This window comes from Manacus vitellinus, unplaced genomic scaffold (assembly GCF_001715985.3).
Source record: "Manacus vitellinus isolate BGI_N305 unplaced genomic scaffold, ASM171598v3 scaffold_6_pilon, whole genome shotgun sequence".
NCBI classification, from domain to species: domain Eukaryota; kingdom Metazoa; phylum Chordata; class Aves; order Passeriformes; family Pipridae; genus Manacus; species Manacus vitellinus.
In genome coordinates, this window is record NW_021940750.1 from 31,535,103 (window position 1) to 31,679,281 (window position 144,179).

General features: G+C 39.1%; 4 protein-coding genes across 9 annotated transcripts in view; 2 read left to right on the top strand and 2 right to left on the bottom strand.

Annotated features, from left to right (window-relative positions):
• The first annotated feature begins 7,242 nt into the window (after nt 1-7,242).
• SLC25A47 (solute carrier family 25 member 47) lies at nt 7,243-19,036 on the top strand. Its single transcript, XM_008919470.2, has 6 exons — nt 7,243-7,439; nt 13,188-13,231; nt 13,514-13,585; nt 13,892-14,074; nt 15,146-15,416; nt 16,200-19,036. The coding sequence occupies exons 1-6, from the start codon at nt 7,412-7,414 to the stop codon at nt 16,484-16,486; spliced, it is 885 nt and encodes a 294-aa protein (XP_008917718.1). The 5' UTR covers nt 7,243-7,411; the 3' UTR covers nt 16,487-19,036.
• An 835-nt stretch (nt 19,037-19,871) lies between these two features.
• On the bottom strand, nt 19,872-41,844 carry WARS1 (tryptophanyl-tRNA synthetase 1). Its single transcript, XM_018082405.2, has 11 exons — nt 41,821-41,844; nt 38,171-38,377; nt 37,069-37,276; nt 32,632-32,740; nt 32,044-32,163; nt 31,251-31,433; nt 29,835-29,935; nt 28,480-28,592; nt 27,274-27,447; nt 23,946-24,086; nt 19,872-22,436 (listed from the first exon to the last, which is right to left on the bottom strand). The coding sequence occupies exons 2-11, from the start codon at nt 38,282-38,284 to the stop codon at nt 22,278-22,280; spliced, it is 1,422 nt and encodes a 473-aa protein (XP_017937894.1). The 5' UTR covers nt 38,285-38,377; nt 41,821-41,844; the 3' UTR covers nt 19,872-22,277.
• A 3,897-nt stretch (nt 41,845-45,741) lies between these two features.
• Nucleotides 45,742-107,013, top strand: WDR25 (WD repeat domain 25). 3 transcript variants are annotated; one of them, XM_018082905.2, is made up of 7 exons: nt 45,742-46,750; nt 78,495-78,642; nt 87,802-87,932; nt 102,775-102,945; nt 105,128-105,268; nt 105,652-105,792; nt 106,649-107,013. In XM_018082905.2, exons 1-7 carry the CDS (start codon nt 46,034-46,036, stop codon nt 106,658-106,660), a joined length of 1,461 nt encoding a protein of 486 aa, XP_017938394.2. In that variant the 5' UTR covers nt 45,742-46,033; the 3' UTR covers nt 106,661-107,013. The 3 variants fall into 3 exon arrangements, with proteins under 3 accessions (XP_017938394.2, XP_017938393.2, XP_025751893.2); XM_025896108.2 differs by lacking the exon at nt 106,649-107,013 and having other exon boundaries at nt 46,083-46,169; nt 46,309-46,750; nt 105,652-106,209; XM_018082904.2 differs by lacking the exon at nt 106,649-107,013 and having other exon boundaries at nt 105,652-106,209.
• A 23,269-nt stretch (nt 107,014-130,282) lies between these two features.
• The window catches only part of BEGAIN (brain enriched guanylate kinase associated), a 161,151-nt gene continuing 147,254 nt past the window's right edge, over nt 130,283-144,179 (bottom strand). For all 4 annotated transcript variants that reach the window (XM_018082900.2, XM_018082902.2, XM_018082899.2 and 1 more), the window contains 3 exons: nt 139,260-139,367; nt 135,582-135,665; nt 130,283-132,391 (listed from right to left, as the gene is read on the bottom strand). In XM_018082900.2, the coding sequence (XP_017938389.1) occupies nt 131,018-132,391; nt 135,582-135,665; nt 139,260-139,367 (1,566 nt within the window). In that variant the 3' untranslated portion in view covers nt 130,283-131,017. The remainder of the gene's footprint in view (nt 132,392-135,581; nt 135,666-139,259; nt 139,368-144,179) is intronic.

Consider the following 144,179-nt stretch of genomic DNA (forward strand, 5'->3'; position numbering starts at 1 on the left):
GTGAGCAAAAACTGTTGGGAAATTCAGGAAAGGAAGATAAAAGCTCAGTAGCTGGCATCTTTATAGCATTTTTCCAGTTTAAATTTGCAGACAATATAACTTAAGCCTCAGGCTGTTTTCATGAAGTAAAAGGGTGCAATTATGCCTGTTTTATAGATAAGGAAACTGGTAACACTGATTTGTCCTCGGGGAATGGGAGGCAGAACTAGGAGGACAACCTCCTCTACCTGCCTTGTGGCTTTATCTTTAAGCTACCATGTTCTTACAGCAATATTTCTGTGAGGTTAATGGTTCTTCACTGCCAACAGGTATACAAATACAAATATCAACATCATGTACTTGAAATCCTCTGGCACAATTTGTATTCACAGGCCAAGTTAATGCCTGGGAGACCAGGTCTCCAGGCAAATCTAAATGCTAAGCTGTTTTAACAGCATAGACACACAGCATTATCCACCAGTCAGTAATGAATGAGAGACAGCAAAAAAAATGATAATATGTTGTGAGGCAATGCCACTAAGGTTTGTGTACAGACTTTGAGGCAGCTTCCTGGTAGGTTATATGTGGGCTTCCAGCTGTCATGTGGAATTTCTGTTGCAATAGTCTTATGGTAAAGACACCCATTCTTTAGAAACTGAAACAGGCTAAGCAGGATGACTAATGTGCCTCTGCAGAAACTTCCCAAGAAACTTGTGAGATGGATGGTCGTATGACTCCTGAACTAATGCCAGGGAAAAGACAGGAGTGACAAGTGAGCCTGTGGACCTCATATGATATTCAGAGACTGGCACTCTTAGTACTGGTGTCTGAATATTCTTTGCTAAGGCTGGTGATGTTCCTGAAAAAGCTATGGAAACTTCTGGATTTCACCTCAATTTTTCTTGAGTTTGAGCCAATGGAAGAAGTCAGGTTAATGTTGAAGGCACAGGACAGAACACTTGGTGCTGAATTGGGTGTGTATTTGCACTAGGACAGCGCACACTGCCTGCAGAGGTTTTTGACAGAGATCCTTGAATTAGTATTGACCAAGACAGGATTGGTGTCAGAGGCTCTCTGCCTCCAAACAACATGGGGTTCTTCTCTGGCATTAAACTCATTTTGTAGATGAATTTTTAAGGGAGATTCTTTGGTTTTGTTTGAAGCCTTTAATTAATTCACTGTAGTTTCACTTGTTTTCCACTTCTGCAAGATAAAAAGTTTTAAATTCCTTTGTATATATCCCCTCTTAACATAAGCTCATAATAATGCTGGTATTTAGAAAAAGTTCTCTTTTCTGAACTCCTTAATGCCAGGTTTGTCAGTTAAGTAACTTTCCCATGTGATTTTAGCAGCCGATATCAAAGTCCCAAATAATAACTCCTGAACTACCCCTGCAGAAAAGGTTGAGGCTTGCACATTAACATCATCATGACAAATAAAGAGTACATTATTGCTTGGTGGTTGAGAAAAAGAGGCCAGGAAGGTGAGTGCCTCCCTCTGCTCCAAGCCTGCTGCCAAGTCACTGACTATATCTTCTGTTCATTAAAGTGCCAGAAATGTGCAAGAGGTTGGAAAGCAGCTCAAAGTGCAATCAGAAAGTCAATAACAGTCCTGACATCCTCTCCCTTCATTACAGCCAGGAGTCCATCTGAAGTGCTAGTGATGCAGGCTGGCATAAAAAACTTGCTCAGAGCTCGCTGCGGTGGTACACTGTCAAATCTTCTCTTTCTTATTGTAAAGATCAGGATCTAATTGTGGCCTTCTAGTGTCTGCAGGGAGCTTACAAGAAAGGAGAGGGACTTTTTACAAGAATATGTAGTGACAGGAGAAGGGGGAATGGCTTCAAACTAAAAGAGAGTAAGTTTAGATTAGATATTAGGAGAAAGTTCTCTGCTGTGAGGGTGATGAGGCACTGGAACAGGTTGCCCAGAGAGGTTGTGGATGCCCCATCTCTGGAGGTGTTCAAAGCCAGGCTGGATGGAGCTCTGAGCAACCTGGTCTAGTGGAAGGTGTCCTTGCCCATGGCAGGGGGGTTGGAACTAGATCTTAGGGTCCCTTTCAACCCAAACCATTCTATGATTTTATGATTTTGCAGGAAGATTTATGTAACAGTCTAAGTTTTTAATATATACATATTTTCAGAGGGGTGTTTGTGCAGGGTGGGTGCTAGTGTTGCTACTTCCATATTTTCCTGTGATTTATTCCTGAACAGAGGCTTGTGGTTCTCTGAGAAGTGTTTGGATCCTTGCAACGGCTTCATGGCAGTGGACATGCAAGTTGTGCTGATGAGAAGATTAGGTATAGGGAGATTCAGTGACTTGCCCCAAGCCAGAAAATCTGTCACTTCTTAAATTACTGCAATAATTTTCAGTTGTCTTGGAAATGTATTATTTTCCTTTCCCTTGGGAATGCGTGTAGAAACATTACAACCTTATATCAGCTTTCCAGAGGTGAAATCACCGAGCACTTACACCTGGCTAAAGCTGATGCTATTCTCAATGCTCAGGGTGGTTTCCTTACTGCTTCTGTTTGTTTCTCTGTGAAATTCCTGCTGTGAATGCTTAAGTCCTTGTAATTATTGGGGTTTTTTTGTTAGTACCTGAGAGAAAGGACAATGAGCTGCTTTGATTTGAAAATCCATAACACAGCTGGAGCCAGGAGGCTCCACCCCCACTTCCACCCCCTACCACACAAGCCAAGTGCTGGACTGTGCCAGCTCAGCAATGTGCAAACAGCCTGGTGGCATAGTGGGGTAATGCTGTTTGAACAGTCTCTTCAGTCAAGGATTTTTCCAAAATAAATTGGATAGAAATTAATGGTTATGCATGTGAGTGTGACATAGCCTAGTGCAGCATGTTATGGCAGAAAATGAGGAAGGATTGTTTTCTCAGCAAATCTGGAATGGCGAGCCAGCAGGTGGTTGCAGAGTCAAAAGAGGACAAGATTCTCTTTTGCTTTTCAGTATGGATGGAGTTGGTAATGTTCTGGGAATGAGCTGTGGAAGAAGGGTAAAGGGATGCCCCTGCTGTTTTGTTTCATCTAAATGATGCTATTTAACACTGATTACCTACCTGAAGTCTCCCTCTCCACCTTTCCTTTTGCTCCATCACTTGTACCAGTCCTCTGGACCCACTGCCACTTTACTATGGAGCAGTCCTCTCTGCCTGGGTGGGCAGACAGCTGCCTCCTCCTGTGAAGCAAATGGAGTGTTTCATCCATCACACACTGTGCAAAATTTCGGCCTTCCTCAATTTTTATCACTCAGTGTCATGATTTCCTGCAGATTGTTTCATATAGCCAGATCTGTCTTTTTCTCTGACAGCACCTTCCATGCTCTGCTTTCTCAAAATCACCCATGAAGTTCACTCATTTTGAACAAAGCACTCTTAAAGGACTTGTGAGTTATTTTTTGGTGGAATGCTATCCCTGTGGAGGCTCAAAGCATGCATTTTCTGTGTCATTTCCTAGGGCATGCTTTGAGAAGACCACCTAGGTTGGGACCAGGAGAAAGCTCCTTCAGCAAAGTGTGAAGAAAAATGAGACCTCAATGACTCCATGTCTCCGGGAGGACTCCTGGTAAGGGAGGCTGAATTGCTGCCTTGAGTGTCACTCTCTTCAGCATGGAGTTGGTCTGTGCTGTCTGGAGTGAACCAGCAAGTAATAGCAAACACAGTACCACAGGCTTCATTTCTCACATAGGGTTTCCTTCATGCAGAATTACACTTTCCTCACTACATGCTCTTGTGTTAACACTTAAACTTGTGTGGGGCTCTCTTCCAGAAGGCTCTTGCCTTGCTGCCATCACATGATGGCTGGGATGAGTGTGGCAGTGGATCCTATTTTCCCCTAAGTCCTGACCAGACATCAGAAGCAAAGAACTAGAGACCACCACAGTGACGACTGTGTTGCCTGGGGCCCATGTTACTCTGCTAAGCCCCCTTTGGGGCAGAAGTCCCTAAAGCAGTGGTGTGCATTTCTCCAGAGGTGGCTGTCCCACCGATACCTTCATGGGACAAGGTGAGATGTTTCAAGCCCCCAAAATATTCTTCTTTCAGATAGGTGCCTTCTGAATGACCTCTGTTTGCAGAGGAACTCCAGCAAAATAGAAAGCCCAGTAAACCTCATTGAAGGGACCAAAACCATTATCAGAAGGTTATCAAAATGTTTTAATCTGGAGTCAACCGTCTGCTGTATAAAACAAACTAACATTTTGATAGAAGTGTTATTGTGAATGGAGGTTAAAATAATAAATACAGGATTACTTTTCTGTTGCAAAGGGGGGGTTTGGGTTGGTTTTTTTTTTTTACAATCTCAGAAGATTTTATGAGGAAGATTCCCTTCGAGCTGTTCAGCTCAGCTAAAAATGTAGGAATTTTGTTTATCTTGTGATATTTCATGGGAAATACTAGTCCTGATGCTTTACTCAGCCAGTGTGACATGACAGCCAGCCTCTATTTTCTTGCTGGTATGGCAGCAGTCACTTCAACGTGTAGAAAAATCTCCCCCCACATGACACCCTCATCCATGGTGTGACTTTCATTTCGAGAATGTAGTGAATCTTGTCACTTTGCCTGGAAGCAGTTCCCGGAAGAACAATATTGAACAGTGGTGTCCCAACAGTGACTCCAAAGGTAGCTATGGCTGCAGCAGCTTGGGCTGAAGCAGGTCAGCAGGTTGCCTGATCCCTGCAGGAACCAGGAGTCTGTAAGCTCAGGGCTGCCCTTCCACAGAGGACTGTGTCCTTGTCCCTCTCTGTCACTGACACACCAGAGCCCACTCCTAGCTCCACTACTGGAGGGGTCCTGCAAGGACAGAAGCAGAAATGGATGATGGAGAAAGAGGAAACAGCACCTTTCTCCACCTTTGGCATGTGCAGACTGTTGATGAACCATTAATAACTCTGCTACGGACACCAGGTGTAACAAGGAAGAGCTACTGAATAACCCAGTGTGTTTTAGCCGTTACATTGCTAACTCTCTAGATAATATTTTACTTCTGGTTTCAAGTACTTGCTGTCCTTGCAGGATGTTACACTGGAATAATCTGTTCTCTCCAGTGCAGAAAACATTCAGGGAACAAAGCATAGGAAATTAAGGGGAAGCAATTTAATAAAAATCCTTTCATTTTCAGTTCCCAGAAACTCTGAGCCCTCACACCAACCTGTGCTATATGTCACTGGCACATCAGACCCAAACCAGGAACTCCAGTGAGAAATAGGTTCTTGTGAAATGTGCAGGAAACAGCACTGGGTACTGAAGTCCTCAGCTCCCCTGTAAAGCTGATCCCAGAGGGGCAACAGCCATGAAATTTTCTTCTCCCTTTGCTGCCAACGTGCCTTGGCTCTGACCCGGGGAAACCTCTTCAACAGGAGTACAATTCAGGTCACGACTTGGCAAGCCCTTCACTGCATCAGGACTTTGGTTTCCAGGTTCACCCTGGGCAAAGATTAACCTCTCACGCATAGATGTGACACTCTCTGGTAATGAGACTGTTGTGCAAAAATAGGCAATATGGCATTTCCTCGAGCTCTTGGTTCCCATCAACCAGCAGGTCTTTCTCTGTGCTTTCCTCTTTCCCCTGATGAGTTCACCACCCTACGTTGGGGGTAAACTGTGAAGGAAACAATAGGTTCTGGACCAGTCTCCTGACAAAATCCATCTCATATCTCCCCAGCAATGCTGTCCCTATTGCAGGCAGTGGCACCCACCTTACTATATGAATAGACCCTACTGGCATCATCCACTATATTCCAACCCTCTCATACAGGGAGAGAGAGCGGAGGGTGCTGACAACCAGGGTGCACGAGATGGCCGACTAGTCAGGCAGAACACGTACAGGGGTTACAGACCATGATTTTTCAGGGGTCCTCCTCATCAAAGACAACCTAGAGAGAATGAAGAAGGTGAAGAGAACCAAGGGGATGAAACCTGAAGTCAGCAACCACCTCAACGTCGGTACCACCGTAACTTCAGCTGCCGATGCAGAAGCCCAGAGAACCCTATCCCACAGGATGGCAAAGAGACGAAGACAGCTGAACCACCAGCTGAGAACACGTCTGCTCCTGAGGCTGAGCAGGATGCTGGCCACGGAAGTTGGAATCTGCTAAGGAGTGTGTAACAACTCCCCTGCCGAATCAACCAGCCCTGGAAATGGATGGTGCTGGAGCGTCAGGCCTGCACCCGGCTGTCCCCGGCAGTGTGAAGCCCGGGAGGTCTGGGCCGCCATGCGTAGGAGGGCCCCTGCAGTGCGCCTCCAAGTCTGGGGTGTGGGCCCAGGTGGAGCCGCCGCAGGTGCAGATCTTGGTGGTACTAGCAAATATTGAAAGGAGAGCTTTGAAGGCCAAAGTGGAGCAGAGTTCCGTGTGAACAGCAGTTGAGTGTGGGTCAGGCAGTCCGCCATGGGACGAGTCAGTCCCAGCCCCTGCCTCTTGGAGGCCCCTTGATGCTCTTAGCTGAGTGTCCCAAGGGGCCTGAAGCGTCTGCTTAGAGAAAATTAGAGTGTTCAAAGCAGGCCAGCCGCCGGCACAGTGCAGGTAGGAATAATGGAGTAGGACTCCGGTTCTATTTTGTTGGTTTTCAGAAATGGGCCCATGATTAAGGGGCATGGCTGGGGGCATTTGTATTGTGCTGCTAGAGGCATCACCCCATCAGGGCAAAACACTGGAGTGTGGTCAGCAGCAATTGTGATTCCTGCTCTGCCACTGAAGTCAGAAAGGAGATGACATTGGAAAGGGGATTGAAAAACTGAGCAGAAAGTGAAGAAGCAGAGCTGCTGCAGGGGCTGGGTAAACTATGCTGTTGTCTGAAATAGAAGCAAATACTCTGGATGTGGTTGGATTAATTTCTGGGCTTCACCACAGGTATACATAATGAGCAGGTAATAATCTGTGAGGATCTGGGTAGAGGTTTGGGGTCAGCTTCATGGGTTAGGAAAGTCAAGAAAAACAGCTTAGGAAAGGCACAGGGAATTTTCATTGATGGAAAGGGTGTCATGAAATTCTCTGTGGTGCAGGGCAAGAGTGTCCTGTGGCAAACAAGTGTGCAAAGCTGTCTTCTGGAGCTAATAAGTACAGTGGGGAATGGCCCCTTCACAGCCAGTATTACCCTGCCAGTCACCACCCCTCGTGACTTTCCAAGCAGAAGGGCACTGGGAACAGCAGCTTTGGCACAGCATTTCAGGGCTTCATGGGATTACTTATTCACTGTGTTCCTGGATCAGTTCCAGACTAGCCGGCTCTGCCTCCAGTGTACAGATTCATCAAGTATCCACAAGGCTCACAATCCCCAGAGGCAAGAGAAGACTGTAGGAAGGTCATTCATATTGCAAATCACACTGTCTCCACAGGACCTGCAGGGCTCTAGGAAGACAGAACTCCTTCCTTCTACCTCCCTGACACTACTTCAGGGTGATTAAGGCAGCAGACGCACTCTGGATGGATTTCATTGCTGGGGCCATTGGAGGTAAATACATAAATTAGTGGTTGTTGATGAGAGCAGATTGCTGTGTTTGCCTCTTGTTCAGCTAAAGGACAAAGTCTCAATAGCAGAGCTGAGAGTCTTTCAATGGGGGCTGCTTGCTAACAGTGTATTCTTCCTTATTAAAGGGAAAATGTCATCGGAGCAGGTTCACAGAACTGCTGGAGAGGCAGTGCCGCAGCTTGGTCATCTGAGGTCACTGCTTGCGATCTCCTCTGATCTGATTGCAGCGGGACACGGTAGAACTCTGATAGGAAGAGACAGACTGTATTACCTTGTGTGCTGATACAAACCAGCTCATACTGCCCGGACAGCAAACCCTCATGTGCCTGGTGTCTGGGGGTCCCAGCAACCTGCTGGAATCGTGGCTCTGGGAGGCTGAGGATGTGATTTGTGAGACAGGAGGGGAGGAAGCATGGCGTTGTGGCAGTGAAGAATGTCTGAATGAACGGCCTTTGCATTGTCTGAGGTTAAGATGTATTTGCAGTTGTGAGGGTGATAGCGCAGGCGTGCTACAGCAGGCTCTGATCTGGGAGAAAGTAGGTTAGCTGTATACAAAAAAAGTAACAGGAGAGAAGTGTGATTAAATTTGAGACATTTTTAGATCATGTACTGCTCAAACCCAGCTTTGTTTTAAACAACAAAGTATACCCATCAGTCTCATTTCTTTGCTGAAATCTTATAAGATTTAGTGGAGTATCCAAGATAATATATACCAATAAATAGCAAGAGAAAAGCCTTGGGGTCACCACTGACAGAAAGGCCAGGTAAATCTGCCAGGTGGCTGAGATATCCAGCCCAAGCCTGCACATCAGATCTCACTTTGAGATTTGCTGAAATTTGGCATTTTCCCTTACCAGGAGCCACTGGTACCTGTGGCACCCTGTGGCACCACTGCAGATGTGCTTGTCCTGGGGAGGGCCATGATGAGTTTTACCCTGCACCTTTTAATTGCTCATCATGCAAACTGTGCAAGTGGGGTGAGGTTTGGCATCTCAGCAGCATCTGTCTGGACCAGGAGGTGCCTGTTTCTCACAGTGTTGGTCTTCCTGGGGTGTTGAGAGACCCTGCTTGGAAAAGACCCTTTATGGGAGAGGAGGGTAAAACCAACCCTCCATGACAGCTCGTTTTTCTCCTCCTCTTTCTCTCCTGTAGAGAAGGGAGCCCTGTGCTGAGGCTGGCAATGGGATGTCCATCCCATTGGATTCACCAAACCTCCTCTAAGACTTCATGTTCGTGATAGGGCAGAGATGATTGCATTTGTTGCTTGGACTACTTTGCTGTTTTGGCACAGTTTGAGATAGGCCACTTAAGGACAAACTTCTTCTGCGAGAGAAATGAAGAGCTGAAATCACAGTTTCAACATGACTGTTCACCTCAGCATTCTGCCCCAGCTCCCATGAAAAGCCATGGTTTGTGTTGTAACCCCCTGTCCAGGCACCAGCATTGTGAGCTGTCCGACCATGAAGCAGGGATCTCCCATGGGTGCCCTGGATACAGGCTCAGCCTGGATCCAGCTCAGACCATGAAATTCTTTGCTTGTTTTAAGGCACTTTACTGACCTCACAGTGACAGAGAGCAAGATTTTCCATCCTGTAATCTGTGTCCATCTCAGGGCTTTATCTGGAAGGGATAATGCAACTTCTCACTGGCTGAGAGAGGTGTGTTCTGGCAGGCTGTTCCCTGCTGGAGGCTTGCACATAGACACGTGCAAGGTACCTGGGTAGGGCTTCAGGGCCAACATCCCTACCCTCACATGGGACAGCTTCCAGGATGGGACAGCTTTTCTGCAAGAACTGGATGGATTTTGATGCTGAGCTTGTTTCTTGATTTATGTTTGTTGGAGCTGAAGCAGTTTTCGTGTTCCTAAGGAGGCTGCAAAACCAGCTGAGGAGCATCAAGTAACTCAAGAGGCAATATAAAAAATAAGAGAATTTCTGTTTAGTAAATTACATTCTTGATCTGTTTTCAGAGTGTTTTGGAGAAAGCACGGCTTAAGCACCTCTGAAAAACAGCAGAGGTGCTGCCCATTCGAATTCCGTGTAATGATCCATCCTCAGGCTGCCTCAGGCGGCTGCAGATATCATGCATCTCCTCTGGGCTATGGCTTCTGTGGTCGTGGGGTAAGCTCATCACCTTCAGCCCAGGAAACAGTGATCTGCTGTGACTCCAGATGGAAAAAACATGAGAGAAACATGCTTAATGACTGTGGAGACTTTCAATAACCAGAAAATGTGGCCGAATGATTTGGGAAGTAGCTCATCTGTAAGGATGTCTTTCCTGGCCAGTAAAGCTGAGCAGGAGGTTGGACTAGAGACCTCCTGAGGTCTCTTCCAACTTGAATTTTCCTATGATCCCATGTATGCTTTCTAGCCTTGCTACAGCAGCAGCCTGGGCTGTGGCAGCAGCAGCCTGGGCTGTGGCAGGAGATGGGGATTGATGAATAGGGCTATTGATGACTGAGGGATGACTTGACTCTTATATCAGCCATAAAGATTTTGGAAGGGGAGGCTGAGATTCACCCAGCAGGGGTAGAGCAGCAGGGTCTGCAGCATGCCTGGGCTTTTCCACAACTGTGAGGTCACAGACAGTCCAAGTGTAGATAAAATAGTCCTTCTACAGAAGGAACATGCTGTCAACTTGTTCTCACAGATAAAGCAGCTCCTGCTGACCACTACCAGGGTCATGTTACTGAATAAAGCTCAGCTTGTTTAGGGGATGGGGCACTACACAAAACAAAGGTCTTCAGAAGTTGTTTTCTACTCATACACTGTATAGACAATGACCCCTGCTTCTCCCTGGGTCACTCAGCCAAGGGTTTGCCAACAGTTTGGAGCTGTTGCAGCCTGGTGGGCTCTGTACAGCTTGCTCTCTGGTGATTGTCATCCCACCAGCATTCCTCCTTAGTTAAATTGCCTGGTCAGAGCGCCCTGACTTGTGAAGACTGTGAGTAATCCCTTCTGTACCCACACTCTGTGTGTGTGTGTAGGAGGCAATGCCACAACCTCTGCACAATACCTGGGAACATCTCAGACAAAGCAGGCATAAAGAACAGCTCACTAAAATCAAAAAAGGTCATTCAGCTGGTTTTGCTATTTATTTTTGTCACAACTGATGCAGTGTTACTCAGCAGGAGTTCCATAGGAATCCTCTCCTGTATGCATGCTATACATTGCTGGCCTTCTTAGATTCTGCTGTGCAAACAGGGCATGTGTGGGTCATGCTATCTTAGTCCCAGGCTATTTATACTGTGTGACAGTGTACCCTTCTTCTTTGGCCTTTGTCGGACTTGGCTGAGCTCTTCAGCTCTGGCAACTGCTTGGAGTGTATTTGCTCCTAAGCAGCGCAGTTCATGGTAGGCTGTGTTTATTTGGAGGTTTCAGGGATTCACATCTCTGGTGGGAGCAGTAAAAAATTTACTTTTATGTCCCCCTCCCAAGTGGAGATGCTTGGTCCTTGATGGAATCAAGTTGATTGGGAGCCCTTAGGACTGAGAAACCGTGGGAAACAATCTGTTTTGGGGCAATCTGCTACGCTGTTGTCTTTGAATTTAAATGTGTGAACGGGGCAATTTCTCCAAAGGGAGGTCAGTTCTTGTCAAACACTGACCCAAATAAGCCTTGGTACATGATCTGCATGAGCTCCTACATTCCTGAGCCAGTGCAGCAAGCCATGCTGCCTCCCCGTGTTGCTAGCGTCCAGTCAGCCTATGGCCACTGCCTCTAAGGTTCAGGAACTCTGAAACCAATGTGATGCCAAATCCTCCCAGGCGGGATGGGGTTCTTCGGACAGGGGACTGGAGCTCTGAGGTCAGCATTGTCATGTTGGCATTGACCTACATGTTGCTCTTCTCTGTCTGGCAGTGTCCATGTTTACTCTGGCCAGTGGCCAGGACAGTGCAGGTGTCCCCAGGTGACTTTGTGCATTGTCACGCTCTGCTTGGACCAAAGGTGTTGCTTCTTCAAGCCATAATACTGCCTGTATATTCCCCCTTGCCCTCTCTCTTCATCCTTCCATCTCTTCCATCTTGGCCCATTTTTCACCTTCATTTCTGGTTAGCTAATATCAGAGTTGATAGATATTTTTGAAGAACAAACCTCATTTTTCTGCGACTGAGATGCTGTTGGCTGTTTTCTTCCGAGTAATGCACTTTGGGATTGTCTCCTGGTGAATCACAGTAGCAGCAGCTGCTTTTCTGCAGAACATAGGAGAGCTTTCCAGAGCTCCCAGGCAGCCATGTAATCACAAGTGAACACACCCACAGCAACTAATACATATTTAAACAGCTTGGTTTTAAAGTCTTTTTAAAGAAGCACTCAATGAGAGGCAGTTTCCAACCTGTGAGCCACCAGATGTGCCCTGTACCTCTGACTGCCTGGCTCCCTGAAGGGCTCATCAAGCACTTGTATGAACTCAGTCTCTGTCTAAATAAGTCACATGGATACATCTCCATGATCCTCCAGCCTGATTTCCTCTCAAGTGACTTGGCATTAGATGTACTGGGAGGAAGTTAGCTGGTCAGCACCTTTATCACTTGCTGTGTCTGCCACCATTTATATCAGAGCTGGGAAATGCAGTGAGGTGAGGACAGGCATGGGGATGATCTATTTGTTACTGCAACCAACAGAAATTCTTGTTGGAGCTCTTTAGCTGTCCTTACGTGACATTAAGGCAGTAACTGTCTCATAGGATTATTACATTTCCAACTCCAGTGGCTATTTTAAGGTCTTTGAGTGAGCCTGGGTGTTGAGAGAGGATTGGCAGCTTCCCCCACACTCTGGACATGCCGTCACAGCAGCAGACGGGGAGTCACAGTCAGCTGGTGTATGGGGAGGGCTGTGGAGCCCTGGCTTTGAGCACACCCTCTCTTTCCCCAAATCCTGCTGTGCCCCAAGGGACAGCTGGAGGGTGGTCTCACTGCAGAGCAGCGCTGCTGGTTGTGCTGTACCCCAGCACCACACCAGCCTGCCAGGACTCCAAGATTCCTGTGCTTTCACTCCTTACCCTGCTTTTGCAGCAGTGCTTGGCGCAGGTAGGAAATGCACTTCAGAGGCTTAGTCCAGCATGGTGCTGTGGACCTAAATGCCTCAATAATTCCTCACCCACGTAGATGTGCTTTGCAAGCTTCAGCCAGGACATGTTAGTCCCTGGAGGCAGCAGTAGCACCTCTCCTGTCTTCAAGACAGATTGCTGAGAACCTCTAATGTATGAGGACCACTTTTATATATATCCTTGTGAGCGCTGTTTTTATTCCTTAATATTTCCAAGTCAAGCATGGAGAACCAAAATTGCTCCAGAGACTCACTTATGTGAGTGGGGATGCTTACACTGCACATGAGGATGCTTGGTCATAGTCCAAAGATGCCTTACTGCCCAAGCTGAAAGGGGAAAAAAAAGCAGTCCAATATCATCCCCTCAGTCTTCCTGGAGCAGTGCTATCAGTGTTTCTTGCTGTCCCATCTTGCACTGTGGTGTTATTCCTCCCTGGTAAGTTTCTCATGATGTTATGATTCCTTCTCTGAGTGTGTCTTGGTAACACAGAGGAATGTGCGTGTTTTTTTCTGTCATTCTTGGCTCAAACGACATTACTGGAGCTCAAGAGAGGTTTGGTGCCAAGCATGGCAGGACTCTGAAGCTGTGTTTTCTGCTGTTGACCAATGCCCTTCTGTGATGTGTGAAAAATTTCTGTCATGACATGTGTTGTAACCATCTCCAACGTGTTCTCTGTTTCAGGTGGCCTAAGCACAGCCGTGGGTTATCCACTGGACACAGTGAAGGTACCTGTTGGAGCTTTATTTCTTGACCGTAGAACAAAAACAAGTAGGCCCTTTTGCTTTCCCCCTCCTTTCCAGAATACTAGTCCCATGAGAATGCTTTATCTTCATTACATCTACATATTTCATCATATTTGGTTGTGTTGTTTGTCTCCTTCAAAGAAAAATTAAATTGTTTGGTGATGCTCTTTTATGATTAATTTCTGGTTTGCTGCTATGGCATTTGTTGATTTTTTTTTTTTTAAATCTGATATCTGCATTTTAAAGTTGCTCCTGTATTCCTAGGTGAGAATTCAGACTGAGAAGCATTACAAAGGGTTTTGGCACTGTGTTCAAGAAACGTACAGGACAGAAAAAGTAGGTACCTCTCATCAGAATTGCTGATACCCATTGTGGATGACTTGTTTCAGGGAAGCAGAGCTGTTTCTGTCAGTTTGGGGAGGGTGGGCACCATTTGCACACAACCATTTGTTGGAAGAGGATGAAGTTTAGCTTTGCTGATGAGCTGTAAGATGAAAACGATGCTGCCTGGCAAACGTGCATGATCCTGGGACAGGGAGGTGAGGCTGGACCCAGGAGCAGTTTCCCACAAGCCAGCGCTTTCAAGAAAATGCTTTTCCATGCCATTCACTCTTAAAAGTTTTTTCTCCCATTTCCCACTAGATTTGGGGATTTTACAAAGGTGTGTCTGCATCAGTCCTTGCCGTATCAGCAGTTTCTTCTGTTTCCTTTGGCACATACAAGAACTTCCTCTGTACAATCTGCAAGCTGCGATACGGGGCTGCAGATGCAAAGCCATCCAAGCTGGATGTTTCCCTTGCTGGAGCTGTTGCTGGTGCTGTCCGGGTAGGTAAACAGCCGTCAGGGAAAGCACAACAAGAGATCTTGTTCACAAACACAGGAGGCTGGAAAGGCTGGGAATGTTTTTGGTCTGAGAGGCCACAGGGGAACATGCAACAAGTCTGGTGAGTTTGTTTTTGCAGGGGAGGTCATGCTTTGCCCGTGCTGCCCCCTCACTGGTTGGTCCGTGGGATGGCCAAGTCCTGCTGGGCAGCTGATGCTGGATTTGGTTTAGACCATCAAAATACTTGAGAACATGCTCTTAGAATGACATGGACCTTGGCAGCAAACACAGAACAAGGAAGAAAAAATGACTTAGGCAGTAAACTTCCCAAGTGGCTCTGATGGTGTGTTTATGTAAGAAAAGAGAGAACTCTGAGTCGAAGCACAGGTTGGTCCTTTCCCAGTGGCCCCACAAGCCCAGCATGGTATTGCTGCTGAAATGGGCAGTGCACAATGTTGCCTTGCCAGCAGTTAAAACTCAACAGGGCACTACTGAGAACTGATGCTGCCTGGGAACGTGTATGATCCTGGGATGGGGAGGTGAGGCTAAATCCAGGAGCAGTTTCCCACAAGCAGATGGATCTCTGCGAGCATCCAAAGGTGCTGTGAATGTGGTGGAGCTCACCCTATCACCCTGGTGGCATGCTGGGTCACAATCCTCTTGCAGAGCAGATGGTCAGGTTTCCAGGTGTTTCCTAGCAGTCAGTGACTCAACACAGGCTAATTTTTTTGAAGTCTTTAAGGTCTTGGTTCAAATGCATATACGAACAAGAGCCCTGATGTATGCTTCCCTATAGCTGAGGACATACCCTTTTTGTGCCCATCTGGTTTAGCAAGTAGTCACAGGTATTTAATATCTGGTGTTGATTTCTGCCTTGCCTTCCACTTTGCCCAGTGCAGCTCACACATGTGTCCTGCTGCTGCTGGGTGGAATGGCACAGGCAGAGGCTGGAACCTGATAGAGTTTGCAGACAATATTACTGCCTGAAAATTTGGGAGACAAGAAGTTTTCAGGAAGGGGATAATACACTGTTTAAATGAGAAGGGTTAAAACACCACCCTCTGATGTTACAGGTTGTGTTGACAAACCCCAGTGAAGTGGCTAAAGTTCGGATGCAGACTCAGAGAAATCCACACCCTTCTGTCACATCTCAGCCTGTTTCCAAACCAAAGTACCAAGGGTCTCTGCACTGTCTGAAGGTGATCACCAAGGAGGAAGGTTTTGGGGGTCTCTACAAGGGTTGCTCTGCATTACTCTGCAGGGATTGCTCTGCTTCTGCAGTATATTTCCTTTCCTATTCTGCTCTGTGTGACTGGCTCACACCAGCTGGGAAAGATAAACCAGGTAGGTATCGGAAAGCATCTGGCATTACCTGCAAAAATGGCTTATTTAACACCACTCTAAGAGGGAAATGGCTCTTGGCAAACATCACCCAGTACCTATAAAACCTCACCCAGATCTGATCCTCAAGTAGGGTTGCTGTGTTTGTGTTTTCTGGTGCTGCAGGGCTAGTTTTAGGCCCCAAGCGTGGGTGCCAGCAGCCTCCCTGTGAGGGCTTCACTGGCACAATCTTGTCCCTGAGCAGCTACTCCTCCTCCTGCAGGAGGGATTTTTACAGCATGCTCTGGTGCCTCATATGTGGATATGAAATCCTGTTAATGCAGAAACAGGATATGTAACTGGAAACGAAACATGGACAAGCCTCCCAGGAGCCATCACAGAGCACAGATAAGGGTCAGTCCAGGACTTGAAAATAAAGTCCAGTTGCAGAACGTAAAGACATTTCAGGTTCTTAGTTGTGATTTTGCTCCAAAAAGCAACTATCCTCTTTGAGAAAAGATTGAATAGGTAACATTCAGCAAAGAGCATCTCTCCGGGAATTATAAAAATAAGTAGATCTATCTGAGTGCTCTCAGGCTGCACCACATCTAGTTTGCGTGGTGTTCAAAGTGCCATGTGTGCAAAAACGAGTATTTTGTGAGATCACTGGAAACACACAAATGCAAGAGCTGGACAAAATAACTTCTGAAAAAACATGAAAGTTACCCAAGTTCATTGACAAATCTGAGATGCTTGTAGCTAAGTGAGACTCAAGTGAACTGCTCCTCTGTTCACTCTCTCCTGCAGGTTTCCTCGTTGTGCTGCTTTCTGGGGGTTTTGCTGGAGTCCTGGCCTGGGGATTAGCTACTCCCATGGATGTCATCAAATCACGGATGCAAATAGATGAATCGGACCAGCATAAGTACAAAGGCCTGATCCACTGTGTTAGGGAAAGTGTGAGAAAGGAGGGTGCAAAAGTGCTTTTCAAAGGACTGGGTTTAAACTGCATTCGTGCCTTTCCTGTGAACATGGTAGTTTTTGTAACGTATGAAGCTGTACTGAGATTTACAGATCGTTATATAAGCAAAAAATAGCTCGTTCTATTCTTTTCAGAGGTGTATCTTGTTTGTTATTCCTTTTTGTAATACAACATCCACAATCAACTGCTGAATTGATGGACAGCATAAGACATTTCAGCACAAAGCTGATGACTGATGGCTTTGTTTCATTCCAATAGGATTACAAACTCATCAGGGAGCCTTGGATTCATATACAACCTCCCATTTATCTCGTTAAAGTATTTAGACTGTAGCTGCTGCTTTGGCCCTTGAAACATTTGGGAATATTTATGTTCTAACAAGCTGCTTGTCTGATCAGAGGTTTTGGTAAAGTACTTAATTTTGTTTTCTACCAGCCCAGAAAATGATCCTCACGACCAAAGCAAGAGCTGGGGGGAGTTTGTGTAAGATTTAACACTATTCAGCCTGCGCTCTTTACATGTAATGCCTGCACTGCATTCACTGAGTGACTTACATATTTGTGCTTCAGGCTGTAACTTCACTTTCCCAGCTGTAATTTTCCCAGAGTACTCTACAGTTATATCCCCTTGGCAGCAGCTGAAATATGAATGTCCTTGCTTTTCCCTGTTGCTATTTAATGAGTGGCAGGCATGGTCTGTTTACATAACCAGCTAATGGCCTCACTGCAGTGACGCCAGGCACGGTTTCCCGGCAGCCACGTGATTTTCTCCCAGAGCCCTACACAGCATCAGGCCTCTCACAGAGGCCTATGGAACAGCATCTCTCTGAGCTTGGCACAGATTTGGAGGCAATCTGTTCTCATCCTGTAGGGAGGGTGGGAATAGATGCAAAGCCTCTTTGCTTTCTCAAAGGAAAGGCTGCTGTAAAATCTGCGCACTAGCGGGGTTAGGCAAGTTAAAGGAGAGTTGCAAAGCTGTAGAGCATAATTAAGATTTACAGCTTTCAAAAGTGCATACTCTTCTCCCTTTAAATGATGCTGTTAGGAGCAGCCAAATGTTATTTTATCAAAGGTATATTTTGAAAGAATTTATTACTTCTTTCTCATCTTCCTATTACTTCTTTTTCATTACTTTTTCCTACTTTTCATTAACATGCCAATTGAAAAAAACAACACCCATGCTATTGCTTCAGAAGGAAACCCCTAATCCCAGAAATACTTTAGTTTGCTCATCCTGCCTCAGGGGCCACATATATGCTTTCTCTCTCTGTTTTAATCCCTGCACGATGACACTTGGAGTGGACTGGATCCAACCCCTCTCACATTCAGCTAAAAATGCGTTTCTTGGAGGGGACGGGGAGTACTATATTTTAAAAGGAGTACTCATATTCAGGACCCTTCTGGTCCACAGACACTTTCATCAGTTGATGGCATAGCTTTGACTACACTGACAGTAATTTTGCAGCAGACTTGACAGCTGCCCTGGACACACAGAAAACGATCTTGTATTAGAACGACAAATTTAAAGATTTCAGGTGCTACTAGACAAGAATAAAGGGGACCTCTTCCACTCCAGACAGAGACCACTAAAAAGGTCCACAACTGTACTCCTGAAACCTAAGCCTTCAACTGGCCTTTTAAACATGTTTACAGCCTTGCTATCAAACAAGCATCATAATTCTCTCAAGTCTACCCAGCTCTTGCAGTTGGTCCAAGAGCAGAGTTAAAAGACCAGGCAGGTGCACAGTATGTCACCTTAAGGGGGAATGAAATTAAAGACCCAGCACTGAACTGGATTTTCTCCACAGTACTTATGGCCCCAGCAACCTACCACCCCTGGTTACAGCTTTGAGTGTCAGCACCAAACTTCCTTTAGTCAGGAAGTCCTTACAACTGAAGATTTAATTAAGTCCTCAAGCTCTGGAAATCCTCTTAAGATAGCTCTTAAGAGTCTACTACCCTCACGTTTTTATACAAGGGATGGATTTAACTGAGTGCTATCCCAGCTGGACAGTGATTTAACCCAGCTCTGCCTGGATGTTTGTAATCAAACTCCTTTATGCTGCTTTATTCTCAGCTGACCTTGTTCCCAGGCATTACATCCCCTGAGCAGAGCCAGTAAAAGAATGCCTGCAAAACAGACTAAACAACCACTTATTGTTAGGCAGCACTGATACCACCCATGGCCAGCCCAAGGTTTGAATATTAACTAGCTCATCTTTCTCGATAGGCTCACGCATTCAAATGACTAAAAATGCTTCCTCCTGTGAGTGGAACTGAACAGCTGATTTTGAGACAGGAATTACAGATGAGTTGTAAATATGAGTGGGAATAATTGCAGAAGCCAGTAAGAGGGGCTGAGAACTGTAAGCCTTGGGGCATTCAGCACCATATGTAAGCCATGTGGCCTGAACAAATGCTACATGAGAAGCAAATTGCATCTCCAGGCAGCCTATTTCAGGAAGGTAAGGCCTTTGCAATCCATCCTGTTCACAACCCTTTACTGGGAAAAATACGTGTACAATGTATGGGTGAAAACCTGCCCTAGAGTAAGAACTCACTCGCAGCTAATTCACGCTGATACACACACCACTAGCTACAGGAACTGACTGCAAGTGCTGTAAACACAGGCACATAAATATCAACCAATTTGTGTTTTCTGACATGACACATATTAGGTACTTCACCACACACACACACACACACACCAAGCTGGGTTTCTGGCTTCTGGTTTTCAGCACTTGACTGCTTTATTTTCTGATTTCTCTGTATTATCGTCACCTTTAGCTACTCTAACAATCACAGAACTATTTACTCTGATAAATTAGCCAGCTGAAGGCCAGCTAACAGAAAGAAGACACCACATTTGCTGTGCCGATATTGAGTTTACTTTGCAATAGGGACTGCAGCTTTTTGTATAGATGATTTCTTTCAGTAACCAAGTTGGTGGCCTTGAAAAAAAGAGAATTTTCTTAGAAGGCACATTCTGCTTCAAGTTTCACGTTGCTGACGGTTCCTGTTTCCTCTGACAATGTTTATGACCATCCAAGTAGGTTTCAGCATGCTTTTTGGGTGACTTTAGAAGAGCTGCAGGAACCTATTTAGAATCTGTGCTCTTGCATAGCAATTATGGAGCACCATGTTTCCACTGAAGTACCAGTTTTATACCAAACCTACCTGTAAAGAGATCATATTGACCTTCCCCCATTTCAGAGCTGGCTGCTATACACAGGGACATTCAACATCCAGTCTGACTGGCAAACAGGTAATTTTGGACAACTGACCCTTACTGGCTCACTCTGGGAGCAATCTGAAGTCTACCTGGAAGGGGGTTATAAGGCACCTTGTTTCAGTACTTGAAAGGCACTGGACATCAAAACAAGGACCAGCTACATCAGATGATTAAAGTCAACACCTAAAAGGGTAGGAAGTGAGGTCAAAACCAGTTTCAATTAAGGTTTTAAAAGATAATAATAAAAAAGTAAAACCAAAGAAGTTTGATACAGACTTTTATCTACATTTTTATTACAGTGAGATGAACAAAATAAGCAAATTGAGTAAAATGTAATGAACATTGCCTGATAACATTCTTAGACATTTCACATGTGCTTTTGACAACTGCCTTCTTCTAAATGCCTCTGGGACATGAATTGTAATTACAACAGATGTAGGAATTCACCAAGGCTCTTCTGAGAAACAGTGTCATTTCAGAAGCATGAATTCATCAGAGTACTTGAAAACAGTGCTTGTTCTGTAAACAAATACTAAATAGTTTTGCTATCACTTTCCTTTCTAGAACTTTTGAAACAGATTTTAATTGTTGTTATAAAATTAATCCATCTGCTTAGACTAGAGTACTGTTTCTCCTACAGCATATTTTCCTTTCCTGAATAACTAAACTAATTCTTAGTTAATGAAATAAATCTTGCAGGACAAATCTGCATATAATATTTTAAACAAGAAATTTGCATTATGAGTTCATAAAAGCCCTTTTAAATTCAATTTAAGTCTTATCGTTTATGTATGGCTTAAAGACAACAAAGAATAGACTGCAAGAATAGGAAGGTCATCATCAAAGTCTAAAGTAAAGAGTTAGTTTATTTAATACTGGATTTAAGAAGCTATTTTTTTCCCTAAGAATTGCTCCACTACTTTTAAAAAATATTTTTTTTTCTACTGGTTGTTAAGCCCTTGCTGGCATTGAGATGATTTGCGTGTGAGTTATAAAGACAGTCTCTGTGAACCATTTTCATTAATACATTAAAGTCAATGGCATTAGTGATGCCAGCTCACACAAACTGTAAAGAAAAAGACAAAAGCTAAGCCTTGCTATTTTCAGCACAAGTTTGAAACTCATGCAATAGGACTACATTTGCCTTCCACTTCTGTCTTTCCTTGGTTCCTTGTACAAACATAAGTGAACAGGTTTAGTTCATGTACACCTTGGCACTTCCATCTCAGCAAGGCAGGGTCACGCTGCAGAGGGTGTGTGCTGTGTGACAGAACCAGCTCCGGGCAGCACAAACACCCAGCACGTTCTCAGGTACTAACAGCCTGATCCAAGGGCTACTGAGGTCAGTGAAGTCAATGACAAGTCTCATCCTTGAAGTCTCCCTCAATTCAAGTGTAATCAGCTGCCTTCAAAGATCTGCAGTGAAATTAGAAGCTGCTTGTTTTTAGTTTTATTTTTTTTTTAGGAATACTACAGTCAACTTATGTTCACTATACTCCACCACAGAGAACCTTTTAAGTTGAAATCTTTGACACCTCATTCAAGTGCCTTCCTTGTATTTTTAAATGATTTACAAATACCGCACACCAATACCCACGTGTTATCTGCATTAAATAAAAATACCCTTGATTAGACTATTTCTGGGCTAGGAACTTTCTGTTCTATATAAATATAAGACAGATCTAACATTGCATTCAGCACCAAATATATCAAAACAAGCTAATAATTGGACATTTTCTTCCATAAGTAGTACCAAAGAGATTTAAGTTCTTTTGAAGAAAGGATATAATTAAATATTACTTGAGGTATTTTAACAAAGTATATTTTCTCACTGCAATACATCCTAAAATAATTATCCCTCGTTTAAACAAGCAGGTGCAGAAAAAGAGAACAGACAGTACAAGAAGTATCCCTGTGTCCAGTGTCACTTAATTTTCAAAGCATGATTTAACACTTGGTATTTATAACTAGACACTAAAATTTGCATTTCTATACTATCTTCCACCTGAGAATATGAAGGAACTTTGCAAACTCATGATAACCTCCTCTCTCCAGAAGCACTCAGATCAGTAAACAGCAGCAGAAACAAAAGTAAAGTGAGATTTCTGCAACTTGCCCAAGATCAAACAGGAAGATAACAGCAGAACAAGACTGATATTCTTTTTCCTGTGTTCAACTCACAGATGTCCATTCTTTCTGTATTGATCCCACTTCGTAACACTAACTAGCCTTTTGTGTGCAGCATGTTCCCAGTAGCCCAAAAGAACATGCAGTCTAGTAAACCAAGATACACAGTACAAAAGAAAATGGAGCTACTACTTATTGGTTTGAGATATGACCTCTTACTAACATATTTAAAACAATTTCCAAGTTAGCCTTTATCATCAAATGAAAATTTTATTTATATTTTCAACATGAAATACATTTAAATACAACGCTGTGCTGACATACATGCTTTTCTGCAAGACTGATCAATTGTCTTGTATATTCTGATTTTAAATAGGTACAATTTTAAACCTTTTCTGTACTTTGCTGTTCATGATAATTAACTCATTGAAAGCACTATTTATAACACTGATTACAAGCTGTACATAACTAGAGGGTCATGACATACAACAGAAGACAACAATTACTTGGTTTTGCATTATCAAGTGCTAAATTACATACACACTTCTTCAAAATTCAAAGGCTAGCTTCCGTGGAGTCATGAATTGCTTCACAACTTCATCTGTGACCTGCTTCCTTCTTTCTTGATGAGCTGCTATCAAGGGCTGCATTGTTTCAATAAGTACCTTCTTCAGCTCCCCTGTGAGCAATTCCCCACTGGTGTAGGCCTGTCAAGAAAGTGTTGGTGGCTAAATGTGGTGCTATTCACAAAAAGACTCAGTGACCAGTATTTCTTTAAAAGCCTCATACCAGCAAATACAGATTTGGGTGTCTTAAAAATAAACACATGCCTTAGAAGATTATGTGGTATCACTCTGAAGATGCAACTTGTAAAATTGCTTGTTGCCTTTGAAAAGATTAAGGCAGCTGGGCATTTTCGTAAGTTATTATACGGACTGAATAAGCTTCTTTCACAAGTTTAACTCGGAAATCCTGTAATTACTTGCAGGAAACTGCTTATTTTCCTCCCCAGAATCCCAGTTCAAATAAACATTCACTCTGAGCTGTTTTTTGCAATGAGAGGTACAAATTCTTATATTTTTTGTCTCATTACATTTGGGTAAGAGATTAGATGTGATTGAAATGTCCTTTTTACAGCAAAGACACTCAGAATCTATGTTCACACCAACAGTCATATTCACAGCTGGGAATTCATTCCATTGCTGATACTGAAATGCTTTAGCTAGAAGCACAGACTAAGAGCTAGAAACCACGGCTGAGGCAGTTCAACTACAATTTGAAATGACAATAAACATGATAATCTTACATCCCTATGTCATCAAATAATTTGTAACACCTATTCAAGGTGCTACTCAGCAACAGTAAAATATGTTAACCAGAATTAACTGACTTGCAATTTCACTGGTGTGTTTTTGGGCCTGAAAGCTTCCTCTGGTGCCTTAACTGAAACTGCTCCACTAATGCCACTAAAATCAGCGAGTTCATGTTTTCTAATCAGGTTTGAGGCACCACTGCAGTGAGCTGCAAGCTGTGGGCCAGGCTTTGTGCTCTGCAGCTCTCAACTTTGTTGCAGCTGTTCCTAGCAGGAGAAAGCTGATAAACCACTGTGACATGGGTGTTATCTACTGCCTTCCAGAGAACACACATCACCTAGTATTGGTGAAGTGAAATGTCTTGCTATCAACCATGGGGACAGAAGTCTGCCAGACAGGTTTAAGGAAAATGCAACTCATATGAAGCAGTTTTTTCTTGGGATCAATGAATCAATTCCTCAGAGCTATTACATTTCCTATGATGATAAGAAAAAATAATAAACCAGCAAGCCTTAGACATGAGCTTTTCTAGTTTTGCCGAGTGCCTTGCAATACGGAACAGGCAGAGTGTATTATACAATTAAGTGAAGACTTATCCTAAGGTGGCCTAACTTGAAAGGTAGGGAAGATATTGTCCTATACAGTGTTGGAGATGCTTATGAAAATACTAGTGGTTTTTTTTTTTTTAAGAAGAGATAGATTGACCTGTGAGAAAGAACACTGCAAACAACAAATACTAATATTGACGCTTGCGAGGGATAGAGAGAACAAGAATAACACCAGAATTACCTTCCTGGAGAAGGTTCACAGGAGGACTCAGTCACAGTTTTGTTGAGGGCTGAGGTTACAGCTTTGTTCTCATAGTAGGGAATGAACAGCACTATCTTCAATTTGGCTACTTACCTGCTTCAGTTGTTCGAGCCTGTCATCATCTTCCAGGAAGAATGTCAGGTACATAAAAGACACATCAACGTCACAGTTCCCTCCGTACTTCCTGTGCTCCTCAATAGTATCTCTGCCTCCAGAGAAGGCATGCTTGTTAATCTGAAACAATATGATGATGCTATGGTATAATTTCTATTAAATTCTGGATTACTTCACTGTAAACAGAGGTGTATCATGATCCTCCAGATTCTGTATTAAGGACTAACTGAAGGGTGAGTGGGACAAGATAATGCAGAGCCTCAGGACTGAAAAAAGGAAATCATCAGAACCCATCAGGGAAAAATGGCTACACACATATACCTCAGACTGAATAATCAGTACAAAAATGAAGTGAAAATTAAAAATAATCCACTCAAGATTCAGTCTAAAAAGTTTTAAGTCCCTTTCACTGAAGCTGTTGTCTGTTGGACAGAATTTGTGCTCGCAGGAAATGTACTTCATGTAAGAAAAGATATTTACTTCATCAAGAAATTAATTTTGAAAGGATGAAGGAGGCATGGAAAATTCTGAAGAAATCCTAGAGAGAACCTAATCTCCTCTTTTGCTATAAAAGGAAAGCAAGAGAAAGCAAAGATTACAAAACTCTGTCTAGAATGCCTAAAATCAGACCAATGCCCTATTGCTCAGCCTAAAAATGGAATACTTGCTGACATCCTGCCTCTCTTTTTAAGCAGTTTCCTATAGGCAGATGAACTGTACTGGTGAACAGATGTACTTGCTAATCCCATCCTCGGTAAATTCTGAGGACACCAGCCTATTTTATACATTTATACATAAGTAGAATTCTGAGGATGCTAATCTTCCTACAAATTCAAAGAGAATAAATTACTTAGAGGAGGGAAAAAAGTATTTTTTTGAACATATGCTGAGCTTTCATTTGGTTCTTGTATCTTTTGAGATAGCATAATCAACCTGCCAAGAAACACATTTGCATACGAAGTAGATTTTCTTTTTAGTTCTGGTATCTAGGAGCTGCTATATATTTACAATTTATGAATATTCCTACTATCTGTGTGACTGTCTAGTGATTTTTTGCACTTTTTTGAATCTCTCTAAACCACCATGTTACAGATGATGTCTTGTGGCAACAAATTACAATCAAAAATGATGCACTGATGAATATTTTAAGAAAGCAAACTGCCATCTGCCACATTACATCTATTCTTATGTTGTAGGACAGCCTGAATAGCTGTCTCAGCATCTATAAAACTAAGTTTTTACATACTGTTCTGAATTGACCTCTCTCCTTAGTAGATTTTGAGTCTGTATGAACTTTTTTCAATGTTCCTCATCTCTACAGTTTTTCCTCTCTATCAGGTGAAGGCACATTGTTGTTTTACACAAAATGTTTCTTATATTATTTCAAATTCATTTTTTTAACATATTCTGGCACCTACTGATTGACTGAGGGTTTCAATGAGTTACCTACAATACTTCACTGATTTTTTTGCATGGAATTTCCCTGAATGCTTGAATACATCTACAGATGTAGAAGCTAAATAGCACTTTCTAGGAAAACTAACAAGTAATTGAGCTGTAATTTGCTGATAGGTGGAATAAGAATAGTTTATTAAAATGTTGCCATTCATCTCCTTGGATTACCCAGAAGCTTCTCAGCCTTTCCCAATATACAGTAATTTTTCATCTTATATTACCTGTAAATTCAGAACTTACTTCATTACTTAGCAATGTACCAGTAACCTGAAAAATGCTGCACGCAGTAAATTTTTTTTATGCAGCAGTACCACCCTCTTTTCAACCTTCATCCATGACCAGAAGTCACCTTTCATACTCTATTTTTTTATTTATTTCCTGAAACAATATTTTGTATTTCACTCAAGCTCTATTTCCATAAAGACTTGTTTCTCATGGGCTTCAGAGGCTGAAATAAATCTCAGTTTGTCCTTCATTACTCAACAGTTTTCATCATGTTCACGATTTTTCTTTATACCTTTTATAATCTAAGTAGCTAGGATTATTTTGTTATTTTTTCAAGTAGTTTAAAGACAGTAGAATTAGGACTTATGAACTGGACATGAAGCATCTTGGATCTCTTTGCAGATTACAAGCTACTTGCCAGGAAAAAACACACGGAAGAACATTACCAATATTACCATTAACCATGTATTCTATATTCTGAAATCACAGCTTTTTTTTTAAAGCAACTCTGTAACTGTGCAAATAAACTGGAATTATTATAATCTTATAATCCAAACACATGAAGAACAACAATTCTTCAAAACAGTACTGTTTAATCAGTTTCTACCAAAGAGAATGAATCATTATAGATGGCTGTAGAAGAATCTGACCTATACACAGGTTTGTCAACCATAAAAGAACTAATCCAAGCCTCCCCAGAAGAAACTACATATACATCTTTTCTTCTTGTTTTGACAGTTATTTCATGTCTGGGTATCATGTCTATAAATCCTCTCCCAAAGACTCATTTTCCATTTCTTTAAATACCAAAACACAGATGAATCTTTTACAAACTAATCCTCTGACATCAGATAAGAGGGATCTTCCTTTGAACTAGAAAAGGCACTAGGAATACACTCAGATAGGAGAAAATATCCCTTCTAAAACTCAATTCAACATAATATTTATTTGTGAATTGGCAGAAGTAGATTCCCAAGCAGCAGGAAAGGTCTGACCTGTGTTGGAACTGACACTGTGCAAGGTTTGGTGCTCCCAGCATGGAGAGGAAGTCAAGAGAAAGAGCTGTTTATTAGGTTTACATTATGGCCCGTTAGATTTCAAAACTATGGCAACATAATATTTATATTAAGAGCAGGAGTCTCCACAGCTCTTATTCTTACACCACTGCTCTGCAGACACCAGAAAAACAAACATAATGTTTGTACTGTCAGACTAGCTGGCAAGGCAAAAGATCATATTTGATAGTCTAGCTAAATTTGCATAACTTGGTCAATTCCTGAAGATGCTTTGCCATGAAATCTATGGGAAAAAGGATTCAGATATGTTCAAATAAAACACTAAAAAATTGCTGTAACTGTGAGGACCACTGCAGGTAATGTCAGACAACTGGCAAGGACATCAAGGGAGTGTCAGGTAGAGAGAGCATTGTCTTTAGGAGCTGTGGGCCAAAATCTGCAGCACTTGTTTTGGATGAAACTGAAAACTATTTATATTTATACAGTAGCTGGAAACACGGTTTAGTGGTGGACTTGGCACTGTTAGGTTTATGGTTGAACCTAAATGATTCTATGACCACCACTCCTCTTTGTTATAAAGCATTGTGCTATCAGGTTTTGCAGGTCCTTACCTTTGTCTTGATTTGTTTGGGTGTATCAGTGAGGAAGATGGAGGAGTTTGGGTCACTAGCACTCATTTTGGTCTGGGCTCCTTGTAAGGCTGGGAAGAAGACTGAATGAAGTAAGGCTGGTTTAGGCTGTCCAATTCTAGGTGCTACATCCCGTGTCATTCTAAAATAAGGATCCTAAAACAATAAAAGCACAGAATACAGTTGAAAAATATACTTTGAAAACTGATTAGTGCTGACTCATTCATGCCTTAAGAGGTGAAGCCAAAAAACCAAAAACTGACCAAGCCATGAAATGTTTCAGAATCTACTTCCAATCCAGAGGAACAAAAAACAAAATTCCTTTTTTTTCTTTTCCACAGTTTTGCTGTACACTCTGATTCCCTCAAGTAATAGGCATGTTTACAAAGTTTTACATGAATTCAAATAGTTGTGGAAACTATGCTTAATATGCCTGGAGATGGATGCAGACTAAGATGGAAGCTTCCCCCCAAAGCATTTTAATAACCAGTAGAGAATCTGAAGTAAATCAGTGATGAAGCTGGCAGTGCTATGCTCTGTCACAGTGATGTGACTTAAATCAACTGTGATATTACTACATAATATTGTGGCTGGTGAATATGCTTACACCATCTTCCAGTGACTGTCCCTGTGACTAACACAGCTAAAGAGTCAGACAGTGCAGGATTTGACTCCTAGAAACAGTACTTACTTAAAGACTCTATTACTGTCATTTGTGTCTGATGTTCTTCCAGATCTGAATTGTTAAAGTTTTGCAGCCTTTCTGGTAAACTATTTCAAAGCTTCCTTATTCTTACTGAGAGAAGGTTTTTCCCGATGGTTCAACAGAAATCTTTTATACTGCCAGTTGAGCTCATTCCATCTTGTCCTAGTTACTATGGAGATGGACAAAAGTTTCTTCCTACCACCATGTTAGTATGCTTTTGCATAGATGTTACTGTCTTTGCTTTCATAGATGTCAGTGTGAATTGAGTAGAGATCAAGAGAGATCCAAGAGTGGCAAAAAGTAGTAATGCATGATTGTTGTTAAGCCTTTGTCTTCTCATCTTTTAGATCTTCCAGTTTCTATCTCAGAAAGGTGCTTGCAGGAATGTTTTACAGATGCTTTGAGATATCACCAGGAAGCTTCAATGGTACACTACAAAACCAAATTAATGAAAACCTAATCAAGTAATATGGTTTTCTTACCTGATCGATAGCACAGGGGATAAGACACTGAATGTTCTCCTTGCCATTGAAAATCTGTGGAAATGATGAACTGAAGGATGGGGCAGCTTGAATAGCAGGAAAGCTGATCTTACCTAGAAAACAGCATGTTTGGAAAAGCTAATCAGCCAAAATAAGCTGTGATAAATAGAGAGAGCTTTTTGAAATATGTAAAATGCACAAGTGAACCACCTGGATACTCACTTGAAGACCAAGATCTATCCTTATCAACCAATGTTGCCTTATATGAGGAAACTTTCTCCTCTTTACCTTTTGTGATATCAACAAACCTTCAACTGACATAGAAACCAATGACAAAAGGCAAGATGTGACCACAAAGATTTCAGAAATAGTTCATCACTGCATACTCTCTTCATCATTGAACTATCTACCCTTTCCAGAAATACAATTGACTATGCCATCACTCAGACCTGCTTTTTTTTCCTCTTTGTGAGAGAATGGTTACAGTCACTTATCAGGCAAGCTTCCCTCTAAGACCTTAGAATCATTGCTATATTCACATTGGACTTGGGAAGCATCTCAGATGTGTCTAGTTTTCTTTTTTATACAGTGCTTAATCACAGAATGGCCAATATCCTTCCCTGAACAAAATCCTGTCAGAAGAGAGAGCAAATAGCAGACTTTGCAAACATGTAATGAAATCATTATCACGATACCAACTTTTATGAGAACTGTTAAAACAAGTAGAAATCTCATCCTTGGTTACAGGGAAGGCTGAAAAGCTGTCACTGGCATAACTACTGAACAAAAATGATGTTAGTGCTCAGGAACACCAAGGATTCAATGACATCTTTACATAGAATCTTTTTTTTTTTGCCAAAGTGACAGAAATCCGTAACTGTAGTGAAGTAAATGGAAGACAGCAGTTACCCAGCACGTTGATAATTAGGGTTTTCAGTGCTCCCTAGCACTTTTTCATCTATGTATATGCCTATGTGTATTAATGAAACATTTTCTGAAAATCTGGCATAGAAATTTCTAGGAGACATAACTGACTACAGTTGCAGTCACTGTAACAAAAACCAAAAAAGAAAAAGTAGCTCTCTATTTCAAACCCTTCAACATCAGTATTTTGTACTTTGCTGTTACTAAGGCCAAAAAGGTAAATATCATGCTAGAAATTTCACTGTAAAGATTTTCTATTCTGAAGGAACCACAATAATATCATAGAATCAGAATCAGCCTAGAAACATGATCTTCTTGCTTTTTCTGCCTCTTTCATGAATGCAGTACTAATCTCCTTAAACTATTACTTAAAATAGCTCCATCAAAAGTGAAAGTAAGCATTGCTTCTTGTAACTCATTTGATTTCCTACCAATGCAATCACTGTCTGTAAAGCCAAAGATTCCTTTCACTTGGTTAAAGGTAACATGCTTCTGAACCTTGACAATGTTTTTGTAGAATCCAGGACTTGTCCTATGAAAAAAAAAGTGGAAAAATAAAATGAGAAGAGCAAAAAAGTGGATGTAGAAACTTTGACTGCAAAAGATGAGAATGTCAAAAAACCGGCAGGATTAAATCTCATAGTTTCAGACTTTTTGTGGCCCATTAAGATAATAATTAGAGAATTTTTTACAAACAGGAATTTTAACCCTTGAAAGTTTTAATTTGTTCTTTCCTTTCCCCAACATTTACTACAAATACTTTTTTCATGAGTAAATGTCTAAATCCAGAAATATTTAGATTTGGAAATAGTGCCAAAATGCCTCACGGAGCCTGAAGTTTACTTATGCTTCTCTGTGAACTCAGGGAACTTAAAGAGATCATGGTTTCTGTGTTGCTTGGTATCCTCAGGATACCGTACAGGACACTGCTGCTGCCTGAAGGAATGGTAGCTCAAATCTTCCAGATTCTAATTTTCTACAGGATAAGTTCCCTGGTTGGACTTTCTCTGTCACTAAACACAGCAGCAGCATTTCCAAATCAAAAGTAGCTCTACAACTTCTTCCTTTTTAACTTCTGTTGAGGAGCTGAAGAAACAGCAGTTCTCCCCTGCCCTCCTTCAGCCACTGGGTCAAGTGTTAAAGCAACTTTGCTAAGACAGGAAACTCAGGGGGGGTGAAGACGCAAAACTGCTTTGTAGGCTCCACATTCTGGTGCTGTGGACATTACACAGCTTGTCTCTAAAACATATATTCTCTCATCCAAGTCTTTAAGGAAGCTCATCACCCCACATGGAAGAGCAAAGCCCACAGATTCAGTTCTGAACTCTGCCATAAAATTTCTTCCTTCTGAGATGGCAGTTTTCAATAACAATTTATTTTTCTTAAGTCTTCTTTAAACTTTACTGAATGATCTTTCATGCTGTATTATTAAAATAGTTGACCACAACAAGTTGTTGTAATGCCTTCTGTTAATGCAGATAAAGTGTAATTGCACCTGAAGGATTTTGATGCCATCTTAAAAAAAAAAAAAAACAACCAAACAACAATCTGGAAGTTTCTTGGTGGTTTAGGTATTTTCACTTTAACTGGTTTAATATATTTTTCATAATTTAAGCACTGCACACACAAGTATTTGTTCATATGTTATTCAGGAGAATGACAATAGTACGTATAAAAAGTTAAGACAGCAGAAAAAATAATATGTTTCTATTTTAAGTGTCATAACACTTGCCTTGAAGCTTTCAAATTTAGACACATTTATTAAAACACTGCCAGCTGTCAGAGTCTGAGAGAAAATCCAGACATCTTTTTTTTCATTACAATTCCCTAAAGAAATTTATACTTACCCTAAATAGTCTAAATCTGAAAATATAAACGTTTTATTGATGTCAAAACCACAGGCGATGATGTCTTTTGCATTTTCTTTAGCATATTCATATGCTTTCTCAACTGTCATGTCCTTCCAAAGGTATTTCTCATCATCAGTTAACTGTATAACTAAGGGAACATCAAATACTTCTTGCAGCCACCTAATAGAAGAAGAGAGATGTTATCTCAAAATAAGTTAATATGAAGATGTAAGTCACACAGATAAAACGTTTTTATATATTTAAACAAAAAATATATGAAGAGATCTGATTCTCTTTCCTTTGTATGCATATGCAACTATGTTTATGTGAGCAGATGAAACATTTTATAGAGATTATAATGACATTTTACCTGGAAAAAAGCCTCACACTTATTGTTTCCTGTACATATGACAGCAGTCACCAGTTGTCATGGAACCAAAATTCAAAAAGGCTTTAGCTTTTTGAGCCCCATGTCTCTCTGTCCTGCTGCTGCAGGCACCACACACATTACAGAGTAATGTTACTGAGTCTCATCATCATCTTGTTTTTAAGAACGACAAAAATTCCAAGGAGTGCCACGGGGCTAAGGGAGCAAGGAAAAGGGCTGTATGGTGATGCAGGGATTATGATCACTTTAGTGAAAAAGTAAGACTGAATTGAGTTCATTAATATTCACCTCACATAATCAGATCTCCTTGCAATGTATCCTTTTGGCAGTTTCCTAAACCATGTTCAATGTTTCCTTCAGAAAAAAATGCTTTGATTAATACAAATGGTAGAAATGGCTTACTTTGTGAACATAAATGGGATAAGATGACCAACATGCATTGCCTGAGAGGATGGCCCTCTGCCTGTATAGAGGTAAAAGGACTTCTTATTTTCATAAGCATCGAGTATTTGGTCCATATCTCTAAAGAAGGAACAGAGAAAAAGCAATACAACTGTTTAGGAAGAAACATCCACAGCAAAAAGCTTCTACTCAAAATCTGAGTGCTTTCAAAGCCAAATAATTTTATAAATAAAATATTGTATGTTGAGTGTCCTAGAAATAAAGTTCAAGTTTCCTCATTTTTAATTTCAGAAAAGCATTGTCTCCTTTAGTCCCCATGGGGAAAAAAAAAACCCTCAAAGAAAAATTAAATTAAAAATTAAAATTTAATGTTGGAAATTAAAATGAAAATTGTGCAAGTTTTAAAATTACTTCATTGGATAATAACCTCTAAGGCCTAGTAAACCAGCTAGGAATCATTTCCCAGATAGGTTCAAACAACCAGCTTGGCTGACCTCTGGTGGAGGTTGTGCCCCAAATCATGCTCATGCACTTATCTGAAATGTGCTACCTGCCACAGGCCAAAATTTTAATACAAGGAAAACTTACCTGTGAGAAAAAAAGATTCCTCTACGTAGAAAGTGGTGAGGTTTTTGCCCAGTAGCTCTTTCTATTCGATTGATCAGATCTGTGTCGATTTTACTGCTGCCAAATCGAACTATAATCATAAAATGTTAAAAAAAAAATCAAAATAAGCACAGCATCGCTACAGATTTTGGATTACCAATGGCATACCAATGCAGGTTAAGTTAAAAACACATCTCCTTCTTCAAGTCTCAGGTAAAATGGTTAGATTTTCCTGACTCTTGCCTGAAGTCCCAACAGACATCTCCAGTACTAACTCTATGCTAGGAGGCCCAGTCCATTCACATGTAATATTGCTCCACCCATGAATTATTACAATTGTAATCTCCTTACAGCAGAAGTATTGATATTCCAAGCAAAAAACCACGCTAAAGAAACACATTTAGGTCAATAACTTGGCCTCTCTAAGCCACAGGATGAAAATGCCTTTGAGGCTCTGAATATTTTTCTCTTGACGTCTAAATTTTCTGCTCAGACCACATGGTCTTTCACTTCCCAACCCCAAACCCTTCTGCAAACTCAATTCTTCTTTAATATGTATATGATTACAGACACTGGTCCCCTCAAGAGGCTTGCAAAGGTAGTGCCTAATGCTCTTCATGGCAATCAAGTAAGACAACTTGGTGGTTAAGGAAAGGCTGTGATAGAGTGAAATAGCAGTATTTTTCCTATTCTCAATAATTCTTGGACTGTAATAAGCAGGTCAATGTTCTATGACTTAGACTTGTTGAAAAAAATCCATACAAAAATCTACTCTTTGCTACTATTCTGCTCTATTCAGCATCAGAACTATTCAACATTGCACTAATAATTATTGGAAATGCCAAAGTATTTAAGAGAACAAAACAGAGACTCTGGATGTAAAGATGAATCTTTTATGTACCAAATACCCAGATCCACCTATTCCAACTACCTTATTAAAGAGAGATTACATTAGCAAATTTCATGGTTATAAGACACATGTCTGCATGGAAGAAGCAGTTCCTCTCCTACACTCTGGCTGAAAATGGGGATGTGTGTTTAAATGTGTTATGTGAACTGGTTTTTGTTTTGTTATTTAAACTATTCACTGCAGCCTTTCACAAACAAAAATCAGAAATCCACACTGAAAGACTGACTCAGTCTTGACAGAGAAGAAGAGTGGTGATGCATCTAATTTGGAGATCAACTTGGACATAAGCATTTCTGCTGTTCCAGACCCTCTATGCCTGTTTCAATTTATTTGAGAAGTACTTGTTATTACAAGGCTTTGTATATAGTCATTAAACTTGAAGTTAGTAGGAATTAATTACTAAATGCGAGGTAAAATTAGGCATATTATCACAGAACCATTGAATGGTTTGTGTTGGAATGGACCAGAGAAGTTGTGGATGCCCCATTCCTGGAAGCCTTCAAGCCCAGGCTGGATGGGGCTTTGAGCAACTTGGTCTAGTGGAAGGTGTCCCTGCCCATGTCAGGGAGGCTAGAAATGATCTTTAAGGTCCCTTCCAACACAAACCATTCTGTGATTGTATAACCTTTGAAGGCCATCTAGTCCAACCTCCAACCTTCCACTAGATCAGGTTGTGCAAAGCCTCATCCAGTCTGGCTTTGAACACTTCCACGGATGGGGCTTCTCTGTGCAACCTGCTTCTCTCTGCATAGCTTCTCTGTGCAATCTGTGCCAGTGCCTCACCACTCCCACAGTAATGGATTTCTTCCCAATATCTAACCTTTTTCAGTTTGAAACCACTTCCCTTTGTCCTGTCACTCCAAGCACTTGTAAACAGTCCCTCTCCATCTCTCTTGTAGCCCCTTTTGGTACTAGAAGGGGCTATAAGGTCTCCTTGGAGCCTTCTCCAGGCTGAACAACCCCAACTCTCTCAGCCTGTCTTCACAGAATTGGTGCTCCAGCCCTCTGATCAGCCCTGCTCCACAGGTCCATGTCTTTCCTATGCTGAGGGCTCCAGAGCTGGATGCAGTACCCCAGGTAGAGTCTCAGAAGGAGCAGAGTCACCTCCCTCGACCTCCTGGCCACGCTGCTTTTGATGTAGCCCAGGATGCTGTTGAGCTTTCTAGGCTGCAAGTGCACAGCGCCAGGTCACGTCCAGCTTTTCATCTACCAACACCCTCAAATCCTTTTCCTCAGGACTGCTCTCAATTCATTCTTTACCCAGCCTGTATTTGTGCTTGGCATTGCCCCCACTCAGGTGCAAGGGCCTTACACGTGGCTGCATTGAACCTCAAAAGGTTCACACGGACCCACTTCTCAAAATTGTCCAGCACCCTCTGGATGGCATCCTGTCCCTCAGGTGTGTCAACCATACCACTCATCATGGTGTCTACAGCATTATGCAATGGGAAACAAGTTCCTGCTTACAACTTTTCATTCACTGCAGGTGAGTCAAGCAGGATATCATAAAAGGGAAGCACTGGCTCATCCACGGAGCCATTAAAATAAATGTCACTAAAAAACATAAATGTTGATACGTGATTCAGCAAAGACAACTTTAATCCCTATGTTTTTTGAGTGTTAACATATCTGCTTCTCCTAAGTAAGCCTTAATTACTGAATGAAGTTCTTCCTATCAAATAAAATGTGTTACAAAATGGAAAAAATAATTATAATCTGGATGAATACTAAAAAGAGACCGAATGAGCATGAAAATGTTTGATTCAGCACAATGGCAACTGTGCTAAAAGGCTAATCTTACAGAAACAGAAAACATGAGAATATCCCAGATTAACTGGGACTAGGTATCCTAGAAATCTTTGCATACTGTTGTAAAGAGTGATTAAATGCTCTCTGATATATAGAACATTCAACTGGAAATGCCTAAATAACTTTATTAAACATTCCCAGATTGCACAACTTCCTTTTCTTTGCCCATCTTCATCTTTCCTGTTAAGAAAATGGGTAGTTTTTCCTGACCTATTTCATCCTATTTGAATGTTCAAAACATTTTAGGCTCTCTATTTACAAAGAATCTGCCTTCCTAAACAGCTTTATGAATAACAAGCAGCAACTCCTTCACTTCACTAAGTGGCTAGGCTAGCATTCTACTCTCAAAAATTTCCAACACATCACTTAGAAGAAGCAAAACGACTCATCTACCAAATTCACCAAATTAGCAAAAAATGAGTAAAAACCCTTTAGGTTCACCTACCACTCTAGGGAATATCAAAATACATATACACAGCTAAAAAAGAGCATGAACTGATTTACCGTGAAGTCACGATGGCCATTTGCAGGATGATCGTGAGATTGTGCCAACACAAGTATTCTACTCTTATTCCTTTTCTAAAGGACTCAGAACCCTTCTCCCAAGAAAACAAATCCCCTTCTCTGTAACTCCTTTGCACGTAGCAAGATGATGACAGATCTCGCCCACTTCTAGATTCTAATAATTATATTTTTTTATCTCTCTCCCACTAGTCTATATTTTTCTTTGCACACTTTTCCCTTTCCAAATTTTTCTTTCTCCTGTTACCTTCTGCAGACTAAGCCAACATGCACATACATTTGATATGATCTTACAATAAACATCAGTTAAAGGAATGCTGACACAAGCAACTGTGCTTCCAAAAGCAAATATATGGTTACTGCCACATAAGGGTGTATGCTCTGTTGTCAGAAACAAGCTACTAAGCAGACCTCAGCAATGTACAACTGAGGTACTAAATGTGAATTGAAAATTGACAATAATAAAAAAAAAGGAAAAATAGAAAAAATAATGAATAGCTCTCTCACTTGTTTCTATGCTAGACTCAAACAAGCTATTAAAACAGCAAACTGTAAAACCAATGAGGAAATTAACTAAACCTCTTTTTCTTAAATTACAAAACTTTGCAAGTTTTGTAACACTCCCGTCTACAACATTTTCCATTACACTGTGTGTTTTTGAATGAGCTGCAACTCCTCCATTCCAGCCAGCACTTGGCTGCATGCTAGTGTGTCTTCTGAAGAAGTCATTATACTTAATAAACTTCTGCATTAGTTTTGGATCATTCCTGCATTCCCTAATTCATAAGGGATATGAAGAGATGGCAGAAAGAATCCTACAGCCTGGCTGAAATGATCTAGGCTCTAGCTCTTCTGCATCACAGCCACTGAAGATGCAGATACTCAGTCACAGTGTCTTCATTAACACAACTTCTCATAACAGTCCTTATGCCAAAAATCCAACTGCAAGTAAAACATTATTTTGAACTCGAAAGTTCTTTGCAAAGTTTTTAAGGCCTTCATAGGAAATCCCACCTAGGACATTTTCATCTTCTACAGCAAATTCTTGAGACATGGGAATGCTAAGATTAGACATAAATTAAATGTTACCTATGATGGTATTGATCAGGATGCTGTTTCTGTGGTCATTAGGATCACTTTACATAAATTCCTTAGTAGCAGTGAAGGAAGAGTTATACCTATGAGCTTGTCATAATCCACGCCTTTAGCGTTTGACGTCTGCACATTCCAGGGATCTACCAAATCCTCATCCTCTTCTTTAGTTGTACCATTGTTTATTAATACAAGATCTTTTGGAGGCAAGCCTGCCTGATAATCTTGTCCTGTTGTTGTTTTATATGACAGTTTTAATGATAATAGCATCCTTACTGCTGCATCAATTTCATCCTGAATAAAGGAAAAAAAACCAACTGCTTACCATACTTAAAATAGACAATTATATTAATATCTTAACCTTTCAAAATCCTGCATCCATGCTTTGACTTGAATTGCATCACTCACAAACTCTAAGCCTTTATTTAAATGTTTTCATCTTAACATTTTAAGCATAAACTTGTAAGATATTTAAATAAAATATAAATTATTATCTAATTTACTTTACAATGCTTTTAGTGGCTCACCTGGAAATAATTTATTCATTACAATTCATTGACAGATTTGAAGACAAACTCGAACAAAAAGTTATGATTATGACCCTTCTAATATAAAGGTACTGTAAAATCTCATGCAAACAATAAACAGAGCAACACTTTATTTGACTCCCACTTCTCAAGGCTTACTCCCTCAGGCAATAACACTAAGAGAGCCCGTATTAAAACTGAGCTCTCTTTGCCAACACAGTGAGGACAGAATAAGGAACTTAAAAGTAATGGCAAATTACTAAATTTAAGGGAGATTAACCAGAGACTGTCAGTGCAGTTACAGGAAGACATATTTGCTGATGCTTACAATAATGCTTGGAGAAAAAGATTTGCATGAAGCATCTAAAACCAGGGAAGAATGGAAGTAATATAAATTTACTTGGATGCTGTCACATAGCATGGCAACTGGCTGAAGCAGACTTCTAAGCCTATGTTCTTACTAGAAGAGTAAAAACTTTGCTCTTGCTCATGACTACCTTGCTCCAGGTATGCCACAGTTCACGAAATGGACATAAATAATTTTTAACACAATTTTTCTTATCACAGTGCAAAATAGATCTCAGAACAATCATATTCTTCAACACTCAAAGACAGACCTGAACTGAAAAAGAATAGGTTCAAAACATGAAATTGAAAATACCTTTGGTGCTTTTCCTGCTTTCAATGCTCTGACTTTCTCTCCTTGTTCAGTTACTCTTTCAAACAGCTGAAGAGGACTCAGAGACTTCAAATCACAGTTCAGACTATCAGCCATTGTGCCAGACTGCACAAAGATCTGTTTAGTTACAACTAAATTTATCCAATTCTTTGGCTTGTAGATTCAAAACAGCAGCAACAACAAGGAGAACTGTAGGGTAAAAAGCATTGTGTTTTATTCTTTTGTGTAAGTCTTGAAGATTAGATGAGCAGAATAAGAGTATAAACACTATACTGACCCCATACCAAATTCTATTCACATCGAATTGATAAATGTGGAGATATTAACACAATGAGCTTCAGTTTCATACAGAAATGGACTGAGACTAACAGGAGTAACAAATAAATTTAGAGATCACTGTTCATGTTGTTTGTCTACATATTTAACACCAGAACACCTTTTCAAAGTCAAATTCCTGGCAAAAGAAAAAGTAATTGAATATATGTACTATCCAGAGCAACCCAGAACAATTGGTAGAGGTTATCTGATTCCTGATTAGTTAATGTTCCTGCACTGATACCCTGTCAAATTCTGAATGATGAGACTTTTATAGCTATGATACAGAATTTTGTCTTAGTATATGTAATAGAGTACTTCAGCCCAAAGAAGGATATACAAGAGAAAAGCTTAGTCATCTTCTTTATGGCCTTCCTGCACAGGTTACAAACACACTGATGATTAGTGAGAAATGCTGCTTTCTAGAGAATCCTTGGGTCAGTAATAGGCTGTAAATTTGCAGAACTATGTGTTTCTCAGAAATACTCAGGAAAAATAATAGGAGAAGGCTTAAAATGAGGTGTTGGACGAGACTAATAACACAGCAGTCCTCCTATGTCCAACATATTCCTTGATCACTGCAGCTTCCTACCACAGAGCGTGCCCATGCCTCCACAAACAGGCTTCTCTCCCAGACTAACAACTATAATGTTCTATATATTAACAATAACATCATCTGAAAGTTTCTTAGCAGTCTATTAGTTATCAGTGACTGTGACTTCACAGAACTACAACTGCATAGTTTACAGGAGACTAACACAGTAAAATAATGCTGTTAAAAAGTTAGATAAGCATAGTTTCTATTACCAAATGCATTAAAATTATTTTCACTCTACAGCAGAAAAGTCTTGGTCTTTAGCTTATCAGTTATCTTCTAAAATGTTATAAATAAACTCTGCTGTACTTAATTTTAAAGAATACATTGAACACCTCTTAGTAATTAGCAAGTCAGGAAACCCCTGGAACATGGATTGCATTGAATTACCTTATACCTTACTACATATACCTCCCATAAAGGTGTCACAGCAATTAATGGTATTGCAGCAATTTCTCCCTCTGATTTTTCTGAAATTATAAATTGTCTTCAGATAACCTCTGAAAAAAGCCCAGAGTTTTATTTATGTCTAACAACTCTGGTGAACCTGTTATCAACCTGCCACATGTGAACACTCATTTCAACTGCAGAGGCGTAATTCCTTATTTTAAAAACCCTTATTTTCAAAAGTTATTCATGCTCAGCAGATCTCTATACAAAATAATGAGGTCTTTAGAACTATATAGGCTCTGAATATTCTTTTGGTAAAAATTCAAGCATCGTGCTGCTTAAATATTGAGAACTGAGGACAAACAAGCATTAACTTGAAACGGGAAGGGAGTTTTTATGGTTGTGGTTATAGTGAGCTTGTCATATTTACATAGAAGAAAATTAGTGTTAGGAATATGTAAGGAGGACACCATCTGTCAGAAAAATAACACTGTAAGTGGAACTGCAACTATCTCGAATCCATTCAGGAAGAACATACCACAGTAACAAGGTACACAGGGAAGCATCATAAAACCTGTGGCTGTTAAAACGAGGAAAAAAAAAGAAACAGAAGCCTGTAATAGTTGCTTTAGCTGTTCCACTGTATTTCAAAGCCTTCCTTCTACAAAATAATCAGCCTAATCACAACCTTGGTTATATTTACACAGCATATATTTAAACTGCCACTGTAAAAAGCCCTTCAGCTGCCTAGTAAACTTAGGAAGGTCAATTTGGTAACTTGCTGGTTATCAAAAAAACCCCTATGATTAAGGCTTTGTTTGTCAGTCAGTTGCAATATTCCCATATTTCAGTTTCAGCTGAATATCCTGAGAAAACTGAGAAGTGTATACATCCACTTGCTAATGTGATTTACTTAGTCTATTAACTCTGATGCCATATTTAGATTACATAATTGACTAAAATAAGACTAATGTGTCACCAGTAATACTTAAATTTTTAACCATATCTCAATCCCTTCAAGCTTGACTTTTTGCAGTTTGACAGTGTAATTAAAAAAAAACTAATTTGAAGCAGATCAAACAATTCTTTGATGCATTCCTACAGTTTAATAACTTTTTATATTTGGATATAAGTGCTTTCCATTTTTTCATAGGTACAAGATATTTAAGTGGAAAAGAAAGTGTAGAATAAACACATATTAGAAAATGTTTAGGAAGATTAACACACACCCTTTCTGTACAAACATGCCAGTTATATTTACTTCAAATTTTAAAAAAATAGAAAATATATAAAAAAGAATTTTCTTTGGCCTAGAACAGATTGTGATTTGGTGTTTTAACTTAATCCCTGAAAGGACATTGCTACTGATAGATTGCTTTCACTCAGAAAGGCTGAAATGAAAGGCTTTCACTCAGAAAAGCTGAGACTGAGTATATATACTGGAAAGCATTAACCAGAAAGAACCCTTTAAAATGTTTGGAACATTATGGATTGAAGATGAGCAAAGAATCTCAAATGAAGATGCATTTTCATCAGAAAGTAACAAAAGTAATCTAGTTGCTGCAAGAAGATACGAAGATATTATGACTATAAAATGCAAAACACATTGACTGCTATATAAAAGTTATCTCTATTTACCTTGGTACTGCCCCTATTCAAGCCAGGAATTCAGTAATGCCCATCACAGGTCTTTATCTTTTGAAATTCATAAATGCAACTGTGAATCATTTAAAAAATGTTTGGATATCCAGCATTTTATCAGGAATTTTTTCCTCACTTTCTTATTGATATTATGAAAACTAAAAGTCCTGGACACATCAGATACCATGGGCAAACAGATCTGGAGTAAAAAAATGGTACATGGGAATTTGAGAATGGGCTATTAGGATATTTGGGACCAGGATCCAAAATGAACTTAAAAGCCTCAGTTTCATGGTGTGAACTTGAAAGCCAAGATTTGTGTGCCTTGTCTACCTGTGCAATGCAGGTAATCTGTAATGGGTACGGCTCCTATGGCCATTTCAGAACATTAAACCGTTGTGAGACAAAGCTCAAAAATAATCCTTGGCAAAGTTATCAGAGAAGTGCTCTCTGTCCCACCGAATGACCATCACAGACCTACAATCATTTTCACTGTTTGCAATCTGATTTGGTAAGTTAGAGACCCGAGAATTAAAGAGCAGGGTTTCATGTTATGTTAAGAAGAGCTCTTTCGTGACAAACATCCTATGAAGGTACAGCAAGACTTCCAAAGACAACAGTAACACAGTAGTCCACAAAAAGCTTTCATAAGCAAATGAAAGAATGTGGAAGTAAGTATAACAGCACTTACATTCCTGGAAACTGTTTTGCCTCCTGCAAATAAAACAAAAAAGTGAAATTAAAGTAGATAGTATCCACACAGAAACACACCTTGAGAAGTACTCCAACAGAGGCTGCATTTTATAGAAGACCTACCTTCCCAGTCATGACAGACACCCATGAAAATATGAAACTATAGTGAAAGAGTGTAAGATGATTCCCCAAGATGACAAGAGGACCGCTCAACCCTTGTCAGCTGAAGAAAGTCCACTGTGAATCTTTACTATACACCAGCTGTTATGAGCGAAGCTGTCTGCCCCAAATCACCCAGCACGCCAGCGTTCCCTGAGCCCTGCAGTATTCCCTGCCACACCCTGCCCGGCCAGGGCCGGCTCTGCCCTTCTCGCGGTGGGACTCATTTTCCTGCGGCCTGGACATCTCACCCTGTCCTTTTCTTCCCAGGGCATTTTGTCCTGACGCGTTGGCGATGTAGCCCCGGAGGCCGCAGGGAGTAGAGGAAAAACCCTCCAGCCCATCCACGCCTCGCACAGGGAGGGAGGGAACGTGCCCAGCAGAGACCTCTCGCGCCCAGCGCCTCGCACCGCTCACGGGGGCGGCAACGACTGCCCAGCCAGCCCCCCTCCCGCTCGCGAGGGTCCATCCCCGCGGCCCCATCCCATCATATCCCATTCCCTCCCGTCCCTCCTCACCCTCCGCTCCTCGCTCTACACCATTGCATCACCCCACGCGGCACGGGCACACTACGCCTCCCCGGCTGGGAAACCACATCCCGCCCGGAACCAAATTGCTCTCACAGCCCTCTGTCTCCTCCAGCCCCGAGCCCAAGGAAGAGCTTCTCGCCCGACCGCTTCCAGGGTGGAAGAAGGCTCCTGTTCGGCTCCAGTGAGCGCGCTTCACGCCTCCGGCACTCCCAGCGAGCGGGCCTGGCGTGGGGGATATCGGCGCTCGGAAACTGATTGAGTTGGGAGCTCGCTTGTTTCCACCCGGCCGCCCTTTTAAAAGCCTGCGCGACGGCGGCCCCTTCAGGTGAGTTGTGGCCGCCGGCGGCGGCGGGAGGGAGGGTTCCCACGGGGATGGGAGCTGGGAGCGGTGGGATGGAGCTGTCCCGCATATCGGCTCTCCCGGCCCCACGAGTGGCCTCGGCGCCCGGGGACGGGGAGATCGGGCGCGCGCGTGTGTGCAGAGGTTACGACTCTACGGAAGCGCAGGAGGCGGCCTCGGTGCCCAGACCACGCTGCTCGGGCAGGGCTGCTCCGGAGACACCGGGTGGGGTGGGGGGCCGCCGGTGGTGCGGTTCACGGAAGCACAGAGTCTTACGGCTGGAAGGGATTTCTGGAGATCATCCAGTCCAATCCCCCCCGCCAAGGCAGGGTCACCTGAGCAGGTGACGCAGGAACGCGTCCAAGTGGCTTTGGAATGTCTCCGGAGAGGGAGACTCCACGACCTCCCCGGGCAGCCTGTTCCAGTGCTCTGCCACCCTCAATGTAAAGAAGTTCTTCCTCGTGTTGAGATGAAAGTTCTTGTGTTTTATGGCCATTGCTCCTCTCCCTGTCTCTGGGCACCACTGAAAAGAGCCTGACACCATCCTCTTGGAACCCACCTTTGAGATATTTATGTGCGTTAACGAGATCCCCTCTCAGTCTCCAGACTAAAAAGGCCCATCTCCTGCAGTCTCTCCTCATAAGGGAGACGCTTCAGACCCCTCATCATCTTTGTGGGTTCCGCTGGGCCCTCTCCGGTACTTTGTTCTTCCCCTCTGGGGGCCGTGGGGCATCGGGAGGGAGGGAGCAGCCCCGAGGGGGCGGCGGTGCCTCCCGTGTGACCGCACCGGGGCCGGCGGGAGGGACCTGCGGTGCTGCCTCTGCTCCCGTGTCACAGCATCCGCGATCGCTCAGTGGGTGTGGGGCGTTGTGCGTGACAGACTGAACGCTCCTTGGTTCAATGTGTTCAGGGAAATCAGCCGTGTGGAAATTAAAACTGAAACTCTATAAACTTCTCTAATTATTAGCTCAACACATTGTAAATCGTATATCGTTAATAAATTCACAGTCTAGTTACAGTGTTTCTGATCAAGCACCTTGTGATTTCCATCTCCCCCCCGTTTTTCTTTAGTTAGCACAAGGTAAGAAACTTTGGGTAGTGTTGCTTTAAAAGCAGATGTTGATGGGAAGTCTTTAGATGAGAGAAATGCTTTGGTTTTACAAAAGTACTGACTCCTATGGGTGATGTGTGTGGTGGGATGGATTTGTGCTGGCCAGATGTAATGGGACAGTTTCTTTCCAGTATCTCATGGGAAATGTTTTTAACCTGGTGTTTGCTATGGTGCACTTAGTTCTGAATCTCAGCTTGAGGTTTTTTGTGTTAAAATAAATAAAGTAGCTTTGCAAGTCTAACCCAATCCACTTGTGTATCTTAGTTTATAACTTTTAGCCAGAGGTCAACTTCTTACTGTATTTGTTCTTTGGAAATGGTGCATTTGGCTGGGCCCTGTTTTTAGCACTGCAGTATAAACAGTAACCACTCAATACAGTTATTCAAAGCTGCTATTTATTTGATGTTTCAATTTACTGCTAAAACCTTCAATTTACCGTTTTTGAATTGATTTTTTAGTTAAGTTTACTTGATATGCTACTTATTTTTTCCTTGACACTGTTTAAATGAAATGTTATTGTAATAAATGTAGCTGTATTACTAAAAAAAGAATTTTCCCTTGCTCTTCTTTGCTGACACTTATAGCTATCTTAAACTTCAGATAAGGACAAAATGTCCTCTAGAGGGAGATCTTGTTGCTTTTATGTGCTAAAATGTTGGTCACCTTGTTCCAGTTAAATGTTTTGATCACCTGTCTTGGAAAGGATATGTGATGATGAATGTGTGTACTTCTACTCTGGATCTGTGCTTGGAAATTTCATAACAGGATACAGAATATAATAGCCTGTCATGTAACACTTCTGTAGGTTAAGTGAAACATAGTTGTTTTAGTTCAAATAGGTTTAATTCTGAAGTTAAATGAATAATCTTTACAAGTTCCAGAGCACTACTCCTGCAGGAGAATTTGTAGGACTTACATTTGTGGCATCAATTCTGCAAATGCTTACAAAGATACTGACTTTCATGCATCCCTCTCTTTTTCATCAAGATGCTTTTAAGGGCAGTTCCTTTGCTGTCATAAACCAAGAATTTCAGTCGCTGCTCTGAAAGTGTTGTGGGTTAAATCTCTTCAGCATAATGAGTGCTAACAGCTGGGCAAGGAAACAAAGCAGAAATAAAATGTCCCATTTGATTGATCTCGGCAGTACTTTCTGCCTATAAACAGCAGAGGTTGAAATATTACTTTGCAGACACATCAATTGTTTGAATGTAGTTAACTCTATATTCCACATGCTCAATCCAAATTACTGGAAGAATCCTGGTGGGATTATTATGAGGGTGAGTTATTCAGCATGTTACATATGCAGCCTCAGCATGAGATTTTTCTCACAGATGCACTGAAAAACCTTATTCCACAGTAAAGGCATCTGTGCTCTTATTTTTCTGTATGTAAATGCAAATAGTGAATTTAGTGTAGTTTCTGTTATGTCTGTTGTGTAAAACTAAAGGCTGTGTGGAACTTACTCAATGGATATGGTTGGAAAATTTCCTCATACTGCGACAACTGCTGAATGGGTCAAAAATGTGTTCACTTTTTTAGTTGCCAGTTGAACCCCTACACACTTCTTTCAAGTCCTCTGTACTGTTAAGAAATAGATATTGTCAGACTGACTCCAAAATAGTTGTAGTATTTGTATTCTTATAAATGTACCTACCAAACCACTACATAATTAATTACTTTTGTGTGAGGAGAAGTAATACTGCAAGTAAGGTAAAGTGATTTGCATTATTTATATTGCAAGATTGTTTTCCTTTTCATACTCTTTTTCATTGTTTTATGGTATGCAAATACTCTTCTGCAGTGCATTAAAAATGTATGCAAAGGGCTTGGAGGCAAATGGTGTTGTGTAATTGAAGGTACAGATGTGTTTTAATAGAGGAATAAATGCCATTGATAAATAGGAATAAAAGTTTGATGTTTTTTGTTAAGAAAGGCATGTTTACATCCCTAAGTTACTCATATTGTAGACTCTTTAATGAATTGTGCTCTGAATAATCAATTCTTTATTTTAGATCATAATTTTGGAGGATTGCAGCACTGAGATCTCTGGAGTCTGCTGTGTGTAGCCATAATGAGTTCGTCACTGGTTGCTTATGAAGATTCAGACTCTGAGACAGAAACTGAGAAGACTGAAGTCCCCCAAGCTTTTGGCACACAAATAAGCTCTCAGAGGTCTTCTGTGAGTTGTGGTCAGCACTTTGCACCTGGTAGTTTGGGTACAAAATCTACATATGAAATGCACCCTATGGAGAACAGTGGCAGTTCTGGCACAAGCACTGTTTGTGAAGATCCCCCTGAGCTTTATGCACAGAATAATAACACTGACTTGACATCTCCTTATTCTAGGAGGGCATACCCTGGCCATGCTGCATTATCTATGCCTTACAGAAACTATGAACAGACCTCAAGCTCTTCAGCAAACTCTGGAAATGGCGTTTCCCAGAAGAGGATACATAAAGACAGTGCTACTACCATAAAAGGAATTAGACCATATATCCCCAAACGATTGCGTCAAGAAAGTTCCAGTACGCCTGAAACAAAGGAACCTGATCAGAGAGGTAGCTCAGATTGTGATGTTAAACTGGGTGTATTGGGAGAGCAGACTTCGAGAAAGATCTCTGAATTAATTAAGCCGTATTTGGGATCCAAATATAAATCAACTGAAGTCCCCAAAAGCTTAATATTTTATATGTCTAAACACAGTGGCCCTGTCAATGAAATCCAGTGGTGTCCTGTACGGGAACAGAGTCACATGCTTCTCTCAGCTTCTATGGACAAAACAGTCAAGGTAATGTAAAACAAGATGTTTTGTGGCCCAATCATCAAACTTAAAAATACTGTATTAAAGAATGCTCTTCTGGAAATAACATCCTTGCCTGTGTGTGTTTTAACAGTTCCAATGTATTCAGAATTCAAGGAGATGCTTTGAAGTATAAGACTCTATTATGAACTTGCAGCCTAATTCTTCACTATACCCACAGTTAGTTCCATTACTTTGGAATTTGGTATATTGTTTCGGGGTTTTTTTGAATTAGTCATGTGAGTGTTTTAGACCTTAGAAAGTTAGGTTTCTACTAGGTCATTTCTCATGATCTGTACCAGTGTTTTGTCACAATGGCCATAAACACTATGGTCTGCATACAGATCCTTCCCGAAGTCAGTAAACAACTGACTGCCAACACTGGAATAATATTTTGAGGAACTTTTCTGACAGGCCTACATGACTACTGCTGGAGGAGGTCAGATGGATTTTCCATCTGAACTAGTGTGACAATTAAGTCTTGCATCCCAGAGAGGTTTCTTGTTGTGATCTAAGGAGTCTTTACACTTTAAATTTGTTTCAAGGGTTAATTGCTCCAATACTCAAAGTGTATTTTCCTTCTAGTTTTAATGTTTTATTTGTTAATTTAGTCAGTCCAATGAGTCTTTTATTTTTAAAATGGATAATAAAAGTATTGTATATGTATGCTTTCCCAGACATAGGGCTATTTGCACCTCTGGGTTCAAATAATAGTCCTCTGCAATGGTTTTACACAGGAACATAGTTTTGATAAGAGCATACAGCAAGTGTCCTTTCTGGTGGAAGGCATGCTTTGTTGCATCTAAGATGTATTTACCGTAGCAGCCACGATTATTTTAAAACTTGCTTCTAAAATTTAGGACTTTAAGTAAATGCTACTAAACAGAGACCAAACAGAACAACACCCATTGCACCAGCATACTTCTAAAACCAAAGGAGAGAACTTAAACTGAATTTGAATTCCGATTTAATGTAGGAAAAAATAGCCTTAAATTCTCTTATTCAAATTGAGAATTTTTTCTTTAACTATTTTACTGTTTAATTTTTAGTGGAGAATGGAATTTCATTTAGTTTGGTTTTTTTAACACTTTTTTCTTATCTTAGAGTTTTTGTCTTTCCTTTCCTCTTTCCTGAGTTTTGCCATGGGGCCCTGTGAAATATATGCTACCTTTGCATCTTTGAAGCAGCAATGCTCTTGAATCTTGGACAGAGTTTTTGCTTTTGTCTCCAGATGTCTGCTAAAGCGCTTGGTGGTCACAGAAAAGAAAACTCCAGATCTATAGCATGCATAAAATTTTCTCTTCCTAGTTGTTTATCTTTTATTTCTTAAGTTTATAATGACTTCCCTGGTTCTGTAGTCAGCATAATGTATCAAACCATCAAAGTCTGAATACTTTGAACTTTTAGGAAAGATAGAATTCCTCCATCTTTTCCCAGCTTTTTTAACCTCTTCGTCTTAAACATTAACTTGGAGGAAAAAAAGTGCTGACGGATGTTTTTGGTAAGCGGGAATTTAAATTTGGATTGTACAAAACTATTTTACACCACCTCTGAATTTTGATATGTTTGACATTTTGTCTGAAGTTGTAACACAATATAACCTCATTTTATTGAGTGAAATTATGTATGTGTTGAATATAAAACAATCTAAAATCAAAGTTGTTATTGCAATGTAAAACTATTAAAAAATGAAAATAATGGCATGTCTGTTGTGTATTCTAAGCAGAAAGAAAGATTGTTTTTGTAAAGTAGTGTTACCACCCCTGCTTGGAAGCAGTCATTAACCAGTAAGGCTGGTTTTTAAAGAAATCTAACTGCTTTAGGTTCCCCAAACCTTGGAAATTCAATATAAATAGAATATATTAATGTTGTCAATGCTTCAGAGCACACGAGTGTAAAAAAATTTACTGAAGTAATAATGTGACTGTTAAGCAGTATATGAAAACACACTTCTATATTTTTAAAGGTAGCCTGTAGAGAGGTATCTATGGATGCTTCTTACTGTTCTTTCCTGGTGAACCTTTTAATTATTGCGCTGTCACACACAGACCATCCGGGCCAGCAGAGGGCGCGGTGGCATCGAGGATTGCCGGGATGTTGGGAGCCCAATTCCCCTCACTTTCTGGGATCATGAGCCCATAAATCCCTGGTGACTGTCACAGCAGTGCTTTATCTTTTGGGGATTTATTTGCAGTCTACTGCTGCCTGAAGTTGCCCATTTTCTGGTATAAGCATAAAACAACTGATTGAAAATGCAGATGTACTTGTGTTTTCCCCCTCGTCCTTTAACTTCCCACAGCTTACCTTTTTTGTTGTTTTCTTCCCACAACACCTGCTTGGAATTGCTAGTTTAAGTCCAGACAGTGGATGCATGTCTTCTTTACCTCTGATGGGAATATGCAGACAATCAGGATGTTTGCACTATTTACTTTCAACATTTGATTAAGGTAAAACTCAAAGCACAGTTAGAAGTCTAAAATCCCTATATGATCAGAGACAGTAGGCAATCCAGAGCCTCAAAACTCTGTACTTTGAGTTAGTCATATGAATAACTGTGACTGAATAGTTTTATGTGTAAATGTCTTGGATTCAGTCCTTACATTCAGCCTATTAATTAAGACATTTATCCTTTGAAGAGTCCAATATTAGTGAAGATTTCTCAGAATTGAGAGTTCTATCTAAGTTGATCTGACTGTGATAGTTTGTGCTTAAGTCAGAGATGTACAGTTGTATGCAATTTGTGTAGTGTTTAGCCAGTTTTGTATATTTTATCTGTTCTTGTGTGCTTAAATGTTTTCCTCTTAAATTTTCATCCCTAACCCCCCCCCCCCCCCCTTTGGCACAGAGAAAGAAGAGGCACTTGCTTTAGTTACCTTACTTTAGTGATTTTAATTTTTTTGTCCCATGTAAATTACTATGGCTAAGTCATTAATATCCCACAGATAAGTATCTAAAATGTGTATGTGAAACTGATTATATGGTTTTTTACTTTTTAAGTGTGTGTGCTTATCCTGTTTAAATCAGAAGAAAAGAACAGTCTTCCATTTATGTTCTCTCAGGTTAACCAATGTACATTTTAACATCATCTTTATGAATCAATGTAAATCATACTAAAATATTTACAGTAAATGAGTCGATGTCTGCAGTTTCTGTTGACTGAAGCATAGCCTAGAGTCAGGGAAGATCATCCAAAGCATTTTGTATAAATATTTTGCATATTTAGGAATGAATGGACTGTTTTAGAGGACTTCATAGTTTTCTTTGAAAGTATTTCAAAGATCTGAATTTTTTGTATATCGCTGCATTTGAAAAACCTCAAACAGTTGTCAAGTGGTTGAGTTGAAAAAATTATCAGTTATCAGCTCAGGGGTGTGATTCTCTAGAGTAACATTTCCACCAGCAGATGGGGTGCCTCGACCTATTAGAAAGTGATGAGAACTGAACTCTGCCTCTAAAGACTGGAAGACTTTAATATTTGCCTCTATGTTATGTGTTGAAAGACCAAAGTTACAAGTTTATGCATGTGTTGGTAAACATATAAGAAAACAACTGAGTTTTCTTAGAGACGTGAAAATATGATAGAACTTCATGTGGAAAGAGATATGTATTGCAGATTAGTAACTCACAGGTCTTCAAATCTGGAGCATTAATAGAATTTCATGCTAAATCTCAAATTTGTAAGGAATGGGGAAAAAACCCCTCCGAGTTCTGTAGGTTTTGTCAAATTTTTTACCCTCTGTTTTTGTAGAATTTTTAGCTTCCCCTTTGAAAACTCCAGTCTAGGTAGCTGTAGAAAGGGACAGAAACCCTGATTCAGGGTTGGGAAAAGTACTGTTGGGAGCTCTTACTGTGACAGTTCTATTATTCACAGTTGCATTCTAACTGTATTAGGGTGGATTATGTTTTTAGCTTTATGTATTTTAAGGATTGTGAAACATTATTGTCTGAACTGATTACATTTGTTTTGTTTGAGTAACACTTCTGTTTGAATGGCTGCTGTAATTGAAATTTAGGCTACTACTGCCATTATTTGGGTTTTCCTACTAAAACACCAAAATAGTCTTTGTGATTTTAATATCTCATCTAGTGTTTTTTTTGCATGAATGTTAAGACTCAACACCATTATTAAAGGTGCCCGGTTCCCAGTTCTGATATACAGTGCTTTGTATATCAGACCTTGCTTAGGTATTTCTGGTTTAGAACCACAACTACAGAATCCAGAATCACAGGTTCCCATTGAATACAGCTGCTTGCCTTCTGTAGCAGGGAACATTAAAAAATTGTGTCTTGAAAGATGTGTTTACCAATTGCAGAAATGACAATGCTGTTCATTCACGTTGACAGTGTCTTATATTTGGAAGACCTTGTCATTACGTAGATCCACACAGACGTTAATGTTTTCACTACTTACTGATTCTGGACTTAGCTTTTTAACAGTTGTTCATAACTTCAAGCCTCCTATGCCTTTATTCTGTATTTCCTATTTTTGTCTTTAAAAAGATGTTACCTGGAGTTAATTTTTAATCATCTGTTAGCTTTTAATTTTGTGTTCCTGATTTTTTATTTAGAGCATCACAGCAGGGATTATGTTTGTTGCAAAGTATTTCTTAATTTTCAGCACTTTCATTCTCTGTTGTTAAACAGGATCAAGGAAAGAAAGTGCTGAGATTCTTGAGTGTGCAAAATGTATATTAATAGCACTTTGACAGGATGTCTTGTGTTGTAATACATTGCTGGAAGTTTTTCTTATACATTTTTTCCCTACTTGCCTAGTTGAATGTTATTTAGTCACAGCTGAATCTATACAAGCAAAGCAAAAGTTTTTAAAATGAGTGTGGTGGGTTGACCTTGGCTGGATGCCAGATGCCCACCAGGCTGCTCTATCACTCCCCTTCCCAGCTGGACAGGGGAGAAGGAGTAAGGTGAGAAATGACTCATAGATTGAGATAAGGCAGTTTACTAAAGCAAAAGTTGGAATGCACAGAAACAAAGCGGAAAATGACAAGGTTTATTCTCTGTTTCCATTAGCTTTTACATCTGAGCTGGTGTCACATGATATGGAGTATACCTTTGGTTGGTTTGGGTCAGCTGTCTGGGTCATGTCCCCTCCCAGGATCTTACCATCAATATGGGGGAGAAGGAATGTCAAGAGACAGTGCTGATGCTGTGCCAGCCTTGCTCAGCAGTAGCCAAAACACTGGTGTGTTATCAACACCTCTCTAGCTAACAATGCAAAGCACAGCACAGTTAGGGCTGCTATGGGGAAATGAAGTCCATCTCAGACTCAATTCAATGAGTTTAATAATATCAGCCTGTTGAACAGAGCCATTGCTGACTTCCCATAATTAAGAACACAAGAGCCATACTTGTTCAGACCAAGGCTCTGTCTAGCCTGGGGTTCAGTATCTAGTAAGGTCCATGAGTAGATGTGTAGAAAAGATGAAATGTCAAAGGTTTGTGGTGCCTTTTAGTCCTCTTCTGGTTTCTGTTTGTTTTCGAGTCAGGGGATTTCTGAGCTCCAAAGTGGTTCACCTTTGTAACATGCTACCTCAAGAGATTTCTTCTACATAGTTTTCCAGTCTTCTGAGATGCTTGTGATCATTAGATGGTATGTTATTCATACTTCAAATTTAATATACAGATTTTGCTTCCTAGTGAGTGTCAAATCTACAAGAAATACCATTTTTAATCATATTTTCAAAATATTGTATTGTTTTGTGGTTGTGTGTCTGTTAGGAGAAAGCACAGTAGTATATCCAGGAATTTTGTTATTGATCCTGTTGTACTGGACTGAATAGAAGATGATAGCTTCCACCCATCTATAAACTGTGTGTAGCACAGGTGGAAGCAATACAGATTTCCTAGTTAGTGCTGCTACCCTGCCCCAGAGTAACAAAACCTAATATTTATGCTTTCAACCATTCTGCACACAATTCACTTGGAATAGGCAATGTTTCTTGTTGTTCTGTCACACGCGTGTCGGTTTATGAAGGAATGAATTTAAGCTGCCAGCCTATTTCCTATACACCCAGGCATAGCTGTCAGATGGCTGCAGCCCTGTCACTGCTAGGCTGGATTCAAGCTGTTCACTAAGCAGCATTACCTGTTGTGCTGCTAGTACTTCAAGTATTGCAATTCTTAAATAAATTTTTAAAACCTAATTGTGGCAATGTTCCTTTAACTCTAGGCAACGATGAGAATTTGGGAAGTCATCCTATTCAATACATATATTCTTTATTTGAAATATTTTAAAGAAGATCTCTCTGATGTTGGTATATTTTAATAGCATATTTTAAAAATAACAAGGAGTTCTCTCCATTATCTCCGAAGTGGCAAGGAAATGCTCATATTCTGGGGATTGTATGCTGCTTACGTAGATGTGAGAAAAAAGAATTGTTTTTCTTGTTGGAGAGGCTACTAAAGAGGCTGTTCTGAAATACTGAAGCTGGCTTTTCTTTATGAAGGTTCTGACTTTCTTCCCTTGTTTATTTAGAGCTATGTGTAGTTCTTTCAGTGACTTTAAGCTTCCTGATTATTAAGATGGAAGTACAGTTATGTGATCAATACCTGCATAGTAATATCAGTTTCCTGAGCACTGAAAGGGCTTTTTTTGTATACCTCGATCTTCTTCTAACAAAATTATTTCATACACTTCAAATGAGAAGTATTTTCCACTTTGCTTATTTTGTAAGAAAAGGAACATCATGCAGGAAGGAATGTACTTGACCATCAGTGAAAGCTTCTAACCATGCTTATGGCTGGATGATAATACAGGTCAGGATGCAATCGATAGCTCTCACAATTGTTCTGCAAAAGCTGGTGACACATGTCAGCAAAGAACAGTTCATGAAAGTGGTGGATTTTGGTCTCTTCATCCCAAAGGTTTGTATGAGTAAGAGTTGCTTCACATTTGGTATGTTAATACCTCGATAATGTTTAGAGATCGCTGTTAGAGAGATATATTTTTTTAATTATTTTCTTCTTTCGAGCGATGCTGTTGTCAAGGAAACAGAAATCCTTGTAATGCTTTTGTTCACTCGTTCAGAGTCCACAGCTGGAGATGACTTGTATGGTTTTCATTATGTTCTTAGTGGTTGACACACTCTTAGGCCTCAAAGGATTTTTTCAAAGGAGTATGATTCTTTGAGTATAAATAGCACCATCCTGATCTCTGTAGGTTTTGATAGGCCATTGTTTCTTTCCTTCTGCACTGACAAGAACTATATTCAGTACTGCTTTGGATTAGAATTTATCTAAACACTTGTATGAAAATTGACATTTAAAAAAAAAGGGGTCAAAAATGCAATGAACCTCAGCTTTTGGATAAGGTTTTCAGCTCTGTAATGTCTCTTGACTTAAGATCTCTTTAAAGAATGCAAGAGTGATACCCCAAGTGGTCTTGCAAAGCATTTTTGACCACTTTTGGCTGTATTAGAGGATTGGCTGTGGGGAAGAAGAGTGGATATTTTGTGATGTAGCTAGTATGCCTGTGTTCCCCATTCATGCCTCCCCCCGCCCCGCCCCCAAATAATTTGGGAATTATTTAAAGAAAAATTTAAAAAATAAAAGTTCCTCCAAGAGCAGTAGTTAAGGAAGCCCGTCTGAATCTTGAGTCTGACTATAGATCCTCTTCAGTTTCTTTCTCCTTTGGGACTTCTGCAGTGTCTTTAACTTTTATTCAGCTGCTTAGCTTGATAAAGCCTTGAGGGAAAAATGCTGAGGCCTCTTGTAAAATTTGGTGGCATTGACCAATAGGTGCAAAGTGGTCACAGGTGAGATACACAGGGTAACATGGCTGTTGTGATAGTTTGTTATTTCACAATAACAAATAACAGTTTGTTATTTGACATTTGTTATTTCACAAATCTTTTTTCTATGCAGACCCAGAAGGATAGAGAGTGACTTTTGGATATCCTTAACAGTGATGTTGAAAGAAAGGATTCTGTTTCCTTGTGTTACCTAGAAAGAATTTTGGTTACTTGTATGATTACTTACAGAAATATCAAGAATTTAAAGTGTTTATCTGACTTTTTTTCCTAGAAACCCACCTGCCCTGAAGGGCTGAACTCCACTTCCTTTCTGGAAGCACTGGGAACTCTACTGGCAGTTTACTAAGTGTCTTTGAAGTAGCCTGTAGCAGAGAAATAAGCAACCTTGTCTCTTCCTGGCATAGCCAGCCTACTAGGGACAAAACAGTCAGGGCTAGAGGTGTCTATGAAGTAGTGTTTCTAATGAAGCTTAACTGATAATGCCATAGATTAAACTCTCCAATTATACGTAGGACCTGTGTGGGCTGCCGTGCAATCTAATGTCAGAATGTCATCTGAGGTGGGAGAAATGTTTGGTGGTGTTATCTCCCTTCTGCGTGCATCAGTAAGATTGCTGGTGAAAATTCAAAATTTTGATGCCTGGGAAAAATGAGTTAGAGTAGTTCTAAGTTCTTAAGTGACTGTAATACATTATGGTAGTATCTTTTTTTTTTAACAGTTAAGAAACTGAATATTTTTGCTGTTTAAAAATATAAATAACACCAGTCTAACTTTGCCTCTTTTCTAGAAGTCTGGCTTTATAGCTGCATCTCACATACTGCTATATATTAAAAAAAATAAAAAATCTGCTAACAAAGCTACAAGGCATCTTATGACTTTGATTCCTTACCCCTCTTAGTCTGTCAATGTTGTCAAGGAAACAACTTTTTGAGAAATTTTGCTCTACTTTTTCAGGTTCTATAGAGAGATGACTTGTGTATGATTTATCTGGCATCAGGAGTAGAAAGAGTTTTTCTGAAGTTTCTATTCTTCTCAATATGTTCCTGTCCTTGCTTTTTTTAAAGCAGATTTTATTTTTAGCCTGTGTCATATAGCTGCATCTTTAAGGTCAAAATATCAGTTGATGTACTAAGGATTGCTGACACTTGATCTTTAAATGAAGCCTGATAGAAAGAACTTTAATGACATTTTGCTATGTATTTATTCCAGAAAGACAACTGTTAGTTATAAATTTCTTTTAAATTAAAGGAGAAAGAAACATTAAAAAGCCCTGTTGCTCTTCAGAGAATTTGCTTCATTACTGTGGTACTAATGGCTTACTGTCCTTTATCATACATGTCATGTTTCATTGCATCCCCATTCATTGTATTCATTTCATCCCTCTTCAAAGAGGCAGTGTTTTGTGGGTAGCATGGAGTTGTGTTTTGTTTGTCTTCCAGTCTGTACATGCTGACTGACCAGCTGGTTAGGATATTATGTCTGAGCTTTACCTTCAATATGCTTGTGGGGGCTTTCTTTTTTATTATTATTTTTTTTTTAAGTAAAACTGCTGTTTTTCTTCTAAGACATATCTGATAATGTAGTTATAGAAAAGTTTACCTTTCTCAGATGTTTTGGTTGGTTGATGGATTAAGAATACTGGGCATGATAATGAAGACTGCATGTGCTTGTATGTTGTGCATGTGACAGCTGTGTAACACCTTGCTTTCTGAAGTCATATTTTGGAGTCTGCCCTTTTCTCTGGTCTCCTTGTTTCTTTCTGTATTATAATTTGCTCATTAAAAGAATTTTTCTCATTCTGAACACTGTGACTAGTGGATGGAAATTTGTATTTTTATCTGCTAGGAAAGGGACATGGATGGTTGTCTATGGAAAGGATGGCAGTTAGGGATGCAGGTGGTCAGGGTTGACATAGTCATATAAACATGTTAAAGCTAGCACTATGTTAACAATACAAAAGAAATTAAAATTAATTAGGTAGTTCAGTCTTACTCTGCTTGCTACTACTGAAATAATGCTAGTTAAAGTGTCCTCATTGTAGAAAAATACATAGCTGCTTGACATAATTAATAGTTTATTTCCATAATTAAATAACTAGTTCTGCTCATGTTCAATACTGGATTATGCCACTGACATCAGTGGGTTTCGGATCGCATCTGTATTTTCCACAGAAAAGGATCCTTGATATTTTGTTTTGATTTGTTGGGTTTTTCTCTTTGTTTTTGTTTTGTTTGTTGTTTTTTTTTCCTCAGTTATTAACATTCTCAATAGCCTTGGGAATAATAAATGATTTATTTTTTAGTTGGAAGAATAAAATTGTAAAGAAAATATAACTTATCCAGGCTGACTGATAAAAACTAGATTCATTAAAGCTCAGGTTTTGAAATAGCTGTTCTAAATCACTAGCTGTGTACTGCTTCTCATAGTTAGATATTACTTCAGATCAGTGTGGACAATGAGACTGCAATAAGAAAACCACCTGGTTAACATTGGGGATGTACAGAATTTACCTGTAGATTTGCATTAGGTAATTTCTTACAAATAGAAATTTGTCCCTAAGTACAACTCTCTGCCACTATTTTTGGAACTGCTGTAGTAAAGTGTTACTTTGTGCTATTCAAAAATACAGTATCAGCAGGTGCAGGATTGGCAGCATCCCGCTGTGTTGTGCTGCTCAACAGCCACTGCACATCCGATGGCTGGGTCGGCAAAGCTTGTCCATAGCTGTTGTTCCTGCTGTGTCAGACTCTCCCAGTGGATCATGTGCAAGAATGAGATAGGTTAAATTGCTCATTTTATTTGTTGTGTTTGTACTTATTTGTTTTGTGACTGAATGAAGAGATGTTTTCTGATTTTATATATATGTACATATATCAATATAAAGCTGTAAAGCACATGAGTAGCCTTAGCTGATTCACAATTTTATATGAAAAAAGTATGATAATATTGAAGTACAGTACAAATAGATATGGGTTTGAATTTTGGTAGCTACTGGTTAACTGAAACTTGAGGGGAAAAAACCAAACAAATTGAAAGAGTTGGTCAATGGTGTTTTCTCTATCCCATTTTCAGAAGCAAGTAATAAGTCGGCAGACACAGTGTTTCAGAAGCTTGGAAGTACAGTTGCTAAGACTGTACTTGTGTTCTGAATAGAACAGCATTTCTTTCTCTAGTAGTGGATGATCAAAATCTGTGGCATGCAAGTGTCTGTGGGATATGTATTTGTGAATATATCCAGTCCTTCCTGACCTCTAGGGACTCTTAAGACAATTTTCCTGCGAAGAAGTCTGAAATTGGGTGTCTAACACTTATGAGGAATCCCCACTTTTAATAGAGCATCAATGTATATGACTTGAGGAATTGATCGATGCTAATGAGTATGATTCATAGAGATGAAGGGAAAACCAGATTATTTGATAAATGGCTTTAGTTAATTAAATGGTTTAGTTAATTATCTCCTGGAGAGTTGCAATACATTTGAAATTCTTCTCCTTTGCCTTCTGGTAAGATCTGAAGTGTTTCCTGGACAGGAATACTGACTGATAGTAACCACTATTGTGGTTGTGCTTTTGGATGTTCTGAACACCTTTATATCAATCTTAACACGCTACTACACACACTACAGTGCATTCTGAAGTTGATGAGAAGCTGCCAAACTTATGCCATATTCTTTTCCCATATAGAGTTGGCAGTAGAAAATTTAGTGGTTTTAAAGTAATTCTTAATAGCTACCTGTCATTAAATGTTGGTTTCTCTTGAATTACTTACCTGAATATGTGCATCAAACTACTTTACTTGAACCATGTCATCCCAAATATGCCTAATACTGTGTGTGGAGCAGCTAATTTACCTGAAGTAAATTTCTGTGGATATGTAATATACAGGTGGGGTGGGGATTTAAGTGTCTTTGTCGTATTTAACTTTGACCTATGCTAAAATAACTCCAAGTTTTCATATTCTACAATAAACCATAGCTTGAATCTCTAGCTGATTTATAAGTATATTGTAAGTTCTTTTCACTTCTGCGTTTTCCAGGAGCTTACCGTTTGAGGAACAGCCTCAAGGTTAGCCATATTACAATGATTAGTCACAGAAACGCTTGAAGGTTAGCTGCAAAGTAGGTGCGAATTCTTCCCTTTATTTTGGTGTGTGTGGGAAGTTACTCTCTTGCACTGTCTGCCCAGCATGAATGTACAATTGCTATTTTGTAGCTACAAAAAAACCTAGTCACGCTCGTAACTTTTAGCTGGCTGAGAATGTGATCTGTGGGAGCATATTCCTTGGAGTCAATGGTTTATGGAGAATTTGTGATTAGCTTCAGGCGCAGTGATCCCAGAATCTTTCCACACAATAAACAACACGCTACGTTAAAAGATAACGATCTATGGCACAGCAAAACCACTTTGCTGTTGAGAAGGATGGAGTCACTGATAACTGATGATTTTAAATGTCCTTTACTGGATATGTATATATATACTTATTTACAAATTGCTTTTTGGTGTGCTTTGCTTGTAATGTAAAGGTTGCCCGCTTTCAGACTAAAAAATAGTCTTTTTTATACGTGGTTCTCTTCTCTTTTTCTTGTTTTCTCTCTTTTCTTTCTTTGTCAGCTTGCCATATTTTTCAGCATTTGGTAAGCACATCTCTCTTGTAAATAGTGGGAGTTAGCTAAAAAAGATTGATTGGTGCGGATGACTAAAATATCAAATGAAGTTTCCGATAGAATGAATCTTGCTGTTTGGCCTGATTTCCCTCAACTGTTCTTGAGACTCTTATTTGATGTTTTGGCTGAGAATTTCTGATGTTTTGTTTGGACTCCCTAGTACATAGGATGTGAATTTCTAGGTTCCTTTAGTACATATATCTGCAATAATTCAGAGGATACTTAATTTGGATTTTAAAATGGTTTGAGAAAACAGAATGCATAAATATATGGTCTAATAAGTATATGGTCTGGTACTATCATACTGTCTCTGTAGAGCAGATGAATTAAGTTGAAAAACGTTTTCAAATGTTGCTTTCCTCTTAATTTTCTATAAATTCAGTGATGAGCATTAGAAACATACACATTTATTCCCCTGAAATGTCAGAAGACATTATCATGTCATACTTCCACAGAAATAAAACATGAGAAAATACTAATGCCATAGTTTTGCTTCTTATTTATTACTTCTGTTCCCTACTTGTATTTTTCTAAAAAGCAGTAGCCCACTGCTCTGGGGGATTTAAAAGGTGCAGTAGCTTTGAAGACATTTAGCAGTTGGCCTTCAATTAGTGCCTGTTAGGCAACCTGTCTTGCTTTAGGGTTAACCTATTATGTTCTGTAGTGGTAATGTTAGTGTAGTAGTAGTAGTGTAATGTAGCCTCCCATGGCCTGTTTTATTCTGTTGACCACTTTTTATGGGAACAGAATAATTTATCATGAAACTTGGCAGAAGTGATTATTCATGACTGAAAGAAAGTGTTTCAGCAGTATTTTTGGTGTTCTTACGCAGAATAAAGAGAGGGACAAGAAAGATCTGTAGTAAGTTTTATTTCTCCCCTGTATTTCTTTTGGATAAGCCTGAGTAGGTTGCTTTTCTCTGAAACATGCTTTGAGCACTTTTTTGAGAGCTACAGTTGTGATTTTGTTGACTGGTTTGGTTGAAGATCACTTTTATCTGAATTGGTGTCCTTAGCAACAGGGACTTAATTCTCTCTGTTGTTCATCTCTAGAGACTTTAGAACATGTTTTTTTCTTCTCACTTTCTTAGTCTATTTATAGCTTAAGAAAACAGGTATTGTGGGAAGGTAAGTAACATGTAGTAGACCTTTAGAGGAAGTTCTTTCCAACCCTGGAACTGGCACTATGAGATGTATGCCCTGTTTGGGGTCAGGTATTCTCCTTTCACCGATGAGAAATGGACCAACACTGTTGGAGGGCGACACCCTCCCGAGAGAAATGCAGCTCCCTGCTGGTATAAGCAGGGTACTGACCCAGGGGTTAATGACCTACAGCACAGAGTGTGTCATCCCCTTCTCTGTTCTCTGGGCAGTTGGCATTGCCAGGGCTTGCGATGAACCTTTGAAGCAGAACGTTAAATGTGCACTTAATGAAGGTACCTGGCAGCAGGAACTGGCATTTAGTCAAGGTCAGGTGTTTCTTGGCACTGTGCGCTTTAAGAACATTTCATTTTTCATTTTTTTTTTTTTTCAGAAAGATTTTGCTTTATTTTTCTCTCCAAACATAATCCTTGAGAGAACGTTGATCAGGAGAGAGTTTTCAGGTATTGAATAAAATTGCTCTGCAAACTGGGCTGAGAGGCACAGGACAACCTTACAGCATATAATTATTCACACTATTGTTTTGACTGATTAAAAATCCTTTATGTCAAATAGTTGAAGAACAATAGAGTAAACTTAACCTTTTGTACTTTAGAACTCTGTCTAAATGTTTCTTCTCTATCTTGGAGTGCATTATTCATTAATTTCTTCTCTAGTGGAAAGAAGCTGTCTTTACACTTAAAAGAATAAAAGACAAAACACCAAGGCATGACTTCTTTGACACTCTGTTCTCAGGGTCATTTTTTTCCTATTTTCAGGGTTGATTTCTCCAAGAAGGTCTGGATCAAGACCAAGATCAGAGTTGACAATCAAAGACTCCTTCTGTCTCTGAAGATAGTAATGGTTATAACTTTTTTCCCAACAGAATCAGGTCAATGCATTTTCTCATTTTCACATTTTTACATTCTATATTGTATTTTATCCCTGAATTTGGTTGAATTCTTCTTCTTTGTAATGAATTGGAGTTAGCTGTAAACAAGATGGAAGAAAGTATACAACCTATGATGGACAGTATTCTTAGTATGCAGAGTTGTGGTACTTCTGGCTTGATGGTGAATATTTTTCAGTCAAGTCAATCTTGTGATCTTGAGTTCAGTTAAGAAAGCTCAGTCATTTTTGGTTTCTTTTCCATCTTATGGAAATGAGGAATTTCCGTATTTATGAGGAATTTGTTTTTAACTGTCCTTTCTGAGAAAACAATCAGAATTAGTGTTTTTTTTCTTACCTTTTGCCTGAAAGAGGGTTTCTTAACAAAAGCCATGTACTTGCACTTGAACACATAACACAATATTAGCAGGTAAGCAAAGGTATGCAATTTTCCTGAGCAACAAAATACTTGATTACAGGTCTAATGATAGTTTAAGAGGTGTTTTCAGATGTGATGAAATCAAGGCCTTGAAGCAGATGAACTTAATTATCTTTGTGAATATTCACAATCACATTATGTGCTTTAAATGTCACATTTCGAAATAGTGCCTCATTGCTAGTTAATTAACAATAATTACTCAAGGTAGTACTTATGTTTCTGGAATCTCTTACCTACTGTGAAAAATGTACTTTGCTTCTAAAGGTGTCTCAGTATAAGATCCAGATTTTACTTAACTCATTCTGAAAATGTTGCTGTTGTTTAGTCCCTCTGTACACTTTCCCTCTACCACTGCAGCGTGGAGAAACAGTTATTTCATTCCATTTGCTCTGCTACAGCTGTGCAGTGTTTTTAACACCTGAATCATGGTGTGTGTAATATATTTTTTCCTTTTTTAAAAAAGGAAGCGGTAAATTTTTTTTTCCGTGGCAGAATAAGGAAAGAGAAGCAGTAGCAAATTAAACTGGAAGTCTAGATCCATCATGAGGTGTTACAAAGGTGTGTTGACATTTTCAGCTAAAGAAATATGGCTTATGATAATACCAGGAGGGGTTTTTTTCAGTCATAGCACTTATGCTCAGTATGCTTTTCTCTGGGTAAGGATATTTTTTTCTTGGCAGAGAGTGCTATACAGCCCAAGATAGCTTACACTGCAAAAAAACCCCCTCGTAGATCCTAGAAAGTCCTGCCTATATTCTCATTTCCAAGTTCCCTCTTCCATCTTTTTTCTCTGCCTTTCATGTGGAAATTTAATTGAAATGTTCAAGGATTCTCTTCAAGTTTTTTCCTTTAAAATGAATCTTTTTTAAACAGTGAATCTTTCATTCAACTTGTTTCCAGCAATACACTTTACATGTGCTTATGTGTATGTATATTAAAATATATATTTAAATGTATCTAAAAAGAACCTTAAATTAACAGAAAACTACTATTGTCAACTTCTTATCCTTAAAAACTGCATATTATCTTTGCATTCACCTGTGTGAATGGGGTGTCCATTGAAATCCTGGTAAAAATGTGTAACGTATTTAATAATATTTTCCTGTATAGTGTATTAAATACTTTCAAGTTTTTAATTCATGACAGTACTTACAACATGCTAAACAGATGTTTGAATTCTCATCAATCTAAAGCTAATTCAGAGAACAGCAAGAAAAGCTACAATTTTTAGAAACAGTCATGAAGATTAATTAAACTAATTATCTGTGCTTTGTGCAGTGGGAGTGGAGCTAACTGCAGGTACATGAAGACATAACCAAGGGAGTGATGAATATTTTTTCAACTGGTAAAAATATTCTAATGATAGCAACACAGATGGAAAAGAAGCTGAGTAATATGAAGCTGAAGTAATAACATGCATCTGTTTGTGGTAGGGTCTTTAACATATTATGTGAAAATAGTGTTGAAAGTGGTGAGCACTTAATTGGGGAAACTTCCTAATAATAATTTTTCAGTTGTAGAATGACTCGGAGAAAATGAGCTTTGCACAACCACCAGGGTTTGATTTTCATTATTTGGAGAACATCATAGACCCATTCTAATTGAATTGTAATGGTTTGGTAATGATTTCAAAAAGCTTTCACCCGTTTGTCTGCTATGTTAAATGGGTTGAAACAAAATAACACTTTTTGCTTAACTTTTTCTCCTGCCCTTATATATGAATGACTCTTTCCTTTGTAAAGACTGATGAGAAATCTGCTTTTGGGTATCTCAGTACAGAGTTTGGATTATCAAAAACCTTGATATGCAATTGCTGACATTATAATTATTTATTTTAGAAATTGTTCGCATTTATGTGCTTAAATAGGAGTTAAATACTCCTGAAAAATATGATAAAAACTGGTCACTAATCTCCTTAAATTTATGATAATATGCAGAAGCCTGCAATACTACTAATATTTGCATTAACTTCTAATTTTGAAATTCTCCGTTCTGTGGGTTTGCAGTGGTAGTGAAGTAAATGCAGTGAAATTCTTCTAGTGGTGAAGTAACAGTTTCTGTAGGTGTGTCATAGTGTGTCATACTGCTGCTGCAGTGAGAAATGCTGAACCACGTCCTACCTGATGTGAGGCTGAATCATTTAAGTGTTTATGTTGCAGTAGTGCCGAGGAGCTGAGCACTCTCCAGCCTGTGGTGGAACTTTGGGTTTATGTGTGGGTTTCAGGGCTGTGCTGCCCAGAGGAGCTGAGCCAGCTTGGGTGCTAGAAGCTGCAGAGTGGGACTGGTGTGATGCTCTCCAGAGCTATGGAGTCATTTCTCTGGGATAAATTTAACAGTGGGATGTCTCATGGCATCACGGCACTGATGTGATGATAGAGTAGGTTTGTACTATGTGAATGTAACCTGAGGCAGTCCCTACTGATAGAATACCATAATTATGCATTGTTGCTTGCTAAAGTGAAGTGTGTTTATCAGGCTTTAGAAAAAGGGGAGGGAAGAGATGTGTATTTTTACAAGAATATAAATATTACATTTACTTCTGTAGTTAAAAATAACTTAATTAGGTCCTATGTAAATGCCAGGCAATGTTTGCAAGTGTCAGTATGTTCATATCTGCTCTTTGATAACTGTCACTAATTCATAGTTTCAAGACAATGTCCAAATAGGAGAAAGCTAGCTTTTAATCTGGTTCTAGGTTTTCAGCAGGGACTATTATTTTCATTTCCAGCTTCAAAGGTATGCTCCTTTACCGGCTGTAAAATAAAAGTTAGCAATACCATCTCCTTAATATGACAAAACTACATCGATTATGCACATCGATTATGCTTTTTTATGTTGTATTTATAGTATTTATAGATGCTTCCACCCGCACTTTTGTAGCAGGACTTCTCACTTGAACTGTACTCCTACTTTAAAAAAGTCAGTTACATCTGGAAAACAGCTTTGAAACATTTAGATTACAGTAATAATCCCTCTTTAAGTTACAGCTTCCTATATCTTAAATTGCTGTAGTTTTTCTCACCGTATGATATTCAGGTAAACTAAAAATATTTAGATGCTTTTCTGCTTTAAGAAAAAAAAAGATGTGTATTTCTTAAATGAATGTTATGCCTGTGTTTAATGATGTTGAATCTATTATTAAAGTAAACAGCCTCCTGATGTATTAATAAAGGAAAAGCTATTTACCAAAGTCTTGTGGAGAATGTGAAAGAAATAATTAGTCATTCTTTTAAGGTTATTTTTTGAATCTTAAAATTTCATGCAAACATTTGTGCTTTGTATTGATGAAAAATATAATCAAAGATCTGTTGTTCAACTTCAGGTTGGCTGTATCAGAGTACTACATTGTAGGAATGTTAAAGAACATTGAAAACCCTCTGCTGACTAGATGTACATTAGTTTTGCAAATTACCTGCCAATGCCCTTTGGGACAAAGCCCTTCATGAAATCATTGTCAATAGCTTTCTGTTGGGTTGACTTATATAATAGGTTATTCTTCAAGATTTCACAGGAGAGAGATTAAATGTTATAAAGTACAGAGTACAGAAACTCCGTAGGGCAATCTAAATGATGTTATAGGAACTGAACTATATTACAAAGAATATTAAACATATTTGCAATCTTCTGTTATTTGTCATATGAATGCCAGGCCCCTTTCTGTCTGGTGGATTGCATAGATATGCAAAGGAGAAATAACAAAAGCTAATCAGTTTTGTTTTATGTAAAGCTGTTAATATGTAGATACTTGAGCTCCCTAAAAATAAATAAATAAATCTGAGTGTTCTAATGATGCATGTTGATGTTGTGTAAATTGCTTGGAGAAGAGGAGCTGCTGTAATCACTTCACTTGAAATAGGAATATACTTAAAAAGAAAATAGGATGACACAGCCAGTGTTGTACATCTGTGCTAAAATTACTGTGAATTAGTCAAGTGTCAGTTAACCTGAGACAGTTGGAGTAATGCTGGTGGGGGCTTTACCTCCTTGGGGCAACAAACCCAAACTGTCCCCCTCTCTTTAGTGTAGAGACACACGGATATGAAGGGTAGGAATCAGTGCAATGGACCCAGCATGCTGGAGATAAATGTGGAAACAAAATATTTTCATTATGTGCAGTGTAACACAGGGGAGCTGGAATGGAAGGGGAAGCTTCTGTCAGTCATGGTAAAGTTTTTGGCATGGTTACCAGCGATGGGCCACAGCTTGGGCATGGTGACAGCTGCACTGAGTGAAGAAAACTGAGTTGTGGTGTGTGCTTGGAAGGAAGCTGCAAAAAAAAAAGTAAAATGGACAAGTTGCTTTAGAGCTGTCTTGTTTCCTAGATAGCTACTGCAGAGCAGGGTTTTCTCTACTACAGTTAAATGTCAGGAATATGCTGAGGGTTGATGTGTGTGCTGCCGACCGTCCACATCTGCGGTGTGAACAACGCTTCACTTGAGTCAGCAGATCTTATAGGAGTCACTGAATATTCTGGGAGTCAAATGTGAACCTTTGAGAAATCCTGGTATCTTTGAAGCATCTGCCTCCTACACTTCCAAATACCGGAGACAGCCCTTGTGAGTGGCCAGGAAATGCTAACATCCTTGATGTAGTGATCATTTGTATCTCACCGTGTTACTCATTCTATGATGCTCCTCAGCTTCCAGGATTTAACATATTTTTCACAGACTTCAATCTGGATAAAATCTGCCTTTGCCCATCCAGTGGACACCCACCTGAGCAGGAATTCCTGCAGCTGAGAGATTTGGACCTTGTTCTGATCTCCCTAAGAGGAATTGTCAATGAGGATTACGGAAGGCAGCTTTGTGCTTGGAACTGTTGTCTGTAGGCTCTTTAATTTACGTAGGAGGTACGTACCTCCAATTCACGTGCAACAATTCAATGAGTGTATTAAAAGGCAGAACATTCACAACACGGCATAGCAGCTTGTTCCAGGGGAAGCAGGAGACCAAACCTTGTACTGAGAGGCCTTTGTCACTTGGACCATAAACTTCTTGTATGTTTTTCCCATTACTTTCCCCAGTGCTTAGAGGCACACAAACATCATAATAGCTCAGTAATGGTATAAACATTTATAATAAGGCAGGATGTTTTCCTCAAGAAAAATAAGAAAAATTCTCAGTCTGGGTGACCCTAGTATAACTTGAACAAGTGGAGGTTCCTATGTTGTACTTCCATCTTGCTAAATAACATCCTATGCAGAAAAATCTTGAAAAGACCTCAACCAAAGTTTATCCCTGTAGCCTTCAGGCTAGTTGTTTTCTTCAGAGCAGTTTAAAAATATCCAGCATAATTTTAAATAAGCTATCCAAATAAATTACCTGTTTGGTGCTTGTTTTTCTGGCTAACCTGATTCCAGTACAAAGCTCTCTCTGCTACAATTAAAGTTTAGTCTTATCCTCAGCATCACTTAAATAATCAAACTGCTTCTTGTATTTATCAAAATGTATTCAGCTCTTGGAAATGAAAAAATCTGCTCTTACTTCAAGACCTTTATTGCAAGAACTTAATCAAACAGTAGGCTTGCAGCCATCTTTTCTCTTTATCCCTGTTTCTGAACTGCAGGATAAGATTTTCTGTGGAAACAGATCAAGCTGCCAGAGAGGACTCTGTTGTTTCTTTCTCTGGAAGTAAAGATGACTCCAGCTTGTTGCTATATGTGATATAGCTTTAGTGAAATGCTACCACAAGCTGTTGTGGGCTGTCCTGCATTATTGATTCATCTGGATATTAAATTATGTAGCCAAAATCAAATATATGATAACATAGTTCCTACACCTATATATGTTCAACTTTTTGCAGTTCCTTCTGTCTAGATTAGCATAGTTTTCAGAGGTTGCAGCTTCCCTGCCTTTTAGAGAGATGATCAAGGGTTGTGTGTAGTGTGACCCATCCACTCATCTTCACCTGAGGTCTTGGTGCTGCAGAGTTTGTGCTGAAACCAGAAGTGGAGGAAGGTACCCAGCACAGAGGATGCTGAACTGGCCTGAGGACCAAGGGTGTTTGCTGCCAGCCACACTGCTGCCCCACAGGTGTCTTGCTGGCATTTAAAGGGCTCTTAGGCAACAGAGCTCTACTTAGTGTGGTATCAGTGAAAAGCGAAGGATTTTCCCCAATCTTGGAATAGGGAAAAGGGGAAAAAATGCTGCTCTTACCTCTATTGCACCATCATTCTTTTAGAAACTCTCCTTTTTAAGAACAAATAAGAACTGGGAAAACAAGCTGTCTATCAGAATAAAAGTCAAAAGAAGGATCAGTATATTTAGAGATCTTGATCTCATTAAGTGAAGAATTTATTCTGCAAGCATCTGCAGTTTTCCAGTGTCTTTTAAATGATACATGTGGTATAAAACATTCTCACAAACAAGTCTGTGCTTTTTTAAGAAGAATCAACGTGTTTTGAAAGTCTATCAGTCTAATTTATTTCCCTGAAGTTTTTAAAGGAAAATAAAGTGGTTTCAGGTGAATTTTGTTACTAATGGTATCTTGGTTTCCAGGAAGGAGGCTAGAACTGTGAAGATTTCATTTGGCAATGTAGAAAAAAATACATAAAAGTTATGAAAATAAACATGTCACTTTACTCTCAACTTTGATACTGTCAAAAGATGTAACTAATAAAAAATGCTAGCAATTGCATGAGGACTGCCTTGAACAGTTTTATACTAAAGTCTCTAATTAACACATTAATTAAAGCTCTAATACATGTTACCAGAAACTAGGCTGCTTTTTCACACCTCTCTATGTCTCTGCCAACCTTGATTATAGTTTAAATAGTTGATAAAATTTTGTAGTTCTCTGGCGTGCCTTTTCAATTTTTGGTTTATATTCCCCCTGGGATGATAGTCATTCCTGTAGAGAAGTTTAGGTGATGTCTAAGGAACTCTGAATTGTATTAGTACTTCAGCTACTCACATTTCTGGAAGTATTTTTAATGGCAAGGTCATCTTACTGAGCTTGTTTTAGTATTTTTTATTTTAGTGGGGGTGGAACCTATGCTACTAGTACTGTTCATTAAACAAGTAGGAATATATAGCTCCTACTGAATTTAATTTGTTGAAACTGATTTTGTTGCTTTATAATGCACTTTTGTTGCATTGTAATACAAATATGCCTTGTGTTACATTGTGATGCTAAAAACAAATGCGTATTTTAAAACTTGTAGCCCTCTTCTCTGTTTAAAAAACAACCTTCTTTGCCACACACTTTGTTTGAGTAATCCTTGTGCCTCTAAAACTTAAAGCTCTGGTGCCATATCTTAACTAGATGTTCACTAGAAATGCTATTTAACATCGGGTTTGTGCAGCACATTATGGGATACTCTTTCATTTGTAGAAATGTTAGTGAATTCACGTTAGCGAATCTAGATCTCTCTATGCTGTTTTATAATACTGCTGTCACTATTTGAATTCCTAATTGACTTTAAGTGCATAAGTGGTTCTAGTTATTCCAGGTATTATTTAAACAGTGCATAGATGTTTAGTTCTTTGACGCTGAAACGTATATTTTGGGTTGGCTGGGGAAAATTTTTTCTACTTCTAAATGGTGTGGGATTATTTATTTCTCAAGGAAGATGCATTGGTTCCTAGTCTCGCTCCTCTCCTGCCTTCATCCTGCAATTATCAGAGTTGAAAAATCAGCTACCGTTGAAGTTAATCAGTTTTCATTTATTTTGGGTTAAAGGTTCAAAGCTGAAGTACCTTCATAACAAATGATAGGCCAAACCTTGCACAGTAGCAATCAACTTCAACAATGCAATGATACTCTAAAAATTTAATTTAATAGGTAGCAGTAATGTCTTAAGTCTGTGATTACTGTTTATTTGGGAGCACAGTTTTCTTTTAAGGGATCCACAAAAAAGGATTTAGAAGAGTGCATTACTTGACAGTTTATATAAGGTAGCTGTGTAGTCTGTGTACTCTTTCAGTTCTGGAAGCTGAAACAGATTGATATACACTTTAGTATTGCTATCAGTTGAGGTGCTGTGGATTATCACCACTTGATAGCACATTCTCTAACAGTATGTTTTAAAAAATGTATTTGGCAACAGAATGTCTAGTTATTGTTCCTCTGAACCCCTGTCCCAGATGGTGCCTGTGTTGGGTTCTGCCCTGCTCACCCGTAGGAACACGTGTCTGGTCTGCATTCAGCACCAAGTCACCCGTGCTGTGGTGTGGCTGTGCCGGTGTGTGGAGAGAGGATGCTCTCCATAAACATCACGTGTGCTGCAGTGTCACAACACGCCAAGGCCCAGACAGCACTCCCTGACACACTTCTGTCTTTTGAACTCTTGATCAGTCACTTTGCTGTGGCAGAGCCATGTCAGAATAAGTGCCAGATTAGCCTTGTCAGTGCATGTGAAATAACCCGAACTTTCTGCAGTTCGACGTGACTTACTCTGATTTTGAGGGAAATGGTTTTTCTGGTGGAAAGTGATGCAAATGTTAAAGAATCTCTAGACTGAAAAGAGGAGCTGTCTCCAGTGCCCAGTGATGATGAATCACTTTGTGTTTAATGAATGTAAAAATAATTTTGCAATATTTTTCCAGACCCAGATGCTTATTGGGTGGTCATAAATATATTGTCGAATTGTTCTTGGCTCCATGCTTACACTATATATGTATAGAATTGCTAATTTCTTAGTCATAAATTAGTAGTGGTGTTAATAGCCCTCAGTTAGGAGGATAAGTTGTAGTAGATGCTTGAACATTGAGAGATTAGAATCCAAATTTTCAAACTCAGTCAAAAGCTTAAAGCTTATTAAACCCACATCTACATTAATGACTCTTGTAAATGACAACACATCTGGAATTGGACCACTTTGACCTTAATTCTCACAAAAACAAGCATAGGGTTAACGAACTTTTAAAATTGCAAATAAAAGAACCAAAATGAGGGTGATGTGGTTGTTGTGAGTTAGAATACGTCTTTTTGGTGAAATTGCATTCCTCTCTTTAAAATGATGGTAAGATTTGTAATAAAGTAGCTTTGCTGTTGAAGTTAAATATTATAATGGTCTTTTAATAGCACCTTAATGGTCTCTCTGAGGACTTGCACTGAAATAGTTTTACCTTTTCATAATTGCACTTCATAGTGGACTGCAGCAGCACAATTTAAGGTCTCCTTAATTTTTTCATTTGTTTGTTAAATATAACAAACCTCATAAGTTACCATTCTGACAAATGAAGGAAGTATTAGATTTATTTTGGTTGTTTTATTAGATATAATCTTCTACACCACTGTCTGTCTTGGCAATAATATGGTAGTAGCTGACTTGTGTAAAATTTTTCTGCATCGTGTAATAACAGTAATGTGTATATTGAATTTATATGCCATCCGAGAGGAGACTTTCTCATTATATGCTCTTCATTTCATGTGTATGTGTGACTCAGAAGCCTGGTGTCATAAAGAAGTAGATTATTGCATATCCGCTGCTTATGTTGTTCTATGCAAATAGCCTAAAAGAAACTTCCAGTTCAGCTTTGTCATTTTTATGAAGCCCAGATGATGAATGGAAATAGTTCACTATGGCACAACTTCAGCTCAACAAGGTCAGCTACAAATATGCCATAATAAAATTTACAGTTGAGTTGCTGTGTCATGATAGTACCCAGATAGAACTGCTAATGAGTAATTTGCAAATTTTAACTGTGTTTTCCTATAAATGATGTGGCAGGCCAAGATTTCACCCTGAAGTTGTTCATATTTTGACAGTATTTCAGTTCTTATCATAGGGATGTTAATTTAGGTAAACATCCTTTATAAACAAACTAATTCTAATCTTCAGCTTCAGTTTATAAGAGCAGCAGGGCTTATTCCTGAATAATTATGTTATTAGTATTCTCGTAGTTCACGTTGCAGCATCTAGGCATGTGTTACTTGTCAGTGTTTGGTATCATTTCATCTGGACACCAACTGTGTGTATGTGCTATCCAAAACCTCAGCATGAAGGCCTCCCTCTGAGGGGGTTGTGAAATTGTGGAAGATTGAGCTTGTTTGTCCAGAAACTGCATATAATTGACAGGGAAAGAGTATTGAAACCACCAAATGGAAATAAGGTCTTGTCCCAGCTATTCATCTTGTCTGTGACATCCAAGAAATATGAATTCACTAGTGTCCATGTTTTCTTTAGTTTATCCATTTATGAATCAAGTGGATGGAAAAAGAGTTTTTGTAGATGAGATTAGTATGTCCTGAGGACACTTGATACAATGGGAACATACAATTCACAAATTCTCTAATAGAAATGTCTATGAAATATTTATATCAGCCTTGTTCAGTCTTTTACTGTTACCCTTTTTAAAATATAATTTATTTCTTAGGAGTTCTGTTTGCCAGTTTTGATTTGAAAGTTTTCCACGGAGGCAATGTTAATTATTTATATTAGCAAAACCCTAGCCAATTTGTATACTCTAAAATTATTTATGGTTTGAGTTTTCATTGGTTGATTAGATTTTCCTTGTGCTACAAGTTACCTTTTGAAGTAAGGAACCATCAGGTATGTTTGCCAACAAACATGCTTACGTGAAATGTAGTAACTCTTGTTGTTAAAGCTTTACCAAGAACGTTCCTTTATTGTATTTGATCAGATGGATAGCTCTTGTCACAGTGGCGTGGGGTTTCTGTTTTCTTTTTACAGAATTCTGTTTTGCTTCTCTTGTCTCTCCCTTTGCCATCTGAAAATGTCAATGTTTTATCTTGGTCTATTAGTGTTTTCTTAAAATAATTTTATGGGATGCTGACAGCTCCAAGTACACTTTTAATTAGATTTTTATTTTCCTGTTAATGGCAAAACCACCCAAATGAAGCTTTACAATTAACAATTATGGAGCCTTCCTTGTGGAAAGGACTGCTGAGTTTCTGTGGGAGGGAAGATTAAAATAAAACAAACCAAATAATTGGAAATGTATTTCATAGGCATGGTTGGCATGAAGCTAATGTAGTGCTTGTACTCAACCTCTGCTGGATTCACCAGGATTAAGGCTTGTTAACATGTTTGCAAATCAGGTTTTGTACCACTGAGTAGTTTGTAGTAGTAGTGCAGACTTGGTTAGTAGTATGCTACTACTATTATAACTTAAAATGCTTCTGCCTGGATAAAACCCCCTGCAAAATAAGGGCTACCTTATGTCTGACTACCTTATACTGGGTTCTGGTTTGTTTGTTTTTGTTGTTTTTTTTTGTTTGTTTGTTTGGGTTTTTGTTTGGTTTTTTGTTTTTCTTTTTGTAAAAGAGAATATTTTCCACCTCATTGGTTTGGTAATTATGCTTGAAACACTTTAATATTAAAGTTTTTGGTGGAAAAAATAATGAATTTAGGCCTTATGCTGGCTGTCTCAGCTAATTGAATTTATTACATTTTACTGCTTTCCATTCCCCTCGTTTCTACAGTAGTAGGGGTAGTCTAGTAATAAACTATCCAAATGCAAACTCTTGTTCAGATACTAAAGCAATAATAAAGTTGGTTCTTTGCTTTGGATTAGCAAGATAATTGTGTTTTGAGTTATGACTGCTGCGAGAAGAAAGCTAGTGGAAATCTGTAAGTGCTTGTTCAAATGACAGCATTGATATATACTTCTTACACCATGTCTAGATTAGGAAGATGGATGTCATTTAAAATATGTTCCCTAGAACACTTTAAACATTCCTGGAGCAAGTGTTCTACACATCTGAAAATGTGTTAGCTTTATCTAGCTATACAGAATCCTGCTGAAAGACTCTTTTTTTGGGACAACTGGTTTAAAAAATATGTTGGTATGTCCAAAATTACATCAATCGTAGTGTATATAACGACCTGAACATCTATTAACATCCTTCATAATTGTATGAAAATAACTTTATTGATACTTGCAAGTTATACACAAAGCTAGACCTTGGCTCGTAGGTTTTCCTGGAGCTTAGCTGTTAGTTTTTACACAGTTTAACTACATGTTTAGACAAAAAAGTGCAAAAGATCTCTTTTGTAATTTTTCCACAAATTTTACTTCATACTACAACTATGATCTTTAGCTCAATATTTTAAGAAGACGTGAATTGAAACAAGAACAAATATTTCTAGAATATTTCTAAATATTCCTGTAGTTACTTTAGGAATTTATATATATTACATTCAAGATCAGATTTTTTTTATTCAGTCACGCAGTGGCTGGAGAGACTTAGGCACACCTACCAAATCTGATGCTTGGTTATTTATTGCTTTTCTTCCTGGTGTTCTCTTGCCTCAGTTTTATGAACAAAAGAATGTACCTGTCTGTGTGAGTGACTCCTTATTGCTGTTGGTTAGAGATACCCAAAGGGCACTTTTAGCCCCTGCAATCCTGCCCAAAGCTGCACCTCATCCAAGTGGGGAATCTGAAGAAACAGTAGCAGCAGAAGATATCTTTTTATAATTTTTTCATGAGACTATTTCTGCCCTCTGGCCCACTGATTTTCAAAGAACCTTTTAAAGTACAGTTCTGAGCCTGCTTTGAAAACTTGAAAATACATGATTTTCTGTAGTTAGTGTGGGACTTCCTTCTCTACTGTATTTCTTAGAAATCACAGTATTTAGATACTGATGAGACCAGAAAAGCAATATGGGGAGTACCATTCTCTTGAAGTGTGCATGTTAGCAGATATGGCGTGTTCAACTTTCAGACATGAATTCAGTTCTGCAGTTAAAAAACAAAGGAGAAAAACAAAATCAGTTTTGTCTCCTTCAGATGCATCAGGGAGTGATGTTCCAAAAATGGAAAGGAGAGGCTCGTGTCTCTTCAGAAGTCTGTGGAGCAACCTGAGTGTGCTTTGTAAGGGAACATAATCCGTTCTAGTCAAAGCATAGTAATTCTTTATACTTTCTGTACTATCAGTACTATCCCACATCATCCTTCAGCAGGGCTGTTTCTTAAATGCCATTTTTCAGAAGTTTGAAATTATTTCTTACTGTTGTTCATTAGGAGCCATTGACAGAGGAAGATGGTAACTACTGAAGAATAGCACAACTTGGCTAAATTGAAGGGCAAGAATTCTTTTAGTATGGGTGTTAGGTTGAAATTAACTTCAATCCATCCACTAAAAAGTTTTTAATTTCATTACACGTGCTCCAGAAATTAATTTCTTGTTTAGTATTCTTGACTGGCTCTGCTGTAGCTCCTTTTTGCATGCAAATTCAAAATGCATACAGCTTAATTCCTCATACTCGCTTCCAACCTCTAATTTATCACAATTGAATTACTGTTCTCGGGTTCACTGTGCAATTAGTGACTGCCTGTTTGAATAGATGCACCTTTCTCTTTCTAAAAGTCAGGCTGCTAGATTTTCTTTTCTGCAATCTAATTTGCTTGAAGGCAAATGCATTACAGATAATCATAGAATGGCAATGAAAGAGATGTGCTCAGTTCCTATTTTATCAGGCTACCTATGCTTGATGAGTTCTCCTATTACTTTGGTTGCTCTGTTTATGTTACTGTGACTTTTCTTCGAGGAGTGAATTCCTAGTTTGGATGGTCAGTAAGATAAAAGCCTTTCTTTTGTGTCTTATGAGCTGGTTGATAGGGTAGCAGACCTCGGAACCTTCTTGTGTGACTGCTATTTACTTGAATATCAAGTGCTTATCTTCTCGTGCTTCCTTCTGTGGCTTACCAAGAGAGTTTTTATTATCTTCAACCCAAACTACTTTATTTTAAAAGGCTGTTTTCCTCAAAGCTTTCAGTCAGAAAATAGGACCTGGAAACATATAATCTGTAATAAATCTCATCTCTTATATTGTATAGTTGCTTATGTGATTTGTGAACTTTTGATCACAAGGGTGAGGAGGTCTGGTTGTGTTACCTAAAATAGAGGTTACAGTATTTTCACAACAATTCTAATCTATACAGGAAAGCAAGCAACTCCTAAAGCCTTTATTTCCAATTAATATGGAGAAGGTGAAAGAGCAATTGAATTACAATGTGCTTCAGAGAAAGTAAAAAGAAAATTGCTTCTGTAAAAAAGTCTCTAGTATAATTTTGTCACTTGGCTGTTTGTACCTGCCATTTTGGCCCCATATATTAATCCTAGCAGATAACTATGTAATCACCATACTTTCTGTAGTAGGGGAAGAAATGAAATGAAAGCAATTGATGGAAAAGAAATGGAAATGCAATGTTATAAATAGTGAAGTACAAGAGAGTAAGAACTAGTAGTGAAATATGAACCAGTTTGACAAATTAAAGCAAATTTTAATAAAATTGGAAAAAGTGCAATCAGCTTTCGTGATACCTTAATGCCAGAAAGACATTGAAGAAAATCTTTGAAAATAGCTAGCTAATTCCAAAGCTTTGAGTCTTGGCTGTTTATTTCTTTCAAATATTGGATAATTAATTAGTTAATAATTACAGATTTAGGGGAGGTAATATGGTAATATGTATGATTTTTCTAATAACAGTTGCATATTTCATTGTTTTTGGGATTCTTATAAGGAAAAAGGATGGACTGGTTACTGTTTATAATATTTATAAAGTTTACGTTAATTGGCAGCAAACTAAGTGAATTTCCTCAGTCAAGGCTGCCTTGCCCATGTGACTCTAATTCCAGAAAGGATTGAAACACCACCATTACCTGGGCAGAAAAGAGCTGATGGAAAGGAAAACAATGGGGAGAAATATGGTAAAAGTTGTCCCTTGTGAGTGGTCAGTGGTCTCATCCACAAGAGTGGATCACTTGTTCAGTCTCACATAATGGAGGGAAACGTGCTTTTTCAGGGGTGTGCTTTTTCCATTTATGCAGCTTGTTTTAATGAAGCAGGAACTCAGAAGTGCTGTTGTTGAACTTGCTTTACTTTACCCTTCTTGGGAAAATTGAGTTTTCATACTTAATCACTAAAACATGACAGAAAATATCTGAACCATGTACCACCTATTTTCCTTTCATCTAAATTCATTCATTAGCTTCCTTATATTAAAAGCCTCTAAGACACAATTAACCCTTTTTTAATACTGTGAAACTTAAAACAATCGGTAAAACTCATTAAAGCAGAGAAACTTACTTTCAAAAGCAGTTTAATATTAAGATTTTCCTGATTTCTTTTCTTATGAATAGAGTAGAATACTAAGGGTATGGCCATCACAGTTCCAGTCATAACTGGCTATTCAAGTAATTAATGATAATTGGTTGCTTTGCGTTGCAGAACTGTGCTTCGTGATAGAAGATCCTTTGATGAAATAATTTTCTATAATGGAATGTTTTCTTCTGAGTATGCATCATATAATAATGATACTGTCAGCAAGTCCTTTTTGTCCAGTAAGAAGAAAATATAATTGAAGATAAAAAAGCATTACCTAAAGTCTCACTTGTTTCTCCCTCTTTACATTCTTCTTATATTGTGAATTGTGCTATTCCCTCAAGAAAGCAAACATCTGCTTAGGTTTTCTGATTTACCAAGTTGTTTTTGTTTTTAACATCCTTTAAAATGCACAAACATGCAGTTAATTGTATTTTCAGTACTAACTTCATTGCTCTTGTGTTAACATACATGAAGGTTGAATTTCATCTCAATTTTAAAAAAATGTAATTTGCTGTGATTCTGTTAGTTGCCTTGTCTGTTCCTGGCATTATATAAACAATCTTAGAATGGAGAAATTGATTAGAATTGCCAATATTCAGAATAACTTTCCAAGCTTATAGGCAACGTTGCTTTCATTCTGCGTGTTTTTGCAGGATGAAAATGACTAATTGCAAAAACTACCATGAAGTAAAATGGTGACTTTAAAGCAATAAACTGCCTTGGGTTTACAGTAACTGCAATAAAATTATCGTGAAGCAGTGTCAAAGTGTTGATTTATCTGTACTACTAATATTAGAAGTAATGAAATTGCAGGATTTACAGGTATGGTTATAGCATTTGCTATCTGTTTTATTATTCAACTCAACAGGTATTGTAATGTACAATCATAAGGTATTTCATAATCTAGCTTTTACTGAAGAAGAATATTCATAGGAAAATAGCTCTGATATTTAGCCTTCTGTCACAGAAGTGATCATACTGGATCTTTATATGGGTCATTTGTTGCTGAACTTCTATTTTTATCTTAAAACTATGGCAAAAATAAAACTAGGAAAAGGACGTGCTTTTAATTTTTGTCAACTGTATTTGGTAACTAAATTCAAAGTAGTTGTATTTTCTAAAATATATGACTTGGAAACAAGTGCCTTTTTGAAATATGGGCAGGATGATTTATGTTCTGAAAGTGCTACTTGTTATATACTTAAAAACCATTGGATAACTAGTAGAACAGGATTTTCAGAACTGCTCAGCATCAACCTAATTCTGTCCAGAAGAAACTGAAAAATGAGAGGACTCAGACCCATCCTTAAAAATCTCCATGTGGCTGTGTGATAATATTCTTATCTGCTTCCTCAGTGAAGTTAAGGTAAAATTCCACTTAAAATTATACACCCAGTGAGAAATGTGATAAAAACCTATGTATAGGCAGATGTGAATGCTGTAATCTGCCAGGAGAGAGAGACAAAAATTTGGAAAAAAATTATTTAAAGGTAAAATGTATTTGGATACATATTTTTGTAGAGATAGGACAGCATTATGAATGGGAAAGTATAACATGAATTGCCATTGCAGGCAATGTAGACATTTTAAGAAATAAAAAAGTTATAAAAATGTATTACTGATTTGTGCCTTATTAATAAAACACCCTAATTCTAATCAACCATGCAATTATTTCTAACAATCTTTTCAGCTTAGCTGGTATGACTCCAGAATGCAAAGCTTTCTCAACCACAATGATTTGCTGTAGCTACTTATCAGTACATTGAAAAAAATACTGTGATTCTTTATAAAGCTGTCCTTATCCTTCTTCTTAAGGTATGGGATGCTGTAGATACAGGCTGCTGTTTAAAAACATACTCCTGTCACTCCTGTGCTGTTCGAGCTGCCCAGTGGTCGTCTTGTGGAAGAAGGATCCTCAGTGGGGGCTTTGATTCCACACTGCATTTAACAGATATAGAAACAGGTAAAGGTCATGAAGGGTGCATTATAGCCCTGTCTTTATTGTGTACAGATAACTTGGGATCTTGTTAGCCTTATTCTTTCTTATATAGATGAAATCTGTACATGAAAGTCAGAGTTCTTGAAGCATGTCCTTACTTTAAAAAATATATATCGGCAATTAAGAGTAGTTGGAGAAATTTGAGAAAACTGGAATATCTTTAACTTCATGATCACATATAATTTCTGTTGTCAGATACCACGCAGATGAACAGAATGAAATGTTTATTTTTTATGGTCTGTCATGGTCATTTATTAAAGTGTTTGAGGAGCCTCTTAAAGCTGCCTTCAGTTACATTTATACATATGGTTAATTGAAATATAGGCTTGTATCTCATTCTCAATTGGGTTGGTTTTAAATTTGTGCCTAAAGTTAATTGGGTGTTTGTTTATTTTTGTTTGTTTGTTTTATTTTTGTTTTTTTCTGAACAGAACCTTAATTAGGAGTATAGAAACTTAAATTCTAGTATGAAACCTTGAGACTGAACTTGGGTTGCTTTGATGCATTTGCGGATTTGATTTGGGATTTGATTGTTGTAACCTTAACAAAACTAATTTCCTGGATGCTGTCTCTTCTTTTCTCTTTCACAAACTGAAGTGCTTCTGTCAGCTATATTTCTTCTCTCCTTTGTATATGTTACCAGCATTCATACAGCAGTGTTCACTGGGGCTGTGCATAATAGGACATCTGTGTGTGTGTGTGTAAATGAATTAGGTCCAAAATAGGACTCTGTCAAGGGAAGAAATGCCATTTTATGTTTTTCACTTAATTTATTTTTAAGTGTTTAACTCCTACAAAGGTGCAATATTTCTTGTAAGACTACAGTAAAAATTCTTACAAAAATTACCAGCAGGTTTTGTCTAAGAGGATTTTCTCTTACATAAAAGCAAGGACTACATTGTATGTGAATATCTGGAGAGCAGAAATCCTATTCAGATGAACTGGGAAAGTGGCCAAGGAAATTTGTGAATATTGTTCACATGAGAAAAATATTCTTTTCCTTGCTCTAAGAATTTATTTTTCTCAACAATTGTTGTACCAGAAGTATTTAAATTCAGTGATGGCTGAAAGGGAGCTGTTGTAGTGTGGGAATGTAAAATATGTTATGGAATACTGATGTTCTGAGAATATTCAGGTTTTTTAATGAGAAAAGAGGTTTATATATCTGATGTACTAGTACATGAGGTTAATATATCAAGTCATTAATTTGTTAGACTTCTTGTCTTTTTTTTATTTTCAGTCTCAATACAGCAACCTTTCTAGTCTCATATATAACTGAATTTTACTAATCCAAGTGGATTTACTTTTGTCTGTAATGCTTACAAATTCTAAACAGAATGACTGTCTTTTTAATGGGATTTATAGCAGTAGTATAGATTTTTTGTGTCTGAGTCATTTGAAGGGACTACTGTGGGAAAAATCTCATTTCATTAAATCATAGCACAAATTTCAAAGATACGTAATTTAAATCATATACTTTAATGTCTAACATCTCTTTGACTTAACTATTCAGTAATGGGATAGTAATCTGGATTAAGTTGATTGTAGTAGTTCATTTATACTGCTCTAGGAAGTGACAACAGTAACAAGACATATTTACTGCATTTCAAAGCAGATAAGTTTATAAATGGTTCTTTCCTTATTGATGGGTGAGTTACGTAGTGTTTGTAGCTTCTTAAATAAACTATATGTATAAAATGAATGCTTATATCCTTGGAAATGCCAGATATTCATTATTGCCTTATATAAAGAACACAGGAACCCTTGTACTTTCTCTGAACTGCAGTTGTCATGTTGATGTTTGGACCTGACTTTCAGTGATACACACCTCATTTGGAAAAGTGTAATATGAGTGATCAGAATTTTATTTTGATTTCCTACGCATGCAAGGCAATTTCTGGGTTCCTTCCCTGTTGTAAAGTTACTCTTCTTTTCATGAATTTCAGTCAGTTCCTTTCAGAGAAACAGGGTGAGCAATTTGCCTCTGGAATCCAAATCAATTTGATATAAAAAGCCTCATTTCCATTTGAAAAACACTAAGGCAGCTATAAGATTTTGATTTACATTAGTTCACTGAATCATTCATTCTTCCTCACTCTTCATCAGTGCTGAGATGATTTCTTCTTTGATTAACTTCAGATAGATGTTAGAACTGCTCTTTCACAGAGGATTTTCAGATACCTTTTTGGACTTCAGTCTTAATTACTTTCCATTGCTGGTCTGAACTAACTACTAGCATGTTTAAATGCAGTAAACGCATGCCAACGGGATTTTATAAATAATAATGCTCTCTTTAAGGTTCTGTGCTCTTGTATATTTTGTTCTGGTTCAACACTTTTCCTGTGTTGTTTGCTAAAATCTAATCCTTCTTATCTTTGTTTTCAGTGCAAATTTTATATATTACATCTGTGATATAAAAATTGTTACATGTCCTTCACTAAAAGAAACCTAATGGTCTGAAGAGAATTATTTTAAAAGCTTAGGAAAGGTTGCAAATACAGCTAAGTACGTGCATGGTATTGAGCTGCTCAGGTGCCTTTTTGTTTTTTTTTTTTTGTAATTTTCTCTTGGTTTTCTTTAGGAACATAGTTTCTGCCCTATTAAATCTAAATTGTTGTCTGGCTAATTGTTACGGGTCTGATGAGAGCTAGTTATGACATTCCTCTAAGGAATGTGCCAGCATAGTTTTAACGAACAGTGCTGGAATAAATTCCCCAGGAAATTTTGTTTCTAAGACTGGACTTCAGTTTGAGTATCCCTTGTCCTAAATTATTGCATTTTCTGGAGTGATTTTTTTTAATCTCTATAATCTGAACAACATCAGAATAGAAGCAAACACTGAAATCCCATTAATCGTGAAATCGTGAATTTTTGTCATTGGCTTAGAAATCCTGATATAAGGATAGAAAACACATCCTGAAATCCTGTCCTGCAGTTTTACACCATCAGACCTCCTGCCCTTGTCATGCGTATTTAATGAAAGCTCTTATGTGTAAGAATATCTAAGATGCTGCAAGCAAAAAACAGTGGGCTGATAGGAGTCTCATGAAGTTCAAAAAGGACAAATGCAAAGTCCTGCATCTGGAATGGAGTAATCCTGTGCAACAGAACAGGCTGGTGATGAACTGGCTAGCAAGCAGCTTTGCAGAAAAATACCTGGGAGTTGTGGTGCTGAATATGAATCAGCACTGCTCTCTTGCAGCAAAGGACGACTACTTCATTCCAGGCCAAATTAGGAAGTATTTACCTAGGACACAGAGAAAATGATGCCAGGCTCTTCTCAGAGATGTGCAATGAAAGGATAAAAGGCAAAGGACAAATATAGAAACACAAAAACTTGTTGGCTCAACTCAAGGGTCATCAAACACTAAACCAGGCTGTTAAGAGAAGCTGTGGACTTCAATCCAACTTGCTACAGCTGGACCTAATTCAAATAGGGATTTGGATTAGATGAGTCCAACCTGCATGATATTATGAAGAAGAATTCAAGTTAATGAGGTACAAGGAGTTTTCTTGTCCTGGTTTGGTTGAAAATAGATGCTGTGCAAGTCTTTTTTTAAACTCAATTTTTGTAGATTGTCATTTATTATCTTCAATGGTCCTAGTACCAGGATGTCAAGATAAGACTCTCCACAAACATGGTTTTATTAAAAGCCATTGTAAACATTCAGAATTATGGGTCTGATCCAAAATATGCATAAAATGTTTAAGGAACTCAAGGTTATTCATGAGTCATTCACATAAGTGGTTCTGTGGTTGCACTTTGCACGAAGCAAGTTCAGTACTGCAATATGGAGTTTCATAAATATTGGTAGATCCAAAAACTGCAGATGTGCTGCCTGGTGTGAGTTAATATTTTTTTTTAATTGTTCTATTTTATATACATTATTTCTTTATAAAAATAAAGCCTTTTGAATGGTTTCATGAATGTGATAATAATGCAGCAGTCTCAGACTCTCTGGTTTTGTTCATCTTTAATAACACCACACTCACAGTCATTTTCTACTATTGATAGTCCAGACACTTCATTATTTACAGAGTAGTAAATAGAGTTATATTCAGAGAGCACTGAAAAAAATTCCTTTTAAAACAATTCTAGGTCAAGTACATTTGACATTTACCTTCTGCTATGTCCAGATGTAATGGAGATGCTCTACCAACTTTAGAAGGGTAATTGTATTTTTAAAATTTATTTATAACTATTTTATTTTTGGAATGTATGTTTTATTCATCAGTGGATTTTTCATTAGTCACAAATGAATTGGTATAATAGCATAGGCAGAACATTGGCTGGGTTGTTACTATTTGCATATTGTAGATACTTTTCATTTCTTTAATATTATGACAGAGGGAATGTTCCAAGAAATTTTGGCACATTTCCTACGTTACCAAATGCTGCAGTTGTATTTTAGTTCGTGAACTGAGCTTGATTTCAACTATCATTTCCGCAGAGTTATAATGGGAGAGAGAGTTTCTTAATGGAACATTTTGTACCTCCAAGAGGATGGTTCTAATTTTCTTTTCTATATATTTTTTTCTATTCTAATTTGGTAGTCCTATAGATATAGCAATATAATTGTATTTTTCACGTAGGAGTTTTAGTTCTCATACCTAAACATTACTTCAGGAGAGCTGTGACTTTCTTCTGTTCCTCCCTTTCTCTCGCACTACTATTTAGATAGTATGTTTTAAAATGCAGTAAAGTTTAATATGATACCTCAGAAGAAAACCCAGTTGATTGATATTTTTTTGTTTGCTAGTTTGTTTTATTTTTTTCTTCTTTTGAGTGCATGCAAGCACCCTTGATACGAGGTCAGATGTTTCCCCCAAGATTCAGCAGTTTTATGAAATATGTTGAATATAGTTTAGAGGTCACTCTCCAGCTAGGAGATATCAGCATTTTGCTTTTTATACTCACTGATATGAAGTCTTTGCAAAAAGAAGAGAGAAAAGTATTTATTTTGGGGACATTTTAAAGATTAAAAGATAAAACGATTTATTATTTCAAGCATCTTTGCATGCTGTGAACTTGTGAATATGTAGGGGAAAAAATTAGGAAAAACATGTAGTTAATATAACTTTGATTCTTGAAAAAATAATAAAGCCATTTGTGAGCACATCAAGACAGTGAATGGAGATGTAACAGCCAGCACTGATTTGCTGAGAACAAATTATATCTGATCAATCTAATGTTTTTTCTTACTATTGTGCATGAGAGAGACTGTGACTGTAATGAAATTTTTTTGTATATATTGTCTTATGTCTTTTTGTAAACACAGTAGGGAAATCCGTTCTGCTTAGCAAGATTACTCTCGTGTCCTCGTAAGTCTCAGACTTCACTTTTCTTCACAGATTAGAGTAAGAAAGTAAATGTTTTTGGGTTATGCAGGTAGGTGTGTGAACCTGAGGACCACTAAAAACAGGTACAGAAGCATCCTGTGCTTGGTAACTGTGCTGATGTTCTGTGAAAAATTCACAATGTTAAATAGCCTTTAAAACATCTGATTTCACAGTTGAGCAGTTTCACAGTAGGCTGCTACATAAAAATGCAGAAACAAACATTCAGTGTATTTTTAAGATTTTTTTCCATCCTGTGTATGTGCGTGGTGAGCCTTTAGTGCATGAAGAATTGAATTAAAGCCTTTAAAGACTATAAAACACACTGCAAAAATATAGGATATATTGTTACTGAAATTAAAGATTGAGAGGAAAATTTGCTTTCTGCTTTGGAATAACAGCCTCTTGTACAAGAAAATGATATGTGGTATGGATTTTCCTTCAATTAGCCAAAGAGATTTTCAGAAGACATAATTTTCTAGGCTATGAGTTGGTTGAATCTTTGTAATGCTGCCTATAGGAATGAAAATGTGATAAATATATACACAATAAGGGTATATACAATCTTGCTGAATTACACCTTTGTTATGGATAAGGGAGTCTTCTGCTCAAAGGCCACCTTTTGCAGTATATAAAATAAGGCCCCCCAAAGTTGAATATTTGATGTTAATAAACTGAATAATTGTAAAAAAAAATACATAACTGTAAATAACCATTTTCAGAAAGGTGTAGGAGGATCTCTAGCAAACACTGTAGCTGGATTTCCTAAGCTGCAGGGATAGTTCCATCATAACAGGGAAAGCAGCAAATTCTGCTCATAGTAGTATAACGCACTAAATAAAATTTGTACAGAAAAGTGCTAAGAGTTGAACCCATTCTTTCAAATTACTGAATGGCATGAGCTAATTTGCTCCGTCATCATCTGCAGTGATCTGTTCCACCTCTCGGATATTTTTCCTAAATTTCTGAAGTTCTGCAAGTGTATTGTGCTTAAATTTTAAATCTGGCAATAGGAGGGTTTCCTTTCTCTAACGTTGTGATCCTCCCCTTTTGAGTATGTTTACTGCTGCTTAGCTCATCTACATTCCAGTCTTGCTTCTCTTCTGTGACATGGCAGTAAAATGAAATTAATGTATACATCTAATAATGTCAAACTCTTCAGAACCCTGTACTCAGTTTCCAAAAAGAGATATTTGATTGAATTTCACTTTGGGGAGTGAGAGGACAAGAGAGAGAGTTGTATTTCAAAGTACTAATTGGAGAGCCTGAGTGTGTAAGATTAATGATTAATATCTGCATTAAATGGTAAGGTAGCAGCTTAAAATAGGAAAAAGGAGGACATAAAGAGTATAGAGGTGAATAAGATTCTAGTTGTTTGCATTTATTTTATTTATTATTACACTGTAATGTAGAATTCATAACGCTGAGATCATTATGTTTTAATAATATTAGTGACTGTCACTGAGAGCTTTGGGATAAATGACAGCCTCTAGAAGACAAGAAAAGGGCAAATACAGTGCCCATTTCTCTTTAAAACAGAGTGAGACAGAGTAGGAAATAGGAGCATTTTAGTTTCTGGAGAAAGTATCAGGTGAATGATTGAATTATTTGGAAGCAACTGGGGAAAAGTTGACTAATGACAAATTATGTTAAATCAATCTTTCTGTGGAAAAGGTAGCAGCTTATAGTTAGTAGATGAAACGCATCTTGAATTTAATGCACATCTTTTTGGTTGGTTTTCTTGTGTCTTAGGCTGGAGAACATGAATACACATTATAGAAAAAGCAATTTTCAGAAGTCTTGTGTAGGTAAAAACAAAGTAAAGGCAGTGTTCGTCAAAAGGTTAAAAGATGAGTTCCACTGGATCAGTTATGTATGCGTCTAATGCCGTTTGGACAACACACTTTGTGGAGAACAGTGGTCACTTGATGTGTCCTTTATTAAGTTGTGTGACAGGATTAGTACAGATAGGCTGCATTTATGCTTATTTCTGGCTGTAGTCCCATCGAAAACTTGTTGATTATACTCCTGGAGTTTTTATTAAGCTGGGAACTAGTAGGAACCAAATTCCTTTGGGAGCAAAATGCTATTAAACTGACTAGTGAGCCTCCATGGGGAAATTCAGTATTTTCTCAAGTGCTGTGGATGAGAGTGGCTTTTCTAAAGCCCCCAGAAATGACACCTCATAGTGGTGTACATGAGAGCAATATCTTGTTGTTTCTATAACTGATGATTTTAATACTTTCTTCTTTCCCTGTGGAGTCTTTTTTTTCCCCTTTAGCTGTTGGGTAACTGAAAGCTCCCATGGCAAGAGATGATCACTGTTAGATATGACTTGTTGAGAGAACCTCTGCTGCCCTTATGACTTCTTTTCTCATTTTGGGGAAGAAACTTATGGACTAAATGAAGTGTTTCACTTAGTAGTGACAGAGCAACTCTTTAGATCTTGCATGGGCAATCAGTGGAGAATCATTTTTTTAAAGGACAAAAATCTCCTACAAATACCAGTACTCACATACAAAAACACTCACCTCTGCCTTGCCGCTGTTAGCTTGATGAGCACATGAGATGAAGTAAAATCTTTATCTTCTCATCTTTAAACTGAATAAATAAATAATTTGACAAGTTTTAGCCTCTTGACTGCGTAAACTGAGTTCTGCAGATGGAGAAAATGGAACTGGTGATAAAGTAAAATAAATTGACCCCAGATCATGAAATAAGCATAAAAAATCTATATGAATGATTTTCAGTATTGTACACCTAACAGTAAGTATTTACATCTGTCAGTAATGTTTTTAGCTGAAAGTATTTTCTGTTGTTTAAGAAAGCCTATTTTAAGACACCCATCACTTGCAAAAAATGTTGATTAAAGTATATTTTGAGAAGCTTTTGTCATAGTATTTTAAAGGATTTTTTCTTTTTTTTTTTTTACTTCTGTACCTCATGTGGCTTAAAGCAGTAACTTTATTTAATGTAGATCTTTAAATGTGATATGTAGAATATAAATCACAGTTGATATTGTGAAAATGAGCAGATATATTTATCTTGGTCCCTGCTGCCGTTCCAAAAATTTATTTCAGTGAGTGTACATTAATATAATGAATTTGTTAGGATGAAAGGAAGCAGTGGACTGTGGAAAAGTTCTAGCCGAATTCTACTGCCTTCAAAAGTGTTGACAATCCATTTGATACCAACCACAGGATCCTGTGGAGATTAGTGTACACAATTAAATGTTGCGAACAGTGTATCCATGGGAACAGCCTTCATATGATGGTATGCAAATTATTTCCTACTTTCGTGATGAAGTTTCAGTCCTACCTTTACACAAAGATAAGTAAACAACTCAAGAATTGTAATATAGATTGAGATGTGGTATTCTGTACAGGCAATGTTTTGTTCTAGTTATTTTTGTCTCACTGAAACAAAGACTGTCATCTCTGTAAGGAAACATTCAGCCATTGGATTTGTAGATTTATTCCTGCATGTTGTCTGAACTGGGACCTTGGTGGAACTCCTCTCCTTAGTGTGGGAAACCACTCGTTCTCTCCTTTCAGTAGGAAGCAGTCAGTGGTGCAGAGGCCCATAAGCAAGAGCCGTCTCATGTGGACAAAAATTAGTGAGTTGTCTTCTATTATCATTAAGTTAGAGTAGCCCCAGATACTTGAAATGTGTTAATATAAGCATGTTCACCTTTGACAACCTTGATAACTTTCAAACTAAATCGAAATGAATAACATATTTCATTTTCTGCTCAAATTTTAATCTCCGCTTTTCACTTTATTTTAGGGAAGCAGATATTTAGCAGCAAAACAGAGTTTAGGATCAGTGCGCTCAAGTTTCACCCTACAGAGTCAAATATTTTCCTTTGTGGAGGGTTCAGCCCAGAAGTTAAAGCTTGGGATATAAGGACTTCTAAGGTAAAGGAAATCTTTTTTCTGTTTTAGAATGTTTCCTAGTCTGTGTGTGCTGTGTTTTACTAAGCTGCTAGATGTACTGTAATGTAATATTATTCTGAAGTATTTTGGGTTTGCCATTGATTGCATTCCTATTTGTTGATGTGAACCTCTGTAATGTTTTTTTAGTGCTAAGAGGAATATTGTACACAAAAATACTATTTTTTTCTGTCTGTAGATATAAGAAATCTAATTGAATTAAACAAAGCCAATAGCTCACTTCAGGATTGTGAAAGGCAGTTGTGTACTAGGAAGCAGTAGAGATAACTTGCTCTTCAAGCTGTTGCATGTGGGTCAGGATGTGTGTTTCTGTGCCTTGTGTGTAGAAGCCTGGAGTACTTTTTGCATTCATGAAGGGCCACAGTGCTGTGTATAGCCTCTGCTTTTACTTTATCATGAACTGTGAAGAACAATGTGCTCCCAGCTGCCATTCAGAGCTCAGGGAAGACCAGAACTGTACTCTGCCAGGGGGAAGCGTAAGGTAAACTGACATCCTCAGGCATGGAACAGTTCAGAGAGAAGCAGTGACTGCAAAGTGAGTAGTTCCTTGTTTTCCTTTGAATTTGTATGTGGGTGGAACCTACTCATTGTAGTTAGCCATCTGTTTGCTCTTGAGGATGGCGGAAGGGATCTGAAAAAGATAAGATAGCGTATCAATAGTGCTTTCCTGTGGCACCAGACAAGGTATCAAACAGTATTTTATTCCAAGTAATGAAGACAATAAATGTGTTTGTCTCCTAAAGCAGCTCTTTCCTTTCAGATTTTAAATTCTGATGGTGCCTCAACTCAACCACAACCAAAGTGTCAACTGATATGTCTGGCAAACCTAATTGTAATTCACATCTGCATAAACATAGATTCACAAAATGTTTCCTTGTGGACAGGAGCAGGTATGGAACAGCTCCTGCTTTTCAACCTGGACAGAGGCTGCAAAGCAGCACACACATCCCAGGCTTTGATTGCCAAATATTGTCAACCACCTTAGCCTGATGTTCTGCTGAATGTGCCTCCTACAGAAATATATGCGTCTCTGTGGTGCAGTACTGGAGTTGGCTGATTGACAAAGGGTGGTTTGACTGTATTGGAAAGTTTTCTTGGTGAAACTGTTCCTGAAAACTGGCAGTAGAGAGGAAACACGTGTCCTTCACCAATGAACGGTGTAACTGGAACAGGGAGATGGCAAGTAGAGAGGTGTAGACATAGTTTACATGAGGCATTATACCAGCAAGGAGCAGACAAATGTGTTGAGATGGAGGGTCAGTAGCAGATGGATGTGCAATTTGTGAGGTACTGGCCTTTGTAAAAGGCATTGTAAGGCAGCAAAGGAGCAAGGCCATATTGATAAACTGTAGACTTTAACAGCTAACCTGTTCATATCTTCTGTAGTTCTGACTACCAGTAGCCTGGTTTGAGATGATGTTTTGACATAGTCATCATCATGGCTAGGCTTCGTGAACGAAGATTTGGGAAGGGCTCTACCCACGTTTGTTACAAACACGCTGGTGGCTAAAAAGGCCAATATGAGATAGACATGTCCGGTTGCAAAAGGCACAACAGAAAGACTCCTTAGGTGGTATATTCTGCAAGACACAATTCTTTCTGCGTTGTCTTTTCTCCTCAAGAGTGATCCTGCGTGCTTTCTCAAAAGCATCAGCAGCGTTAAAGATAGCGTGTCTCCAGACCTCCCGATTGGAGGCCAGCGTAGACCAGTTATGTTTACGTTTAGCCCTGTAAGGCCATCCATCCAAGAGAAGGTTACTCTAATTAAACCTATGTCCTGAGGACCTCACTACCACCGTCCAAGCTTGCTCAGCCCTGGCAGATGAACCTTGGGATAAAAGGGTGGGTTCAGTTCTGCGCAGACTGCATCTCACCTAAAAAATCCACTGCGCAGGCTCGAAGGTTTTCTACCCACATTTGCAAAGCCCTGTAGCCATGGGCGAGGGTCGAAACGGCATGTGAAAGGTGCTCTGGAAGCCGCAGACCCAACCCTGCATGCAGGCGGTTCAGGGCATTGGTCATTAGAGACTGACTGGAGATGACAGTCTCGTTCGGCAGCATCCTGAATGACCAAGCAGGCTTTTTCAAGGAGAACACTGCTTGCTCCACTCGGAGAGGGGCCTAGGAAAGGAGGCCTAACCAAAGCTCATCTCCCCCTTCACCCGGTTGGTTAACCGCAGGCCAACGGGCATCTTCTTCCAATGTGGTCGCACAAAGATCAAAAGACAAAGGCCCACACTTACCTCCAAAGGTGTACCTAAATTAACTCTAGCATGTTGGAACATCAGAACCATGCTTGATTCTGTGGATAGCGGACGTCCTGAGCGTTGCTCTATCTTAATTGCCCACGAACTATCACATCTCAACATCGACATTGCTGCTCTCAGTGAAATCCGTCTTCACGAGGAAGGCAGCCTTAGAGAACATGGTACCAGTTACACACTCTTTTGGTCAGGTAAACCCAGAACCAAAAGGCATCTTTCAGGAGTTGGCTTCACAATCAAAAACTCTATTGTTCCTAAACTCGAAAAACTGCCAACAGGTCACTCTGACCACATTATCTCCCTACGCTTTCCACTACACAAGCAACATGTTGTCCTCTTTAGTATATATATCCCAACTCTCCAAGCTGACCCTGCTGAAAAAGATAAATTTTACACCGACGTGCGCCGCCTTACTCAAAAGGTTTCTGCAGATGATAAGATCATTATCCTTGGTGATTTCAATGCCAGAGTAGGAAAGAACTTTTGATATAGTAACTTTTGTGTAAACTACATATCTGTCAAAATTGCAGAGGAAAACTGCACTTTTCGGTATGTTACCACTGCACAGGTTTAAGAAACAATAGTTATGCTTGGGATCACGTTTGTGTGGGTTACAGGGGATGACATAAACTGTAGGTGTCTGTATGCATAGCCAGTAGTGAACACTTCAGGTGAAAACATCAGTGATTCATTTCCAGAGGACAAACAAAACCAGTAAAAATCATTTATGTCTATGTAGAAGGAGAACCTGAATACTTAGCATTTTATTAATTTGATTATACATTAAGTCTAAAACATCTCTCATGTTTTCTACTAGTTAGGGAGTGTATTATCTTTATGTTATTTAAACAGTATTTTATTGTATCTTTGTGCTTTACTGCCCAACTTTGTCTTTTTTTGACCCCTTGCTTGAGGGCCTGTTTGTGATGTCTTTTTCAGATGGGTACAGTGGTGTATTTCTGTTTTCATGGGCCATTCCCTTTTCACTTTTAATACCTTTGCCAAAGTAGATGGTAGTTGTGATTGTTGTATTATGAATGTTTCTCTTCGAGTGACAGTACTGCTGTTATGTGCAGTATGTCACAACATTGCATGCTGTGGCATCCTTTGATCCCATTTTACAACGTGATTTCTCAAAAGGAAGTGTGTTCCATGCCCAGGATGGTATATACAGCAAAAAGGAGACTAGCAGAATAATGTGTTTGTGTCTTTATGACTGACCATATGCCCACCTTTGCAATGCTGAAGATCCAGGTCTCCTTGAAGAGCTGTTGATCCCTGGGAATTGCACAGTGTTTGTACCTGCAGGACACTCCAACGCTTAGAAATATTATGTGTAACTGTAACTGTATTTCTGTGAGCTGATGCTAATGAAGAGACAAGGGAAACATCCCAATGTTATTACTACCAAATAATTTACTTTTTGAGAGAGTAAAGAAGTGAATGAATATGTATTCTGACCAGTAAAATAGGAAAAGTTTTAGACCGGGTAAAACAAAAATGCCAGCCTGTTTCTTTTGTCTAGGTCCTGTACTGGGCTCTCTCTGGAAGTTTTAGAAATTATAACCTACTTTGTTCATTAGGAAACAATTATAGTTTTTTAGAACTTCACCACTTGGAAAACTAGCCAATTAAGTAGTGCATGAGGAATATTAATTTTAACAACCAGCAGTGTCTAATCACCTTAGAAACTGGAAGACTTGGTAACAGATATTGATCCTTTTTTTAGATGTTTTATATGTTTGCTCATTTAAAAACCATAAATTTTTATGTACTGTGATTGTCTAAAGCAGCAGTGTGGTTCACTCTCTTACTCTGAAACATTTCTAAAAGGGGGAGAGAGCTTCTATTATCCTTTTATTACTTTTTATCCCTCCATCTAAGGTAGCTGTAGCTCAGTGATAGACTGTTAGTCACCTAGATTTGTATTGGTTTTAAAATTTGAAGAACTCTGTGTGTGTACTGAGTGGATGTGGAAGGTCATAGATGAGTGGAGAAAAGGGGTAAAATATCAAACTCCTATCTGATTTTTTATGGCTGCTTGTTGCAGAGTGGTGAGTATCACCTATACACCATTGCTGCAAAATAATGTAGTTACATTTCAAACTCTCAGCCATAGAACCCTATGTTGGTTAGATATGAATTATCAGCATCATCAGTATGTCCCGTCTGCTTCTCCCTAGTGTGGGGATTTCAATGAGTTTTTCAGGTGTTCCTGCTTTCAGCTTGTATTGTTATCTTTATTCACATATCTTTTCTATCTTACACTGTTATAGCCATAGTTAAGACTAGATAGTGTCCTGGCCAATATTTTGAAATTTATCCTGTCCCAACAAGTACAATTTGCTCTTAGCTGAAATAGATGTCTGAGGCTTCTTGCCGCTTTGTTTCAATTTTGATGCAAACAACCTTTATATCTTTCAAGTGCTTTCATCCTAATTCATAACAAGATTTTCCTGTTTTGCCTGTTCTTTCAAGTGTGTTATCCTGTCATTCAGCTTGGAATGATGTGTGGGTGAACTAATGATTCTTTTTGTTCCCATCATCATACTCCTGATAGCCTTTTCAGGCTTTGCAGCATCTTTTATCAATAGAGTGAGTGCCCTAAATCAGGAATCTGAATCTTGTTACTCATTGCACATTGAAAACTCAATTTCAGTATTGGCTGATAATTCAATTTCAGGGGTCATTCTTTAGGATTTACTCCTGTGTTTTAGCATGTCTTAAATTTAACTCTGAGGTAAAATGATAATTGTATATCAGGAAATAAGTGGATTTTTCGTGGAAATTCAGAGCAGAACATTAAGCATCACAGATGTAGAATGAGAAATAGTAAAAATGTTATCCAATTATACATACATGCAGTAGTTTAAATGGGCTTCTTTATGCTAGTGTGCCACGCTGGTGCTTTCGTCTTATGGAAAATGACATAGAATAGCTGATAGTCATATTTTTAAAAATTAGTACTTCTGACCAGGGCCATAAATTTATGAGCATAAATTACTGATATTTGTTAATCACTTGAATGTGGTACAAAAATTGGATTTCCAAGTCCCAGAGAAAATTTATCAAGGTAGGTTCGAGGCAGCCTTTCAGCTACTAAAACGTTGAGAAATTTTAGGACAGCTAATAGCATCCCTGCTTTACACAATGCAAACCTTGGTGACTTGTGTAAATTAATCTTTTAAATTCAGTTTGACAGCTCACTCCTGATACAAGGGGAGTGAGCGAGTGGCTGCATGGTACTTAGTTGCTGGCTGGGTTTAATCCACCACAGAAATGTACGTTAGGCTATTAATCAGAGAGGCAGATATAAAAGAAAAAGGAGGAATATTGAAAGATACTTATTGCTATCCTTGTTCTGTTGAGCAAATAGGCAAAGTGGTTTCAAATGTAGCATTGGGTATTAAGCAAGACAAAGAATGAAAGAACAATAAGGGAGTTTAAATCTTTAAGATAAAGCTAAGCAATATACTTCAGAGAAATGAATGGATGGAACAGCTTGTTAACTGCTCAGTGAAATGTAAAGTATACAGGCATCTCACAATTACAGGGACAAGTAGTCAAAGCCTGAAAAAAAGAAGAAGAAAAGAAGCAGATGAATAGCCTGTAGAGATTTGTTATAGTGGTATTTTTGTTTGTGTTAAACCCAGTTTTGTCTCTCTGGTGAAGAGATTATTCTGGAGATCTTATATTGCTGTATAACAGATTGATTGAATTTCTGAAACATTTGGAGAATGTTTATAGAGACTTTATGAAAAGACCAGAAAACTTGGAAGTGAGCTGCTATGTTTAAAAAAAAAAAGAATCTGCAGTGTAAACCAAGGAGAGAGCATCATATTAAACAGCCCCCATGGGATCTTTGGACCTTGGAGCTGAACCTAGATGAACCTTGTAAAATACCCTGTAAAAAGAAAGGTGCAATAACCCTGAGACCTTAAAGTAGGTATGTATTTTAGAAGTATTTCCTTTCTCTGAGCTGTGGAAGAATTTCTTAAGATGTTTAGCACAAGCCAGCACAGTAACCCTTCATTTTGGCTGATCTACATTAGCTTTTCAGACAGCATACAATATATATTCCAACCACTTATTCTACCTGAAATTTTAATATGCCTTGAGATACCAAAGAGAACAAAGGGTTGAGATTTGTGTCCTTTAGCTCAGCAATAAGGACCTTATTGTGTTCACTAAAGGAAATATGACTACAGATAATTTTTTTTGCTTTTTAATTTAGGTTTCTAAGCTTACACAGATGTACTATCAGAGCAAGACTACAACGGTGGCTGTCTTATACTGATAATACTTTTAAAGGAGATAAAGTTCCTTATATCATGAGTGAATAGTCAAACTGAATTGAAACAATTTATTTACATGTGTCAGCAAGGCTTGTATAGTGTAGAGCAAGGATGCTGTTAGCTCTGCTGAAAGGACATACAGCACTCAAGGCTCACATCTGAATGTTCTCATTTAAATTTTCTAAATGTATCCATGTAATTATTTTTTCAGTTTTGCATATTTTACCTTTTATTTACATTTTACTTTGATAAAACTCTTAACATTTTGTAAGCATTCAAGAACTGGTTCTTTATCATGTGCATACAGAAATGCAAGGGACTTTAAAATTATGGAGATCACTAGCATCACTAACATAGTTTCTGGATTCTATTAAAAACAGGGGAATAATTTACTCAACTGATGGATATACTCTGTTTCTGACCTCATCTGTTGATGTTCATGTGTTCTGTGTCACAAACCAATGAGGTCTCTTGGAGCTTTGGCAAGAGTTTTTCTGCTATAACTGTCAGAACAGCAGGTGCTGATGAAGCACCACGTAGTACTCTGGAGAGGGAATAAGTGGAAGGTGGCAGGGCTGTGGCTCTGATCCTTAAGCAATATTTGAAGCTCTTAGACTTCCATAAATGCAAATCCACCACTTATGTTAAACAAGGAGGAAAAGAGAGCAAGGGCAGCAGGTAGTGGAGACCCAGTAATATGACCTGACAGCCATAGAAGGAAAAGGCTTCAAAGGAAAGATTATTTACAGATATAAGAATAAATGACATTTAAAAAAATTATAGGAGTTAAGGTTGACTGTGTGAAGCTTACTTGATGTCACATTATGATGTTGGACTTTGATAGAAGAACTAGAGAAGCTGGAGAAGGCAGGAACTAACCTGGGAACTGTGTAAGGAGAAAACTGGCTAAAGAGGAGATCTCAAGAAAAGAAATTGACTGGGAGGAATTTAATGAAGTGCTTCAGGCATGGCTCTAAATGGAGACAATGTTTATTATTTTATTTTTGGAAGATGTTTGTTACAGAAAGTGTTGTGTTAGCAAAATCAGTATAAACAAAAATAGAGCATTATGACTTATTAAAAATGGAAAGAATACAAAGGAATAGAAAGGTTCAACCTTTTGGGATTAATAACAAAATTTTGTCAGGACATAAGGAAAGTTTGAAAAAAGATGCATATAAAGCTAAGGCAAATTTAAGGAAAAGGTAAATTTGAAGATTTACACAGAATTTTCCATTTTTGAAATTGAGGTCTTATAAGATATAGAACAAATTAACTAGAAAAAATCATGGAAGCTGTTCTTTCAAGCTTTTAAAATTACTCTTGAAATGAACTGCAAAGTTTTATTATTAAGAGAGGTCAAGGCAGAGTAACAACAGTTTCCCTCTCACTACCCCCCATCTTGGTTTATTACTCTGAACATTGTTTAGCTATAAAATTGTAACTACCATCTACAGCTTTATGCTTAAAAAGAAAAATATTAAAGAGATGCTTTTTACGTTGTTGAGCTATTTCTCCACACTTGAGTTTATAAAGAAATAAGCCTAAGCCATTAAAGCACAGTTAAAAAAATTAATAGAGTACAAGTGTACTGCATTTGTTTCCTTGGAAACATTCTATTGCAATTTCTTTCAGATGAGATGCAGTTATTTTATGTTGTATTTAGGAGACCCTAATGAATTTGTCTCTGGATAGCATATAAATATGAAAAAAGGCTGTAGCAATTGGTGGAGCTACTTGCACTTCTGGTTTCTATAGAAACAGCCAATACATTGTCATGTACTGGTGGTATTAGGAAGAACAAGGTAATTAAAATAAGATGATTTATGCAGTGCTTTAGAAAACTAAAGTTATTCTTCTCAGAGAAATCCTTTCTGAATCCATGAGCAAAAAGTTCAAAGAAGTATGGTGGGGGTATATTTTTACTTGCGTAATAGCATTTTTTTTTTAGATTTTTAACATTCAGGGGTCCTTTCTGAACATGAAGGCACATTTTCTGTGTCTGTAGCAGGTAGGTGAGCAGTCCTGCTGTGTTTATTTGGAAGCTTTTTGTGGTGGTATTGCAGATCAGAATCGTAGACCTACCTGTGCGTACCATCACTCCTGGAGAGACTGAAATGAGCCAGAACGAAACATGCCCCCTTTTGGGGTGGGAGTATTCAAGTGAGAAGCTGTCAGGGAAGATCCGTTCCGGTTTCAGCCCATTTCTAGACACATTTTACACCCCCAGCAGTGACCAATATGCTTTTGAAAAACAAGAAACTTATTTATCGCAATTCCCAGCAATGGTTATCCAGGCGTTTCTAACTTACATTTCGAGGGCCTCCTGCCTCTTTGTCTTTCATGGATTCCTTTGAATTTTCATGCTGTGGAATGGGTTATTCTTGATCTTTTTACATCTTCAACTTCCTGTAGCAAGGAATTCAGCTTAAATATGTAGCGTTTGAAGAAGCATCTCATTCTGTGTGTTTTGAAGCTGCCTTCTGCTTGTTTGCAGTCCAGAGTCTTACAATGGAAGAAACCATTCACCTACTCCGTGCTGCTCAGAATTAGTTTCTGATTCTTTCAAATTCCCCTCAATCATCTTATTTCTGTACTAAAAATTCCTTGATTTTGCCCTAAAGGGTCTGTGAGTTCCTCACAGAAAAGCCATTCTGTATCTTCCTGTGTCTTTCTTATATGTGGATTTCACTTCTTGTCCTATTTGAGATGGGAAAATAATTTTAAATAAAAAAATCTGATGGAAAATTAATTTTTTCCCCCTAATAAACAGTTGACGCCTTCTATCACAAGATTCTTGTGCCTTCTCAAGCAATCTGAAATTGACTTTAAAAAACCAAAAGTGTACATTGTTCATATCTAAAGTCTTAGAGATCAATACCAGAGTAAGGTCAAACACTTCATCTTAATCAGACTCTCTTTCCTTTTAATGATTCTCAAGACCCCTTGATAATCTTGAACTGTGTCCCTGAAAACAGAGCAGTTACAAAGAGAAAAAAAGTATTTTTTTTCAACTGGATAAAGACAAATACAGCAGTCTTCTGCTAAAATACTTCAAGAGGGCATAAGACTGTAGTATGCTTGATCTTCTTGCCTATGATATTATCATATGTTTTGTTTAAAATTGTCATTATCGTTTTCAGATGGGGGTCAGAGGCATAAATTAGATTTGTCATGTGGTTATGGTTTTGTTGTGAACACATACCTAAAAAGCAAATAGCCCTCTGCCTCCAACTTTACTCTCTAGATAGATTGATGTAAATGACTTGCACTGCAATAGTTAAAAAAGCTTCTATCTTGTGCAAAAATAACCTTTCTTTTAAGTTAAAATTTATTACTGGTAGTGGTGAAGTACTGTTTCACAGAAGAAACTTAAATGAGTCCCACACTGCATTAATTACTCAACATTCCAGTGGGAAAAGGCAGTTCCAAGCCAAAATATGTGATCTAAAAAGGTAGGATGAGAAGTGGAAGAAAAGATATGCCCAGTTTTACAGATTGGAAGCCATGGCACTGACTGATTAAGGATTTTTTTAATGACCAGCCAGATTGCCTGTAGTCCTGCTAGATTTGTTTTGAGACCTCATCTACTGATGCCCAGGGCAAGGACTATAAAAAAACCTCACATTTCTTTCTCATCACTGGCATAAAACTTGAGTGGCTTTTTGAAAAGTGCAGTGCACATAGATTACAGGTGACCAGCACAGAGCTGGGACAAAGAACAGCTTCTGAATTGCTTGTGTGGAGGCTTTGAGATTTCTTGACAAACCAAATACTAGTCATTGCATGTGCTTTATTGCAGAGAAGTATTATAGAACACTCCTCTGAAATATATACCTTGAATTCAGCATCACAGCATGCTTTCCAAATCACCAGGACCATAAGAATCTGTTTGAAGCTGATTTAATTTGCTTAAATTACCTCTCTTGTCGAATGCCTGCAGCCATGAACTCTTGCCTTAGTGAAGAAGCTTTGTTATTACGTTGGATCGTGTTGACACCAGAAACTATTAGTCCTTCCTTTGAAATGAATTCTTTTATGTCCAGAAAATGCTTAGATTGAAGAAGTGGACTGTGGTTTTCCAGTGCTTATGGGTGATAAATCTGCAAATAGAAAAAGTGGAGAAGGTGTTATTAACAAACTTAAGCCAGCAGGGCAGGCCAATTGGTGCTTTCCCCAAATAAGTTCCTCAGGCATGTCATGAATTAATTGTCTAAGGTAGAATAAAGCAGGTTTAATTATGAATACTTTTCTGAGTAGGGATGTTGCAATTAGTTATTTTTGAAAGATGTCTTTATGGGGCAATTTAAATACTATGTATATCTTATTCCCGACTGCTATTCAAAGTGTTAGTTTGCTGTTCTCCAAGTCAGTTCTTACTGTGTGGTTTGAAGAGTGAACAGCGTGGTTTTTCTCAGGTATGTATCAAACATATAGAAGAAAAAGGTCTTTTGTAGTAATTTTTATAAAGACAGTTTCCTGTTGCAAAGCTAAGATACACAGGTAATTTTGTTATATCTAACAAATAACAGACAAGAAAATATTATTTAATGATTACTAGTGAAAATGTTGAAATTGATAGTGGCAGTTTCTGTAAGAGCCCAACAGGTTTTCAGCAAAAATTAAAAGTAGGTGCACAACCTCACAGTATCTTCTTGTTCCTTACTGAAAGATGTCTGTTGCTCCAAAGACTGTTAAAAATAAGTCCAAAACCTAAACCCTTAACAATACTGGACACAGTGCATGTGTACCCACATGTGTACCACCGTGGATATGCATATGTACCCACATTTCACAAGTTTGGGGTTTTTTTAGGTGATAAAGACCAAACAGTATGTCTGTGATTTTCTTCTTTAAAACAGGAAGATATTAAAGAATCACTGCCATGAATCACCGTTTGGAACTTTGTTGTCATTTATTGCTCTGTATCGTCGTTCTTCGTTTCCCAGCACTAATTGGCCTTTGCTTCTGTCTCTGTGTCTGTTTCTGCATGCTTGTGCTGCTCTGCACTCTGGTTTTCCAACTCTCTGATTGGGACTTGTCGCTTCTCTGAAGGTCTCTGCTGCTCAGTAGTTGCCTCCTCAGTCTGTCAGGACTGTGTCCACTCCTCTCAATTTAACTTTATTCTTCTCCTGCAGTCCCTACAGCTCTCAGGTTTCTGTATGGTTTTCCATTTCTCATTCCAGACAGCTATTATATTTTGTGGGTTTTTTTTAGTTTAGTTTATTTTTTTTTGATTTTTGCTCCTGCAAAATAGCTTAATTTTCTACTTTACTAATGAACTATGGACTTCCTTTTATAACTCTGTGAAGAAATATCTATGCATGGTGATTTCTCCATAGAGAAAGTGGAGGCTATAAATATGGAAATATCCCTTTTGGCTTTACAAAGTTTAATTGCTTTGTATATTATGCAGATTCTGAGGCTGAAAAATCTGATGAGAGGAAGTAACACGTTTGTCTATTCACTATCTTAAAAATGCAGGCAGATTGCTGAGAAGTGTGCCAGTTTTTTTGAGTTTGCAGGTTTACGTCTTGTTGCTGTTATTACAGGCTGTGTAGGGTGCTTGCATGGCTGAGGTTCGTCACCGAATGCAAACATCATGTTTCTAAACTGTGCATTTCTCAAAGCCTGTGAAAAGCAGTTGGAGCAGGTGCTGGTGCCACCCTTGTACATGCTGAGATCACAGGAATCAGAGCTGGAAGGGACCTCAGGAGATGAACCAGTAAATCGCTACCCTAAAGCAGGATCAGCTAGTTCTGAACATTTCCCAACAGTCACAGGATTTTTAGCTTGAGGCAATAAATCAAGAAGTTTTCATGCTGTGTTTGATACTTTAAATGATTTTTCTTTTATTGGTGAAAGTATAAAATGGAGGTGTAATCCATGATATTTTACTGTGATGCCTGAAAATCGTTTGGTTGGTTGTTGGTTTTTTTTTAAATGTATGTTCTTATGGTGTCTGCAAAAGGTCTGGGCCCTGAAGTCAGAAGTTCCTGGCAATATTAGGGGTGTAAGGTAGGCAAACTGAAATGCCTCACAAAGTTAGGAGTCAGTATAATGCTTCAGGTGCATACTTTCTCTGCTCTGTTGGTTTTTCTAGTGACATTAGAAGAAGGACTAACCCCTGAACACCCCGTCAGAAGTGCAGGCTGCTATGTTTTAGCTATCTTTGAGAGAGAGAGAGATTTAGATATTAATAACTAGGAGTCTTCCAGTGTCCTAGTTTCAAGGATCACCATATTCAGAGAGATGGTGTGCTTTGATCTGGCCACTTGCCTTGAAGTTTTTCTTCACTAGAGGCAAATGAGAAAAAAAAGAAAGCAAAAGTATTGATTTGCAAAATTCTAATTAGACAACATAGATACAAAATTTCATGAAGGAAGATGGAAAGAAAGGAAATTCAAATTGTTCATGTATTCCTTAGAATAGTTCAAAATATGTCTTAATTTTAAGATCCATCTTACAGGCTGTTAAAATATTCAGAATCCTGTGGCTGAGAAGCCATTTCTGCATGGATCTAACCCACTTTTTGTGTACAGTCAGAATCTCTCCAGGAGTAGCTTGTACCCATTACCCTTCCTCTTTTCCATGTAACTCTTTGTAAAAAGGGGGTCTCCATCATCTATGTAGCCACTCTTTAAATACTGGAACATGGTTATAGGGTCTCTTTTAAGCCTTCTTCTCTCAAGGCTGAACAAGCCTGGTTCAACCAGCATCCAGTTGGCTTTCTTTGCTGCAGCTCCATACTGTTCACTCATGTTGAGCTTGTTGTCCATGAGGACCCCCAGATCCCTTTCCACAGAGCTGCTGCCCAACCAGGTAGATCACAGTATGTGCTGCACTCCTGGATTATATTTTCCCATGTGCAAGACCTTACACTTGTCTTTGTTGCACTTCATAAGGCTCTTGTTAGCCCACTCTTCCAGCCTATCCAGGTCTTCCTGCAGGGTGGCTCTCCCTTCTGAAGTGTCCACTTCCCCACTCAGTTTGGTATCGTTGGCAAACTATGTCAGGGTACACTTGATCCCATCTTCCAGATCACTTCCGAAGATAATAAACAGCACTGAGCCCAATATCAATCCCTGAGGGACCTTACTTGTGGCAGGTTACGAGTTTGAAAGGACCAGTTTAGCACCATTCTCTGGGTGCTACCTGCCAGCCAGGGCCTCACCCACATTGGCCTAGACCACAAAAACATAAATTTCTCTAGGAGGAGACAGTGGGAAACTGTATCGAAATCCTTGGAGAAATGCAGGTAGTCAGTGTCCACTGCTCACTCCACATCAGCTGAGCAGGTTACTTTGTTGTCGAGCACGATTTGCCTTTGGTGAATTCTTGCTGGCTTTTCCAGTCATGTTTTTCATTTTGACTTCACACCACCTTGGAGATGCCACTTTCTGTATTGATGCAGAGGAATTTGATAGGGCTCCCACAAACATGGAGCATGACTCCTCCTTCTCTTCTTCCCTGCCTCTCTTTATCAAACAGCCTACAGCCACCCATTGTGATCCTTCAGTCGTGTGATTTGTCTCACCATGTTTCAGTTATTCCCATTATATCATAACTTTCTGTCTGTGCACAGAGCTCCAGTTCCTCCTGGTTGTTCCCAGGCTGTGTGCGTTGCTAAACATACACTTGAGGTGGCTGGTGTTCTGGTTCTCATCTTGGGAGGCAGCTAAGGGACATTTGTTGCTGCTCTGGTTGGCCTGGCTTATTCCCCAGCTGATTGCAATGGTGTGCGTAGCATTGCCACTTTGGACTCCCCGATTGCCCTGAGTTCTTCAGTTTAAAGCCCAGCTCACCAAGTTGGCCAGTTTGCTGCCAAAGATTCTTTTTCCTCTTCTTGGGAATCAAGAAGAATTCATAATATAAAAGGGACCTATTCATAATATAAAAGGGTGTAGACCCAGCTCCAGAACTTTGTGTTGTCTAGAGCTCTTTCTGGATCTAACTGTTATTCCTTGGTAATTTACGACAGAACCTTATGTATATATAAATATAATATATAAATTGTACAAACTGATGCTTTTTTAAAATCTCATTTAATTTTCCTGTATGTTGACTCTTTATATACATTGACCAAGCTGTTTAATACACTAATACTTCAACATTTTAAATTGCGTTACTTTTTAATATTTAAAAATAATATATAATTTAATGGAGATAGTTATTAATACAAAGATGGAAAACATAGGTTATAATGTTCTAATCTGTCAAAAAATAACAAAGCCTTTTATCCACTAGGTGTTAAGAGTGTACAAAGCTGCAGTACAACAGACTTTGGATATACTCTTTCTCCCTGAAGGAAGAGAGTTTCTTACAAGCACAGATGCAGTAAGCCGAGACTCAGCTGATCGTACCATCATTGCATGGGATTTCCAAAGTGCTGCAAAAATCTCCAACCAGATTTTTCATGTAAGATTAACAACTAGTATTGTTAAGGTCATGTTTTAGTATTTCATGCTTGTCAGTGTAGTAAAAAAAACCTTTTGATTTTCAATAAGATCATCATATGATGTATAAGATGCTCTTCGTGTAAGTTGATGACTTGCTTTATTTTCACATGTAGCACTTAATTGTTCTTAAAAAATGACCTTGAAGACTGAGAGATCTCCTCGTGTTTAAAATATTTGCATTTCAATGTTAATTCACTGACATCTGAGCTATATTTAGGCAAGGACTCTGCAGTGTCATTCTAGTTTGCCAGCGGTGCATGGCAGGAGTTGCTATAGTGCCACATTTCTTTTCCCACACTTTTTCATACATTTTTCATCAGCTGCACTGAGGGCTATTGAGAAGTTGAGTTTAATATTCACATAGTAATAGCAACCTGATACCTGCATACAGATACCTAGTACAGCATAATCACAGGGGCAAAATTTGCGTTTATCAGTGCAGGTGCAGTGTTTCTCTCAGTCATCTATCCAAGCAAGACATTTCATGGACTAAATTGTCTAGAAAGACTAACGGCTTCAAAGGAGATTACCAAGGAAGTTAATAGATAATTTCAACTCCCTGGGTCTTTTTTGAAAACCCAGGTCTAATATCCTATGTAATATAATATGATTGGATTGTATATAGATGCTTTTTGGCTAAAATGAACAGTTCTCTGCTGACAAAGACATATAGCTGATAATTTAATGGGATTGTTTAATGTTTAATTTCCATAGTTATGTCTTTGTCTTTGGATCTATCAACATCTTCAATAGACAATCGGTAGAAAAAAAATCCAACTGTGAATATATAAATTACAGACCAGACAGGTTCAGCATCAAGGAGCAACAAATAAATAAACAATCTGCCCCCGCCCCTTCTCATGACTACAGCGTCTCTGAAATGGACTTCTCACCTACACTCCCTTTTCTGCACTGTGAATAAACAAAACTTGTAATGATTTTGCACACTCTGCTTCACTTTTCTGAATTTCACTTTTGAAACCTTCTCCCACCTTCGAGGTGGGAGAAAACCCCTCATCTCTCCAAACAGAGTAGATCCCAACTTGATCTATTGCTTGTGTGCATTAACAAATGAATAGTTAAGAGCTCTAAAATAATCCATTACTACAGCATCCCCAGCATAACAGCACAGTGCTCCTGCAGATTGCATTGTGCTTTCTGATCCCATACTGTTAGACCCAGTTTCTTCCTGGAAACACATGCAGTGCATTGTGCCCAATACCTTATGGTACCCAGAACTTCCTTCCCAGTCCTTCACTTCCAAATCACACTACAAAACCAGTCTGATGTTCTTCCTGCTCTACCATATAGCCCATGGTGTCCTGGTGTTCTTCACATGCAGATACATCCCACTTAATTTGTATTCATGGTATCAAAATTCAGCACTGTATCTTTAGGTTAGGCTGAAACTAGAAGAGGTTTGGACCTAGTGGAAGCCTTGTGAGAGCAGTTGATTTCTGATGGAGTCCCCATGCAGAGTTCTGGAAGTAATCTTGATTCAGTCTTAAATAGGAACTCTAGAGTAAAACCAAGTTTTAATTAATTACTGCAGATATTTATGGATTTACAGCCAGCAGCAGCCTACATCACTGTCATAAGGAGGCTAATAATGATCCTTTTTATTCTTTTTTTTTATAAGAGTGAGGTGAAGAAATGTGTCTCTTTCAATGAGATAGTTTCTGTTCCTGTCAGTGTGACCAGAACTGAGAGGATGGAGGATTTGAGAACTGTACAAAGTAGCATGGAAAGCACAGTATAACTGTGGAGGAAGGGATGTGGGAGAAGAGGATTCACTTTCATGTTCAAACTTTGGTTTTCCTTGGCAGGAAGAGGATGATTGAGAACCATCTGGTTGAAATTATCTTTCTTCAGTTGTTCTGCAGTATAATTATGGTTTAGAGAGATATGGGATTTTGGTCAATATGTAGGAAATTGAGGTAGAGATTGATTTAGTATTTGTCTTGATGTAGGACTTTCAGTGGTTTGTAATGAGTTAAGTAACTTTATATAATGTATGCTATGGAAAGGACTTATGTATAATTTGCCTTTTATGGGCTCTCAAATATATCAAAAGATAACTTGAATCATTTGAGCAAATCTTTTGTTTCATACAACAAAACTTTCTTTAAAATTATTTTCAGGAGCGTTACACTTGCCCAAGTCTGTCTCTGCACCCAAAAGAGTCTGTGTTTGTTGCTCAGACAAATGGAAACTACATGGCTTTGTTTTCTGCACAGCGACCATACCGGATCAACAAAAAGAAAAGATATGAAGGACATAAGGTATCCTTCTTCACCAGGAACTCAGTATCCAAGTTTAAAAGAAAGATAGATAGCAAAGTACCTCTGCTTCTTAATATATCTGCTAATAATGTTTTATTATAAATCAGTGATAGATATTAATTGGTTTCATTTGCTTTCCTGTGTGCCAGTGTATTTTGAATCATATGCACTCTGAAGAAAATAGTTATTACAAGACTTTATGAATGCTTAATAGCTTGATTAAATAAGTTTGTAGTATAACTGTGTCTTAATAAACACCTGGAGAAGTCTTTAGTGTATATTTATTTAAAGATACATTTTTTTGGTCCTATATTAATTTTCAGTATACCACAATGAACTTTTCTAATCAGCATCAATAGTTACACTGTTATTGATTTTCACAGGTGGAAGGATTTGCAGTGGGCTGTGAATTTTCTCCAGATGGAACACTTTTGGTGACAGGAAGTTCAGATGGCAAAGTGTTTTTCTACAACTATCATACTTCTAGGATTATTCGCACTTTGTCTGCACATAAAGAAGCTTGTGTGAGTGCAATATTTCACCCAGTCTTGCCATCACTCCTTGCAACCTGTGACTGGGCTGGAGAAATCAAGATCTGGCAATAACAAGGAGGGTTAATTTTCAGGATGTCTTCTGTTAGTCTGTCAAAGGCTTAGGAAATAAACCAGGTTATGCAATGTGAATTTTTGTTGTGATGTGTTGTAAGCAGGAGAGAGAGTCTTTTCTACTATGACCTCTAAGTGTATGCTTTCATAATGCGGTGAAGATGGTCTTGTGGTTAACTGCTGAGCAAAGAGGTGGTCCTACTCTCTCCCTCAGCCCTGGTGACAAATTTCTGACCCTTTCGTGTCAATCTTCTGGTGCTCGTCTAATCCAACCCTGGTTTGAGTACCTAAATTTAAGAAAATTATTGCTTTTATTATGTTATCTTTTCAATGAAGTTTTCTTAAACCAGGTTTTGTCATAGAGTCATTTACATTGGGAAAGACCTTTAAGATCATCAAGTCCAAATCTCATACTCAGAGATGCAAGGAGGGCCATCAATAAAACCTCTATGCTGGACTTCTGGAGGGCAGATTTCGGCCTATTCAGAAGATTGGTTCAGAGTGCACCCTGGGAAACAACCCTTGAAAACAAAGGAGTCCAGGAGGGATGGACATACTTCAAGAAGGAGGTCTTAAATGCACAGGAGCAGGCTGTCCCAGCAAGCTGGTGGGGAGATTTTGAAGGAATTTAGGAATTATGGAAAAGAAGGCTGGCTACTCAGGAAGAGTTTAGGAATGTAATTAGGTCTTGTAGAAAGAAAATTAGAGAGGTGAAAGCAAAACTTGAACTTAATCTTGCCGCTTCTGTCAAAGATAACAAAAAGTCTTTCTACAGATACATCAATAGCAAAAGGAGGGACAAGGAAAACTTCCATTCTTTATTGGACATGGGCGGGAACATAGTTATCAAAGATGAGGAAAAGGCTGAGGTATTTAACACCTTCTTTACCTCAGTTTTCAACTGTAAGACAGGTTGTGCTCAGGACAACTGGCTTCAAAAGCTGGTAGCCTCCCTGTAATCCAGGAGGAAACAGTTAGCAACCTGCTGAGCAGCTCGGGTTCTCACAAGTCTATGGGACCAGATGGGATCCACCCAAGAGTGATGAGGGAGCTGGCAGAAGAGCTTGCCAAGCCGTTCTCCATCATCTATCAACAGTCCTGGCTTGCTGGGGAGGTCCCAGATGATTGGAAGTTGGCAAATGTCACGCCGATCCACAAGAAGGGCTGGAAGGAGGACCTGGGAAACTCCAGGCCCATCAGCCTGACCTCAGTACCTGGCAAGGTTATGGAGCAGATCATCCTAGGTGCAATCACACAGCACCTACAGGATGGACAAGGGATCAGACCCAGCCAGCTCAGTGTTTAGGAAGGGCAGGTCCTGTCTGACCAACCTGATCTCCTTTTATGATCAGGTGACCCACCTAGTGGATGAGGGGAAGGCTGTGGATGTGTCTACCTGGACTTCAGCAAGGCCTTTGACACTGTCTCCCATAGCATACTCCTGAAAAAGCTGGCAGCCCATGGCTTGGACAAGGGCACTCTGTGCTGGGTTAGGAACTGGCTGGAGGGCCGGGCCCAGAGTGGTGGTGAACGGGGCTGCATCCAGTTGGGATCCGGTCACTAGTGGTGTCCCTCAGGGATCAGTGTTGGGCCCAGTTCTGTTTAATATGATCTGGATGAGGGGATTGAGTCCACCATCAGCAAATTTGCAGATGACACCAAGCTGGGGGGGAGCGTCGATCAGCTGGAAGGCAGGAGGGCTCTTCAGAGGGACCTGGACAAGCTGGAGAGTTGGGCTGATTCCAACGGGATGAGGTTCAACAAGGCCAACTGCTGGATCCTCCACTTTGGTCACAAGAACCCTGCAGTGCTACAGGCTGGGGACAGAGTGGCTGGAGAGCAGCCAGGCAGAAAGGGACCTGGGAGTTTGGATTGACAGGGAGCTGAACACGAGCCAGCAGTGTGCCCAGGTGGCCAAGAAGGCCGAGGGCATCCTGGCCTGGATCAGGAACAGTGTGGCCAGCAGGACCAGGGAAGTGATTCTTCCCCTGTACTCAGCGCTGGTGAAGCCACACCTGGAGTACTGGGTCCAGTTCTGGGTCCCTCAGTTCAGGAAGGACATTGAGGTGCTGGAGCAGGTCCAGAGCAGAGCAACCAGGCTGGTGAAGGGACTCAAACACAAGTCCTACGAGGAGAGGCTGAGGGAGCTGGGGCTGTTCAGCCTGGAGAAGAGGAGGCTCAGGCGAGACCTCATCACTCTCTACAACTACCTGACAGGAGATTGTAGCCAGGTGGGGGTTGGTCTCTTCTCTCAGGCAACTATCAGCAAGACAAGAAGCTGCGCCAGGGGAGGTTTAGGTTGGATATTAGGAAGAAATTCTTTACAGAAAGGGTAATCAGGCATTGGAATGTGCTGCCCAGGGAAGTGCTGGATTCTCCGTCCCTGGAGGTTTTTAAGATGAGACTGGATGTGGCACTTAGTGCCATGGTCTAGTAACCACGGCAGTGTTGGATCAAGGGTTGGACTTGATGATCTCAGAGGTCCTTTCCAACCTGGCTGATTCTATGATTCTATGATTAACCCAGCACACAAGTCCACCACTAAATCACATTTCAAAGTGTCACATCTACAAATCTTTTAAATACCTCCAGGGATGGTGACTCAACCACTTCCCTGGGCAGCCTGTTCAATGTAATGACTCTTTTGCTGAAGAAATTTTTTCTACTATCCAATCTAAACATCCCCTTTCAGAACTTGAGGCTGTTTCCTCTTGTCCTCATGAAAAGTTGAGGACATACTATTTAACAGAGGATGATGTTCAGATCAATTAATGCCTATTTCATCTTCCCAGGATTTTTTTTCCCACTACTTTAAACTAGTTTAGCTCCCTGACCTGATCACTGAAGGGTTAGAGTAGCAATACTTTTATGCACAAGAAGGGGGAAGATCACAGAGCAGGTGGGACTGCTTCTTCTGGGTATGAGTAGTCTCTTATCAGCTCAACTTACTGTAAAATGCCTTCTGAGGGTTTTAGAAAAGGGTGTGACAGATGACTTGAACCAAATATTGAAGTAAATTCATTTGTGTTTTTGAAATCCTGATGTTTAAACTTCAATGTATGACTGTATATAAACAAAATGAAACTATGTACAAATATTTCTGAGGAACAATAAACTTTGTTTTAATACATTATGTATCTATTCATTAGTTTACTGCTATTATTCTTGACAAGTTAGTACACAAAACTATAGTGGAATTGATGCTTGGGGGAAAACAATTAACATTACATTAATTTATTGCAAAAACATATGCATATGTCCATACTTATTGATGTCACTTAGACACAGAAAATTGTCATCATACTATTCTGTGCAGGGGATGGTTTTTTGACATTCAGACAGGAGCTTGGCAATTCTGCAGCAAATAGAAAGTTCATTAGGCCATCATTGTGTATTTACATTGTAAATACAAAATGTTTGTTTGTTTGTAAGTTTGTGTTCCCTGCACTGGTGTTGCTTGGTTCTATAAAATATTTTATATGTGTGTGTGTTTGTCTATGAAAAAAAAAAAAGTCTATACTTCACATAAAAAACATATTCCTGACCTTGACTCCCTATAAACATGTTCACCTTGTAGTGAGTGCTGTAAGCATGGCTTATGTTTGGTCTGGTTAGTCTATAAAAGCATTTTAACATATACAGGATAATTGGGTTGAGTAAATTGTCTCTGTCATGAAATCCAGAAGCCATATATAGTAGCAACTTTTCCATCCTTTTATTCTTCTTTTTGCCACAAATGAAGGGGGTTTATATTTGTTTTTCACATGCTCAGTTAAAAAAGCTTTTTTGGAGAAAAATTTTCTGAATGCTCTTGTAAATGGCAGATTTTAATTAATTAATGAGCAAAATGTGATCCACTGGTTTGTGGTTCCTTATTGCTTGTAGTAAGAAGTAAGCCTATAGCAGGATTGTGAATCCAGTTGTATTGTTTGCAGTCTGGACCAAGATATTGAGGCTGCATGGTTTTAATCATCTTATCAACAGTTACGATGGGTCTTAACACAGGGCGTTAAATTTAAGTGAACCATGCAATGTAGCAAGGCAACTTTTTTTTCCCCAAACTGTCCTTAATTTCTTGCTTCCTTGTTCAGCAATTAGGTGTTTGACAGGAGCCTGAATTCTGCACTTCTCTTGACTCTGCCTCTAGTATACAAGTCAGCTGTACCTTTAAATGAAAACTGGTTCAGTGATTTTGAGTTATTCCTAATTCAGGTTGTGGGATCTTCATAAATGTCAGAAGGAGATGAGCTGGAAGTGGTTATTGGCACAACACTGGGCAGGTGGAATCCCAACTGCATGGGACTGACTCTGTGTCCTTCCCTACAGGTGTTTTAGTTCAAAATGTGCTATTGTCATTTTAAAACTTCTGGCAGCTGTATCTGTCTATATGAAGGATGGGCAGCACTGTTGCATCTTAGTGTCTCCATAGGAGATTATCTGTCTGTTATTTTATGAAATACAAAGTTTAGAAAGGCCTCTGAAATAAATGTGAATTCATGGTAGAAATGCCTTATTGGATGAAGCCTGAGCTTATGTGAACTCTGCTCTATACTGAAGGAGCTCTCAGAACCTTCAGCCTCAGCTGAAAGCATGAACGTGTAAAGTCCTGAAAGAATAGCACTGGGTAATCATTGCATATATTGCTTAGAAAAGTAACTGTGTTTTATAAGATTACCCTTGTTGTTGCTTAAGTTCAGCTTGTGTGCTGAGGCATGATTCTGGTGTCTAGCATTTATCCCTCCTGAAATTATCTTGAAAGTATAAATTTTAGACTGTTTGGTGGTAGAGAGGGAGGGAAAAGCTTAAATTTGATTAAAGGCAGTAGAGAAAAGTAAAAGAAACTTGAAACTTTATAATCTTAAAGAATATTAAAATTAGAATTGCATTTGTGTCAGATTTCCAAGATGGCTGGAGTTTAATTACTTATGAGATCCAGCCAAAGGTTTTATAATGCAATGAAATTATTTTCACAGCATTATCTTGTTAAAATCTCTTTCTAATATAAACCTGATTAAGACACAGACTGAAATTTAGTAATTGGAAATATTTTAGAATAGTAGTGTCAATTAAGTTTTTGTTATGATGCAAAGACAAATTCTTCCTTGTTATCTTATGTAATGAACTGTAATCAAAAAATATCCACATTACTCCATCATTCTGCAATTACCAAATACTGTTTGGGCTGCAAACAAGGATTATTACGGTCAGATGAAGCTTTTAAAATGTAATGAATTGTTGGTTAATTAATTTTATTCATAAAATTGTAATCTAGAAATTTTTGAATCTTGCTTTAGGAGCAGTTCTTTTAGCTTTATTTAGAGCTCTCTAGGGCATCATCTGTTAGAGCCAAGGCAGAGATCTCCAGCATTTTGAAATAGTCTAGACTGTGTAGATAAACAAGCCAGATTAATTTTAATTTATTTTGTACTATACCAAAAAGTAATAATGCCAATCTCTACCACTTTACTGTTTGCTACTGGAGTGTTATTAATTTGGAGTGTCAGAGGATGCAAGCTATTCAACTGTCTTTATCTCAAAAACCTGCTAATTAGGAGACAGCTATTAGAATCGTTGTGTTCACTCAGCTGAAATACTGTTGGTGAGTCACTCTATATTTCAGCTATAGGCCTCATCATGAAAATAAGGCGTGGCATTACAATGGGATGACTCTTTCCATAGGGGACAGGCAAATATAAAGCTACAAGTCTGTGGCAAAACAGAACAAAACAGGAAGATAAAAAATTTGGGGATCTCACATTTCCCATTATCCTTATCTATTGGTTTGGACTGCATTCAACTGAAAATACTTGCTTTGCTTTCTTCAGCTAATTTTGATCTTGTTCTCTTAATCCCAGCTCCTCCTAACCACTGCTCGCATCCTCACCATTTCATTTTCACTTTTTTTGTCCTTGTTTCAGCACATTGTCTTCTGCATTTAAAGGTACAGTAGTCTGTAGGCTAACACTACCTTCATCTTTTCTTTTTTACTGTGCTCTGACTTGAGGCTTTCAGGCTTTCATTCTAGCTGTCATTAGAAAGGTAGGCAGAAATCCCAGAGCACTTTGTGCTCCATTCTTGCCTGTTTTCCAGTTTTAATGAGGCTTACTACTTTTAGAGATTCTCCGTTCTTTCTTCCCCTCTCTTCTGTCTGCTTCTCTTTCTACCTTTGATTACTGCTTTCGTGTCTTGCAGATCCTTTCTATTATATCAGCTCCTACAAGGTGTACCTTGTCAGGACTGCACTTTTTCCAGAAAAACCCCAAAAACCCCAACCAAAAAAATCCTACCCACCAACCTTCAGAGTTATTACCACTTACAATGCTTTGGTTCACAGAGCATGCAAACTGCATTTCCCTCAAATGAGCTTAAATGAGGAGATGTTCTCCAGGATGATATTTTACATGTGCCAGCTGGTGGGACTAGACTGGAGATAGTTCAGAGTACGCCCTACTCCCCCAGATGCATGTAGTTTAGATGGTGCAATTTCAAAAGTGAGACAAACTCTACATTACTCCTGTTGGGCCTTGCTACTTGCAAACATAAATGTGGACTCAGGAGTTTCAAAGAGCCTTTGGCACTTTCCCTTTTCTTTGATAAAGTTCTTACCCCTCTCTTTGTGACTCACTGCTCTGGTCAGAGTGGTCATAGTCTGATGTTTTCACACTTCAAAGAGTGGAAATGCAAGAAATTAATTTGTGAGGGGAAAATAAAGCAATTTTAGAGGCACTTGGTCTCCAGTGGCAGTAAGACAAGCTGGCCCCTGCCCAGAGCTTGATGAATTCTGCCGCATGTGCAGACATGTCCCACTCCCAGGTGGGACAGAGCAGCCTAGTCTGTAATGGGAATGATGCATCTCTAGGTGGGAGTAGGGCTCCCGTTACTGGCTTTATGTGGAGGTTTAATGGAACTAAGCTTATCCACCTCCCTTTCCCAGTCCTTGGATATCCTGCACAAGCTTATTTAGAAGGCTACCAGAAAGTACCTAGGTACTGCACAGAAATGATAAAGCTTCATCCAAATGTAATTCTCACTACATTTTCACAATTTTGCATAAGTGCCTCTAAAATCAATCTAAAAACTTTGGCGGGAACACTTTGGAGAAGGTTGAAGTTCACCAAGGTTGAAAGTGGATGTTATGGTTACAGTTTCAGCTGTCTCCAATTTCCATCAGCGGGGCTGCAAAACTCAGGTATCATTCCTAGTTCTGAGGGAGGTTTATGCTGAGAAATTGTTTGAAGTGTGCCCTTAGAGGAGCAACTTATGTAACAGCTTGTGCACAAGTGTACCTTCTCTGGTACAAAGCTGGTTACATTGAGAAAGCAATTTTCTGATGTTCAGATTATTACCACTTGTTTATAAGCAAGTGGCAGAGAATTGCCTCAGAATATCATTTAGATATATCTTCACCATGAACTGTGTTATTTTTCAAGTCTTATTGCATAACTACCTACTTTGTTGCCTTCCCACTAAGTGGTATAAGTAAATTCCAAAGCTCTTCCCCCTCACAGTACGCAGGAAATTATTGACATTGAATCCTAGCTAAAGAATGTCATAACTTATGTATATATTATAGCTCATATATATTATAGCTTTTATATATATATTATAAAGCAAATAAGTTATTTTGATTTGTTCCCTTTCCTTGTTTTGTTTGTTCTTGACAAGGTAAGTTCTTGTTTTCAAAGAGAATTTCTTGTAAGTCAATCATAGCCCCAGCCAATCTGGATGCAAACTGTGGATTTGCACCTTTGGTATTTGTTTTAATACATACAATTACTTGAAATGCAGAAACCATTTCAAATCATGTACTGCTTTTAGTACAAAAATGAAAATACTTATTATGCTGTTAATATGAAACAGGCAATCTGTGAACTGTAGACATGTCATAGACTAATTTTTCGTTGTTGCAGCCTCAAACAGATAATGTTTTGACCAGAATCTGGGCAAAAGCCATAAAGTGAAATCTTAATCATATCCAAAACGTCATCTTTACTTTTCTCAAACATGAGAGATTTTAAAAAGCAAAAAAACCTCCTAGGAGATTTTAATACTGGTGAGGGATAAAGACATGGGTTTCCTTCTACGAGTACAAAGGAAGTAGTTTCTCTGTTCAGTTCACTGGTACTAATCTCAAACCTTCTCCAGTTTGGGTTCTTCCCTAATTTTTAATGTCTCAAAAACTAAATGGCTGTTGGTGAGCACTCAGGTAAATCACAGTAGTGTAAAAAGATACCTGGTTATTGCATACTCTTCATAGGATGCGTGATATGCAGAGATCTGAATATATAGAGAAATTCTAATTTTTTTTTTTTAATCGGGTGCCATTTGTGTATCACAGATCATAAACCAAAGACTAATAGCAAGCCCTCCAAATCCTGTAGTCCAAGACTCAGTTCTGCAGTACTTGTATCAAGCATGTGTGACTTTCTTCAGCTGTGCGCCTGGAGCATGGGAGGAAGAACAGCACGCAGTAAGAAGCACAGTCTTTGAAAGCTTTGTACCATAGTAGGAGATTAGGAGGAAATGGCAGAATATGCTTGGAGAATGAGTGGCAATGTCAGGTGAAAAATGGTGTAAGAGAAGACAAGCAAATAAAGACCAGATGAGAGCAGAGAGGAATGGATGCGGATAATCCCAAGACATGAGAAGGGTATGTGAAGAGTTCAGCACTGTTCACAGGGGTGTACACAGCATGTCTGTGTCAGGGAAAGGAATGGGCCTAGCCCTAAAAGTGAGGCCAAATATGAGACATGAATAAAAGCAGTAGGAGGATCTAATTCTGGGAAGACCTTTAGGTTTCGTGAGCAGTGTCTGCTAGTGAAGGATCTCTTGTGCCCTTTGCCAAGAGGGTGGCTATTCGGGAAGCTCAAATAGGCTGGGGTGGTGCAAGCTGAAATTAGTGAAGCTGGGAAAGGACCTGCCAGCTGAGCACTCCTCTCAGCAGCAGCCTGGCTGGGCTGTGGGGTGACCTGAGCAGAGCTCCCACTTGTCAAAGTCTCCAGCTGCCACATCCAGGAGTAACTTCATGTCCTTTTCAGGTGGACAAACCCTGCTGCACTCATCCTGTGACCTTGCTAGAGCTGTGAAGCTGCAAGGTGAGACTGGTGACAGCCTCTAGCTAATAAACCTGCCTGCCTCTCAGCTGTGTTACTTGCTCAGGCTGCATTGCCATGCTAGTCAGAGCCAAGAGCTTTTCTTTGGCCCGTACTGCACCTATCTATAAAAATAAACATAAATTTGCTGTAATTTGTGGCTGTGCTTGCAGGACAGCCTTGCAGCACTTTAGTTTTCAGTCAGTAACTCTGGCACTGCTATAGCAGTCTAGTCACGGCTGCTTCAGCGACAGGTGAATTGCAAAATTCACCCGAGAAGCTGTGTACTTCCTTGGATAATTGGCATTTTGAGAGCTTTACAGAGAAGTCAGGGGAGAAAATGTGTCATTATTAAAATAAAGACAATGCTTTTGGGATTCCAGCATCTGATATAATTTATATTTGGACCTCTCATCTCTGCTTCAGAAGTGCAGTTTTAAATAATCTTTTTATTAATGATGTATACAATGTTTTCCTTGTTTTTCAATATACTAGCTGAACTGCCACATTAATTATGTGCCTTTAGGGATTTGCAACTTGATGCATTCTGAATGCCCTTCAGAGAGAGGGAGACTCACAAATGTGAAGACTGACAAGGTTTCTCAGAAGGAATAAGAAATTTCTCCTCTTTTACAATTGCTTATAATAAGTCTCTTTGGTGTAACTGGACTAAATCCACTGGAATAACAAAAAATATGTCCTTATTTTACAGAAGAAAAATGTTAGCGGGACCTGGGCAAAACACAAAGCTTAAATGCTTGCCTTTTGACCAGTACTTATGGGTCTTTCATACAAAAATCCTATGTTCATATTTGGATGTAATACAAATGAGACAGTGGAGGCTTAGGTTAGATATCAGGAAAATGTTTTTCACCCAAGGGGTGGTTGGGCACTGGAACAGGCTCCCCAGGGAAGTGGGGAGCACTCCACAGCACCAAGCCTGATGGAGTTCAAGAAGTGTTTGGAAAATGCTCTCAGGCAACGTGATGTGACTCTTGGGGTGTCCTGTGCAGGGCCAGGAGTTGGACTTGGTGATCCTGATGGGTCCCTTTCAAGTCAGCGTATTCTGTGATTCTGTGAAATATTTGACATGTGAAGTCGCTCTTGAACTTGATGTTCCACCAGATGAAAACTCCTATTTTCCTGTTGCAGTGTCTGTTTGGTGGGTCTGGGCCTTGGCACTAGAGAGATTGCTTTGCTGTTCACACTATGTTTCTGCGGAACACATAAAAGGGAGCCCTAAGCCTCCTTTCCTCCCCCTTTTCTCTACCCTTCCATTTTCCATATATTTTAAAGCATTACCTTGGGAACTGCAGTCCTAAAAAAAATTTGAGGATAATGACCTTTTCAATGTGTTTTAAACTGCCTTTTACTTAGGTATCTATCAAGGGAGTTGTCTGAGATAAATCATATTCTTCATAATCTGCACTGAGATCTGATAGTACCATTTTTATTTGAGTTAGGAAGCCTAGCTGTTCTTAGTTTTCCACCAAACTCCTCTTGTTTAATAAATTTCCATTAGTTTCACATTAATTATTCCTGAACCTGAGATCATCTTGGAAGGTGGCAACTGTATGAGGGAATACAAAATAGTTTCGTAAGAGAACTTGTTAGAGGAAAATTTTGGCAGTAATTTGAGTAAATTATGGAAAAAATATCAATGGACTCTTCAGATATTTTCTAGAGGGATGTTATTTTTCTTCATAACATAAGGACTCATCATTTGCTCCTGAAATTAATAGCTCTGTTTTTATTTTTAGCATTCATAATTAGACATTAATTTGCTCTCTGAACGCTTACATTTCAAATTCTACAATCATTCCCTTTTGAGCAAGTACTGCTCTAAATCTCTGTGAGAAAAATTCGTGACTATTAAGTATATTTGAAGTGTTACGACATGCTCTGGGTGATTTATTTTTACGTTCACACAGCACACAGTCCCATCCATGAAGTCACTGTCTGACTGCAGGCATTCCAATAAAGGCTTCCACAGAACATCCCTGTGCAGGTCTAACCCTCACAACACCCTACAGTAACCTCTTCTTTCTGCTTTTAAATATAACTTTTGCAACACATCTCAAGAATTGTTATGAGCTGCCTCATGTTTCCTCGTTCTTTTCCCTCTGCTTCTATTTTCTCTGTTTGTCCTTCCCTAATGGCTCCTTAGGACAAGGACTACTGCACTGCCTGTGATGCACCCTTCCCTTCATAGGCACAACCACAAGGAAACCTCATGCTGGGAGACTTTCAGCCATCAGTTTTATCTGGCTGGCAGAGAACATGTTCAAGTGTGGTGGCAGTCGCTGTGGCTGGAAAGTTATTAAGTACATATCACAATACTGGCATCACTGATCCCTCTGTTTGGAATACCATCTTCCATCAAACAGATAATATGATGCTTTGTGAAAAAGGCATGCATGAAATAAATTCTTCTATGTTCATGTAGGTGTGGTGCCTAGTTCTCTAGAAACTAGCCTTCAGATCAGCCTTCAGATCCAGGCAGCTTTTTAGGAACATTTTCTAGTGTGATGGCATGTGCAACCAATGAGATGATAAGGCTTGGTTTCTCTTTAATACCTCTATTACCTCTTGGTGCATCTAGGACATAGATGGCAGGCTTGAACCTCTTCTGAATTCTCCCTATAACACGCTGTAAAGGTAAAAAACATGTTTTTTTCTTATTGGATTGATTGTAGAGCTGGAGGTCCTGAAGTCTTGCTTGCAGAACACTGCTGCACAGGATGCACAGGCATCAGGGTGAGAAAAGCATAATGCTCTTGTCACTTGTCTCTGTAACTTCCCAGCTGTGGGATTTCATTTCAGGTCCCATGTAATGGAAGGGTGTGTACCAGAGTAGCAAACAACAGCAGGGACCCAGCTCTGTCTGAGCAATGTGTTGTGTCTGGAACAGACAGCTCTTGCCTGGCTCCTCACCATCATGCAGGAGGAAGGAGGAACCAGAGGAGTCTGGAAGGTGCAGGTTTGAGTGCTCAGCACTCCCCTGCATCCTCAGGCAGCTTAAATACCCTTGTGATGGCTATAGGGGAGACAGCCTCCACTGGGCTGGCCACAGGTGTTTGTAATTGAAAATCTGCTGCATTTGCATGGGATTTCTCAAACTTACTTTGGAAATTGTTCTTACAAGGTCTTGGAGAATCATGGAAAGGCTTGGGTTGGAAGGGACTTTAAAGATCATCTAGTTCCAACCTCCCTACCATGGATAGGGGCACCTTACACTAGGTCAGGTTGCTCAAAGCCCCATCCAGCCTGGCCTTGAACACTACCAGGGATGGGGCATCCACAGCTTTTCTGAGCAAACTGTTCCAGTGCCTCATAACCCACACAGTAAAGAAATTCTTCCTAAAATCTGATCTAAGTCTCTCCTCTTGAAGTTTAAAACCCTCATTCCCTCTTGCCCACTGTCTGTCCGTGTAAAAAGTTGCTCTCCCTCTCTTTTATAAGATCCTTTTAAGTACTGGAAGGCTGCACTGAAGTCTCCCCAGAGCCTTCTCTTCTCCAGGCTGAACAACCCCTGCTCTCTCAGCTTTCCTCATATGAAAGATGCTTCAGCCCTTGGATAATCTTCATGGCAATCCTCTGAATCCACTTTAACAGATTTGTGTCTTTCTTGTGCTGACTCCAGACTGGGACACACAGTCTAGAGAGTCCCAAAGCATAGCCATGCAGTGAGGTGTTTATTTACAACACCTTTAACCAAGATACATTTTTGACTCATCTAAGCCTGTGACAAAACTGTTCCTTTGTGGAAATGCTGGGAAGCAGAAGAAAGCTAGTATTGGGAGAAGGAAAGCAAAGCACTATACACTTTTGTACTGCAGTACTGTTTTCAGGAAGTGTTTTGAACACTTTAGTGCCATGAATAGAAGAACTAGAGCTAATAGGTTGCCTTGCACCTCTGTTATGAAGAGGGAAATAATAAGCAGATCTCATATGCCAGGAGGCTGAACACATCAGATGTCAGCCTGACATGATGACATGTCTGCTCATGACTGCACGAGAACCACTCCGTAACTGGCAACCATCTGAAGCAGCAGTGCCTTCTGCAAGGAGAGCAACATTTCAGGGGAATGAGTTCCTCATCTTTCAAGGAATTATGCTGCTTAATAGACACATTTGTTCCCCACTGTAATGTTATTGTACAGTTTTCTGTACTGACTATTTTCCGTCTTTAAATTAGGCTTTTATTTTTGTGTTAGCAGGCTGCATTTAATGTCTCTTCTGTGGCTGGGGTAAGAAGTGTACACCTTGCTTTTGTAATGCAGCCAATTCACTTCTCAGGTTTCAGAACAAATACTCTTGCTGTGGAGCTGAGACTCATCTAAATTATTAATAAAATGTTTTTAATGGAAAGTAAATTGTCATAATATAATAATATATATATGTATAATATAAGTATTGGGAATAATACATGTACATTTGCAAGTTTTATGGTAGAAAATATCTTCCTCCTATTAAAGATGTGGTCCCAGCAAAAATCTCTGTGTTTTTCTAGGCAAGCAGTTTAAAACAGCAGTCCAATGGAAAATCATTTGTTAAATAGAATTCAGAGCAGATCGCTGTAGCTGCTGGGAGGGTTATGCTGACAAGGATCAAGATCAGTAGTTTATCTACAGTTTGTATTCTAATATGTCTAAATTCCTGAAAAATTTTAATGTGATTCAGTTGTGTAAGTCAATTAAATGTGACGTTCCACAGCGAGAGAGCACAGTCTGTGTATCTTCAGTAGGCTTAAAATGAGCCCTAAAGCCTTTGTAAGGCTTGGTATGTGGGAAGTCTCTAGAATGGCTAGAGGCATGAATTGAATGTACTGTAAATAAACTATGTCGTGAAAACTTTCATTAGTGCCCAGGGAGGAGAGAAAATGCTGATGAATGTTGAAACCATAACACTTGAATGCAATGGGTAGCTCCTGCCTGACACACGTAGGGCTGGAGCAGAGAAAAATTGATTAATTCAGCCAGCACAGTGAGGGAGAAACCTGACTGACACCACCATTAATTAGGAAAAATTTTGACAGGTAAGTCCAGTTATGCTCTATGTTTTTTTTCATCATTGTTCTACATTTCCGAGGAGCTGCTGCCCTGGTGCCTGCTCTGTAGAGGTGAGGTTGTGGTATCAGCAGACACAATGATTTTCTCAGGTCTGCCCTGTGAGCCTGCAGAAAAACAGAACTGATCCTCTCCTGATTTCCAGTCTCTATTGCTTGGACAAAGGGTAGCAGGCTCAGTAGTAATAAGGGAAAAACTAACCATAGCCTGGATCCTGTGGGTCTGGAAGGTCTGAGGCTTTGGTTGCCATTTTATCCCTTGTTCTCTGATGTCTCTCACTTCATTCTGTTGACTGTTGTTTGTTGCTGTACAATCCTAGGCTAAGATTGTGTACCCCAAGACATGAAATGGAAACACACCTCTTTCTCTTTGGTGCTCTTGCCTTATTTTTTACATTCCCCCCCTCCCCAAGTATTCATAGCTGTCCAGTCCCTTGCACTATGCATGCCACAAATGTCAAAACCTGCCTGGGTAGCCCATGGAGTCTCCATCACTGGTGTAATGAGGAAATGTTGCTATGTGGAATACAACTATTACTACAGCATCTGTATAGCAACTGAGAGCCTTAAAGGCATTATCCAAGATTTGTACTGGTGTAAATATGATCAAAATCTGACTGTCACCAGCCTCTGAAAGAGCTGCTGAAAAACAGACTATGCTGGTTGCCATCTGTCAGCAATATTACAGTCATGAGCCTTCTTACCAGTTATCCACCTGCTGCAGAGAGCGAGCGTGCTCTGCAATGAAGTGGGTGCTTATGGAAAGCCTTTCTCCGATGGGGGATACTTCCTTGCCACCTCCTTAACAACTCCTAGTCCAGTCCGATGGGCTCTCTGAGCAGTCCTGCCTCCTTGAAGCTTTCCCTGTTTTTGGTTGGTTTTTTTTTGGTTTTTTTTTTTTTTACCAGTAAGAGCTGTTTGTTTCAACAGTTATGTGAAGCATTATCCACTCAGAAGAAGAATACAAAAATAACCAAAGCAATTCCAAAGTATAAATGTCTAGCTAGTATGGATGGCACTAACTGAAGAATGTGCAGATGTGCCAAGGTAGTTTGTGGTCAGGGTGGCGCCTTTTTTGAATAGATCTTTTTGTGTGGATTGATAAATAGCTTTGGCTTGCAAGCAAGTATAAACTGCAGAGTGTTAAGAAATGCGATCATGCAGTGTTGGTTCCTGTAGAAAAAAGAGGTGGAGCTCAGCTGATCTGTAATAATTCCTGAATAGTGTATGCTGAGACTTTTGCTGTTTCAGTTTAAGAAGCTGTGTAAGGAGAAAGGCCTAGCAAGGGAAAAGGGAGAGCCCAGAGTAATGGACTTTCTGCAAATACTGGTAGTTCAAATAGTCCCCTTCATTTCTCTTTATCCAATGTGTGAGGTATGCATGAGTGTGTGGTGAACTATTGTAGCCCAGGGACTGACCTGTGAATAGGAAATGTTAGGTTTCACATCCAAAGGGAAAAAAGGCTAAGGATAAGAAAATAGGATATTTGGTAATGCAATATACATGGCCTATGCAATTACAATCAAGAGACTATTATGTCAAGTACTGTATAATCAAGTAATAAGAGACAATTCATCCTTCATAAGCTTAAAGGATAAAAAGTTAGAAGAATTATCCTAACTTTTTACAAGGATAAAATACAAATGTTGGACAAATTACCTATTTGGTAGGGCTTGGAAATAGTCTGTCTATTTTCATGAGTTGAAAGTTAGGTTGTTTGAGTGGGAACAACACTTTCTCTCTAAGCAAAGCAGAAATTTAAAGCTCAAAACAAAACAGTCTTAGAAGTCGTAGACAAGTGGAGTTATGAGGAGCTCAGGCAGGAAATCAAGTTTAATTGGTGTCATCTAGAGTGCCAAAAAGTGCATTTCATCTTCACCATCAATGGAGAATGAAAGAAAAGTAAAAGGCAGTTCAAACCTATTTTAAATAAAATACTTGTTTGGGGTCTTTGCAAAAGTGTGACTTCAGTGTATTTGTTGTGTTCCCACACCTTGACTTTCTGGGCTCTGAAATCTCAGTAATGAGCTGTTTACTGACATTCTTTTCAATTAGACCTTGAGCAGCAAATGTTCTTCTGTTAAACTGATTTAGTTTAAGGATTGTTTTTCCCTACTGACATAAGTCAGGTCATTGCAGGCAGGACTGACAGCTCTAGCAAAAAAGCCCATATCACTGCAGCTTGCAAAACATTTTTTTTTTCTCTTTAAAAAGAGGTGGGGAAAAAAGCCAAAATAAGAATGACAGAAAATAGTCTGTGTTACTAAAAGCCTTTTCCTGGGACTTTTTGATAATGTACCCTAAAGATCAGGGGAACACAGTAAATGTTGTAACTGGAATGTTTTGCTACATTTTGTGCTTACAGAGCCATCATTCTTGCTCTGCCTCCATTCCCTTATCTATCCTGCAGCTTGTCAGGAAAATCCAAGCTGGTCCAAAACAGCAAGAGGCAAGTTCTCAGCTCAGTTACATATTTTCCTTGGGTAGCTTCATCGTTTGTGTTCTCTGTGCAAAATATGGAAAAAAACAGTTTTATTGTACATGAGCACTACTGTCTTAGAAATGATTTGGCATTTTAATAGTTTGGATGTACAGATTAATTTTTGAATTTTCTTTCTTCCACTGTCAGGTCTTGCCTCCCTCACCTTCAGGCTATTGTGGACTCTGAAAGCACAGGTAAGTGGGGATGAATCAGAAAATGATGATTCAGTTACTGTGCTAAGACTGAGCTTGAGAACTTGAGCTTTCATTCTTTATCCATTTCTCAAGTTATAACGTAAGCACAAGGCCAAGAGCCTTAAAATCTGCTGAAACTAAAATAGCTAACTCCTTACTATCTCTCTGGGATTAGGCATGTCATCTTAGTGTAACTCTCAGGGCTTTGGGGATAAGAGCATTTCCCTCATTTGTGGAGGATAAAGACTGTGAAGTGCTGAAGGTCCATTGAAATAAATTGTCAAATTAAAGTCAAATGAACCATAAACCCGGATTTACCTCCCTGCCAAAAATAATCCCATCAGAGCCAACACTCATAGTTTATAATTTAGAAGTGCTGTTAATGTTGTCCCCACCTCCTCAGGTCGGTGGCACAGTACCTTTCTTGAGGTGAAAGGTTCCATGCTGCCTGGACTGTCAATGTAGGTCTTCCTCTTTATGCCACCCTATACAACTGGTGTCCAGACTAAGAGGGTTTCTACTGTAACAAAAGAGCTAAATGAGGGCTTGAGTGGGAGCCCAGTGAAATTTATAACCCTTATATGCTGAGGATACCTTTTATTCCTTGCAGTCTGTTTTACAACTTCACATGTGAAGACCTGGAGTGGGAAAGGACGCTGGGTGACAGTGACATTACAAATTTAATTTATCTGGGACTTGCTGCTGTTTCTCTTCTTCTGAATCATAGAGCTGTCATTGCTCAGCTAGGTATAGTGACAGTGCTAGCTGTGGCTCTGCAGCTCATATGTATGTCTGCTCTGACTCATAAATCACAGAGTAAAAATCTAGATGGATGGATAAATTTAAACATTAATTCATTAGAGCTGACTTCAAAAATTAGAATTTCTCTGAATAATCACAGTTAGAGTATTTATGTGTATTTATTGGTGATAGGTGTGTTGTCGAGATGGCATTTAACTCCTATCAGGGTTGTTTTCCAATGGTTGCACCTTGTATCAGTGCATCTTGCTTTGACCTTTGCAGATGAAAATGTTCTTCCTGCTCTGGGATGTAGGGATTTCTCTTGCCTCAGCAAGGAGGAGTGGAAGGGACCTTACCACTTCCTACAGATGTGGGATGTGGGGCCAACAACATCCTTGAGGAGCTCCCATCTGGCAGAAAGCAGAGCACACTTGTCTGCAGCATGGGTGGGGAAGAGAAAGCTAAGGGAGCTCAGAACAGCAGCCTTCCAAAACCTGTGAAGAGGTTATCAGGAGGACAGAGTCAGGCTTTTCAAAGTGGCGCCTTAGACACCAAGCTAGTGTCTAAGGAGATCTTGTGGGGTGAGAAAGCTTTCTGGAGACCACTGATGGATAGTCACTAAGTGAGCCTTCTGTGTTCCTCTGCTGCAGCTGGACTCTCCTGGGTCTCTCTGGGGCTCTCACCTCTACAGCTAGCTGCAATTTAACTCACACTTTTCAAGGCTTTAGGAAAATTTGACCTAGTGTTATATGGCAGTAAAGATAGCTTTCAGATCCTGTTTCCCTGGTGATTCTGAAATTCTTATCTACTCTCTTCTACTAATCAGAGGTTTGCGGGGATTTGGCTTTGTGAGTACTTGAAGATGTTTTATAGGAGAAGTTACTTTAGAAAGAAAGACTTTATAAGTTAAAACCTTAAGAAATTTCTTTGCACTTTGAAACCTAAATTGAAGACCTCTTTGATAAAATTTCTTTACTCTGGGGAAATGTAATTTTAACTCTTTTGAGACAATTAAGAGGTTAGCGATTATCTTGGTTTTGTCTGGAGTAAAAGTTAGTTTTTTTCCTGGTAGTGGGTACAGTGCTGTGTTTTGGATTTAATATGAGAATAATGCTGATAACACACTGATGTTTTGGTTGTGGCTAGGTAATGATCGCTCTAAATCCAGGACTTTTCAGTTCCTGTGCTCTGTCTGTGAGGAGCTGCATGAGAAGCTGGGAGGAGCATGACCAGGACAGGTGACCAGAACTGGCTAAAGGGTTTTTTTATGCCATAGGAGTCATCCTCAGTACATGAACTGGGGGGGAGTTGCCTGAGAGGGGATTATCACTACTGTTGGATGGACTGAGCATTAGTTAGCAGGTGGTGAGCAGCTGCGTTGTGCATCACTTGTCTTTCTTGGGTCTTATTTCTCTCTTTTTGTTTTCTTCCTTTTCATTACAATTATTATTATTTTTTAATACTGTTATTATATTTTATTTTATTTCAATTCTTAAACTGTTCTTATCTCAACCCACAGGTTTTACCGTTTTTTTTCCCCCCAGCATTCCTCTTCCCATCCCACTGTGGGGATGGTGAGCAAGTAGCTGCATGGTGCTTAGTTGCTGGCTCTGGTTAAACCATGACATGGGACTTTGTAGTTAAAACTCAACATCAGAGTGGCTTGGCATGGAAATGGTCAGTAGATGTTCACTAGAAACAGAATATATATACACTTAAGTACTATTGTAAAGGGTTAGAGTATATTTGCCTACTTAGGCAAATTATCATAGAGAATCTACAGATAATGTCACATACTCCCTGATCCCATCCTATAGAAATTTGTTCATGCAGAGCACATAAGTACATAATCCTGAAGTCAAGTTTCTCCTCAAGCATGTATTAATTAATTTAGAAAGCATGTATGGAGGAATTTAGATAGACCAAGAAGTGACAATTGTATCTTTACAGATACAGCCCTTGGATCCAAGTGTTATAAAAGATCTTGCACTGAAAGTGGAGAATTGCAATTGAAGTTTTTTCAAGTGAGAGGGGGAAAAAAGAGGTGTATCTTTCTGGAGAACAGAAGTGTAAAAGTAGAGAGTGAAAAGAGCAAGACTGAACATCAGTGGAAGTGCATCCACTGCACTAGCAGCAAAACCTTTCATGGCATGAATATTCAAACTATTCTTATGAATATTCAAACTATTCTTTTTAGCTGCAGCTAAACAAAAACTCTCAATTCCTAAAATATCTTTGCTGATACAAAAAAAAAAAAATACCAAAGAGAAAATAATGTGAGAAGAGCTGGACTGAAGGACAAGCTGTTACAAAATGACTTAATTGCTAGAGTGGTTTTATAACAATGAAGTTTTTAAAATGGACACGGAGAAAATATTGGGAAAACAATGAAAAACTTCTGATAATGTAGACTATGTAGACAACATGCCATGATTTAATTCATGTAGATCAGCATGGCTGGCTGATGGTCATTAGGAGCTGCTGCTTACGCCAAGGACTGTTGTTAGAACAAAGGTGCTGTCAAAAGTTCTAAAAAGTGACATAGATCTCTAAGGCTGGAAATGGAACTGCTCTGTGGGAGTTACAGCTTTAGAAAACCTGGTGCTAAGGAACCTTAGATCTACTGATTTTTGGAGAAAGATTACAGCCTAACAAACTTGCAACTGAAATTCTGTGCAGGCCTTCACAGAACCATAGGATGGTTGGGGTTGGAAGGGACCTCAGAGATCATCTGGTTTCAACCCACTTGCTATGGGCAGGGGCACCTTCCACTAGACCAGGTTGCTCAGGGCCCCATCCAGCCTGACCTTGAACACTTCCAGGGATGGGGCATCCACAGCTTCTCTGGGTAACCTGTTCCAGTGCCTCACCATCCTCACAGTAAACAATTTCTTCCCAATATCTAATCTAAGCCTACTATCAGTTTGAAGCCATTCCCCTTGTTCTATCACTACACGCCCTTTAAATAGCCCCTCTCCAGCTCTCTTGTAGCCCCTTTAGGTACTGGAAGGTGCTATAAGGTCTCCTTGGAGCCTTCTCTTCTCCAGATTGAACAAACCCAGCTCTCTGTACCTGTCTTCACAGGAGAGGTGCTCGAGTCCTCTGAGCATCTTTGTGGCCTTTTCTGGACTCGCTCCAACAGGTCCATACCCTTCTTATGCTGGGAGCCCCAGACCTGCATGCAAAACTTCAGGTGGGGTTCCCATGACTTGAGAATTTCAGTGCTGGGAGCCTCACACATGCAGTTGGTCCAATCTGCATAGTCCCCTCCTTTCCTTGTACTGCATTTTGTTTTAAAAAACTCAGTGTTGATAATAAAAAATATTATGGTGTTCAGCAGAAGAAAGGTGAGGAGGGTATTTCTTGGAGAGGAGTTGAAAACAGTGTCCTGAAGGGAGTGTCTTCCAAGAAAAAATTGAGAAGACTACATCTGCACAATTAAAACAATATTCAAGGAGATATATAATAATAGTCTGTAAGGATTACAAGGTTTTAAATACGAGTGGGGGATAAAAGGTTTATATAGATGTCCAAAGGATGACAATTAGTACTTTAAAATTAAACAAGGGGAAATTAATATAAGTAGCTGTATAATCACACTCTATGATAGATTATGGAGTGAAAATTCTTTTTAATTAAAAGTGCTGGAAGGGGAAAGAATTAGTTTGATTAATTTCCTAGTTTGGGTGAAGAAGTTAGAAACTGTTGAATTGAAAATTACCTATATTATGGCTTGTCATGATTTAAACCTAGAAATTTTAGCTATTTCTAGACTTCTAAAAAGTTTAAAAGAAAGTAACATGCGTTATTTATAACTATTGAGATTTTGCACCTTTTTTTAAGCTTAATTTGGAGTGAGAAAATATTTAAAAATATGCATTTCATAATACTTTTGCACTGTTATTCCTGGTGAATTGTATTCCACATCCTTGGTAGCATTTTTTATTGTTTGTTTTAATACCTGATTTGAGATGCCTCCCTCTGATCTCTTTCAGCCCTCTTTGTTTTTCCCCCGATCAGTGTTCTGTATCATGTACATTCTGCTTTCGGTTTTCATTCATTAAAATGACATTTTTCATCTTCTGCTTCACTGCATTGCTGGAGACTTGCCACTTCTTTTTCTCACCCTTTCTCTTCTTATTCGTGGCAAATGAAATAATTAATCAAAGCAAAATTCCTGCCATAGTTACCTACAAACTCTGCATGCAGAATTTGATGTCACTTGGAAAAATGAGGTGTTTTTGGCAACATGGAGACGCCTTGGCATTCTTATAATGCTTAAGAGAAAATTGGATATAAATGTCCTTGGGAAAAGGTATTTCATGGCAAATTCTCAGCCACTGGAGTGGAGGGGTCTGTGGCACGTTGGCTGAAGATCTGTTGTTTTGCATTTCTGGAGTCACTTGTCATTAAATGAACGTAAGAGTAGAGTCAAAGACTCAAATCTCTCTCTGTGGTTGTCTCAATAAATCTAAATTGAATGTGACAAAATTAACCCCAAAACTTGAGGAATAAATCCTTTATTATAATCTTTCAAAGTTATTTTTATTTAGAAAAATTAAACCAAACCATAGGTAGATCTGTCATCATCATCACGACTAGGCTTCGCAAACGAAGATTAGGGAAGGATTCTAACCACATTTGCTACAAGTGTGCTGGTGGCTAAAAAGGCCAATGCGAGATAGAGGTAGATCTGTAAATCCGAGAAAATTCAGGTGAATTATAAAACCTTTTTTCTCATGTTCATAGAAAATTAACAAACTTACTGTCAGTTTTTCTAATTAAGGAGAAATTAAAATCAATACATTAAAGCTGAAGAATTTTTATAGCCATTTTGATTCAGTTGTAATTAATTTCAGGGTTAGATATTGTTCTGTAACAGAATTCATTACAGAAAAATGTTACAAAGTTACAGGCTTCTTTAAAAAAAACCCCACTACTAATTGGCTGAAAAGGCTGTTTTTAGTCTACATATTAGTGCACATAAACTGAGAAGAAGAGTCAAGTGAAGCACAGAAGCAGACTCTGAAACTGTAGTAGTATGAAAGGATATAATAGAACAGGATATTAAATAATCAGATATATAACATCTAGCAGAAATGTAATTTTCTGTAATTACCAAAATAGCACTTTAGGTCAGCTAATGAACTGTATTATAAAAGGATTAGTCTGACACTGTGTTCCAGTTCATAAATGACACAATTTACTGTTCCATAGCTTATATATTTTTTTAGGTGAGATAACAGTTAATTTTCACCTCTTGCATACAAATCCTTGTATTCATTGACCAGAGAAATGAATGTCTTGCCTTAGGGATTGTCTAAATTTTATATACCTGAATGAGTCAACAGTGAAGTTTTTTCACACCTATTTTCTGTCTTAGTGTTTTGAATGGGAAATAACAGTTCTTCTGGATCTCCAAGCCTATTTACTGCAGGTCACATCCTGCCGTAAGAAGCAGTTGGCCTTTGGAAACTTTATTCTGTGTGTTTTTTATCGACTTCATGGAATTATTTTTGGCATGCCCTACCACTCACACTCACTGTGAGCAAGTATGGGGACGTAAAAGCACAAGATGTGTAACAACTTTTGTACTGAAATGAGCATCACTTTAGAGTTATGTTGTGCCTTACCTGTGTGATATTATTAGCTACCATTGTTCTCCATGGTGCTGCTACAGATCTCAGAGGAACTGTAGGGACTTGATGCGTGATCTTCCAAACAGCACAGCAAGTACTTGTACACATCAGTAATGGTCAAATTTTTATATTACACAAGAAGAATACGGAGAGCAATGGGAGTTGCTCGTGCCAGATGCATTGAATCCGTGGCTCCATGATCGAAGATACTTATGTAGGAAATGAGCAGTTCTGTAGTCCTGGTTCATAGTTAATTGCCAGGTAACTGCTTGCAGAGAATCAGCAGAAAATGTATATTTTCTTAATAGCTATTGAATGATAAATCATTATTTTAGCTTTATAAGGAACTAGTTTAGATTTCCACAGCAATCTTACTGATTACTACCACATACTTCACTAAGCAAGGACTTATCCCATACATAAGCTGTCAAGAGTCAGTATATTAAGTATACGATATGTGTTTCCTGAACGTGACTTAAAAGAGTTACTAAATATTTATTGCCTTATTCTGCCTCTTACCAAACAGCAATACTGAAGCCAGGAAGAAAATCCACAGCATCTCCCTTTCTCTCCTTTTTGTTTTTCTCCTCTTCTCGTTTTGCTCTTTCCCTTCTCCAAGTTGTACACTCCTTACTGATGAAACGGTGAGAAACAGAAAAATCAGTGGAGGAAATGCACAAAGTACAGGTAAAACCACAGCTTCTTAGACTTAGGGGTAAAGTTCCCATAGGCCACAGAAGACCAGACCTTCCTTAGGCTTTAGAACAATAGGTTAGAAATACCAAGCTACATATGAGGAAAAGGCGACTGTGAGATGTAACAGTCCTAAAGACCTAAAAGATTGTGTCAAGTATGTGAGTACTGGAGGAGGAGTTCACATCACTGGTTTTCCAGTACTTTTCAGTTTTCTTTCAGTGCACAGAACCCTGTCTAGTGAATTCAAGCCTGTGGATAAACAATTTTTTTTCATTGCTTACTTTCAACAGGCTGATGAGAAGTCATCCTTCCACGCCCAGAGGCCATGGACTGTGAACCAGATTTCTAGAGCTTACAGAGGAAAAGAGACTTCTTTAGAAAGCAATCTAATTCAGGAGCTTTAGTCATTAACTTCTGCTGGACTGGTGCCACTCCAAGAAATTCCATGTTCTATTGTCCAGGGTCTATTTTAATGAAGGGAAAAAATAACCCCAAAATAGATCCACTGGTGTCTTTTATTAAGTTATGCAAAATACAGTATTAATTATGACACTGCATGCATTTTAGACAATATAAATGCAAGCCTACAGAAAATGTGACAAAGAAACCCTCAATTACTTTTGAGGTAGTATACAAGGAAAAATAGGAAAGCAGAAACACAGTGGATTAAAAGAACAAAATATTAGTATCACTTTGTGCATACATTAGTCACTCATAAATACATTTTTATGAAATAACTTAAGATACAATTCCATTCTTGTTAAAAAATATACTTCTTCAAATTCACCATTCCTGTTTGTTTTGATTTCACATGACATTTTATGGTATTTTATCAGGTGGATTTATTTTTTTATCGCCGCCATCATGATTTTACCCTTTTTCTCCAAGAATTTAGGCACAGATGGCCTCATGCACAAAAATAAATAAGAAACCTGCTTGAAGGGAAAAGAATTCTGCTCAAATAGCTTAAGATAGTCTAATAAATACCATTTTGATTATAAAAATATTTCAGGTTTATAAAAGAGGGGAGGGGACGATCTCCCATGTGGAAAGGATGTTAAGTGAAAAGTGCTGTATAACGTTTTTGAAGAGATTTTGTTTTAAACATATAGTACCATTATGAATATATACTTTATAATAATCCTGTTTCTTAGAACCTTATTGTTCACTAGAAGTATCAAATGCTCTTTACTTCCTTTTGTTTGTTGTCTTATTGCCGTTTTGGAAGATGCCTAGTTCAGAAGGGTTCCATATAATTGTGCTTTTGTAAGGCTGTCCTTCCGACTCAAACCAGTGCTCCCAGTCCGTTGAAACTGCTGCTGTTTGCTGTGAATACCCGAATGGCTTCCTTGATCCATGGAAGACTGGTGGATTTCTGAAGCCTCCACTGAACTCTGATTGAGCGACTCTGCCGAGCTGTTGGGGCTCACATCCACGTATTCTCTTTTCAATACTGGGCTGTTTTCGATGTTTTTGCTACTGCATAACTGGACAGTGATCCTTTCATTTTTTTGGTCTCTTGATTCTTTAGTTTTGTAAGTGGGCAATTTGTCCTGTTTACAGCTAGTGCTGATGTCAATATTCAGACCACTGTCTGTTCTCAGGAAGCAAGAATCCACAAGTCTGCTTTGGCAGATATCATCTCCCTCGGAGCAGCTATCTGCTTTGTAGCTAGCATAGATGGGGCTTGTTCGGCTGTCCCCCTTCTTAATAGGGCTGCTGTAGTACTGCTCTGAAAAACTGCAGGGTGACAGCCTGCCAGCGTTCCTGTAAGAGTATGCACCAATGTCCTCCACGCTCAACTGCCGCCATCGCCCAGGCAAGTCTTCTTCTGAAAGGTGGGTACTCCTGCACTCGTTCCTCATTTTCTGATTTGCTAACGCCTGCTGTGGTGTTATGGCTGAGAAATGGAAAGGCTCATTTGCATATGGAGGCAGAGTTCTGGTAAAAGTGGGTGAGTTCTCGTTGTCGTCCGCAAGCTCCATGTGCTGCGCAGGTTTGGGCTTGGCAAACCTGGGGCTTCCCTGGTGCTCATAACCTGCAGGGGACTTTCTTTCAAACAGTTCGTCTCGATTGCTCATGTAGATTGCTTGCTGAGAGGCTGTCAGAGTGTTGGCTTGGGCGTTCTCCTTCTCCTCGGAGGTGACGCTGAAGCTGGAATAGGAGCTGGAGGTTGGCAGAGAGGTAATGTACTCTGGGAAGGCTTCATGAGAGAAACTGGAATGGAATCCATCTTCCTCGACAGTGCTGTCCGTGGAGTTCTGGGACCGCAGGAACCCCACGTCTTTCACTTGCGTGTCCACACTTGGCCTCCTCTCCCTCCTCCTCTCCTCGGGGCAGTAAAGGGCTGTGTCGCTGCAGTAGATATCGGACTTGTACTGTGGCCTTTGTCCGACTTTTCCGGCAGAGTCCTGAAAATTGAGATCCCTTGTAGAAGGGCTTGACAAGTGTGAAGACAAGCTGTTTGGGTCTGGTTTTTCCAGCACTTTGGCAATGACGCAAGTGGGTATGGTGTCTGCGTAAGAAGTGTGGCACAAGGGGACAGAAAGGCTGCACCCATGTTTTTCCAGATGGATGCTGACTCTTTCCTGAAAGTCAGATGGCAACTATAACACAAAGAGATGACAAAAGAGAAAGGAGAAAAGGGTACATATCAATACTGGTGTGAGTTGAGTGCTGTTTATGACATGGCATAACTCACTATACATGGTTCTTCTGCTAATGTGAGGGCCACAGTCTTTGTACATTTTTGGAATCATATGTAATTGAATGACTTTCATTTATCTACCTGATATTTGGAAATATTCATTTGCTTTCCCTCATGGACAACACTGTGAAACTGAAAAGCTTCCTTCCAAGTTAATTCAGGTTGGATAGGAATGATCACAGAATCATAGAAAAGGCCTCTAAGCTCATTGAGTCCAACCATTAACCCAGCACTGCCAGGTTTACTTTACTGATGTAAAGTACGTAGTAAACAACAATCTTAAAAAGGCAGGTAGGGAATTAAAACATAGAGCAATACTTCCAGACTGTCTGCCTGGGTGAGATTTGCAGTTGGAGTGTGGGTGTGCAAAGGTTTCTAGGGGGGTGAAGAAAGAGGAGGATGAGATCAGAATTTTCAGTTCTTCTTTTGCCTTTCCTCAAGCTCATCTTGCCTCCAATTCAGTGCCAAATTGGCTCCTGCTCTCCGGCTTCACATTTGATAAACAATGCTGTTTGAAGAGGTGGAAAAGCTGACTTCACTGACACTTAAAGTGGTACTGGCTGCTGTGACAGGAGTGTTCTTGTGCTGGGAAGAAGCAAATCAAACCAGCTTCCTTGCCCCATCAGTTGGACACTGCTTGTCAGATCAACCATCCACATAAGGCTCAACATGTTCTTACATGAATTTATGATTCCCATGACAGAATTAATCAATGTCTGTTATGCATCAGAAATCACATAGTTTTTTTGAGAAAGTCAGGATCAGCTCTGTGGGTGGTTCCACCTGCCATTCTGTCATGTGGACCAAAAGAGATAGAGACCACATTCCTTGATGCAATCCAAAAGTCTGGTAGGTAAGGTCTACTGAAGTATCACTACACATGCTTTCCAGTCAAATTCTATCTTCCTTGCTCATTTCAGATCTCTATCAATGATCTGACAGCAATATGAGACAGAGCTGTGTGATGGTTGTGTCTCAGATTTCTTGCTGGAAATCAGAAAAACTCATGTTTGGAATAAGTTTTGAGTTTGTGATTATGATAGCTCCTTTGATATATGTGTTGATTTATGCCACTTAGGAATTTATTCCGTGAGTGCTTGGCTGAACTCTGATTTACTCTGCACTTTCTTTTTATAACTAGAAATCAAATTCCTCTTTACAAAATAAATAGTGGCTAACCTTATGACCTCACTCCCTCCTTAACTTTGTTTCTCTAGAGGAGAAAACCCTACAAATAACTGAAGCTGTCCCCTTTCACTTTACTTTTGGCAAAGGAAATTTGCAGTGCCTGCTTCTTGTCCCGGTCTCACATTGTATAAGAAATGGAGTTCCTCTTTTAGCTTCACTGGGAAGTTTTTAAAACTGGTTTAATCCTCCAAACTCAGTGTATTCCAAACATGGCATGTAGTGAAATAGGGTGTTTTTTCAATGATCAGAACCTTCCAGGATATTTTGGATTAATCATTATGTTGCTAATTAGCTCATATGTCTTCCATTGGAAATAAAGAATATGATATTGCCAGTCTGCTGGCAGACAGCAGTATTAGTCACAGTAAGTACAGATGCAACAGAGATTGAATAAACAGGTTGTAAAATAGGCCTGGTGTAAATTGCCACAGAAATGAGGAAAAGAAATACAGTTAATTTAATGTGAAAATGCTGTATGAGGCAGCTACAGTATCCTGTAGCATTACTGTTTGATCTATTTTAGATACATTATTAAGATTATGGAATGTGTTAAGAAGAACATTGTTTTCTGGGTATTCCACTGGAAACTAGAATTACTAAAATGATATTGCTGTCACATTACTATACTGTACTACAGTTTAGGTTTCTGGATAACATACAATACTTTATCAGGCAATATTTGCATTTGTAAGGAATTTATTGGCTGTGACAGTGCATTCACACTTGCTAAATTAAAAATAGTTGGACTTATGAGTGGAGATTGCCCATTTAATTGAGTGTTTGACAGTCTGGGAAATTCTGGGGAGATCCCACATTTGTGATAGTTCTCTGCAAGTGAACCACTAAGAACTTTTAAGGTCCTAATTACTGCTAACAGATAGGATGCTTTCAGATGTTAGTAATGTTACTAATGTTAGTAATGTTAGTAATGTTAGTGATGATAATTCTTGCTAAGGAAAGTCAGGTAATAGGAAAAAATAAGCAAGATAATGGTTAATATGGAAGTTCTGTCTCCGTTCCAGAAAATCATTGCCCATTTAACAGAGGAATGTTGCTCCATCTTTATTTACCAGGGTTGTTTAGTGCACTGAAGCCATCAACTGACGTAGAAATGGTTTATACATTCCACATTTAATTTTGCATTATTCTATTGGAGAATTGCAAAAGAGAGACCATTTGGGGGAATGTTGACTTGATGGGACTGATGAAGGAAGGGCTATTCCCTGTGACCTTCACTGAAACAATATATGTAAGGAAGGTTTGTGTAGGGCCTGTATCCCTAAAGACAGTCTTGTTCACTAAGATAATATTTACCTTCCCTTTAAGGAACCTGTTTCTCAAACCTAGTTTCCTTGGAAGCAAGGATTATTAATTAGAGTTTACACCTTGGAAATCAATCATTCAGTGATCTGGTTTCTTTAGAAAAAGCTATTTGTTCTGTCAGTCCATTTTAAAATTCAGGTTTGGAAACTAGCTGGACTGGAAAATAGCTTCAGGAGGAAAATTGATTATATCAGAATCTCTGACGCCTGTAGCTTGTCATTTCCCTACTCTCACCCCACTGCTTCTCCCCAGCATTTTGCATTCTAGAGTTTGCAGCTCTTTGGTTTTTCTAAAACCTTTGTTTTTCAGGCAATCAGTGCAGGCCCATTCCACTGGATAGGAGGGGTTTTGGGGAAGAGAGTATCTTCAAGTACCATCACTGGCTGTGATTTTGTCAGCACCTCCCTAGGCTGCACAGAACAGTAGCAGGTGCTCGGGCCCTCCTGTGGTTTAAAGGCAGGGGGTGGGGAGATAAAAACTTTAAGGGCAAACAAGTTCTGGAACTGATACATGCAAAATAACCTGTTTTCCATACAATATTTATTTCTTTGAATATTGAAGAAGTTCGGTCACATTACCTCTGAGAGTTTATGTGCCCTGTCGTAATTCTTGCTGCACTGGAGCAACTGAGCAGCTAAATTGCAGTCCTTCCTATAGAGCTCCTAGGAAAAAAACCAAAAAATAGCCTCTTATTTAAAGTTCGCAAAGAGCTTGTGGCTTTCAGCCTTTGTCCCATGTCTGAAAAATCTTTTAAAAATTGACTTTGAGCAAATTTGGAGCATACTTAAACTTTTAAATACATTAAGATGTGTTTCTTGCATGATCCAGAGATATTTGCCCCTTTGCTCGGTGAGGGCTGATAAAATTGGTAAGAATAAAATTTTTTTGAGAACTGTTACAACAGAACAGCTGTCTGCATTTCAGAACATGGATACTTACCATTAGGAAGTGGACTTTTTACTGTTAACGTGCATGGTACTGTGAAGGCTAAAAGAAACGTGATCTTTTAAACAAAAAAGAAAATTCAAGAACAGACAATTTCTGCTGAGTATTATCAAGATCAGCACTAAAATACTACTGTAGAAAGTGATAAAATAATTTTATGAGACTGTGGGAGAATTCATTACAGAAATATACATTATGTTGTTTTTTTAAGAAGGGAGCCTCTGTCTCCTTATGATATTTTCTTTCTGGTTCCTGACTCCTTTAATATCTTGCAGAATGCAGCTATAGAAATATATTAAATCTCACTGCAAATATTTGATGATCCAGAACAGAATACTTTCACTGGGCAAGAAATTACCATGAGAATTCCACACAGAGAAGGAGAGAATTTAAGAAAGCTGCTTATACAATCTCCTTATTGAATGGCTCCCACAGTGTATTTAATGGGAAAATTCAGTACACAGATTTGCCCTTCACCCAATTTAATTTAGCACACATGAATGTGTAACTGTATCCTTCAACCAGTACCTTTGAGTCCCTGAAGGTAAGAGTTGTATGTTGTTTTTCCTTATGTAGTTGCATTAAAAACAGAGTTGGTTTCAGAAGTTGAATTTGTAGGCGGGCAGAGATGAGATATACAAAGCATAAAGGTATTATGGGCACTAGGCTGTGTTAATCTGTAAAAATTAGAACATGCTTATAGAAAAAAGGTGTTGAATACTGAAATGATTTGGATTTTCTCTGGTCTTAATGTTACAGTTTTATTGCCTGCCAATTTTTACAGGTCCATGTATTTTTTAAAAAGCTGATAAAGAAATATTCTATGAAAAGGAAATTCCCTCTGTTTAGAAATACTGTTTTAAGGTGTTCTGTAATAACAGATGAAACAAGATGTTCCTGTGAGCCCATGAAGGATGTGGATAGTTTTCCTACGATCATTAGTTCATTATATCTTCATATTCAAGGGCCTTTAGATGCTCTTGGTTTGTGAATTTTTTTCTGTGTCTGTGTGAGCTTTTATACATGCCACTTCTCCCTGAAACAAACTGGGGAGACATATTAATTTATGCGGGTCTTAAATTTTATATTAGTACACACTATTTTCATTCCTGTAAGAACCCAATAATTCAATTTGGAAGCAAAGTCTGTTGCGTGTGCGTGTGATTTTGACATGTTACATGCACGTGAAACCCAAAATATACTGCTGTACAATGTGTAGGTACCGCAAGTCCTATATGGCATTACTAGGCACACAAAAATGGTATCACTCCAAAATCTAGTCCTTTCTTTAAAAGCTGTGTTCCTGTTTCTGTGAAGTGGTTGTCATGGAGAGTACAAAAAGCATTTCTGACACTTTATTTTTAGCAGCTTTAAAAATTACTACAGAAAAATTACATGTGAGTTACATGTGCCACGTGTACTTTGTTCTCAGTGTGCTGGGCCAAGCCATGTGACTGGAGTGACTTTCTCTTCTTTAATGTTTGCCTGAATGGAAACTAGCCATATCTGTGGCAACTAGAACAATAAGCAGAAATTAATGCCAAAAGTGTTTCCAATAATTTAAAACATGTTTTTGCATCAAAAGCGTCATTTTACATTTCTGTCAGAAGAATGAGGGGAAATGTAATTGAAGGAAGAAAGATTGCCAAGACAAAAACATGTTCTCTCCATGGATTCTTCAGTTTACCACTGTCTCTACTTATTAGGTATAATACTAGTGGTTTGTTTCATAGTTCGTTTCTTTAAAATTTGGAATTTAACCTTTACTTTTATTAGTTTTATTATTACCCTGCGCAGAACTATCCACAAGAGCCACACTGTGTGCCCAGGAGTGTTGTCCAAATGCTTCTTGAACTCTGTCAGGTTCAGTGCTGTCACCACTGCCCTGGGGAGCCTGTTCCAGTGCCCAACCACCCTCTGGGTGAAAAACCTTTTCCTGATATCCAACTTAAACCTCCTCTGACTCAGATTCATGCCATTTCCTTGAGTCCTGCAAGGGCAGAATTTTGTCTGCAAACTCACCTCAAGTCTGAAGAAGTGGTACTGTTATTTGAGACCTCTGGACCATACTGTAATGCTCAGAGTGAAACTATGAAAACTGAAAACACTTCAAATGTGGGTTCAAACCTGACTCCATGAAGTAGTGTAAATGCATGCATACTTACAGGGAGAGTTTGACAATTTTTTCCCACCCCTATTTTAACTTTGAAATATCTCCACTGATTGCAGCTGCGTTAGTCTGGATGTATACCTGTGCTTCTAAAACCTAAATGTAGCCCATTACATTTACCATGCTCCGTTGGTTACAGCTGTTAGAGCTATGTAATATCTGTTCTTTCAACTCAACTTTTGTAAAAGTAAAGGGTCAGATTATGAACTCTGTTTCCATTGGAAAGTTGTTAATTGCATAGGCACAATTCATACCAACAGGCATTTTAATGGGATCAAATGCTCCCTGCTGTGATTTAGAGTTCAGATGAAATACGGGAAGATTGAACGTAAGATACTGAAAAAATAAGTGCTAAAAGAAACATGTCTTCTGTAGATGAATTTTTTATTAAGTGTTGAGGGAATGCCACAATAATGAACTAAATGCCTACAATCTTCCTTTCTTTGCTGTCTTTGTAGGTTTGTTCCTGGAAGGATTTAATGAGCTTTGTTGCCAGCTGCAGTACGCATGCCAGTTTTCAACAGTGTTTAATGAGATGCAGAGTGAAAATTGCTAGTTGTTCCCTGTTTTGTTCCACATAGAGATAGATAAATTGTTCCACGTTAATGACTACTGGGGAAAACCTGCCTCCTCCTCCTCTGTGCAATGATCTGAGTGACCAAGTTGGGTCAATCCTACCTTCTGCTAATAGAGCTCACTTGTGCTGGGCATCCCATTTTGGTGAGCAAAGACCAAAAGATCAGAGGAACTGCAGGAAATGTAGGGCTTCACACTGTGCCTAAAAGCCTTATGAGGAGTCCTCACTTCATACATGTGCCCCTGCAACAGCTCTGAGCATGTACTTGCACCAATTTGCTGTACTGATGGCAAAATCAATGTGGGAATATTCCCGTTTCTTAGAGTATCTTTTCATCAGTTTCAGGTTACATAAGGAAAAAATGTCAAAAGTCTCACCACAACTTCATTGCATAACGAGAGTTGAATTACAAAATGATGGGAACAAACAAAGAAATTTTAACTGTTGAGGTGACACGTTACACTACATAAACAATAACAAATTATTCTATAATTTCATGGGACGTGCAAGACCTAATTTATTTCTAAATATAGTCTCAAGATATATCCATAATTAAATACTTACATTGTCTTCTGACAACTTATCTATTGTCACCTTGGCTTCTATTAAGTGATTATTGAGTGCAATTATTTCATGGCTCAAAGCCCGTTTTTCCTCTTCGTAATGTTGACCCTGTGTAGAAAATGGAATAGTAAGTGTTTTTGATACTGTCAGACTATTTCAGATAAAGACTCAAAGGTTGATGTCATTCTCCAATCCAGGGGAAAGCACAACAGACTGATATTTCTTTTTTTTTTCCCCTTTTTTTTCCCCTCAGGTTTTTTTTGCTATTTTTACTTAGCAGATGAGGTAAAGTCCTTTGAAAATTATGGAGGTCAAATTTGGCTTACATTAGGAACCTTCACAAAAGGCTGTAGTTAACCTCTGCAAAAGCATTCAATTGAGCATCAGCTATTCCTTCTTAGTTGCAAGACACAGTTTCTAACCTGGAAGGGACTGCAGGTGCTCCTGACATTTGGTACAAGAATGTTTCACTTATGCTATTATCTCCCATTCTCATAGGAGAGGAAGAACAATATTTAAAAGAAAAACAGTTGCATTTGAGCCAAGTTCAATTTAGCTGTTGCCTTTTCTGGCTGCTTTAAGAGCCCTGATTAAGGTTGTTCATTTCTCAAGGTGAATGTTTGCCTGATTGCCGGGTTAACACTTATTAGCAGAACGCGACCCACAGTGGGATATCAGGAAAACAGTCTGATCCAAACTTCCTTCTGCCCACTAATTTAATCTTGTTACCAATAAGCTGTAACTCTGTATCATAAATGCAAAGAAATCAGTGGGGGAAAAAAGTGCCGCTGGCCCTTCTCATATTTTGTCCCATTTTCATACTGCAGTGTTTATTGTATGGCCTCATGTATCAAAGATTGTTGTGTAACAATCATTTATAACCCTGCCTCCAGCTGTATCTTAGTGTTAAAAAGTATGGTAGTTTCTGAATGCTCTGAGACAGAGGCATCTTCCATTTGCTCAGAGCTGTACAAGACCAGGATAACAAGAAGGTTTGAAGATTTTCTGGAGGATCTTTTAGAAAGCTTCACTGTTGTAAGAACAGAAAGTAGGGTAAACCCTAATGTACATCTCTTTTGTTTTATGAACTCAATCCAGTGACGAATTCATGAATCTCAGTGGTGCTGAGCAATTGGACAAGAGGTAAAGGGCAGAAACTGGTACGTAGGAAGTTCACCTGAACATGAGGAAGAAATTCTTTACCGTGAGGGTGGCCGGGCACTGGAACAGGGTGCCCAGAGAGGTTGAGGAGTCACCTTCCCAGGAGATAATAAAAATCTGCCTGGATACAATCCTGAATAAAGTGCTCCAGGGGACCCTCCTTGAGAGGGGCAGTTGGACTAATTGACCTCCAATGGTCCCTTAGAACCTCAACCATTCTGAGATTCTGTGAATGTCACTCCCCATTCTAAAAATTGTTAGAGTTAGTTGTGAAGGACTGAAATTTCCCAAATGCCATATTGCCAGGGTCACACAAAAATCTTCTATCAACACATACTCGACATTGAGAGCTAATTGACAGCAATGGGAATTGTGTGTTTTGAAGTCCAAATGAATATCAAGGTTAATTATCCAGCTGCAGAGCATGAGGCTGTATTAAAGAACGGTGATTAAATTGGAAGTGGCAGCTCTCATCCTAAGTTGCTATTTAAAGAAAAACACCTTCTCAAATGGTCTAAGCAAACCCACGGCTTGCTTAAAACAGTGCAGATATGATTGAAGTGTCTCTGTGAAGGTCTGGACTGGCCTATTTTAATGTCAGTTTTTTTATGGAGTGTCTGTTCCCTGCTGTTGCCAGACCTCTGTTCTGACAGTCCAGTTCTGTCTGGAGGCTGGTTCAGGCTTGACACCTCTCCCCTCCTTGTTTCCAGTGATCAGGCACTCCTGCTGGCTGCCTGGGCACTACCTCATGGAAAGCCAAAGAGTAGCTTTGAGAGCTTGCAAGAGGTCCAACCTTACCGATTTTAACAAGACACATGATTTAGGGGCTGTGTTTCTTAGGCAGGTTAACGTGGTTTTATATGAGACCCTTAACTCTCATCCACTTTACTGTGAACTAAACAACTAGGCACCTTGTAAACCTCCTGGCCATCTGTGCACCTCTAAAAATCTATCTCCTTTGAGAGTATGACTGAAGATTACATTTTCAAAGGTATTTAGCTGTGTAATGAGGTAGAAAAGTGACTACATAAGTACCTGCAAAAAATGTGTCCCCTCAATTTTCCGAGTAGTTTAATGCTTTTGAAGGATCCATGTCCACAGGGTAAGGATTTAATCTTCCAAATAACCGTTTGTACTGAAGATTTTATCAGCTCTTGTATGACAAGTTGTGAGTGCTAGGACAGCTGATTTGTAGAACCCTGTTGCTCTAAATCTCTCTGATTTCAGTAAATGTTGCTCTTGCTTAGCTAGATTGAACTTGACTTGTTCTATTTTACAGTTCAGGAAAGAACATCTGATCAAGAATTTATAGTCTTCAGCAGAGAGCAATTCATAAAAGGGCAGCAGATTCAGGCTTTGGTAGCAGTACTTTCCACTGCATTGAGTAATGTTGAATCTGGCTAAATTATGCTTTCGTTTTATTTCAGTTATGATAAATTTTGGACTGATGTTTTCCAGACGTTGCATCTGGCCAAGTGTGACTTTAAAAAACATTCTGTATTTGTTGAACTGTAAAATTCGGCTTAGTCCAAATTTATACTATTATAGGTCAGCAGGTGGACACCAAAGTAATAAACATTTTAGCAATGCTGTGGTGGAGGAGGAATGAGAAAGAAAGGCCAGTCCCAGTCTTCTCCACCAGTATATGTTCACATCTTTCTCTTGAAATTAGTGTTTTTGACATGAGCAAAGAGTCTGTTTCACTGTAACAAAAGGAGGTAGCCTAAGGGTGGACAGAACACTAAAAGCCTTTATCATATTGACCACACACTGTGTGTCCATCTTTGAAGGCTCAGGGCTTCAGCCAGATGTTATTGTGGTCCAGTGGTGCCAACAAGAGGACAGACGCTTGATCCTGACACAGGGGAAAATACTGCATCTGGAAGAGACAGTATGGCAGTGCTAGATCACTGCATTAAAAGGATTGCTGGTTATGAGGACTGCAACTATGAACCCTCCAGTTGCAGTTGAACAATCATATTTTCAGCGTCAGATATAGCTCTCAGAGAGGCATGAAAGGAGCATGAGAATCATAATATCAATGCTATGATTGTGAGTTACAAATAAAAATGCTTATTTTACTTGTAACCACTCTTGGCAGATCCCTCTATTTTTGGTAGCTTATAGATGCTCAGTCCTCCTGCTCTTCCATAAGGCTGATGACCCCTCCTCTGTCCTTTTGGCACAGTTTTCTGCTCTGCAGGTGCTAACAACCTATATCTCAAAACTCAGTAGCAAATTAAGTCAATGGTGTTATTGATATGCCAACAGCTTGCAGCTGGGCTGAGGGTTTCTGAAGTCCACTCCAAAATGCCATAGCTATAGACTGCATGGGCTGAGCTGCTGGTGGGTCCTTGTTCAGAAATCTTTGTTGAGTCAGCTCAGTGCATCTTGCCCCTGCCTCCTCCCTTGACACAAAGCCAGCAAACAAGAATACAGCTCTGTAGTGTCTGACTAACACAAGAGAACTGCAATCATGTGCCCACGTCTGAGTCAGATCAAATTTGTGCTGCTGGGTGACTACAGCAGTCACAGCACTGATACTGATGTTGGGGGGACCAAGGGCTCAGAACCCTTGCTCCTAGCCTGGATTTAGTATGGGTGTCAGTGCTTCTTTCTCAGATTTGAGGAAGGAATTGAATATTTGCTCTTCACAAAGCAACTGTGTGATAATAATCTCTGTCTAGAACCTTGGGGTTTTTTTATAATTTCTATCTATCACAGTGACAACATCCCTCATATATTTACATGTCCATAAAAATATAAGGTGTCACTTTCAAAAGTGTTTGGTGCCATGTAGTCCCTATATCTGTAATCTGTAATATAAGTGGGGTAAAAAGAATTCTGGGAGGTTGATACAGCACGAAATAATTAATAGATAAGTGTATTTTGAAAAATAACAAAAGCTGGTTGAAAATATCTGCTTTTCTTGCAAGATCTTGTGGATCCACAAAGGTTCCTACTCTAGTCCTTCAGAAGAAATGGAGCAGCCTAGAAGTTGGCTGTCTCTCTGGTAAAGTTGCAGTTCCCTTCATTGCTTTCCAGCACCTGGAGGGTGTCTTTAGTGGGTTAACCCTGGCTGGATGCCAGGTACCCACTAAAGCCACTCTCACTCTCCCTCTGCAACTGGACAGAGGAGAGAAAAGAAAACAGCTAGGGATTCATGAGCTGAGATAACAGCTGGGAGAGGTCACTTACTGATTACCTTCACAGGCAAAACAGACTCAAAGTGGGGACAGTACTTAAATTTATTACTAACAGGATAAGAGCCAAAGAATGAGAAATAATCTTAAAAACACCTTCCCCCCACCCCTCCTTCCTTCCATGTTCTCCCTCCTCCCCCCAGTGGTGCAGGGGGACAGGGAATGTGGGTTGCAGTCAGTTGTTGTTTCTGCTACTGCTCAGAGAGAGGAGTCCTTCCCCTGCTCCCATGGGGTCCCTCCCATGGGAGACAGTCCTTGAAGGACCTCTCCAGCGTGAGTCCATCCCTTGGGCAGGAGTTCTTCCCAGACTGCTGTCCCGTGGGTCACTCCTCCATGGGGTGCAGTCCTTCATGAATGAGCTGTACTGATGTGGGTCCCCCACAGGGGCCACAAGTCCTACCCAGGAAAAACCTGCTCCAGTGTGGGCTTCCCTCTCCACAGGCTGCAGGTCCCTGGCAGGACCCTGCTCCATCTTGGGCCTCCCACGAGGTGACAGCCTCCTTCATGCATCCACCTGCTCCAGCATGGGCTCCTCCATGGGCTGCAGGGGCGTCTC

Coding starts and splice junctions, on each gene's coding strand:
- WARS1 (XM_018082405.2), bottom strand. CDS start 38,284: ATGGCTGATAGTCTGAACTGTGATTTGAAGTCTCTGAGTCCTCTTCAG. Junction 29,936..31,250: donor TCAGATTTAGACTATTTAGG/GTAAGTATAAAT, acceptor TTTTTTTCATAG/GACAAGTCCTGGATTCTACA. Junction 27,448..28,479: donor TCCCCTGTGCTATCGATCAG/GTAAGAAAACCA, acceptor TTATTGTTTTAG/GATCCTTATTTTAGAATGAC.
- WDR25 (XM_018082904.2), top strand. CDS start 46,034: ATGAGTTCGTCACTGGTTGCTTATGAAGATTCAGACTCTGAGACAGAA. Junction 46,751..78,494: donor CTATGGACAAAACAGTCAAG/GTAATGTAAAAC, acceptor CTTCTTCTTAAG/GTATGGGATGCTGTAGATAC. Junction 78,643..87,801: donor TTTAACAGATATAGAAACAG/GTAAAGGTCATG, acceptor ACTTTATTTTAG/GGAAGCAGATATTTAGCAGC.
- SLC25A47 (XM_008919470.2), top strand. CDS start 7,412: ATGGATTTCATTGCTGGGGCCATTGGAG. Junction 13,232..13,513: donor ATCCACTGGACACAGTGAAG/GTACCTGTTGGA, acceptor CTGTATTCCTAG/GTGAGAATTCAGACTGAGAA. Junction 13,586..13,891: donor AAACGTACAGGACAGAAAAA/GTAGGTACCTCT, acceptor ATTTCCCACTAG/ATTTGGGGATTTTACAAAGG.